Raw genomic sequence first — 131382 nt, 5'->3', positions numbered from 1 at the left:
CCTCTTGTTTATCACTGTTATAAATTTAGTATAAGTGAAGAAATTTCAAAGACATAGAAAAATGTCATATAAATACTAGGTTATATTAGGAAAATAAGTATTAGAGAATGGTCAATGGTTCTACCCACGTGACTGTCAGTGTCCGAAATAATACACGTGCAACCTAGCTCCATATTCAAAGGTGAAAAGACACTACATGTATGACCTAAAGTGTATCAGTGTAAGTCTATTCGATGTCTGTGCAACATAGTTCCGCTGGTAAAAAAATGGCGTATGGTGTGCAGCACACATTACCTCTCCCGAACGAACTCCAGCAAACTGAACCTGTTACCTCTTATCAAGGGTACTCATGTTGATATGTACTGCCAGAGTTAACTTTTACTCACGTTCATATGTACTGCCAGAGTTAACTTTTACTCACGTTGATATGTACTGCCAGTGTTAACTTTTACTCACGTTGATATGTACTGCCAGAGTTAACTTTTTCTCACGTTGATATATACTGCCAGAGTTAACTTTTTCTGACGGAAGCTGCAGATATTAGTTGTCCTTTGCAAGAACGTATTTAAATGGCATTTCTAATTGCGTGGTCATTTTTATACATTTCTGAAATTCATAAAATTGTTGTGGTCATCATAGAAGGTAGATATCTATTAAGCGGTGTGGTCAGTATTTATGGATGAAGTTATTTTAGCCTGGAGATTGTTTATTTATGGTTATTCAATCTAGTAATTGTAGTATTGTCATAGTGTAATCGTTCACCGCGGCCAGGCGCTGGACGGGACAGGAAATTGCCCCGTATTGTAACAGAAAATTAAACGACACGCCTTGTCTTATACGGTTGCGTAAAAATCTAAATGTACCCGTTGCTGTACGATTTGAAGATTTATTTGCCCTGTGACATTTTAATTTCTGTAAACAGTGAATTGTAAGGAAAAGATAATGATGTTTTGCACTGGTCATTTTTGTAACTGACCGACACTGAATAATTGAATAATACACAGGAAATTAGGCAAAAGCGATACTTTAATGACGTGTAAGGTGTTCCAGAGATTGATTTATTAGCAGTGAAGCAATTTATTTTGGCCGACAGACCCAACTTGTCAAAGTGAAGAAACATATATATTGAAACTTCACTACAGCGGAACCCTTGAACAATGGACACCACTACTTTTTTTCATTAGAAAATAACGCTTAAAAACCGGGACCTCTCAATTCTAGAAACCGAACAACTTCTCGATACCAAACATTTATATCAGCTCAAAGTTACCCTGTGTAATCCAACCGGATTCTAATGTGTAGTATATGCCCATAAAAGCGTTATATAGTTATTTGATATAGTAACTGAGAAACAACAGGAATTATATCAGGTTACCATGTATTATAGTACTGCTGGAACTGCCAGTGATTATACCAATGAACTTTCAAACGTTACCGTGCTTAGACAGACTTACAAAGTCTGTTGAGATCAAGTAATTTGTAATAACTTTTCTTTCTCTCTTCATTTCTAAGAAAACTCGTTTCTCTCTAGGCTCATCTCAAGTTAGAGTCAGAGATAAGAGATATAGTTTTTTTTCAGAAAGTGCTACTTGAGAGGATTTAATTGCAGAGATATTCCTTTTGAAGGACTCTAACGACTGATGCCAGTCTATGTCGTGTTTTGTTTCTATTGTTCTATATACGTTCTGTGTTTTAATTCAGTTTATTGGTATTTAACAACTGAAAGATGAGACAGAAAATAATACATAGAAACTTAAGACAAAACCCTTTGGAAAAACTAAATGTCTTACCTGTGCTAAAAACCATCTCTGCATAAAGGCCACTACTAAACATCCTGCTTATGTATGCCACTGTTTTCTCTTCGAGTTTATCAGTAAGTGTAAACTGAGATTTGTTGATAGACAACCTGTCAATCATAAGGATAGTCTTTAAAAACGGGTTTGATTGTAATTTCATTTACAGTAACAGCTATGCACAACATAGGTTTTCACAAATTCAATATAAATGTATTCGAAAATTAATGACAATGCATGAAATATAAAATGAAACCATTATTAAAAAAGATAATAAATATGAGAGCAAAGTGTTGTACATGTATTCATTATTATCATTCACAGACAAATTCAGTATCATTTTTAAAAATCATTTGATAATGTCCCACTTTTACACTCAATATGAAACTATGGAAAATCAAACAGAAAGCGTTTAAATAAATTATTTTTTTGTGTGTAATTACATAATTATATTCTCATTAAGATGTATCGAATAAAATTTTCTTATATCAGACATGAAAATGTATACAATTTTAACACATTGTGATATCACTTCGTCTTTAAAATGTGTCAACCCACAATATTTTTTACGAAAAGACTTATCCTAAATGAGTCAAGGACACCGAGCAAGTACATCATGCCATGAAATATAAGTTACTAATTCAGACAAACAGTTAAATAATCACATTACATTTATCATGAAAATGTGAAGATAAACAATGCAATCAAGTAGCTATATTATACGATATGAGAGCTCTTGATAGCAATGGCTTAAGAGATTTGAGCCACTTGACTTATTTGTCTAGGGGATTGAGGCACTGTTAAATGATATAAACAAACAACATTTCTCCCCCAATGGGCGCAAATAGGGCGGTTTTTATTTGGGATTGAATACACTGGTGTTGTTTGCATTTGTCATTAATAGCAATGTATGACAATATTTTGCTTTAAGAAAGTTTGAAGTAAACAAGGTATTGTTAGTGGAATCAAGTCTTGATGCATAAATACACATTTCTTATCGCATGATACTATTCCGAACCATTAATCCATTTTGATGTAACAGATATGTTTCAGATAGGGTCTGAAATAGGATTAAATGTGTACTGATCTATTTGAGCTGCAATGTAACGTTATTTGCATATGACACCAGTTGAAGTGCACATTTGCTCATCAGAGGTCTGGCTCGGTGCGTCTCGGGACTGAGCTAAATCTCTAATGGACGAGGGAGAATGGTGGAAGTGTTGACATTGGTATCAACTGATACCAGATGCAGAAAATGCATGTCTTTCAACGACTGATGTTTCGGATAACCATTACAAATCTGATGCGTGCTGTAAGACATACGTAGTATCACGTACAAAAAACTTTGTACTAAAATAGTTCTGCGTGGTTGTTCTGCCGAGTCACAGTTGAACTATCAGGTGGCTGCAAACTATGCCAATAACTGATCTGGATAAAGACCAACCAATCAGAAGGCAAGCGCCAGATAACACAAGGTGAATGTTATGTCCTGACACATTAACGTTTGCTTTTTTGTTTGTGTCAGTAGCTGATAGAATTTTAAAGAATGAACTATTGACTGCGCATGCGCAAATATAACTGTAAAACACACGAATCAACGAAAGAACTTCCACAATTTCTAATACCAAACATTCGTTCTTTTTCCAGTATTGAGGCCACCTTAAAGAGGACATTGAATTTGTACCTTAACGTCCAATAGACCATTTGCAAAAACTGGACATTTCATGTGGACATTGGTGCTTTTGTCCTTGACCCAGCCTTCTTATCATTCATCGTATGTGTTCATATGTCATGATTTATTACATGGTTCCGTATTCATATATATTGCCGGTCCGTAGTTTGTACTATTAACCGGTATATAGTTCAACACAGGTTTGCTGAGCTCAAGTAAAGAAAATGACAGAAAAAAATGGTAATAAACTTGATACCATGCAATAAGACACTTTGGACCTCGGACAATAGATTGACTATTGGCCGACAGGCCATTCAGTCATTGTATAATGTATTGACTCTTAATTGGTAAAAACTCGGAATGTTTAAAGAGGCACCACAAAATAACTGAATTCTTTTGTATTTCCATGATGGTAATTATACATGATTTGCATGAAAAATATGAGATATACAAGAATTTTGTTTCAAATTGACAGTGACATATATTAGGCTAAGACAATGTGTTTAATGTCTTAACATTTTATTGAATTAATGTAGCAGTATGTACATAAATCAGTATATTTAGTTAAATTTCAATCACATTTTGTTCCTACAGTGTAAGATAGTTATTCATCTATATTCTTAAAGCTATGCTGAAAAGAGATTGCCTGAATACGTTTGCAGATGAAGTTGTGAAAACACATTTATTCGGGAAGGGCCTAAATTATCCACCTGAATGGTTGTAGTATAGCTGTATATTACCTGCATTAAAAGAATGATTTTCGTGAAGTTTTTGTGGGTGAAAAACGTTTGTCACTAGGTCGTGGTGAGTCTTTAAGTACGAAATCCACGTGCAAACCGTGGCGGTTTTAAAGTAGCCATAAGGCGATGCTATAGTATACGCAAGTAAGACCGAGTTCTTTCAATATTTGACTTTAAATCTATACATGATCTACAATTTTGTACAGTATTTCTGCGTTCAAACTCTAAATAAATGATTGTGTTGAACCCATCGCCTTCTCCTTTGCCTCCGCGATCCCGGTCTTTGAAACAGCATCATATTCGTATCAAACACAATTTCTACAAGGCTTCTAATTATCTCACTATCAATAGCATCGACACAATTAGAAACTGTGTGGTTGTTATTCTGATTACATGTTAATTTCATCCAGAGACGTCACTTCGTTTTTCATCAAAAACAGCAATGAAACGTGCGACCGGGGACAGGTGCTAAGCGGCTACCAAAGGTGAAAGGACACCTTGCATTTAAACTATTGATACGGGTATAAAACAGGTGCTAACGGCAGGGTAAAGTTGAAAGGACCGTGTGTAGTATATCCTGTTATTACCTATACACCGGGAGGGGCAGACGACAATCGCACTATACACCGGGAGGGGCAGACGACAATCGCATAGAAATGTAATACAGCTACATCACTTCGTAACAGTCTATTATCATATTACTTTGCATACCCTTGTTTGTTTCAGTTTATAGTTTTAATTCTGGATCCATCTCTAAGGGGAAAAGGGTACATAAAATTTACCCTCAATTTTCAGAAATTTCAAAATATAATGCATTGATGTTGAATCTAACTTAAATGTGGCATAAAACACGAAAACCTTAACTTAGCTACTGACATAAATCGCTTCTGAAGACATTTTGTTTAAACACACCCACCGAAGTTCGTTTGAAACACTGATAGTAAAAATTGCTATCTTTAAAAGTTTGATGTTTTACACAAAGTAGAGCAAATGTCTATACTTGTGGTAATCAGGAAAAGATTTTTGTAAAAACGATTTTCCTATTACTTTTTTTAATGTGAACTTTTATTGTTAGATAACATATCAAATTAAATATAACCTAAAGCCACTTAACATTATCGTTATTAACTTTCAAAATTGTAGAAAATCGTGGACCATTTCCTTAAATATATATCATACATTCTTTCAGAAACATTTCTTGTTTTTGAATATAGGGTATACTGTATAAACATGCATAATCATTTGTATGTCATTATTCAAACAAAATGGAGAGTTATAGTATCTATGTTAAAAGTTCTCTAAAATATCTGAGAGGCGTTTGTGCCTAAATATGGAACCTTACACTACAGCCCAATCAAATAGAGCCCCCCACCACTCTGCACTGGAACCCTGATAAAAAACTGTTAACTGCGCCATGAATTACAAAATAAAACACCAGTAAGAAATACTACAGAAACAATTTATTATATCTTAATTAGATATCTAATAAACTGCTGGTTTTTTTTTTTGGTTTTTTTATTGTATTCGCATAAAGGAACGTGATTAAGAATATTTGTTAATGTTTGTCTATAGACCACAGAGAGGAGAAATAATAGAGATTTCAATTGTTTTTAAAACAGTTGGTAAACAACTTCCCGAATTCACCACTTCTGATATGAAATAATACAACATGTCTACATCTTACATTTTTTTTTGACAATTACAACATATGTTAAGTGTACATAATACACAGATAATATTTCAATTAATATGTGGATAAGCATCTAAAGAGAAAGGCGAAGCTAACTAGGAATGTGACAATAGACAACTGGCCCACTTAATAAAAACCCATCGGCAAAATGTCGATTGTTATCTAGGTATCATGGATATCATTGACACATCGGAACAAATTGCATCGATATAATCTAATGTAAACACAGAAATTACGAATGATAGTTAATTGTTAACCAGCTAAAGAACATGCAGTTGCAGCAACAAATTCCAGGGTTTCAAAGTTATATATGAAGTTTGATGACCGGTCTGAAAATTCCAGCATCTAATTGGTTGTTTCCGAACACACCTTTAAAATTGACCAATGCGAAGGCTGCAGTCTGAGTCTGGTCTCTAGTTCCAGTTTTATAACATAATATGCTGGTGAATAGTTAAAGCAATCAGTTTATGGAGTACACGAACATCAGCTCTTCTCAAAATTAAATGTTTTACTGAAACATGAGCGGAGAATGACACTGTGCATCTCAATAGACTGTAAAAGTAAAAACAAAGAATAAGGGTCAAATTGAAAAAGCAAGTTCCATTTAGGAACGAATTCCTTCTTAAATAGAAAACCTTTCAGAGTGTGTGCAGAGATATATACGAGTTAAGTATGCGCACAGAACTTATAGACAAACTGTACAGATGCATGCATATATGACACGCACGCAGAACTTGTAGACAAACTGTACAGATACATACATATAAGATACGCACACATAACTTATAGACAAACTGTACAAGTGCATACATATAAGACACGCACACAGAACTTGTAGACAAAATGTACAGATGCATGCATATAAGACACGCACACAGAACTTGTAGACAAAATGTACAGATGCATGCATATAAGACACGCACACAGAACTTGTAGACAAACTGTACAGATGCATGCATATAAGACACGCACACAGAACTTATAGACAAACTGTACAGGTGCATGCATATAAGACACGCACACAGAACTTATAGACAAACTGTACAGGTGCATGCATATAAGACACGCACACAGAGCTTGTAGACAAACTGTACAGGTGCATGCATATAAGACACGCACACAGAACTTGTAGACAAACTGTACAGGTGCATGCATATAAGACACGCACACAGAACTTGTAGACAAACTGTACAGGTGCATGCATATAAGACACGCACCCAGAACTTGTAGACAATCTGTACAGGTGCATGCATATAAGACACGCACGCAGACCTTGTAGACAAACTGTACAGGTGCATACATATAAGACACGCACGCAGACCTTGTAGACAAACAGTACAGGTGCATACATATAAGACACGCACGCAGAACTTGTAGACAAACTGTACAGGTGCATACATATAAGACACGCACGCAGAACTTGTAGACAAACTGTACAGGTGCATACATATAAGACACGCACGCAGAACTTGTAGACAAACTGTACAGGTGCATACATATAAGACACGCACGCAGAACTTGTAGACAAACAGTACAGGTGCATACATATAAGACACGCACGCAGACCTTGTAGACAAACTGTACAGGTGCATACATATAAGACACGCACGCAGACCTTGTAGACAAACTGTACAGGTGCATACATATAAGACACGCACGCAGACCTTGTAGACAAACTGTACAGGTGCATACATATAAGACACGCACGCAGAACTTGTAGACAAACTGTACAGGTGCATACATATAAGACACGCACGCAGACCTTGTAGACAAACTGTACAGGTGCATACATATAAGACACGCACGCAGAACTTGAAGACAAACTGTACAGGTGCATACATATAAGACACGCACGCAGAACTTGTAGACAAACTGTACAGGTGCATACATATAAGACACGCACGCAGAACTTGTAGACAAACAGTACAGGTGCATACATATAAGACACGCACGCAGACCTTGTAGACAAACTGTACAGGTACATACATATAAGACACGCGCACATAACTTATAGACACACTGTACAGATGCCGCATACATATAAGACACGCGCACATAACTTATAGACACACTGTACAGGTACATGCATATAAGACACGCACACAGAACTTGTAGACAAACTGTACAGATGCATGCATATAAGACACGTACACAGAACTTGTAGACAAACTGTACAGATGCATGCATGTGAAACACGCACACAGAACTTGTAGACAAACTGTACAGATGCATGCATGTGAAACACGCACAATAAGATATTTGTAGACAAGGTTAATCATATAGTCGCTGCAGACGACACTATTGTAGAAATGAACTAAGGGATGTTTCGTCTTGGAACGGTCATTGGCAAACTCATCACTGGGGAGTATGAATTGGTTAATTAATGGTGCGCACCAAGTTTCATCATTACTCTCCACTATATACCAAAGTTACAGGACAGTGTAAATAAGTTATATTCGCCATACGATTCCCAAGCATACGCGTTAGTAAAAAAAGCAAAATATGTGAAACACAGAAAAGTTAATGTAAATATATTTATAAACGACTTAAAGCAATACAAACATATGTACTCAGTGACCTTGCTGAAGGAAGAACAAAAAGATAAACGCAATAAAAGAACCGACGAAACAGGTTACAAGAAAACAATCAAAGCAGCCTTTCGCGTAGTCTTCTACAAATTCCATTAAACACAAATCGAAGAGGAAAACAAAACGGGCTCATATAATTACGTTGTTTAACAGGTAATACTCAAGGGAAGTCGTGATGATTCAATTGTACAGTAAGTCAAGGACGTAATCATTATTTAGTGTAACTTTCGTATTAAATCCTTCGTCTTCTGATTGGTAATAGTGCTCTTCTCATGCCTAGTTTCCCAGTAAACTACGCATGTCCTAATTGAATCTAGTGTAGTTATAACCGAGGTCTAAGATTTGATATTCGCAAGCGTACGTAAATTTAGACTTTTGCGAGCCAGTTTAGCGCGTGCATAAAATTCACACTGCTGATTCAACATTTTTTTCTTAAAACTATGCGCGCGCACAAAATTCAAATTCGAAAAAAAGCGCGAAAAGTACCCCGCATTTAGCAGCTTCTCGAGCGAGATAGAGTTCATAATGTACGGGATTTACCCTGAACGAGCGTTACCCTTTCATGAATAAGGTTTTAAATGGGATAATGATGTTAGCATTTTCTGTAAACTTCAGGAGCTTGATTTTAAGTAAGCCCGACATTTTTGCCAGGATTACAGTACCAGTGTAATGCGTCTCCACGCGAAGGGATGCTGTTATTGTAGGATTATCTAAACACTTTTTAAGGTAATTTCTTTCGTAACGTGCGACACAATACAAATTAAACCGATAAAACTTTGTAATCCATCGTTTAAAGTGAAGTGAGGGAGATTTTTGCACTTCTGACTTTTTTCATTGTTGGATTTTGAAAACAGGGGCGGAAAATGTGGTTTGAAAATGCGCTTCAGCCGTAGCCGTCTAGTTTTGCGTATTTTTTCGCATTGTGTCTTATCTTTAGTGAATATGAAACATCTGTAATTTCTCAGCTTTTTACATTTTCTATTCATAACTTCGCGTAGACTGGAATATTATAACATGTGCACGATATCGTCGTGGTTCTGTCTGTTCTACTCTATTTGAACGTTCCTCGGTTGCATCCTAAATGTTGTCTATGGAACACATATGCACGGTTTATCAGAAAAGAGTAAAGCTTATAAGACTCAAGATTGTGGATGCATATCTCAGAGATATTTCATTAGGTGTTAATGACATTCTGTTGAGTTCTTGGTTAACAGTTTCCAGCCGGATTTTTCCATCTGCACTTTCAGCCAGTTACAAATATCGTATTCTACAAATAATACTGTAAACTTTAAAGCAAAAAAATGACCTCCATATAAGCACTTTTTTCTGACAGAAGTGTATGAGTGGCATCATTTTACAGCAGACGAGCTGCCCTACACGCAGTGGTATAAGACAAGTTTTGCCAGCACCAGAACACCAGAAACTCTGGCCCGGTATGGGTGACAACACAAATCCGCACCTGTTAAACGACAGAAATGTCGCTGCTATTTAGTGCTACATTAAAGGGACACAAGTAGCTCATCCCACGGTAATAAATCCCAATTAATTTCCAATCTCACCTCAATACGCGAGCTACTTCATGATAGTTTAAGTACTCAAAGAAGAGCACTTGTCTTGTTTGCAAATAAAAACCTTGTAGACACAAAGTCTAGCTAAAGAGAGGCTGCTCGTACAAAACCTTGTTGTATGCAAATTAATGGCGTTTTATCCCTGTGTTGACAACATTCCAGTGAGGGACATGGTGTCATGATAACCTAGCTGAGATACTGTCGGACGCCCATCAAGAAAGAGAAAGAACACAGGATTCGGAGTAAAAGATAAATGTACCTAAACATTTTCGATATTTCAAATATCCAAATTTTAAATGCCGAATATTTGTTTAGACAAAGTTATATTATATTGAATCAAATTAATGCTGTGTCGAATCCACTTATATCTTGCGGGCTCGCACACCTAACTCGTCCAATCCAAACTAAAGAACTATATACTGATATACACGGCCCAATATTTAGAATTTAAGAAGACAGGCGGTCCACATTGACCACATGAACAGAAAACTGGTACACATTTGTATGTAAGTGAATATAAAACTGAAGAAAAGTTTCGTCATATGCCACTTTTATTTTTCCCCTCAGGTATTGATAAGGGACTTGATATTTGAAAGCTGTTACATCCGTAACGGTAAAGAGCCAGAAACAAATGAAAAAGGAGGAATTGATGTAAGCCTCAAGTTTGTTCCAGCTCTAAGAAATAAGTATTTCAATATCACACGAATATTCTTGGAATAAAAGACATTGTTGCTATTGAAATAGTAACATTTATACTATACTGCAATGACCAGGACATAATTTGTAATCAGCATAAAGTTTACTGTACTGTGCCGTAATATTGCGGTAACGTTTCCATCCGAAAGCAATATGGAATGCAAGAACGCAGTCCCAGTCCATTGCGGTAAAGTTCTAGAACAGTGTATGTATGACTCTTTCACAAAAAAACATTGGACAAAACAAAATAAATAAACGACAGCAAGGAATATGTAGGAAACGGTCAGTGGAAAAAAAACACACCAGGCAAATTCATATCTTTCAAAATCTAATTAAAGTGATAAAATATTACTCTAAATGCAAAACTTCGCGCCGAACTTAATATATTATCGACATGCTAATACGATAAAGCTAGTGTCTATCACATCTAAAAGTGTCTGTAAATTCAGAAAATCTCGGCTTTATGTCTACATTTTAGTGTGAACTTTATTCCCTTATGTCGGTGATATTTGGTATCTTCGCAATATCGCTTCTTGCGAGTAATTACGCGTTGTTAACTAGATGCACGCTTCTATTTTCCAGACATTACCTCGAAGAAAACGGTCAATTAAGAAATATCTCACATATGATTAGAAGCAATAACGTCCCCCTTTTCATCCAAGCATACATTTTCCCACCTTTTTAGTATCGTCTGCAACAGTTTTATTATCCTGTGAAAAGTGGCCACTTAAACCTTGGCGTAGTGAGGCCCTGTCACATGTCTACGGGAAAAATGCTGAGAAATTTCCATGAAGTCGACACAATTGTTCCAAAAGAAGGACAAAGTCACGCGTACTTTTGTAGATTCATGTATTTTCTTGTAGTTGCAACAGCTTAACGCCCCCCCCCCCCAAAAAAAAAAAAACAACAACAACAACAAAAAACAAACAAACCCATCTTCTAATGCTGAGATAAATTTGCCCAGTTCCACTGTATATACTAAATCATGTTTAAATGCAAACTCATATTATTCAAAGTGCGATACAGAACGATTTGATTTATGTGCATTTAAGACCCATTTCACGATTTTATTTGAATAATGACGAAAAATACACAAATAACCACAAACTATCTTCATTCTAATTGAAGAAAATCGCAAAAAAAAGAGAAACACTTGCGCAGCGAGGAAAGGGGGAAAGGGCGTTAATTTAACTTGTAAGTTTATAAAATTACAGAAGGAACAGAATTATCTCTATTATCTCTAACAGTCTACAAAATACCGTTATAAACGGACGGAATAAAACAGTACTTTCAAGCTTACAAAAAGGGAACGTAAACTGATTTAATTCCATACCCTGTCGGAGGGCCACAAGCTTTGGAGTTCAGACAGAATCCCTACTGTCTTGTGATGAAAACCCGAGAGACGTTGAAAACTCGAATTATTTCGACCAAATCAGGTATGTTCGCTATTGTTCTATTATCTCCCTTTCCATAATGGAGTCACTGGTCCAGTAAGGAGCTGATCTTTGTAGTTTTACGGTCAGTTAACCATCATTTTCCTCTTGATTACAGGCAATGTTCACAGTGGACAGTCCAGGCGTCAAATCTGACCACTTTATCAACTCGTAATTACCATATTAAGGGTATAGCGTGACAGTTTTATTGAAATCTATCAATTTACTAGGCTCAAGTGGTGTTTATGTGCATAATTTTGCAGTTTGGGTTCGTTTTGACTTTTAAAACGGTTACCTGGATCAACGGGAGCTGACGTTATGTTTGCTTTCGGTGAAATATAGATAAATATGATTTATGCACTTTTGATATGGTGTTGGGGGAAAACAAGATCATTCGTGCATACCTGTCTTAATGAAAAAAATGCAATACCTGATGTTACATGGTGCTTGATAAGTCCTAGGAAGTGACAAAGATCAAACTCAAACAAGGTAACAGAGCTTGGAAAATGTTGTTTGAATAGCCTTTTGTTCTCGATTACTTCGTAATTAATCATTTTTCGTCAGAAATCTAAATGCCCATCATTGGAACAACGTCCAGCTAAAAGACATGTTTCCCGGAAATACAATTACGCCATGACACATTTCAAATTTATGCATTTTCTATCTCCGAAATTGAAGAGGGCAAAGGGTGATAATTCTCACTTAAGTGACTATAAAGCTGATTTTCGGCGATAATTTTGTCACCAAACACTCTACAATATTGTTATGCAATGATTTACGTCTTCGCAGACAGATTTAGAAGCCGGGATATTATTGCCTTTGGTCCATTATAGAAGCCATTCTGTTGAAAAATTGTCCATCAAATTTCCATGTTGTCCTAATGTTACGGTGAAATTGCTTTCAGTAAAACATCAGTTTTAATAAAGCGGTATGGATTAACGCATAAATTTGGAAACAAAAGTAATACTCCGAACTAATTTGAAATTAAGCAATAGCACGCTTCCTCAATTTATAAAAGTTAGAATATAAGACCCTCCAGGCATACAAAATGAAAACGGAATAAAAATGTTGGGGAACTACGATTTTTGAGCTAATTTAACGAAAAATGATGCTTTCGGCTCAGAAAATAAATTTTGCCATGGAGGGCTCCGAAGTCAATGTCTAAATTTCAGAGAGAGAGAGAGAAAAAAACATTATTAAGAATAAATGAAGATATCTAAGAAACCTATACGTTTGTTATTTTTTCAAGAGGGTCTTAATTATTCGAAAAACAAAAGCCAAACGAATATATACGTTTATATCGCTACAGTGTGCGTATGCGCAACAATATTGTAGTATGGCGTATGTTCGTAATACTTAAAGGTCCAATACTAAGGAAAGTGAACATTTTAATTTCTTTTAAAAAGCACAGAAACTATTTCATTTTATTGGAAAATGAAAGTTGGTATGTAGAAATTCGAAATAAATCGCAGTATATGTACAATTATTTTTCTATGAAGTATGAAGAAAGTTAAAAAGACCTGGGGGGTCATTCTGTCGATTCATTGAAATTTCAACATAATACACATACATTTCTTTGTGTTCCAAAGACCTTCTGTAAATTTTGACCTGCCAGTCTTCATTATTTAGTGTCTTGCAGAAGTCTATGCACTGGCTATGAAAAAAATTGCCAACTCACTTTCCCTTAATAATGGACCTTTAAACATTTCTACCAGATATTCATGCATGTAAAGTCTACATATGCTAAAACAATATTCTATCACTTAAGCATTTGCAGAGAGTCAGTTCGGGAGCTAAAATGTTGAGGCCCAATGTGTGAAGATACAAGAGAAAGTACAAATAATTGAGACGTTATTTCTGATGCGCTCGTATCAATTAAGGCAATTTGTTTTGCATAATTGGGTAATAAACTTCAGGCGGATTGTCAGTGACTGGCGGACACTTGTTTCCAGTTTCGCAGATAACTGTCCACAATTAGCTATAAAGATTAATCCGTTTGATAACACAAAAGTTCCAGGTTACAGTTTTTATAGCAGATTCTTGTTAGATAGTACCGTTGTTTCCAGTTTGAATTCCATGTACAGAATGAATACGGCAGTAAATCTCTAGCGCTGGAAAAAAAGTGGAATACTTGCACTAACTCAAACCTCAGGGCGAGCCGGCACCTTCTGACTGGTTGGCTGACTGTTTGGCCTTCGAACTCATTGGCCTTTGGACTGGTGGGTCATCGGACTGGCGGGCATTCGGATTAAGGACTTCTTAACGGTGGACTGTTTGATTGCTGGGCCTTAATTATGACTGATGTGACTTTTTGGCTGATGGGCCTTCTGGGTGGCGGGCCTTCAAACTATTTATAGCCATATTCGAAACCAGGACTCTCGTTTGATACATATAATTGTGTAAAATAACCATAGGGAGTCATTTTTCTAATCTTATAGACCGTCTTGTATCAATAAAGCCACAAAACAGATAAGAAAGATCATATTTATTCTCATATCTATAACAGCTTGACTGTAATTAAATTGTTTGAAAAAAAATTTGATGTGTTAGGAAACACGGTCCTGACTCAAAACGGGAATCGAGCAAGTGACATACTGGAGCAGACGACAGTTTGAACACAAATGTCAGATAGATAGGACCAGTGCTATATAGCACTAGTTAGGTACATGCGTATTTGTAAGGAATAAGACATATTATAAAAGTGCGGCCCCAGTGGGTTAAATAATTTCATAATTCTGTGGTAGCTGACCTTATTTATTTCTGAATTCCAACCTTGCATAGTTTTAACGCATTATACGGACAAGCTGACCGCAGTGGTCAATGACTGTGGGCCATTTTAACAATCGTTAAACGATTATCACACGAAAGTGTAGAAAACATGGAAGTCTTAGGATTTTTCTTTTATGAATATGTATCGAATTTACAAGGCCTCCGCAAAGATTAATTCCCTGTGTAGACATACTGTCGCCAGACTGGATTTTGGTAAAATATCCATGGGTTGGGTAAAAATGGAAGGAAATAAAAATATCATGACCTTCTAAAATGCCTTTGATTTTAATACAGTTTATTATATAAAATGATATCTCATGTTGTTTTTTTTTACACATAAACAAGTAGAAAAATATTTTTCTGGACTCGTAAAACTCTATTGTTGTTGTTTTATGATTAACATTTTTTATACAATAAATGTATAAAGCGACTACTAGTATTCAAACTACCAGCTACGTTCACGCAAATACAAGCTTGCAGAGAGCCTTGATATAAACGAAGTATTTTGATATTTTGGCATTCCTTGCTTATCTATGACCCTGTCATACATGGAAGTTGACGCTACATTTGACCATATTTTTCACAAATTACAGTCTTCATATCTGTGAAGAATACGATCATATTCTTTACAAGTGTGGTGCATAGGATATAATTTTTCATGAAGACCGATCACATTTTATAGGATGAAATTAGATCAAACTTTCACATATCTTTTTTTTATAGAAATTGTCCATTTCTTGTGTTTAAATGACAATTTTTCCTGTGGTACTCAGTCACGAACTTTTGCAAAGGACTGAAAAATCATACATATATGTGTAAGCGGGAAAATGTTATTTTGACATTGCCCGTTTGTCCGCATAAACTTTCTGATTTCTTTCTGTCCGTTCGGAATTGGATTAAAGTGCTAGATGGGCAGAGTTAATTGATATAGTTAGCAGGGATATATGTTAAGATATTGAAATAATGCAAGTGGATTACCATTGCATTCTACTCGTTCTTTGTAAACTTCTTTGAAATAATTTATAGGGAAAGAATGTTTCATACAGTTTATAAGTATGGCCAAATATTACTGGAAATAATAATGCTGGAAAAAACGAGAGTTTTCGTCTTAATTATAACTGGAAAGACACTGTGCTTAGCTGTTGAAGGTCAAGACTAGAGAATAATAATGTCATTCAGTTTAGACCGACTTAAACTTATTTAAATAAATGAAAAATTGTGTATGAGAAAGGCCAGTACGGAATCTTAGGTCATAAAACTTACCAATTTCGAAACTAATGCCTCAAATGGTTGGCTTCTTGGGGAACAAATTTGAAATTGACCAATGTTAAGACTGCATTTTAAGACTGTCGTCTGTTATAAAGCCAGTATAGCTCGAACTCAAAACCTCTAGGTAAAAAGGTCCGCGTCAAAATTCTGGTGAATTAGCTAAGTACATGTAACAACGCAGAACTTTAAAATGTTTCAAACATCCTAAGTCTCAAAAAGTGACTGGGCAACATTTTTGAATTACATAAAACGAACAACAACTGAAATAAGCGGAAAGAAAAATCTGAGGCGGAATTGCCTGTCTCGACTTTTGCGGGTAATTTTTGACACGCGGGAATTATCAGATTTCGAATAATTGTTTAACAAAGCAAAAGATGATCATGTTTTCTGCATCGCCTGCATTTGTTTACCTATCCTGTATATTATAGCAGTCACATAATATCTTTTAATTTGATTTACTTTGATATACACTTGATTCCATTCGATTTCCAATTGTACACCACTTCAGTTCGGATGAATGCTTTCAAAAGATATATCTTATTATAGGCGATTATATTATCCCGCACTTGAATTGTTATAAATTCGGATCAACAAAGCTCTGTGGATACAGAAAGTATTAAACGGCGAAAATTAAGAAAGAATACAGGGCAGTGGTATTTGATGAAAATCAAAATTGCAAAAGAAACTGTTGGGGGAATAATAAATGTTGTTCACGGTCCATATTCATCTACGTTTCTTAAAGCGAGTCCTTCATACATTTTATAAAAAACAATATCTACTTTCAAAAGTCCATGACACGTGTATACTGTGAAAGTGACCAGTGGTCTAAATTACTGACATATTAATATATATATGCACGGTATCCCAATTAATAATAAAAAATATTGTGCAGATGGCAGTAAAGTGTCGCAACGTTTTTGAATTAATGGAGGAAATAGCGTTCTCCGTGTCTTTGTACCAATATCTAACACTCACTTCATTATTTTTCAATGTCATATATACTTCAATGTCATATATACATCCAATCCCAAACTCTGTGGAAATGAAGTAGAACAATTTGTGATGATTCTTTGAACGATTCTGCTCTCTGCAGCTACGAACAGTCCAGTCAAACTTCCTCAGGGTAAACTGGCTAAAAAAACAAGTAATTGCAAACTAAATATTTGCCGTTCTTCAGTGTAAGTTCCAAATTTTAAATGTTGGTTAATGCACACCTTGATCAATTAAAATGCAGCTCTTTTCACTGGTCAGTTTCAAGACTGAGCTTAATATCAGCCAGTCAGCTACCAGGGTTTTCAGAGTGGTCTCCAGTCTTAAAGGAGCCATTTCCCGCTCTTAAAGCTGGGGTAGAAAAAAACAATATTCTCATTTTTACAACGTTTGATCTGAAAACAGTGTCGCTGAAAATTTTATATAATAGCAAGAGAAGTGAACATCTAATTGAGAGCTGAATATTTTGAAATCTTAAGTTGGAGGTTGCTTTTTTCATTTTCTGGGCCGTTTTTCTCTACAATCTATTTCGAAATCCTGTACACTGTGTTATTCTTTTTAATTCTTGTCCGACATTTTACTCTACATTTAAAAAAAAAGATAAACAGAAATACGTTTTTGGTAATGACGTGCTGATTTCATTAAGTTCAAGCGGTACTTTATACTTTTTCTGTAATGTTTTAAATTTGTGAATAAATATGAATTTTAAAACACTTGGGTCATATTTCTTTGACCACTCCGAACAGTGTTCTTAAACTTTAAAATGATATTCTAAACAAGTGTCAAAGGAATAAAATAGTACACTGTTCTGTTCCTGTAACCGGTCCATTGATGTCATTCATTGTGAATAAGGAGGAAGAGGTATCCATAGTCGCAAACATCTGCGTTTGTTCTGTCTGTACCACAGTCCGCACACGTTCCAAGCATTCTGGAACATTCATTGGATTCGAGTATTGCACAGAATGTCGGAGACGTCAAAGGAATACGCTGTATCTGTGTTATTCGTCGCAATATGAAAATGGGTGTTCAAATGCTCAGATAGAGGAAGTTCGAGTCTTACTCAAGGATATCTGTACTACAACCTCGTGGTATTATAGTTCATTTCTTTGTATAGACAGGGAATGTTGATCTTTTTAAAGAAATGAATACCTGATAGGAAAAATGTCCAGACCCCTTGCGGTGTTGGTATTACTTGTAGGACAAGATAATGAACTTTGCGGTTTTGTCCCCCGAGTATTTTGTTAAATCATTCCCAAAACATACACATTGCTGATATTGCCATTATGGAATGATCTCCCAATTTCCACTTAAAGGATTATCTCTTACTTGACTGACCGGCTTAGAGCAGATTAAAGCCGCAAGCTATATTCTCTTACGAAGGCCGAGTTGTACAATGGGGTACTTGGCCATTTAAGCCGTCAGGAGCCGAAGTGTCGGCGCGACGTGTTATAAACCCAAAATACCGACACAAAAATAAAATCGAAACAATTAAATATTTTCTAATTTTATTTTTTCAAGCCTTGGCTGGGTATTAGATATCTTCGTAACACATGTCTTAAACCTTTTGTAATATGCGCCAATCTGTACTTTGCGGCATTTGTACAATCAAGTTGTTCTTTCGGGAAGGTCAGCGTTGTCATAAGGAATTTGTGTATCCGGCTAATTCCGCGTAATAATACTTAAACAAAAGTCGCCACGTTCTCCCAAATTTATAACGCTTTGCATATAAAGACACAACGATGCTAATCACGGGACTGCGAATAACGGAGATTAACTACTGTTCGAATGTGCGAGTCTGTGAGATTGCATTTCACACGCTTCTGTGAACCCCGGCAATTTATCTTTGATCGGAATATAGATATACTCTTCTGTTATTTATGGTTAGTATACCCCGGCTATTGACCGGCGGACATTCAAAAAGATGAGGCGTCAATGTCCATCATTTTAATGCAATAAGTTAATTGACCATCTGTTTTAATTTTGTAACAGTTACTGCGTAGAAAATATAGAGTACCTACTTGTGAATTCGAAACCGTGAAAGTCACTTTCAGTACAATCAATTAACAAATGCATGTATATCTGCATACCTAACTTTTATATTGTTGCCATCGGCAGCCCTCTATGAGCACACTGATCATTTTATATTTTTGGAAGAAACTACTAAATACAGAATACAGAAAACAGAATATTTTCCTGGAAGATTAACGTGCAAGACGTTCAGTACTCTGATTCAACGGTCACATCCAGAAATTTAGTAATTTCAGATGGGAAGGGGGTGGGGGAGGTGGATCGAACTCACGACCCCTGGTTTCGAAGTCCGTCGTATTACAAATAGATTTCTGCTCACGCTGTTAAACAAACAATTAGCTGTTGCTGCTCTCATATGCAACAAAATATTCACCCCAAATGCTATCAAGGAAGTGTCTGCCTAATACTTGCCCACTATCAAGGAAAGGGGAGGAAGGTCCAAATTCTTTTACCTTTCAAGTGTTCTCGATGAACATGTGGATCCAGCCATTTCTGTACTTGTATTTTTCACTGTTTTTGTCCGAAATATTCAATCTAAACAAATATTCAACTTGCTCTACTGGGGTATAGATTTGCATCTTTACTGCAAACAAATTGAGAGTGCTGTTTGTAAAAACATGAGCTATAGGCAATATTCGGAAAATATTTCAGTAAAGTCTGCAGTATGCATTCAAGAATGTGGCAAGCAGAAAATTTAATATTTTAGATTCGGAGCGTTCGATCTTGAACACAGTCCGTCAAGAATATTTTTGGCATGTAAGCATCACCAGAATACGATGGAAATTCTGTCTTAAAAACATAACACTTTACTCTCCCAAAACCAGCACACGAAAGGGTTGCTTACCTTTTCCAAAGATGTGTGACATTCGCAATAAAAAAGTATTTCACAGCAGACAAATCTTGTTGCTCATCATCGGACGATGTCTCCTGAGAAACGTCTGCCTCATTTCTCGCGAAATTGCTGATCGGTCGAGCGCGTTTTGTGTGAAATCTATGTTGACCCTCTAATGACTGTTTTCTTCACTAAGAAGCTTCAAACATGACAGACAGAAATTCTAAGGAGGAAAATGAAATCTACCTCATGAATTTGGATTTCCGGGCGAATGGCGTAGGGTCGGAATATATTTCCATTTCTATTTATAAGATTCCTAGCTGTCAAAACAAGTAGAGCTAGCGACCAGGAATCCAATTGCGAATATTTCGTGAAGCGCATAATCGGGACACGATTTGATTATTACTAATGATTACATCCCTGGTGAATTTCCATTTCATTAGAGTCCATCCCCCAATAGGATTTACACGACTAAATCAATTTGAAGACAATTGCAAACAAGCTCTACGAGCCCATTATGCACTTGAGACAATGTCTGGTCATTACGCGGGATTCTTTTGGGAAGGCAATTCTGAAATCCGATAAATAACAGAGAAGAAATATACGAATTCCGGCGACGAGATCTGAAAAATTAAAAAAGAGAGAAAAAAGCTCTATCGAAACTCCACTTATCAACATTTCAAAGTTAAGTTGCCTTCCATTGGGAACAGTCTGTACAGGCAGGCTAAAGCCATATTTGCAGTTACTGCATTCATGGTGTGTGACAGTTAAATAATTCTACTGACCTTCATATAAAGTTTGATATACTATCTATTTCATTAATGAAGTATTTCGTATAAAGTTTTACCTTGGAAGACTATACACTAGATCTAATAACTTCTGTAAGAATTAGGTACTATAAATACACTTTCTTAATTTTGTACTTAATACAAAAACATTTAAACTCAAGTGGAAAGTAACTCGTTGAAGGGTTCAATGACAGCCATCTTTTGATGCAGACCCGCTTCACAGAAAATATAACTGTTGGTGGTGGATGCAAAGGTGACAAAACTAAAGATGGAGTAGTGTTCGCCTAGATATTACGTGCAGCAGAAACAAAACTGACAAGACGCAATCGTGCATAAAATAAGTAATAGACTATTTTAAAATCGAAAAAAATCCGTCAAGTCAATCCAGGAATAGCATCAGTTGCCTAATGGGTCTTAAAAATAGCATGCCCTTTATGCTCCAAAATTTACAGTTACATGATCTGTTAACCTTAATATGTAATCATCAAAGTAACATTTGCAAATCGACAAAACTACAAAGGAAAATAGATACTTAAGTACACTACATGTACAGGGTATATTATCCCATATCAAAGATAATAAAAAAAGAAGTGTTAAGTTTTCACCTTGTGCATCTAAATGTAAGTTTTTGGTGGGTTTAATGTCACGCCGTCATTTAGGTCATACGGTGGCTTTCCAGCTTGTTAAGGGTATAGAAAGACCCACGGTGCCACTCTGGGATTACTTCAGTAGTGATCGGGCACCTCGGTACAATCGCCGACCTTCCGTAAGCCACCTGGATGGCTTCCTCACATGAAAGAATTCTATACCCCAAGCGGTGCCCAAATCCACAGCGGTGACGGGCAAGTGATACGAAGTAAGCGACCTCAACCTCCAAGGTCAAGGTCACAACTTAAGGTTAAATGTTTGGACCTGGTACATAGTGCTCGTTCCGTACTTTCTTAATCCTTCACAGGACATTAACAGTAAAAAAACGGATGGAATAATAATCTCACCAAGACGAAGTGCACAATCTGTGTTCGAAATGTGCTTGCTTTGGGTCAATGTCACAACAGAAGGTCAAAGGTTGAAGCTTGTATGTCTTGTGTTGTTCGTTTTTTGTTGGGTTAAGAGTCACAATGACATAATTTAGATCATAAAGCAACATTTCCAACACTTGACTTCGCAGGAGCCCCTCCGGGCATTACTTAAGGCATGGTCGAGAACCCTTTTTTTCGGTAAAGGCTTTGTCATGCATGGTTGGACGTAGTGTCACGTGCAAGTCACAGACGCTAACTCAAATGTCAAGGTAAAACTTTGAGGTCAAAAAATGATCTGTTTACTTGCCAAAAGCAGCTGCAGACGTTTCTGCCGGTGCATAACTACTTACCTCAAGAAACAGAAAATAAGATTTTGAGCGATCGCCTTTTTGTACCTATTTTAAACAATTTTATCCGGAAAATTGCTTGTAATCAAATAAAAGGGAATTTTAGAAAATTGTGGTAATTGAAGGTAATAATGAGAGGAAGTGTAGAGCTGGGGTTATTTTTGAATTGTCTACCTTTTTTGTTCTTTCTGCAATAATTTTGTAGGGATGTATAAAACACTTCACCAGAGTAACACACCATAACAGTGTAAACATGTTTGACCTAGTGACCCAGTTTTTGACACCACATGACCCAGTTTCAACTTCACCCAAGCTTTCAAGGAGATAAACATTCTGACTAAGTTTCATGAAGACTGGAGCAAAAATGTCGCCTCTAGAGTGTAAACAAGATTTTCCTTCGATTTGGCCTAGTGACCTAGTTTTAAATCCAACCGGACCCAATTTTTAACCCGTCCGAAATTCCATGGAGACAAATATTATGACCAACTTTCATTAAGATTGTACCAAAAATGTGGCCAGAGTGTAAAGAAGCATTTCTTTGATTTGACCTAGTGTCTTAGTTTTTGACCCAACATGACCCAGGTAAGAACCTGTCCATGATTTCATGAAAACAAACATTCTGACAAAGTTTCGTGGAGATTGGAGCAAAAAAGTGGCCTCAAAGTGTAAACAAGCTTTTCCTTTGACTTTACCAAGTGACCTAGTTTTTGACCATTCATAACCCAGATTCGAAATCATACAAGACTTCATTATACAAAACATTCTGACCACGTTTTATGAAGATTGAATAAAAAAATGTGGCCCCCGAAGGTAAACAAGCTTTTTCTTTGATTTGACCAGGTGACCTAGTTTTTGACCCCACATGACACAGATAAAAACTCTTCTGAGATTTCACAGAGACAAACATTCTGACCAAGTTTCATGCATATCAGATGACAAATGCAGCCCCTATTGCAAACACATTTTTTTGACAGGGTTACCTAGTTTTTTTTTTAACCAAGATGACCCATATTCAAACTTTACCTAGATTTAATCAGGACAAACATTCTGACCAATTCTCATGAGTTTAAAACTAAAAATGTGGTCTCCAGAGTGTTAACAAGATTTTCCTTGGATCTGGCCTAGTGACCTAGTTTTTGATCCCACATAACCCAGATTCGACCTTGGCCTAAAGATCATCAAGATAAACACTTTGACCAAGTTTCATAAAGATAGGATTATAAATGTGGCCTCTAGAGTGTTAACAAGCTTTTCCTTAACTTGACCTGGCAACCTAGTTTTTGACCCCACACAACTCAGATTCAAACTTCACCTAGAGGTCATCAAGACAAACATTCTAACAACTCTCATGAGTTTCAAGCTTAAAATGTGGTCTCCAGAGTGTTAACAAGATTTTCCTTTGATCTGGCCTACTGGCCTAGTTTTTGACCCAACATGACCCAGATTCGAACTTGGCCTAAATATCATCAAGATAAACATTCTGACCAAGTTTAATGAAGATAGGGTCATAAATGTGGCCTCTACAGTGGTAAAAAGCTTTTCCTTTAATTTAACCAAGCAACCTAGTTTTTTGACCCAACATGACCCAGATTCGAACTTGACCTAAAGGTCATCAAGACAAACATCATTCTGACTAATTCTCATGAGTTTCAAACTTAAAATGTGGCCTTAAAAGTGTTAACAAGATTTTCCTTTGATCTAGCCTAGTGACCTAGTTTTTGACATCACATGACCTAGATACAAACTTGGCCTATAGGTCATCCGGATAAGCATTCTGACCAAGTTTCATGAAGGTAGGGTCATAAATGTGGCCTCTAGAGTTTTAACAAGATTTTCCTTAGATCTGGCCTACTGACCTAGTTTCTGATCACACATGACCCAGTTTCGAATTTGACCTAGAGATCATCAATACAAACATTCTGACCAAGTTTCATAAAGATTGGGTTGCAGCTGTGGTCTCTAGAGCGTTAGTGTTAACAAGGCAAATGTTGACGAATGACAGATGCCGCTGGACAATGACTAGTCACAATTGATCATCTTGAGCACTTTGTGCTCTGGCCAGCTAAAAATAACTATTGGAATGTATCATTCTAGCAAGCCTAAGGAGAACAGTGGTCTTATGGTAAGGTGCGGGCTACTGAACCCAGATTCCTGGGGTTCCAGCTAAAGTGGGGTCAGGAACATATTACCTTTTCATGCGACAAAAGTACTAGCTTTTTTCAGGATACGGTTTCAAGAATGGTTCAAATAAACTTCAAGCTTTCATCACAACTGAGCTAAAACAAAGAGATAGTTTTTCACCCAAAATGTAATGTCTTACACCAGTTCACATGCAGACAAGTGTAAAATGCCACAGATTAAGGTCCATAACTCAGGTGAAAGTCACTGAACCATAACATTACAACAATAATGACAACTAGGCTAAGCACTGATCACTCCTTTGAAGTTTTGTGGAATTTCAACCAGTGGTATAGGAGAACTAGCACTACATAACAGAATTTGACAAATCAAGGGTCATAACTCAGTTGAAAATCACTGAACTGAAACATGCTGATGATATGCACAACAGCCTTTCACACTGAGAAGTTGTGAGGTTTGGTGAAATTCAGCCTAATTGTATAGGCAAGAAGTGTAAACAAATGAAACATGACATTCCGGGCCACATCTCTGCTTAAAATCAATGAAACAGAACATGCAAATGCTATGGATAACTAGACTTGGCACAGATGATTCCATTAAGGTTTGGAGGAAATCTGGCCAATAGTGTAAGAGAAGTTGCCAAAACATCTTATAATTTGACAAATGAAGGGTCATAACTCTACTGAAAATCACTGAATCAGAATATGCCCAAGATAGGCACAACTAAGCTTGGCAAAAAACACAAAGTTTGGTGTAATTCCTACTGCTCATATCAGTGCAGCTGTTCAGATAAGGTAATATAGGATAAATTACCGCACTGGAACATGCTAACAATATGCACAAGTAAGCTTAGCACCGATCACTGCTGTAAGGTTTGGTGAAAATCCTCAAAAATACATAAGAGAAGTACTCAAAATAGCATAGAATTTGATGAATCAAGGGCCATAACTCTACTGAACATCAATGGACCTGAGCATCCAAAAGAAATGTACAACTAGGCTGGGAGAGGATCACTTCTGTGAAGTTTGATCTAAATCCACCTAGTAGCGTCAGAAGAGTTGCATGGACAAATTGTGACACACAGACAGACAGCATTAAATCAATACATCTAATACCACTGGGTGGGAGACATAATAAATTTTTATAAACTAAACTAAAGTCCGAAGACACTCAACTGACAAATACATTATTCGATGTGGGGTTCAAATTGAACAAATTTGCTTGTTAAAATCTGACCTTGCCACTTGTGCTTCTATTACATTGAATTTATAATAATGAAAGTAATCTAGCTTTATTTTAAGGAATCTTTTTCAGTTTTTTTCTTTTTATAAACTAGGCTTCCAACTTTTGACCTTGATTTTAATATAAAAAGCTAATTATTAAGACCAGTTTTTACAGAAGGTAAACGGAAAGAAAACCTGGGTGTTACAATCTGGCAAAAAATGCATTTAATATTAAATGTCCTTGTTAATGGATACCACAGAAATTGAAATAATAGTACCATGCTACTCTCAAGGTATTTTTTACATTTTAATATATACAACTGCTTCAATCTAAAAAATTAAAAAAAAAAAGTGCAAGTAATAGTTTTTCTTCCTTAGAGTACAAGGAATTACTATCATAGAAAAGCAAACACGACTTCTGTTCAGCTGCTGTCTTTCTAAAAGTGACTACATATACCATTTTCCAATGTCTTAGGATTGAAATAACAAGTGCAAAGTACTCTGTTTAAACCAATAGATGATTGGCTTTAATCCAAGGGGAAAAACTGTACCAAAGCAAATTTTAAAACAAAACTATTTCGGTGCAAGTTGCCTTACCTTTGCTATATTTTATGGTCGCTTAACGCATAGCCTGCATGGTTAAAGCCAGTCTCTGTCAACTACATCAGGGAGTTCAAAGTCTTTGGCTCAGCGGTTAGAGCATTTGACTAGCACCTGTGTGACCTGGGTTTTAATACCAGCACAAGCAGTTGGGATTTTATCCATAAAAAAATACTATGCTCTCTGATTTGTTACAGCTGAAAATCATAAGACGGTGGCTCGTAAGAGATACGAACCCAGGACCTCTTACATCAAAAGCAAGAATCAGACATAAAGATTAACAAACAGCATACTTTTTACCAACTGGTAACTAGAAACAGTGAGAAGTATTGCAATAATTTCTTCAACTTGTCCTTCAGCAACTGTAGTTGGTTAAGATGAAAAACATGAATCTGTTGCAAAAGTTTAAAGCCTCTGGGACTACTACTTGTAATCCCAGGTCAGAAGTTGTGTGCTAAGAAATATACATGTATAAAAACACAGCAGAGATATTGCGCAATTTTTGGAGTGCATAATTACATCACAAAAGAACCTATGCATATTTCTTGATCTTGTTATTATGTACTCATATACACATATGATTATATACTGAACTTATTTTTTTTTCCTTAGCAAAGGTAAAATTGTAAATATCAATGGTCCAAAACTTTTCAATGTGTAACCACATACTGAAATGATGTCATAAATGATGTCATACACCTTATTCAACAAGAGCTGTCGGAGGACAGCAACGCTCGACTATTCAACAGCCTTGTCGATTGAATACATACGAGTCGAAAAAGGGGCATAATTTAGTAAAAAAGAAAAATAAGGTTATGGAACCTGCATAGTGCTTATCAGCTCATGACAGTGGACAAGTGTGTGAAGTTTCAATCCATTCCCATTAGTGGGTACTGAGATATCAGCTTACATATAAGAATTTATCCTGAAACTCCTAAGTTGAAAAAGGGGCATAATTTTGTAAAAAAGCAAAATAGAGTTATGGGACCTGCTTTGTGCATGTCAGATCATGACAGTGAACAAGTGTGTGAAGTTTTAATCCATTCCCATTAGCGAGTACTAAGATACCAGCTTACATACAAAACCTTAACCAAAAGTTTCTAAGTCGAAAAAGGGGCATAATTTTGTAAAAAAGCAAAATAGAGTTATGGAACCTGTGCAATGTAAGTCAGTTTATCACAGTAAATAAGTGTGTGAAGTTTCAATCCATTCCCACAGGTGGTTACTGAGATACCAGCTTACATACAAAACATTAACCAAAAATTTCTAAGTGAAAAAAGGGGCATAATTTTGTAAAACAGCAAAATATAGTTATGGAACCTGTGCAATGTAAGTCAGTTTATCACAGTGAATATGTGTGTGAAGTTTCAATCCATTCCCACAAGTGGTTGCTGAGATACCAGCTTACATACAAAAACTTAACCAAATCGGGACGCGGACGCATGGGCGAGTCCAATAGCTCTACTATTCTATGAACAGTCAAGCTAATAAAGAAAATGCTGACGTTTAAGTTTCCATTGTAACACTGAGTTTGAAAAACAAGTATGCAATAACTGTAGTTACCCTCTTCTTTAATATAAGAGGGTCATGATGACCCTGGATCGCTCACCTGAGTAATATGAGTCACATGTTTCAAATGGCAAACTGATGCTAAAATATTAAGAAGGTAGGTCAGTAGGTCATATTCATTGTAACTGAGTCAGTTTTAAGATCAGTGTGCAAAACTGCACACATCGTCCAAATTTCAAGGCTGTATCTTAAAAAGCAAGAAAGTAGGTCAGTAGGTCAAGGTCACAGTCAAGTGATCCCTAATCGCTTGGGGTCATCAGGTAATTATAATTAGTGTAGGATATATGATCTGATAATTTTTGAAGTATTTTTTCCTATATAAACCATAATTATAACAAGTGACCCCCAGGGTGGGGCCACTTTTCACCCCAGGGGCATAATTTGAACAACATTTTAGAGATCCACCAGGCAATGCTACATACCAAATATCAAAGGCCTAGACCTTGAACTTTCAGACAAGAAGATTTTAATTTTTTTTCCTATATATAGAGATGGCACCTTAAAGATTCGAATTCATCTTTACGTATTTTTTACAGAGTGAAATGATAGCTAAGTGCACCAAATTACTAAACATATTTATGGTTTTCCTCCTCTCCGTGTAAAAAATAGAAATATTTGATATTTAAAAAATGGCTTTCTAAAAATATCTGAAGCAAAATGGACAACTCTTGTATTGACCGTTTTTCAATGGTTTTAGGACATCCCCAATTATAGTCTGTATTAAAAGTTTCCACGTCTACATAAATCCAATAGAATATAGCGTAAGTTTAGTCTACTTTTAACACTTTGAAAGAGCCTATACTGAACTTCCTTTTGTCTTTAAATAAAGTCAAAATCCAAGACTAGCCAAGAGTCTAAAACTAATGAGAAAAATCTGAGTGAAAGAGAATGACATGCTCTTTATTATAAGCTTACCAAAACCATACCAAAAATGTACCTGAAAGAAGATATTAAAGATTTTATAATGTAAACAAACCCCTACACCATTTTGCCATCAATATTTTTCATTCATGAAAGCACTCAATTCAGGTGATAATTGTTGATATATAATAAATGAGAGGCCCTAACGAAATCTTTTTTTCAGATTGTGTAAGCAATTTAAATGAAAATTAATGTTGATATCTGAAGTTACCCGCTTACCTTGTTTACAAGAATAAACAAGTGAATGAAGTATTGCCATGCAATACAAAGTCCCCTACTGGAAGGCACCTAATTTTCTGTACTGCAGTATAACATAATGAACTGATATCTGTCAATGATGTATAAACAATATAGTACTATATATACAATATGTTATAACAAAACACTTGGATTAAAATTTATATATATAAAAACCTACAGTTGTTTTCATATTGAATTTTTTTGGCTGATTATAAAAATGTTATCATGTAAGTTATTTATAGTAACAACAAAGGGAAATTAATCTTTAAAAAAAAAAAAAAAAATCTATATAATACAAGTCCACAAGAAACTCTTTACCAGGTAGAGATAGGTCAAAATACACCTAAAAATTGGATGTAACATACATGCTGTACCACAGAAAAGTGGTCTCGATTTTTCTCTACCGCCAGTAATAAAAAAGTTACAATAAAATCTATTTATAGTAACAACAAAGGGACGTAATTCTAAAAACAAGGGTGCCTCATGGTGGTGAACATTTGGTCCAAGTTACATCAAAATCCCTCCATGCATGAAGAAGAAATAACCCGTACAAAGTCATTCTTGAATTTGACCTTTGACCTCTAAATATGACCTTGACCTTAGACCTAGGGACCTGGTTCTTGCGCATGACATGTTGTCTCATCCAGGGGAATATTTGTGCCAATGATATCTAAATCCTGCTTTGCATGACAAAGTTATAGACCAGACAGGAAAAAAATCCTCTTGACCTTTGATCTCAAAGTGTGACCATGACATTTAAGCTAGGGTATTGGGTGTTGCGCACGACTCGTTGTCTCATCATGGGAAACATTTATGCCAAGTAATATTGTAATCCCTTGATGGATGACAGAGTTCTGGATCGGACAGGGCAAAAACCTTATTGACCTTTGACCTCCAATTGTGACCTTGACCTTTGAGCTAAGGGTCTGGGCTTTGCGCATGACATGTTGTCTCATCATGGGGAACATTTGTGCCAAGTAATATTAAAATCTCTTCATGGATGGGAGAGTAATGGACCGGACAGGAAAAAAACCCTCTTGACCTTTGACCTCCAATTGTTGACCTTTGAGCTAGGGGTCCGGGATTTGCGCATGACACATCATCTCATCATGGGGAACATTTGTGCCAAGTAATACTAAAATCCCTTCAAGGATGGGAGAGTTGTGGACCGGACAGGAAAAAAGCCCTGTTGACCTTTGACCTCCAATTGTGACCTTGACCTTTGAGCTAGAGGTCCGGGTTTTGCGCATGACACGTCGTCTCATCATGGGGAACATTTGTGCCAAGTAATATTAAAATCCCTTCATGGATGGCAGAGTTATGGACCGGACACGAAATTGCGGACGGACGGACGGACAGACGGAATGACGGAGAAGTGCACTCCTATAGTCCCTGAAACTGGTTTTCAACCAGTAGGGGACTAATAAACACCTTGTAGTTTTTTAAGGGTAGTTGACCAGTAACGAAAATCATCAAAGTAATCTCCATAATATTATGCTTTTTCAGCATTTATTCGATTTTCATGGAAAACAATGATCGTGAGAGTTCCATCCAGAAAATGTTGAATCGCTAAAACTACATTGCAGAGTCGATTACCTATCAGTTACCTTAAAATGTTGTACTTACAACCACTACCTTAAAATGTTGTGATTTCATTTGATGATAATGACTTTTTTTGTTACATTATTTGCAGCAAAGTACACCTGATAAGTATGAGAAAATTCTTCAAAATGACTACAACATAAGAAACAATTCCAAAGTGATCGATTGAAATGACAAATATAACCAGTGTGGCTACGTTGTTACACAAACGTGATACCAATTTAACTTTTTTGTAATTTTTCATTGTTGGATATATACATTTTATGTTTTCAAAATTTAGTATGTAAATTTTAAGTAAGACAATGTATCATCATTTGGAACAATAAATAACTTTGTCTTAAAGATCAAATCTTAATAACGTTTCTTAATGTCGTAAAATTTCTTTAATGTAATTTATGCATTATTGTACTTTATTTTCATGCACTACCAAACTTTCTATCAGGGCCTTACTACAACTTATAAAATAACTGTCAGTGTAAGCCATGAGAAAAGTGTGCATATTGTATATTGAATACAATAAGATTTAAACAAATGTAGGTCATATTTTGTCTGCCTGATCAGTTCTTGTTAAAAGGACCTATTTGATTTTTCTTTCACTTTTGACCAATGTTTTATGTTGGCTTCAGTTTATTGGTAAATTCAAAGTTGTTCCCCTTAGATTTTCTTGGGTAGGTACCATCTCTACTATTTAAGTCTATATTAAACTTGGTACCCCCAGGGCAGGGCCTCTTTTCACCCCAGGGACATAATTTGAACAATTTTGGTAGAGAAACACTAGGAAAGGCAACATACCAAATATCAAAAGCCTAGGCCTTGCAGTTTCAAGCAAGAAGATTTTTGATTTTTAAGTGTTTTTCCTGTACAAGTCTATGTAAGACTTGTAAGCTCAGGTGAGCTAAAAATGATTAGAAGTAAAAGGTTTTGCACATACAATCTTTATACCAACCTTACATACATAATACAAGCAAACAAAGATTCATATTTTATATCTGTATTTCATTCATTATACATGTACATAGACAACAACTGTACACTGTACATTTAATGCATATTTACACAATATTATATTTATATACAATCAACAATCTTAAGACTGCCTCATTTTCTATTTCAATATCTTTTTACAGTCAACTTTTTATTTATTATTATCATTTACAGTCATATTTTCTATTTCCATATCTTTTTCAGTTACATTTTCTATTCAAACATGTTCTGACTGTTGAAGTATACATTAAATGAGCCGCACCATGGGAAAACCAACATAGTGGCCTTGCGATCAGCATGGATCCAGACCAGCCTGCGCATCCGCGCAGTCTGGTCAGGATCCATGCTATTCGCTAACAGTTTCTCTAATTCCAATAGGCTTTGAAAGCGAATAGCATGGATCCTGACCAGACTGCGTGGATGCGCAGGCTGGTCTGGATCCATGCTGGTCGCAAAGCCACTATGTTGGTTTTCCCATGGCACGACTCAAATATTCATCTAGTCAAATTTTCTATTAAACCACCTTAATGAGCAGAACAATTGACTTTTCCATGTTTTCCAGCGATTTAAACAGACGAATACAACTAAGGACTGACTACACTGAACTATGCTGCTGAAGTCTCCAATGCTCGAAAGCAAGTGATTTTTCATTGTTTTATTCTTCACAGATGGCTACAAAATATATAGTACTGCATGTCCTGGGTTTAAGGAACAATACAGAATATTCTGGGATAAAAAAAAAACTCCGTAACATGAAAAACTTTTTCATTATGTTCTTTTGTTTTGCTGTTTTTTTTTTAATTTTCATTACTACTTCAATATGTAAAGACATCTTAAAATACAATATGCACTGCCATTTTTTTGGTGCAGTGAATAGAGCTTTTAACTGTAAGATCATGTTGCTTTCAAGGAGTAGGTAATGAGACATAAATTAAATTTCTTTAACTTGTATACTGATATTTTATAAAAAAATTTGGAAGTTTAAACATGTGCAGTTATTTTCAAATCTTTAAATGTATATTTACAGGTTATTATATGATAACTATACATATTTTAAACTTGATCCTTCTATCCTTCTCACACTGGCTATCAACTGCTGGGTTTACTCTCTCACAACAAACTGCAGATTTCTCAAACTGTTACACAGCTGACTTGTCTAACAGATTTCTAAGACTGTTACACAGGGGATGGGTCAGTCACCTTAAACTGTTACATAGGAGACTGTTCAAAATCTGTTACACTGAAGACTGGTCAAACATTCTTAAAGCTGTTACATAGATGACTAATCCAGAATGTTAACTTGTACAACCAAGATGACCTTCATATTTTCCCAGCTTCACACTGCTCTTTCAAATATGTTTCTTCATTCAATTAATAAAATCCATCACATGTATGACATACACAGTAGGTGACCAGCAGCATGTTACCTGTGTCACAACTTTCTACTGTATGTCTAAAGCTGCTCAATGTCTAAACCCGAGATTGGATCGGTCACGTCACATTGAACTGTGTATTAGAGAAAGCATGAAGATTACCCATCTGGCTCAATCCACTCTGCACATGGTTAATATGGATCTCTACGTTGTTCTTGAATGAACTGAAAACATAAAAGTAATGTTTTCAATAGTATTCAAATTTGTATTTGAAAATTACTTCATACTATGTAAACATAAAATTCACATGTGTGAGTGTGTATAAACAGTACTTTGCCCATGGTTTAAATAAAACAGTACACAACTAATACATACATAGCTAAGTACCGTACAACTGTGTACTCCTAATAATAAAATGAAAGTTTCATTAACAAATCGCTGTCGTACATAACATTTAACTGTAAATGTAGCTCTTCAAACACATACTGTTTAGATATTTAATAATCGGGTTAAATTCATCTGGAAAGGATTTTCTACATTCTAAAATCGTATCGAAAAATAAATAATTCCAGTGAAAGATGTGCATTTGATAATAATTATACTGTAGTACTGAATTAAATATTTCTTATGTTCACAAGCTGCAGTACCAGATATTTTTCAGTTTTCAATTTAGAGACATTCTTACAATGTTGGGTTTAAACTTGGTGGCAGCCATAAATATTTGCCTAAAAACTAGTAAAAATTTCAGATTTAGCAAAGATTATCTTGTCTCAAGCAAATTTATTTTAAACAGTATGTATCATTGCTGAACACTTAATTATGTAAAAAATTGGGAGATTCATGGAAAAAGATCACTAAATTTTAGAGTAATAATCCATGAACACAGAAGAAAAACTAACTTTTGTTCCTTCAGTCACGTGACCTTCTATAGTCATGTGATGCAAATTAGTACACCATCGCTGATGAAGGCAGTTAGATACTACCGAAATATACGGTAACAAAAGTTAGTTTTTCTTCTGTGTTCATGGATTATTACTCTAAAATTGACAATCCAGAAGAAGAGATCAACATTCATAGTTGTAAGATCACTAAAGATATGTCAACTTTCCGAAAGAAACAAAATCGTAAGACCATTTTGTAAAAATCATACAAATCCAAATACTAGTAACAGCCACCATTTAGAGAAAAGGAACATTAACTTGTCATGTAAACTATTTAAAGAGAAAATTGTGGAAACAGCTTAAACAGTTAGGGAAATAGAGAGTGGAAATTTTCTTACTTGATATTATTTCCATCTAGTTTGGAACGAACTTCAGTGAGCGTGTCTTGTAAAGACTTGAACTCAAAAGAATTCAGCTCATTCTCTGAAAATGTCTGCAATGAACAAAAGAAAGGAAAACATTTAACACATATTTACAGTCCAAATTTATTTATTTCCATGAAACTATATACTGTCGTTGTATTATACAAATTTACACAAGGTCTTTTCATTACTGTAGGCATAATATTCCAGAGGCAACAGCAATTGACTGGTCATGTTTGATTATACAGATCATGTCTTCATATAAGAATCTGAGCTTGAAGAAACATGGCCGAGGCATTCTGCAAAACATGTCATTATGGCTGACACTTGTGTCTATGTATTTCAAGATTTTTCAGGGCAGATAAGGTATGGAGTAGATATGGTTTTGGTAGTTGGAACATCAGGTACAGAGAGACAGACAACCAGAACAAAACAAGAGCTGTCCGTAATACAGCAAGCTCGACTTTTCTCAGTGCTTGACTCTGAATTAGAGATTTGCCAGTAAAGACTTTATAAAACAAAACAAAATTAAGTTAAAAAGGGGCATAACTCAGTCAAAATTCAAATCAGAGTTATGGGGATTGTTTCTCCTGGTGTAGACTTTGATAGTAAATAACTATTTTAAGTAAGTCAAAAGCCAATGCTGGGGTGAGTGCAATAGCTCTACTTTTCTTTGAAAAGTCGAGCTAAAAACAAAATCGTATTCCATAATTTATACAAATCCTCCTTGTATCCCTTTCCTGAAAATATTAATAGAGTTTCAACAAGTAACAAGTGTTTGTTTCAGTTTTATTTACCTTTATCTGTAGCATAAGAGAAGTCAACTTTCCGATCAGCTCCATCAATGGCTCATTTCTTGCCAGCCTCTTATTGTGGAACATATTCTGAAAGAAATACCACGTCATTTTTAAACAAGTTGTCCAAAGAAACATTTCAGGAATTCTGACCTCATTATACATTTATTTCAGAAGTGTAAAAACAGCGTAAAAGAGGCCTAAAGCATTAGGTGCCGCTGAGCCTGCCTTACAAATGATCGAAAGAAGTTACATTAAATAGATCAAACAGAAGCATCAATTTGACACAAACCAGACTTCTCCATAAACTGATCTTGTCAAGGTTGTCCAAGGAAAGTAATGTATTGAACATGTAGATCAACCCTTTGCCATTTATTGTTGAAGAGAGTTACTGTCCTTGAGACAGAAAATTAATTCTGTTGTTGTGTTTAGTGTCACACCGATACATTTTAAGTTACATGGTAGAACTGGGTAAAATCACCAAGTCATCTGGATGGCTTCCTCACATGAAGCATTCTACACCCAGTGAGGTTTGGAACCAACATTGGTGAAAAGCAAGTGATTCCAAGCCAGCAACTTCAATTTCTCAGCCATGGAAGAAGCCCCAAGGGAGGGAAACTGAACTGAATTTGCTCATCAGCAGTATGAATTACAGTTCCAAGGAGGGAGTCCCTCAAGTGATGTGCAAGTTTGGAAGGGTGTAGTATATACTTACATTTGTAATTTTGTTAACCAGTTTAGCAGCCTCTGTATCAGCTTTCTCCTTCACCTCTGATGGCTGGTCAATTGGCTTCAATCCTTGTTCTGGTGAAATCTGGTAAAAATAATGTGTAAAATTACTTAAAGCAAAATCACATTGTCATTTAGAATTTTTAAAGTGTTCTGTATACTGTAAAATCATTTAATTCGTGGGCATGAAATTTCATGGTTTTGGTCAAAGCGGCAATTTTGCGGGGATATGAATTCATGGATTTTAACTTCTGAACATAAAATGGGAATTTCACTTCTGCAGATCACACAAACTGTTTGAGTGAGCCAATGTGAAGCCAGGGAACATTGTTTCAATGCAGATGCTTCTGTAATTCACAAATTGTAACATTCTAAGCACTAAGCTTATAATTTGGTGCTATACACTTTTTTCACTCAAATCTATACCTCTACGATGAAAAATGAAACCTTGCTCATCTTCTGAGGGAGATATATTTTCACATTTAAAATCTTGAAATGGCATTTACTCACTTCTCAATGAAATTATGCATACATAAAATATTCAAATATATTTGCAATGTCTTATACTATTAAACTTCAAACAGACAACAAAAGTTTGACCAATCAGAGACTTCCTCATTTTGCTTGATTCTCGTATTCAAACTGCTCTTTCTAATCAGATGAATACACTTTTGTCAAGTAAACAAGAGTACAAAAGTCACAAGAAACATCCGTGAACAACTTGAATACAATTCACTTCAATATAATGGATTATGAAAATATTCAGCTCTTTCAAATCTTGATCTAAACTGGCTACTTACAAAATATGACTTTGATAAGTCTTAGAAATGTTTCTACTTATTCATCATATACTGTCAATTTTCACACCGTCAAGAAACCATCGACACATCCATTTTTCAGTTGGGTTTAACGTTGCATTGACAGAACTGAAGGTCATATGACAACTTTCCAGCTTCGATGGTGTAGGAAGACCCCAGGTGCCCCTCCATGCATTATTTCATTACGAGCGGGCACCTGGGTAGAACCACCGACCTTCCGTAAGTCAGCTGGATGGCTTTCTCACATGATGAGTTCAATGCCCCGAGTGAGCGGCAAGTGATTCAAAGTCAGCGAAACTAAACAATCAGCAACACCGGCGCCCCCCGCACATCCATAAAGGGTGAACACATTTGTCCCATTTTTTTCAAAATGGACGTTTAAGAAAAAATGTACTTACATCATGACAATACTGCTGCACACCAACTAAATATTCATTGAGATCTTTATTCAGGTTTTCTAACTCTAGCACAATGTTGGCATATTTCTTCTGAAACTCTGGAGGTATAGGTTGCTGATAGGACTTCTACATATAATGCAAAAACAAACCAACTTAAAATACTATGAAATTAAATTATTTGATTTTGTTGGCAATAGATTGATTGGTGTTCACCAAAACAGCTATTTCAAGAGAACATGAATTCATGGATTCAGAATTTTGCCTGAGGAAAAGGCAGACAACTTGGACAAACCATTAATCTTAGAAAAGCATTTAAAATGGCTTCCTCATTTATACAAAGAGTACTGTAAATTTATCTTTATCTAATGTGAGTCAAGACAGTATTAAACTTTACATGTGACTGTTCATTGACACACAAGCTATGTAAAATTTACATTACCCGTTCACTGATACACAAGCTAAGTATTGATATAAGAGCAATGTAACAAGAGGGCCACGAAGGCCCTGTATCGCTCACCTGACCTATTGACCTAAAGATCATCAAGATAGTTTCATTAAGATATGGTCATAAATGTGGCCTCTAAAGTGTTAACTATTTTTTTCTCTGATATGACCCGGAGACCTAGTTTTTGACCCCACATGACCCAGATTCAAACTTGACCTAAAGATCATCAAGATTAACATTCTGACTAAGTTTCATGAAGATACAGTCATAAATGTGGCCCCTAGAGTGTTAACAAGCTTTTCCTTTGATTTGACCTGGTGACCTAGTTTTTGACTCCACCTGACCCAGATTTGAAATTGACCTATACATCATCAAGATTAACATTCTGACCAAGTTTCATGAAGATACAGTCATAAATGTGGCCTCTAGAGTGTTAACTAGATTTTCCTTTGATTTGACCTGGTGACCTAGTTTATGACCGTACATGACCCAGATTCAAACTGGATTTTGAGATCATCATGATTAAGACTCCAACCAAGTTTCATGAAGATAGGATCATGAATGTGGCCTCTACAGTGTTAACAAGCTTTTCCTTTGATTTGACCTGGTGACCAAGTTTTTGACCCCAGATGACCCAATATCAAACTCATCCAAGATTTTGTTCAGGGTAACATTCTGACCAAGTTTCATTAATATTGGGCCAAAATTGTGACCTCTATAGAGTGTTAACAAGCTTTTCCTTTGATTTGACCTGGTGACCTAGTTTTTAAACCCAGATGACCCAATATCCAATTCATCCAAGATTTTATTCAGGGTAACATTCTGACCAAGTTTCATTAAGATTGGGCCAAAATTGTGACCTCTAGAGAGTTAACAAGCTTTTCCTTTGATTTGACCTTGTGACCTAGTTTTTAACCCCAGATGACCCAATATCGAATCTGTCCAAGATTTTATTGAGGGTAACATTCTGACCAAGTTTCATTAAGATTGGGTCAAAATTGTGACCTCTAGAGTGTTAACAAGCTTTTCCTTTGATTTGACCTGGTGACCTAGATTTTGACCCCAGATAACCTAATATCGAACTCGTCCAAGATTTTGTTGAGGGTAACATTCTGACCAAATTTCATTAAGAGTGGGTCAAAATTGTGACCTCTAGAGTGTTAACAGTCAAATTGTTGACGACGGACACAGGGCGATCACAAAAGCTCACTTTGAGCACTTTGTGCTCAGTTGAGCTAAAAATTACATTTACATGCTATCATTTACTGATACAAGACTTATTGAAATGTACACTTATACATACACATTTCTTACTTGCACAGGAGTAACATATATCTCATATTTCCATGCATCGGTTTCTCTTTTAAACAAGAGGCCCAAGCTTTCCATACTGAACAAATTTATGAGAGGACCTTATAATGATACTACAGACCAAGTTTGATGAAGATCCATCAAGTGGTTCATGTGTAAAAGTCTTTTAAAGGCATTTCTATTTTTACTTTTAGTGGCTCCTTGAAGGGACCAAGTGCCCCCATATGCATAAATTTAGAAGAGGATCTTATAATACTGCTACAGACCAAGATTGATGATCCTTCAAGTGGTCCATGAAAAGAAGTCCTTAAAAGGTGTTTCTAATTTTGGCTCTAGCGGCCCCTACAAGGAGCCAATGTGAACCATTTGAATAAACTTGACAGAGGTCCATGCCAGGATTCTACTGATTAAGTCTGGTGTAATTCTGACCAGTAGTTTCAGAGGAGGAGATGTTTAAGTAAAAAACAAGAGCACCGCCTTGCGGGTGCTGACGCTCATCTGATTTTTTTTGTGTAATAGAAATATTGTCCTACCCATGATTTTCTAAGTCTAAAAAGGGCCATCACTCTTGCAAAAAGCAGGATAGAGTTATGTTTCTTGATGTACAGTGTCCACTTATGATGGTAAAAACTGTTGCAAGTTTTAAAAGCAATAGCTTTGATAGTTTTATGAGAAAAGTTGACTTAAACATAATATTCAACCATTTTTCTAAGTCCAAAAGGGGCAATAATTATTGCAAAAAGCAGGACGGAGTTATGTTGCTTGCTGTACAGGTCAGCTTATGATGGTGACAAGAGTTGCAAGTTTTAAAGCAATAGCTTTGATAGTTTAAGAGAAAAAGTGACCTAAACATAAAACTTAACCAAAAATCTGATATTTTCTAAGTCCAAAAGGGGCCATAAATCTTGCAAAAGCAGGATGGAGTTATGTTCTTGCTGTACAGGGTCAGCTTATGATGGTGAACAAGTGTTGCAAGTTTCAAAGCAATAGCTTTGATAGTTTAAGAGAAAAAGTTGACCTAAACATAAAACTTAACCAAGAAACTGATTTTCTAAGTCCAAAAGGGCAATAATTCTGCAAAAAGCAAGATGGAGTTATGTTCTTGCTGTACAGGGTCAGCTTATGATGGTGAACAAGTGTTGCAAGTTTCAAAGCAATAGCTTTGATAGTTTAAGAGAAAAAGTTGACCTAAACATAAAACTTAACCAAGAAATCTGATATTTTCTAAGTACAAAAGGGGCCATAAATCTTGCAAAAAGCAAGATGGAGTTATGTTTCTTGCTATACAGGGTCAGCTTATGATGGTGAACAAGTATTCCAAGTTTCAAAGCAATAGCTTTGATAGTTTAGGAGAAAAGCTGACCTAAACATAAAACTTAACCAGGCAACGCCGACGCAGACGCCGACGCCGACACCGACGCCGACGCCGACGCCGACAACCGCTCAAGTGATGACAATAACTCATCATTTTTTTTCAAAAAATCAGATGAGCTAAAAATGTTGATGTAGGATGCCGGAGTATCCACCTGTTCAGGTGAGCTAAAAAGAGTAATGTAAAATTTGCATGCACCCACTTCTTATTTACACAAGAGTAACATAAAATTTACATTTACATGTACCCGTTTCTCTGCCTCTGTATTCATATCCTTCAGTTGTTTGATCCAGTCTTTCTTTATCTCAAGGATCTTTGACAGTCGTGTCTGTAAACACACAATCCAAAATATTAACAATCAGTTTGTTTTTTGTTTGATTTTAAGTCACACTGACACTGCTTATGTCGTACAGTAATTTTCCAGCTTTAAAACATGAAAAAAGAACCTAGGTGCATCTGTGGGCATTATTTTGGGCATGGGTAAAACAACAGACCTTACTACAACCAACAAATTAACATAACATTGTTAGTATTCACTGGCAGTATTATTTCAGTTTCATATCTACACCTACTTTCTCTACTGATGCGATAATCGATTCATTTATTTCTTTTGCATTTTCCTTTTCATATCTCATGATTAAATCTTAATACTTGAACTTGATTCATCGAGTGTTTGAGAAGGTAAGGAACAAAATCTTACAGATATATGACCAGCCCTACATTGCGATTGATTACATTGTGTAAATCAGTATATAAATTAGTTAAAACTAGAGCTGCTTTTGAGAAAAGTGCATGTCTCCCACAACTGCCTAATCATCTGAATAGTAAGTCTGTCTTCATATACTGTTTACACGCAGAAAATATACCTTTGATAGTTTTGGAGTAAGTGTTGGAGTAAGCGGCCTATCGGATAAGTGTTGGAGTAAGCAGTGTATATGTAATTCACGGGCCATAATTTCGAAGTGCCTGGACTGATGTGGCTAGTTTTCGAATTTGGCCGAGGGTTGTCAAACACATTTTGTTCAAGTTTGGTGAAGATCGAATGAGAACTGTTCGACTTAGAGCTATAGAGACAAGATATGTGACAGACTGACATACGAACACACACAGACAGGAGTAAATCAATGTCTCCTACCACAGTGGTGTGGGAGACATAATTACCATGATATTGGTAATACAGTAATTAAAGGATGATACTGAACATAACATTTGCTTAATTTTTTTTGCTGTGTTTAACATCAAGCAGACACAAATACTGGTCATAAAGTGACTTTCTAGCTTTTGATAAAAGACGAAGACCCAAGACCCATTCTCAGCATTACTGGTATTTCATCGTTTGGGGCACCTGGGTAGAACAACCGACATTCTGTAAACCAGCTTGATAGCTTCTCATAGGAAAAAATTCTACAACCAAAACATGGTTTCTAATCCTCAGAAATGACTGGCAAGGGATTCAAGGTCTGCAACATTAACCACTTGACCACAGAGGCCCCTTAACCCTCGGAAATGATAAGCTATCACATTGTTTTTGGTTAACCTGGCAGGGGAGTGAATCCAAAAGAACTTGACAACAAAATCAGGTGAATTTTCAATACTCACCACTAAAACAAGAAATTTTATAGGAAATCCACCATATGTGCCGCCTTCAATACTCATCAGCTGTCCTTTAAATGGTGAACCACTCAGCAATGGATCATTGTCCTGAAAATGTGACATGCAAATCATATTTGAATGTGGTTACAATTTGTCAAGATTTTTCAAACTAAGGTAAAAATAAAAGGTTGTTTCTGTCTCAGAAACGACCTGCATTCATTAACATTACAACTGAAACTAAAATTTAAGAATGGTGAATATTGAATTTGCCGTAACTTTGTATTTAGCATACTAATAATAGTGGAATATTGCAGAGCTGTCTTTATTTGGTGGCTGTTGCCAAGACATACACAGTAAGTCTTGATATTGTGTTAGAATGAAAAAAAATATATATCTGAAACACTGGAATCATTAAATCACTGTTGTTATTTTATAACTTGGCACCCTTGTAATATTTTTTTGCATGTTGACTGCAAACAAGGATTTATTAAAACACAAAATCACTGTTTGAAATATATTATTTCTTAAATATCATCTTTACTGAGAAAATTTATCCTCTTTTTTTTTTTGTTTTTAAATTTTTTTAGATTCTCACTTTTCAGTTTTTTTGATAATCTAATCTTATTTTTTTCCAAACTGCCTGGACAAACATCTACTGATGGCAAAAGCCTAGCAGAATAACACTCATATTATAAAAAAACCTTCAATGATCTAAATAAAAGACCCAAAAGTCCTGAAAATGAGCTGTGGCTTATTTTAATATCTGTTACTATAATGGAAATGTTGACTTTTTTGTGACAAATTAAGTTTCAAATTCTGACTTATTCTTGGGTTCTGAAATACATGTAAAGGTAAAGTATACATTAAAGATATAACTGGAGACAGGTTTTATCTGACAGGTATACAAACCAGTGCAAATCCTGAAGAAAAATTGTTTGGTATAAATCTGGGTGGGGACATGAGAGCACCATGTTGGCGTTGCTGAACTGGGCGTGGTCTTGCCTTCTGTTGGTATGCCGACAGTGGTATAGTCTCTACATGTTCACTGCTCTGTTACAAACATAAAATACAGATCTGATGCTTAAACAAACAAGTTTCAATATTTCCTTTATATATCTATCCATCAATTTGGTAATCAACACTACATTCGCAACAGTATGTACATACATAATTAAGTTGCTGAAAAATAAAAATCTGACTACTTTCAAAAGAATAAAACAGTCAAAACATTTCTAAATTCAAAACATAAACAGCATTCTCAGTAAAGTAATACTTTACAACCAACTTATTTTCTCTCTCTCATGTTAACTATACTTAATGAATACTTCCTGGCTTTCTGGTCAGTACTTGTGATGATTTGAACCCTCAACCTTAGAATCCAATCATCTACATAGGCCCATCTGAACCTCCCAATAAAGTAATTCAGATACAGCTGCTCCCAGTAAATACTCAACATATTTTCTTCTCAACCAAAAGTCAAATGGACAAATCTGTTTTGCCAAAAGCATGTAGTATGGTGTACTAAACATCATTTTATCTCCTTGGAATTTTCGATATTGCAGAAACAAGTCTTTTTAAACAAGCTGAAACACAATCTAGACTTATATCAAAATAATAATCACAATAAACGAATGTAGTTTAAAATTTGTTACAACCTCACATTTTTGGAAGAGGCTTCAACAAACTGTGATCTCATTAATTTTCATAGAAGACTATTTTTCGTTAATTTCTTGGCTGTGTCAGATAATAAAATATTATCCGATCAAACAAAGTAAATTCCTATACTGTGAAATCATTAATATTCATGGGGGACTAATTTTAGTGGATTTCGTGGTTGAGTCAATCCACAAAATTTGTTCTCCACAAACAAGAAAAATTCTCATTCATTTTATATTCAAAAGTTAATATCCATGAATTCATATCCCCACAAAATTGCCGTTTTGACCAAAACCACGAAATTTAATGATTTTACAGTACATGTATATATTTTCTCTTTAATATGCTTAGTTCTCATACATACTCTGACTTCGTAGTCTGGTACCGAGTATGTACCAAGTCCTGGTCTGTCAAACGTAATTCTGTATGTATTATGTACAGTATCTAAAGCATCAACCACACCTGTGAATAAACCATCCTGTGGCCTCCTTAGTCTCGCTAAAATATCAAGTATATATATTAATATATCTATATGTTTATACAGATAAGCATTATTATAACATGTATCTTCTCACATTAAACAGGAGTGCACTAAATTTCACAGAAAAAAGAACATTTTACTACACTTTGAAATTCTTTTACTGTAAATGCGCATATTTTCGCTGGGTCAAAATTTTGCGAATTTGAAATTTTCGGTAGATCTATGTCGCAAAGTTCAATATTTGTGAAATTGTAAAAATGGTATTCTACTTGAATAAGAATTATGCTGTTGGTGAATATTTATGCGAGGATTAATTTTCGCGAGATGTAGGGCCTCATAAATATAGGGAAAAATAAAGCCTTGCAAAAATTTCTGCTTTTACAGTAAATCCCAGGGCTGCCACTGTCTGAAAATTCTGCACTGATGTCCAAGAAATATTAGTTGGTAACTCTTACTTGTGACCTTCTATGACCTATATATTTTTTAGAAACTGCACTGAAAGGGCCATTACCTGAGCATAAAACCATAATTATCAGTGCTGTTAGTATTTCAAAGCTTGAAGTGTAAGGTTTCAATATGGATAGGAACACTTTTGGTGAGAAATCTGTTAAATAAAATACTACAGACTTTTTTTTTAAAGTTTTCTCAAAAGTACTCCATTTTATCTAATCTTACCACCTTTCACTTCTTGAGACCTCAATATATCAACTGGGGTCATCTGCTTACCACAGAACTTTTAAGGTTTAACCGAAGGGTGCATAAGGTTCATGTAAAGCGTTAGAGACCACCCCTTAGGTAAATTTTCATTTTGGAAATTATACCGGACAGACTCATAATATTCATAACATACATATACGGAGTTGTTTAGAAGAAGTAGAAAGTACTTTCTATAGAGGTCACCTTGTTTGGTAGTATGTATTTTGTCTTACAAAACATGTACTTCAGCTGTCCACATTCTATTTTGTAAAATATAATCAAACTTCTTTTTCAAACACATTTTTTCTCTACGTTTGTTTTTGTTGTGTGTCTTACATACTTATCTAGGTACTCCGGGAAATGAAAAATAGTTTACTTTTATATTTGTTGAAATACTGCATTTTTTTGTCAATCTGACAGCTCTACTTTTACTTTCATTTTGCATTTTTTTGAAATGTACATGGTTTGTAATACTTTCAACTCCCGGAGTACCTGGACAAATATGTTAGACACGCAATGATAATAGAAGTAATGACAAAATACTTTTGAAAAAGAAGCTTGATATTTTCTACAAAATAGAACATGAACAGTCAAAGCGCATGTGATATAAGACAAAATATGTTGTTCAAAATGGAATAACCTGTCTTGAAAGTTTCTTCTACTTATTAAGAACATTTTTGTGTATTCTTTATGATAGACCAAGGCCTATGTGGCTTAAAAAAACTAAAACAAAAATTCACCCGAGGGGTTGTTTCAAAAGACTTTACATGAACCTTAAAATAAATTAAAGATTTGAATCTTTTTCAGTCCCAAGGTTTAAACCATTTGTATCTATAGCAAAATTGTATTTTGGTGTTACCTGTGACCTTTGTCCCTATCACAAGATGTACTGGCACTTCCTCTGGCAGATCTTCATGTGAACCCACCTCGTTTATCTTACGTTGTTGCAGAAGACGAATCTTCTGACGTTTATTATGTAAAGCTGCCCGTTCTTCCGCAAAGAATGACGATGAACACCTAAATGATTAAAATCAAAGAAGCATGCATATAGCGTGTGTGTGTGTGTTCGGGTTTAACGTCTTTTCAACAATTTTTCAGTCATATAAACGACGGTGTCTACTTGTAGCAGTGAGCACAATGCCCAATTTTATAGTGCTGCCTCACTGGAATATCATGCCGTAGACACGTGGCATGATACCCAACCCAGTCATATTATACTGACACCGGGCTGACCAGTCCTAGCACTATCCACTTAATGCTGAATGCCAAGCGAGGAAACTACTAGTACCATTTTTACGTTTTTGGTTGGACGCAGCTGGGGATTGAACCCATGATCTCCCGCACTCGAAGCAGACGCTCTACCACTAGGCTACCGAGGCGCATGCATATATAGTACAAATCTGTATGACAGAGAAAAAGAAACAACATATCTCCCTCCATAGTTTGGAACATAATTGCAGGGATGTAAAATTCCACTCTCCCACTCCCATTGGTGAGTTAGAGTTACGATAGGAAGAGTGGGCCTCCCTGTACAGTCTACTGATCGGGCAAGTGCTTGTTATGTTGTTACTAAAATTCAACAAAAAATGTTTTGACTGAAATATGAATGCAAAAATGAAAACTGTGATTGCATACAAAATCAAGACAGATAACACCCAACAATAACTTTGCTTGTAAATCTTGGTTTTAATAACACTCTCTTTTTAATGCTAACTAAAAATCCTGCAAGAGCAGATACTTTTGAAAACAAAAGTAAGAACGCCCTGGAATCAAAAGCAGCATTTACTTGTAGCTATGTCCCTAACTTTTTAATCCTCAATTACCTTCTTGGTTTTCCCATCAGCCTCCTAATCTTGGACCACTCAACACGTCTCATCTTCTTCAGTTTCAGCTGTGGGAAGGATTCTTTCAGACAAACTTGGAAATCATTTTCTCCTAGGAACAAAGGTCTGCAAAAAGTTGCAAAATCTAGTTTACAGTTTATTATGATTTAAGAAATATGATTCAGTCCACATAAAATGACAGAACATTTATTCCATTATTATATGTATCAAGTTTCTTTCGAATTACCATTACCTTGTGTTCAATGGCTGAAGTTTCAGATCACAATTAAGAAGCAATAGTCAACATTTTAAATTTTTGTTGTATTAAATCATACCAACACCATTTAAAGTAAAAGCCGAGACACAAAGCAATTCTGTAGGACTAACGACTATCAAACGAGCAGTGTAAATACCACAAGCTTCCCTTTAGCAGTATAAAAACAAGGAAAAAGACAACTTACTGGTCCAGATTTGAGTAGAACCACTCGTAACACACCCATTTATGAGCTTTGGGAAGCTTAAGAAGGTTACGTAATCGTACACCAATAATCTGTGCCACACGTTTATCATGTCCAGTGGTAACATAAGTTCTTGAACTTGACTGAAAAAAAATATATGTAAAATCAAATGCAAATTCAGCAATCATCACGACAGATTAATCTTTGCACATTTTTCATTTTCTTGTCATTTCGTGAAAAAAAAAACAAAAACCTCTATAAAATCATGGATTTTCTTATAGTAACAATATGGGAAACTGTGAGAATTTAAGAACAAACTTTGTTTTATTAGTATCTTTTTATGCCATAAGAAAAGATGTAATATTACAGTATAAGCCAAGTGTATTTTGGTTATGTGTACTTTATATTTTCAGTATGAGACGACTTCTGAAGATTAGATTGTGTACCTGGTTCAAAACCTTGGTTTCTGGTAATGATCTTGATTCAGTCATTTTTAAACTGAACAGTGTGGGAAGGGTCACATCAATGCTGTCACTCAGCCCAGTGGACTTTGCTCATGAATTTTTTTTAACTTGATTAATTACTGTCTAGCTTTTAAAACTATGCCTTTATCTTGCTAACAAGAATATATTGTTGCTATTGAAAGTTACTTGACTATTGTTTTTAACATGACCATGAAATTCATGTCATGTTCGAACAGTGTTTCAGTGACTTAAGACATTAGTCAGCTAACTTACCCATAACTCTTTTACTGATTTGGATTCAGTCCCATTTTTCAACAGTATTTCAGTAAATCTAACAGGTGGCATTTAACCTAACTGGTGTTCCTGGATTCTGTACCAGTACTTACCTATTCTCTTCAAGTTTATTCCAACTGCTCTACATAAATCAGAGATGGAGGACTATTGATTTCAGACACATCTTATCACATTGTCAGGAGAACAACATACGCCTTGCTCGGGGAATAAATACTGGTCCCTGTGCCTCCCCTAATTCGGGAAGGGTATGAACCCCAGTATTCCTGCATTTCATATCAGAACAAGCTTGTGCTCTACAAGTATGTGTAGAAGACAACATCCCCACATGAATCCACACTGGAGGATGAGTGATCTAATAACTGTTTTCTCACCTGGAGATCAAACTAGCAACATGTAGTCCAACTTGCACTACTGAGACTTATCAGCAGGTTAAACTGCTCAATTAACTGACAAAGAACCTTATAAACTTTATTATCTTACAGGTCTGGACTGTTTCCTTGGACTAGACTTGACAGGGGAGCTTGAATTGTCTTCATCATCATTGTAAAATCTCATGTTCCTCTTCCGTATCCGTGATGGCTGTGTAAAGCAACAGTGTCAAAAAATAATCAAGGTGTGTATACTAGTGTACTACCCAGTGTAAGTAACATTAAGAACTTCATAACTTTTGATGTCACAACAGTTAAAGGTGAACGTAAACAAAGTAAAGGTAAATTTTATTTACTTTCGCTTTGTGAAACAATGAACATAAGGTCTGTTGAGCTTGTGAGGAACTATATTTTAAGAACAGATAAAACCAATTATACCGTAACCCCAGAAATTTGCTGGTACCAATTTACAGCAGCCGGGTCAACTGAGACAATCGTGATAAAGTGCCTTGCCAAAGGACACACCATAATGCGAGTAGCCAGGAATCAAACCAGGGGCCTTCACCTCCATAGGAAAGTGTCTTAGCTCTCCCGACCAATGCATCCACAACTTAAACATCTTATATCAATCCAGTTGTGGATTTGTTTTTTCAACTTTTCAATGTATAAGAGATTTTCAGCACAATTTGTGCTAACAAAGTACAGAGATATGATGATTCATTTGTTTTGTTTACAGCAATGGTAGAGCCACTGACCATCCATTTATACCAACTGGATGGATTTCCTCATAAGAAAAAATTCTACATCCTTTGTGACAAATTGTGAGGTTCTGAAACTACACGATTGAGTACTGTAAATTTATATTTTAATGAAAAAACAATTTCTAATAGTTCTTGCTGGACACAGAACATTTTAATTTGAATTAAATGTCTTAACGTATACACCAATTATTATGAGCATGCAGGACAGTCCTTATTCATTCAAAACAGGAAAATTGTAACTATAAAAAGATTCTTACGTGGCCTCTTTTGTTGGGGGAATTCAGTCCTGGAAAAGAAGGCAAATATTTAAACCACTGATTAGTTAACATGATCTACAAATCAATACCAGAATGCCTATAAATTAAAATCTCAGTATCTAAACGTATGATGTCTATAAAATTCACAATCATAATGTTGACCATTTTAATAGAACAGGAGTCCCAACAGGGCTAAGCTGCTCACTTGAAGAGGACCTTGCCCATCTAACTAGGTTTGATGAAGATCCTCTAAGCAGTTCATTAAACTAGTGACATAGTTTCTGACCTTAAGTACCCCACTTTTGAACTTGACCTAGATTTCATACATTTCATTATGACAAAGATTTATGAAAATCAAGTTGAAAAAGTTGCCTCTAAAGTGTTTACAATTTATTTTCTATGATTTGACCCAATGACATAGTTTTTTCTCATGTGCTCCAGTTAACTTTTATAATACATTTAAAACAGACAAACATTCTGACAGACGCTGATTGTAAAAACATCTTTTTCTTTTTAGTGAACTGCAAGACAATTACAAATTAAATTTGTAGCAAGATGAGTGATAATTCAAGGCAGCTTCCTGCAGCACCAGTATTCAAAAGATTAGTTGAGCCCTATGAGATATAGGCATTTTAAAACATGTGGATGAAAACTCTAAATCAATTAATAACAGTTTAAACTTTTAAGTGCTGCCCAATGCTTTAGAACTCATTTACATACCTTCTTTCATGCTCACAAGCACTTTTGCTGAATTACCTGAAAAATAAATGGACCTTTGACTTTATATAAAGAAAATAACATAAAGTAATTTCTAAAATTTGATAAAACTTCATGCAATTTTACAAGGCAATTTGAAAGACAGCTATATCCCCTGCCGCTGTTATGGATAGTATGACCCCTTTCATTTTAGGCAGCGGCTAGGATTACAGTACCATAATCCTAGCCTCCGATTCTAGAATTATGGAAGCTCTATATTCCAAGACAAGCCTATGAGGATAGGCTAGGATTACATAAGTATTTAAGAGGTATCAAATATATGTTAGGACATGCATAAATGAAGTCTTGTTTCACTTAAAATAGCGATTTTTCATGCCTGCCGTATTATTTCGCCATTTTGAGTTAGTATTTGAAATCTTAAAACGACCTGTTCCAGCGATTTTTTTCCTTCTTTATAAAGTACCCCAAAAAGGACCTTTTCCCAATTGAAAAATGCGATCTTTTTTCCCAATTATCATCCAAAAATTCCCCAAATGACCAAATTAAGTTTGCACTTTGATGATTGCAGAAGGAAAACTTAGTTACATTGAGATTCACCATGATTTAACCATTTAAACAGTTTATTTGATGCTATCTACATGGAATTAAAGGAAGAAGCATTCTAAATGATGTTATTAATTAACTATAAAAATTCCCAATCTGAGTAAAAACCCCGCAATTTTCCCCAATTTATTTGGTAACAGACCTTTTCCCAGTAGGACAAAAAGAATCACTGTGTTCTTTATGTCAGCAACAATCCACTGTTTCAAAAGTTTGTATAATGTTACGTTTTATGATAATACCTCATGGATCTGTGTTTACATAATATATTTCAGTCTTAATGGGACATTAAGATTGTTAAATATAAGGGTAATTGCTGATAACACGTGTAACTTTTAAAATCTCGGAAATAGTTACATAACATGAAGGACTGTCGATTTTTGTACTAATTTCATTCCATATCTATTTGTATTTTATCAAGAATTTGTGTTAGACGAAGTTCGAATTTTTGAGAGTTAACCTCTCTTTGCTTCCTTAGTTCTTCTTCTTCCAATGATGTTCATAAATCCAATTCTGGGGCACTGTTGTACAGTGTGATATGTACAAGTCTGCGTGAGGCGCGCAAGTATATTTATTATTTATTTATTTTTTGGATTTAACGTCGCACCGACACATGATATGGTGACTTTCCAGCTTAAATGGTGGAGGAAGACCCCAGGTGCCCCTCCGTGCATTATTTCATCACGAGCGGGCACCTGGGTAGAACCACCAACCTTCCGTAAGCCAGATGGATGGCTTCCTCACATGAAGTATTCAACGCCCCGAGTGAGGCTCGAACCCACATCGATGAGGGGCAAGTGATTTGAAGTCAGCGACCTTAACCACTCGGCCATGGAGGCCCCTGCGCGCAAGTATATACAAGTGCAGGTAAAACAATAAACAAAAGGGCCAAGATGGCCCTAAGTCGCTCACCTATGTAACACACAATAACATGGAGACAAATATTCTGACCAATTTTCATAAAGATTGGACCAGAAAACGTGGCCTCTTGAGTGTAAACAAGCTTATTCTTTGATTTGACCTGGTGACACAGTTTTTGACCATACATGATCCAGATAAAAATTCATCCGATATTTATTGCACACAAACATTCTGACTAAGTTTCATGCACATCAAATGAACAAGAGTGTTAACAAGCTTTTCCTTTAGATTAGTTTTTTACCAAGACAATTCTAGCATAATAAATATTTGTTTTGCACATTAAACCCAGAAATTATCTGGAAACCCAGTCTTGTTTCTATTTTTAGAAACATGGCCGATACAGGCAAGCTAAAAAATCAACAAATAAATTTGCTTGCACACTGTCATTAGCGTAAGTAAAAACATTCTAAAACACTTAAAATTAGTATATTTATTGAATAAAGCATTAAAAACTTGACAAAAAGCTGTAATTCAATAATGTGCATAGATGCCAAATATCACGTATTTTCGCGACCCAATTGTTTTGTACTTTTCCAGCAATTTAAGTGCAGTTATGGTCAAAAGAATCATGAAAACACTTTTGATATGTATAAAGAAGAAGTATAAACATGAATGATACTCAAAGACTTGGTAAACTTTCCATTGTGTGCAACTGTGCCCATATTGTGGGTGCATGAATGGGGTTAATAGAGTCATTGTCCAGTCCATGATGTCAGTCAATATCAAGATTTCAGATGCCTTACACAAACTAAATGTCCTGTAAATCCACCAGAATATAGCATTTGAAACATTTATAGTAGGACCCCACCACCAATATAAGGAGGTACAATGTAATTTCCCTGAATCCATGATTCCCACACCCTCTGTTAGGGCCTACTACTTTTTAAATCAATTAAGAAAATTTATTAAATTATATGTTAAAATTTATTATTTTTATTTTTATAAAAATTGCACACAAAGATCCGCATTAGTTTTGGCTATTATTTTTTCATTGGTTAAATAGTTGGCTATTATTTTTTGGAGGCCAGTGTGAGCTCTGCTTCTTCTGGAATTTTTTCTCTATATAAAGTAAAGTAAAATATCGCGAAGTAGCAGACCCGAGCGATTAAATAGAATACTTCAATCTTGCACAACTTTTTTATCTTTAAAGATATCTTTGGTATACTTATGGCATTTTTTCTGTAGAAGCCATTTTTGATGTTTTCATAACCATATCTGAGGGGGTTATCTTGATATTTCACAAGAACAGTGATCAGGTACAATTTTTTTTTATACTGTAATTTTTTTTCAGCTTGGCCCATATAGGCTGATATTTTTGACCAATTTCATCTGCACATGATCTGGCATGTAAACCTTTTATTATTCTGTAAGTGTAAATAAGCAAAGCAGTTAAAATTAAGTATATTTATTTAATAAATTATTAAGAAATATTTTTAAAAATTAAGCAAAACTGCAATTAAAAATCTGTAAAATGACAATCATTTCATAACCATATGTAAAATATATTCAAGTATAAAATAATTCATTGCCACTCTAACACTGTCACATGATATATGTACACTAAACTGTTTTTTAAAATCAGTCCTGAAAAGTTAATTAAAGAATTTTTTAGCAAAATGTTCAAATGTTGCATTTATAAAGATCAGCATAGTCTGAGAAGTACCACTGTCTACCGGAGTTCTTACTTTCAGGCATATCACCCATACTGATTATAAAGTCTTTCTTCACTTCTTGAATTCTTTCCTAACTGGCCAGCTGAATGTGCTCTCCTTTTTGCATGGAGCCATGAAGCTGACTGTGGCAGTTGAAACACTGGTAACATGTGTCACTATTCAAGGGATACCAAGCATCTTGGTATGCAACTATGACATAATCGTTAAGTCTTAAGTGCCCTTCTGGAAGACTTACACAAACATCCTCATACGGTTGTTCCGGGTTTACCTTAACAACAGTTTTTCGACATTTCTTTTTCGGTTCGGCCTCCATCATTTCCAGTATTTCGGTCTGCACATCTTTTTCACTGCTTCGGTGCTACTTTCGCAGTTCTTTACCGCGTTTCCTAGCACTTGCCATTAGTGATTCTTTATCCTTTTCTGGCATGCTATCAATCCATTTTATCATATCAGTGCTATTTCTTTTCAGGAGTTGAATAGATGAATGATGATGCATGGAAGCATTAGGGCGTCTCTTTTGGCTCGAGTCAAGATCACCAAAATGGTGTTCGCCTCCTAGATTTGTTACATGAGCATAGCCTGTTCTGGACAGATCTTTTTCTGATGGCTTGGTACTGAATTGACCTCCCTCAAGAAAGTCGCATAACCGGTTGAAGACACAGTAAGCAACTTCAGAAGCAGACCTGAGGGTTTTTCTATGCTGATAACCTTAGTGAACTCCTTATGTTTGGTATATGTGTTTCTAGGTCACCTAGCCAAATGGTATCTTGTAGCAAGAGAGCTGGTTCGGTTTCACACTTTTTCAGGTAGAGTTCTAGACTTTGGATATGTGTGTGAAGCTCAAGGTAGCTCACTGATCCTGAAGTGACAAGCCACCAGTATGGCTCAGTAACTTTCATGAAGAGTATAGCAAGACACAGTAGCAGTATCAACACGACTTCAGACTTAAGATCTGCTTGAACAGATTTTATTTTGAGGTTAAGATTTTTAACTGTGTTTATGACATGTAGAAAGTCAATGAGATGCACATAAATCTGAGCAGCTGTTTCGAAAAGTCCACTGAATCTGTTGTCTTTGTAATTCACGATGACAGATTTAATACCGTGTTTTGCGCAGTGAGCTTCCCAACGATCACGTAAGCCTGTATGTTCGCCAACAGGTCCGAAAGTGTCAGCTGTAGTTCGTGCTACATGTTCACCCACTGACTCCTTCTTAGACCAAAGTTTGAAAACTGGTAGACTGTCTCTGCAGATAGGCCCATCACTTACTAAAATCTCCTTTTCAACTGACTTGATATCATCTACCACATAACGATGAAAGCCTAATAAGACATGAGCCATACAGTGAAAATGTTTGAAGGAGCTAACTTCAGTTTCACTTCTGCATTTTAACAAAATATTTTCCCTCCATTCAGTAAATAATTTATCAGCAAGTTTTTCATTGGCTGCTCTGTCACTCATAGTAAAAGCAAGTTTTTCCAAAAAGTTAACTATAAATTCTTCACTGATGTTTATATCTTCCAGATTTGATTGTGAGGAGCTGACTGCTTTGTGTGCTTCAGAAAGTTCTTTCAGGTGTGACTTTGTAACGTCTATTATGGCTGAAGCAGTTTTACGTGATACCTGGGTGAAACTGAGGCTGATTACTTTCCCATCGTTTAATGTAACTGTTGTGTTGAGGATCTTATTCCTAGTTGTACCATCGCGACTGAGACCCCATGTGCTGGACTCGTCAAGTTATTCATAGGGCTGTCATTGATTGGGTCTTAGGCATATCGACGATACCGATATATCAGAAGACAAATATCGATGATACATCGATATATCGATTATTGTTAGATCTGTTTGTATCTTTGAAATTTTCATTCTGTACAGTTAATGCATCATTTTCTTCTTGAATCTCTTTCAATCATCGTTCAGTCAACACATTTTTTTCAGACAACTTTTTGATTTTAAACTGTTGTGCCCTGATCATGCTGGAACTTTTACGCAAAAGAGGACTATTCTTTCTCGAATTTTCATCACGCTTATTCACATTTTTTACTCAAAAGTGTCCTGTACTGTATTTTCTGCATTTTTTGTTCATTTTCTCTGATCTATTTTTGTATTTTCCTCAACTGTCAAGTTTGTTTGTTACAGAGGTACTAGTTCATGTTCCATTTTTTTTGTAGTTTTTGCATCATCATCAGAATTTCCATCTGTTTGCATGCTGTTGTCTGTTTTCTGCAGACCTTCTGTTTTGTGTTTTTCTGATGCGGGATGGACATCATTAGATACCCCTGCCTCTGAATTAAAATTTGATGACAACTCGGTTTGCTTTTCTGTACTTATTACACTGGCTGTTACATGAAATTCTTTATTCAGGAGTCCAGTTACATTTTTCACGCCTTTCACCTTTTTCTTAGAATGAAATTTTCTTTTCTGTTCTTTTAGGGTATGTACTCTGTTATACACTGATGTTACCGATTTTGCTGCTGAAAACGTTGGACTGTGTCTGGACAACAAATCAACAAACTGCTGTAGCGTAAAACTTTTCGAATCTGCACAGTGGTTATGTTCTAACACAAGTCCACTGGTTAAACTTGCCAACAAAGGAAACTTTCCTGTCTTCTGTAGTGATGCCAGAGGACTGGCAAAAAGGTCCAAAAGGAGGCATCTCTGCCAGCTGGAATTAGAACAGACTAATTATTATTTTAGGAAATAAACAGAGGCAAGTTGGTCATTTTAAACTTGCAGCTATAATTTACCTATCAAGTCAAAATAATTTTAGATTTATAAAACTTAAAAAACTAAATTACATTAAAAAATCTCGATTAAAAAAAAAGATGACATGCCATAATCTGTGAATGTCATGGTATGAAAATCATAGGTACAAAAGACCCGAACAAATAATCAGTCAAATTTTCAAAGTGGTTAAAAAATAAACTTAATCTTCGGTGCATATTACTTTCTTATAATCAATTTGTTTTATCTGAAACAAAATTTTGCCAAAATATTTCACTGTTTGAAAAATATCTTTGGACTGGGACGAATCCGGAGATCGGTTACGAACATGGTCATGATGTTCCTTCTCAATATTTGCAACAAAAACATTAAATCTGTCTTAAATTAAATAACAAATTTTTTATATAACAGTTTTAAACTAAATTATTCACTTACCGATTGATTCAGATCGAAGTACTTATGTTGTATGCTTGTTATTTGCCAATATTTATTGGCTACGAAATTAGTGTACTCAGCAATTACTGCCGGGATCCACCATATTGAATTGTACATGATTGTGTCAGGGATCATCCTAGGTCAAAATTTTAGGGAGAAGTGACTTTTCCTTCTCCCTCCACAGAATTTAGGGAGAAATCGAGGAATTTAAGGAGAAGATTGAATGATTCGGCATAGTATTCAGTTTCAGGCCTATATATCCACTTTCTATGGGTCTTGCTATAACTTATAAACAGCAATTATTTAAGGAAATTGAATACTGCATTATTATTTTCATGAATTTCTAAAAAAAGTACAAACTAAGCTATGAAAAAATCTCTATTAAATTTCTATCTGAAATTTACAGGTCCGAAATTCGTAATTTTTTTCAGGTGCAAGATTGAAATGACGTGAAAATTTTCATTCATGTTTCGATTCTCGTGCTTTAATTATGCCCGATTCTTGCATCAACTTGTTCAGATTTATACATGTAATTGATTTATTTATTAATCTTTTCTGAAATAAAACAAAACTTGCAGATATTGGTGATCATTTTACAATTTTTTGTACGGCAGTTCAGATGTCCGCGGAATAGTTTTTTATCCACAGTGCCAACATGGCCAAGGCAATTCATTTACAGAAATTGGCCGTGAAATAATTTATGAAGTAATTTTTAATAAAATTAAGAAATAATATAAAATTGATGCATAAGATCATGCACTTGTTAAGTTTATCGGCTTTTTACACGCCGATTAAAAATTTGGCGGCAGCTTATAATATTATTGATTAACTACAGTGGGATATTAACGCTAAGATTGACTGAAGTTTGACAGGGGAGTAGGTGGGAATGACCATGGATTTATCGGTTATTTAATCTAGAATATGCATCAAGTTTTGCAACTTTAAGTTAACAGATTACAACACTCTGAAAAACTCGGCGATTCAGATTTCGCCCTAAGGCCATAATAAGGTGAAGTTGCCGACTTAATTAACAGCGACGATATCGCTTAAATCGCCTTGTTGATGATTCCTGCCTCTGTAGATGAAAGGTCGCCGTTTTCAAAACAAAATGCGGTATACTAATAATAAACTCAGAAACATAATTTTTATACCAAATTAAACAGCAAACATTATATTTTTCATAACTTTTCGTGAAAATATGAAAAAAATGCATATTTTGTCAAATTTTTCAAGTTGACTTTAGGGGACTATATCTTAGCTCATGAATATCAGACATTAATGTCAGGTCTACCTTGGTTAAGGTCATCCAATCAGCTTTCTTGTTACATAAATTATTTTAATATTCATTTGAATCTTGTAACTCGCATTTTGATTTGAAGAAGGTACCTGACGAGTGCAACGCCTCTTTGTGGGATTATCGGCAACTCGGTAGAAAGTGTCATGCTGCTTTGAATAAACAAAGCCTTGGGACTCAGTGGGGTATACAGCTGGAAAACGATTTATATAGCCATATGGAGCATTTTATTACTCTTTGAAACATGTTTGTTTCATTAGAGTGGTGGAACCTATGCTCGCGGTATCTCGATAAATACGCTCTTTGCAGAAGCACAGATGAAAATATTTTATCATGCTATGTTCAACACCGACCAGTGATCATATGCCTTTATAACAAACGTAGCGATAGCTGCGCGTGGGGCTTACTTGACGTATACCGGAGTCGATACATTTTACGCAATCTCTTTTCATAGCACAAATCTCTGACAAATACGTCAAAATCACCCAGTAAAAGTTAGTATATTAGAAATCATGCATTACATTTAGATTTAAAATATCTTTAAGAGCAACTTTGATAAAAAAAATAAATTTGTAAAATCCAATAACGAATTATAATGAATTTTCATCAATCCCCCACCCCAACTTTCAAATCTGACACATAGCACAAACTGGCGGTATTTTATAAATATTTAGGAAATTTCAATTTTGAATTAGTTTGATAAAAACAGAATTATTTTTCTTTAAAATGAAGTTTAATGACTAATATTTATATAAAACAAAAACGTTTACCGCCGAAAAAATGTGAACTCCATTTCTGTACAAGAGAAATATACACATAGAGGCACATACTATTAAAATGGCACGCTCATTTCTTTTGTTTTTCACATAACAAATGTGTAATGTTCTAAATATTATACTCGCATAAACTTGTTTGTTTATTTTTAGCCTTTTAATTTTTGTTCTCGGCTTTAGTTTAATAAATATGACATACCGCTAGCATCAGGGATCATCCTACAAGGCGATTTGAGCGATATCGTCGCTTTAATGTCGCCACTTCGCCTAGTTATCGCCTCAGGGCGAAATCCGAATCGCTGAGTTTTTCAGCAAGTTATTATCTGTTTACTTAATAAAGCTGTAAAACTTTATGCATATTCTAGATTAAATTATCGATAAATCCATATTCAACCCCGCCTACTCGCCTGTCAAACTTCAGCCAATCGTAGCGTTAATTTGTTTGTTTGTTTTGGGTTTAACGCCGTTTTTCAACAGTATTTCAGTCATGTAACGGCGGGCAGTTAACCTAACCAGTGTTCCTGGGTTCTGTACCAGTACAAACCTGTTCTCCGCAAGTAACTGCCAACTTCCCCACATGAATTATCAGAGGTGGAGGACTAATGATTTCAGACACAATGTTGTTTATCAAATAGTCACGGAGAACATACGCCCCGCCCGAGGATCGAACTTGCGACCCCGCGATCCGTAGACCAACGCTCTTACCTACTGAGCTAAGCGGGCGGGCCGTAGCGTTAATATCCCACAGTGCCAATAATATTGTAAGTCGCCGCCATTTTGAATATTTTCAATCGGCGTGTAAAAAGCCGATAAACTTAAACAAGAGCATGATCGTATGCAACAATTGTATATTATTCTTTCATTTTATTAAAGATTATTTCAAAATTTATTTCAATTACCATGATTACGGTCAATTTCTGTAAATGAATTGCTCGGGTACTGTGGATAAAAAACGATTTCGCGGATGTCTGAACTGCCATACAAATATTGTAAAAAGATCGCCATTACCTACGAGATTGATATTATTTTCGAATAAATAATTAATAAATGAATTAAATGGATAAATCTGAACAAGTTGATGCAAAAATCAGGCATTATAAAAGCACGAGAATCGAAATATGAATAAAATATTTCACAGCGTTTTGATCGTGCACCTGTTTAATTACGAGTTCCGGACATGTATGTAATTTTCGGATAAAAATTAAAACGGTCACACATTAAACCGGAATCCACCTAAAAACCGGAATACACTTTGCATAACCGGAATACACCTGTATTTTTTAATTTAAAGGTATTTTTGAAGTGTTTTTGATATAATTTAATCATATTTATCATAAATAATTAATATACGAAAGGAAAATAAAATACGTTCACGCAAAATAATTTTATACGAGATTGAAGTTCGGCGTCCGCGCCGGAAATTTCCATAACCGAAATACACACGTATTTCAATAATAAATGGTATTTTTATAGGGGCAATTGCAGAAAACATTCGAGTATAATATAAAATAATTAGTTTACAAAAGGAAAATGAAATACTTTAACGCAAAACGATTTTATACGAGATTGAAATTCGGCGAGCTTACGGAAATGCTGCACGCTTACGTCGCTCTGACTAGATACCGGAATGTTGATTATTGGAAATTATTTAATAGTTTCTTCACATTTCATTTAAAAAATGAAAAAAAAAGAAAATAATTTATGATAAAAGAATATCGATATTCAATTTATAAATGAATTATAGACAAAATACGGGTCATGGCATAACCGTGCTGATCGGAAAGGGCTTAACATGATCGGAAAGGGCTTGTCATACGTTTATGTAATATTTGAAATTATTAATTGTTTCTTCATATTTCATTTAACAAATAAAAGAGAAAATAAATTAGGAATTATAAAATAGCAATTTTCGATTTTAAAATGAATTATAGACAAAATACGAGTGGCATAATCCGCGCTGATTGGAAAGGACATAACATGATCGGAAGGGGCATGTCACGTGTTTATTATTGGAAATTATTTCTTCAGATTTCGTATAACAAATAAAAAAGAAAATAAATTGAGAAAACAATATCAATATTTGATTTTTAAATGAATTATACACAAAACATATGTCAGCGCATAAGCCGCGCTGATCGGAAAGGACCGGCCATATGTTTATTATTGGAACTAATTGAATTATTTCCTCAGAATTAATCTGATAATTTAACATGTTTAAGAAGAAAATATATTTTGAAAAATCAGTTTTCAAAAGAATTATATCATGTTTAATATATAAATATACAAACGTTTACTGCGTTCATTGCCATAGCACAATTAATATCCTTTAAATATATGCGGCGTAACAAACACGTGTCTCTGATTAGTCCCGATAGAGTTTGATTGGATTATCACACCTATTGATAATCAATTATTAAATCAGTATATTTGAAAGCACACACAAGTGACATGTGACATGTAATGTCTAACGAGGGAAGTGCAGTTAAATATGATAAGCTTTTATTTAATTTCATCTAATTGTCGATATTATTGCAAATTGAAAAATTGAGAAAAAAACAGGTACATTCAGTATAATTTTTATTTTTGCACACGAAAAGCTTATGCATATACATATATACTTAAACGTATCAACACTTATTCAATGTTTTACTAAAACAGCGATGAATTGTAGATTTAATCATACATTGGCCTAATTTTTTTACGAGTTGACATTCCAGATACACCATAGAAGGCACATTTATATATTAATGCATATTGCCCTTGGTATGATTTTCCAGGCGTGTAACGTAACTGTCACCAAATATTTTTGTTTATGGTTAATATATCATATTATTGAATGAAGCATATTTACTCGACGGCAGATTATTTTGACAACGAAAAGCCGTAAAAACATCTTTAACTTTCTTTAAATATTTTGATTGATACTATAGCAATCAGTGTCCACTCAACATGCTCAATTTGTTGATTGACAGGTGACACTCGAATAACATGCCTGTTCGTTATTAACAATTATAAGGTACTTTTAACAGAATGATAAGCAATAAGATTTAAAAGTATATTTCATATTGGTTATTATTAAAGTTCAGTAAATAAAGAGTGGTCTGAAAGAGAGAGAGAAAATAAACGATGATTTTAACAACTCAGAATTTATATAAGTATCATTATTTCTTCATTCATGGCAGTAAAATAATTCCTCTGTTACCTGAAATATGTCATAAAGGAATATCATATTAGCATAAAAAGATATTTTGAAATAATTTGAACTAAAAAATTGAAACTTGAAAGAAATTTACCTACCTAAGTTGAAAGCTAACAAATTATGGCGACTGTGGTTCATCCAAGAGTGCGCAAATTTCCCGTGCGCTCAACAAATTTTCAACCTCGTATAAAAACGTTTTGCCCGTTTTAATTTGCTTTTGTAAATTAATTATTCATTTTAGATATGATTTAATTCTGTCATAAACCCTAAAAATACGACTGATTTAAGAAATACGGGTGTATATTACAGAATTTTAGGACATGGAAATTCATTCACGAATGCGCAAATTTTCAGTGCGCACGCCGATTTTCAATCGTGTACAAGACGTAATGCGCAAAAGTATTTTAATATCCTTTCGAAAATTAATTATTTATGATAAATATGTTTGAATTCAGTCATAAACCACTTCAAAAATACCATTTGTTGAAGAAATACGGGTGTATTTCGGTTTTGGTAATTTCCCGAGCGGTCGCCAAATTTCAATCTCGTATAAAATTGTTTTGTGTTAAGTATTTTATTTTCCTTTTGTAAACTTATTATTTATATTAAACACGAATGATTTCTGGAAAAAAAAAACACTACAAAATACCATTTATTAATGAAATACGGGTGTATTTCGGTTATGGAAATTTCCGGCGCGGTCGCCGAATTTCAATCTCGTATAAAATCATTTTGCGTGAACGTATTTTATTTTCCTTTCGTATGTTAATTATTTATGACAAATATGATTGAATTATATCAAAAACACTTCAAAAATACCTTTAAATTAAAAAATACAAGTGTATTCCGGTGTATTCCGGTTTTTAGGTGGATTCCGGTTTAATGTGTGACCCAAATTAAAAGGCGACTTTTCATAGCTAAGTTTATACTTTATTTAGAAATTCATGAAAATGATAATGCAAAAATCAATTTCCTTAAATAATTACTGATTATAAGTTACAGCTAGACCCATAGAAAGTGGATATATATAGGCAGGAAACTGGATGCTATGCCGATTCTTCTCCTTAAATTCCTCAACTTCTCCCTAAATTTTGCGGAGGGAGAAGTGACTTCTCCCTACAATTTTGACCTAGGATGATCCCTGTTAAGCATACGTTCCCTTCAGAGCTAAATTTTACCTTTTCACGTATGCCGTGTCGATAGCTCACAAGACAACAAAGTCACGTGATGACGCACATCAACAGCATGTTTTGATAAAAGGAGGATAACTTTATGTTTTTGCATAAGCAAATAGCAATGGTTATTTTTCTTGCTTCTTAAATAGATTATATATGTACAAAATACCGCGAGCAAAGGTTCCACTACTCTACTGTATCTTAACAAATATTGATTTTATGGCCAAAAAAGTACAGTGACCCGTGAAAATTAGGAAATTTCAAGATTATGGAAGCCTGATTCATAGCCTGATTAGCTTATCAGCTGTGGTTGCTATTCTATTCATTCATTAAATCTAAGCCCCAACGGGCTATAATAGCTCGATTGAGCTATATAGCCCGATCGAGAAATGTGACCAGCCTGTTCAGGGCCAAATGGAACCAATGTTTAACGTCACAACATGAACGTCCCGTGATGCAGATTATGCAGAAGGATCTGAAGTTTATGCAGTGTGGGCTTCAATTATGTCAAATATTTTTTGAGAAAATAATGCAGCCGACATTTGAAAATATGTTTGGCTACTGTTTCTCCACCAGCAAAAACTGTCCACCTTCAATGGCTTCATATGATTTCGTTCAAAGAGCTATAAAATAAACAGATCGGCAACTTGAAAGGCATATAGAGCAAATCTCGCCAACATCCCGTGACAGCTGAATGAGATCTCGTTGTAAGCGTCTGTCGATCGTGATTGATCAAGTCAGCTAACGCTTTGAAATAAGGTTACTTTCGGATCATTTGTTTATCATGATAATGGTGCATTTTTAATGTTATTAGTATTTTCTACACGGGGAAGGAATGAATATATGACTGAAAGTCTGAGACATCAACAGTTTTCGTTTGAAAAAGGACTCAAATTGGTTTATTACGTGCCGGGCGTACCACCAGTTTTATTCTTGAGTAAGCGTCTGTTGATTTGATCATGATTGATCAAGTCGGCAAACGCTTTGAAATAAGATAACACGCTAACTCGAGATGACGCGGGATTATCCCAAGTTGCCATTCTGTGTATTTTATAGTTTTTTGTTTCGTTGAAGAGTCAGAAAAGGTTAAAAACTGTTCAATGCAAAAAGGCAGTGGCTACGATTACGGTACCGTGATCCTAGCCTCCGATTCTAGGATTACGGAAGTTCCGTATTCCTAGACAACCCTATGAGGATAGGCTAGGATTATGGAAGTATTTAAGAGGCATCAAATGTCTGTTATGACATGCATAACTCTTATAGTAAACTTACTTATTTCATATAAAAATAGCGTTTTTTTCATGCCTGCCCTATTATTGGTGTTATCGACCAGCCATTTTACTAAATATTTTTTTTCTTGAAAATTGGCAGACAAATGAAGAATTATATTCTTAATAATAGCTCAAAAGGATTATAAAAAGTTTCTATACTTTAAATGATTTGTTTTTGCCCTGTAACTTAAATTTAGATTTCCGCGCATATAGAATCGGGCGAAACAACCGAATACGTTTTTAATTAAGTGAAATAAGTAAGTTTACAACATCATGTAGCTTATGCATGTCTTAACATATATTAGATGGCTCTTAAATACTTCCGTAATCCTAGCCTATCCTCAAAGGGTTGTCTAGGAATACGGAACTTCCGTAATGACGGTAATCCTAGAATCGGAGGCTAGGATTACGGTACCGTAATCGTAGCCACTGCCATGCAAAAATACTAAATAGGCTAGATAAACAATGTGGTATGTCGAAAACATAATCTGACAGGTCTACACATAATCTTTAGAGTTATGAAGGAGTGTAGTGATTTGAAGAAGAAACAAAATATCCTCACTTTCTTCCGAATCATCCGCCATTTTCTTGAAAATAAACAAACGTGTTTCCCATTATGAAGAGCAATAAATTTATGATAAAGTCCCGTATACGGTAAAGTTTGAGAACGGTATCGCTTCTTATATCCGATGTCAGTTTATATAGGTTAGAAGGTATTGAATGCCTTCACTACTATTTTCTATGTAAAATAGAATCTGTACAAAGATCCTTTGGAAGCACAAAATGCAACCAAGCAGAATAACAGCAGACTCGGTTTGACCGAGTCTGTTCATGAGAGGTAATGAAATGTGCAACATCTCTCATGCCCACTAGCATCGGTTTAAGCACATTTATATCATATTATATAAGCCTTTTACCTCTTGCGAGACTACAATGTCATGAAGGCCTGTTTTAAAGCAATAAAAATGTATGGGATTGTCCACAATGCACTAAAGGGTACACAGTATACAGTAGTAAATAGATTTGCTACATGTTCTATATATAAAATTAGCAATCATATAAGAGCTGTAACTCTTGGCCACGTCCATTTTCAAAAAGGATCACTTGCCTTGTGTTCTTAAATGACCTATAAACCATAAAAGGGCCCCAAAAAGTAGAGGTAATGTATCTTCTAAGACAGACTTTTTGTCTGACAGGTCGACACTATGGAATATCTTCCAAACTGACAGCTAAAATGTGGGTATGAACACATGTGTAATTAAATTTGTTTACATTTGTTTTAAAGCAAAAAAAAAAAAAAAAAAAAAAATCTTGAAAATGCTACCAAAATGTCAGGTATAGGTCAACAATAAAATAAAAACAGAACCTGACTTACATAAAACATGAAAATGCCACTTTAACTGGAGAAAATGGAGGAATCTTTCTTTCTGCCATTTGCCCGGAAGTACTATTAGCCTGGATGTGCTGCTTGCCTGAATTGCTGCTTGATTACCTATTTAGTACTATTGTACCTAAACAATGGTCACATGACGGAAACGAACGACCAGCGCCAAGACTACATAGACCCGAAATAGCGCAAGGTAGAAAATCAGATACACTGACAGTTAGTTCTTTTAATTGTAAAAATGTTAGGACCAGTTTGCAAGCGATTAATGACTTATTTAAAAAATCTCACATTGTTTTATTACAAGAAATATGGCTGTTCCAATGTAACCTCCATTTACTAGGTGAAATCGTGAACAATGTATGTCATGCAGGAAAGGGAGTTTATTTCTACGATCAAATACCGCCAATATAGTTACCCAGAGGTTCTATGGAAGAAAGAACTTGAACACCTCGTAACAGCAATACCAGACGGTAATAAAAGAATTCAAAGGATTTTACTGAAAACTCTTAGTAAATTATTCCTTTTACTGTCAGTATACTTTCCTTCAAGGTGCAGCGCAGAGGCCGAAACTGAATTTTGTAATGTATAGACCAGCTTTAAAAGAAATTATCCTGAAAAACTAAGGTACACATGAAATTTTATTCGGAGTTGATTTGAACACAGATCTATTAACACAGCGTCGGTTTCTTAGAGAATAACATACCTAAACAACCTAATAAGTGAATATGGCTTATAATTCACCAATGCGGGGAAAACTTTTGTTAATTCTTATGGTTCAGACTATACTGAAATTGATTATTTCTTGATAAGATCAAGAGAAAGTGACCTACTTTCAAATAAATGTATCTTGAAAGACATTATTACAAACGTTTCTGACCACTACCCCATACAGACTTCTTTTACTTGCGAACTTTCTGTAGCGAAATATGAATCAAAGAAAAGTGCTGCTAGTAAACTGAAGATCAAATGGGAAAAAATGGACCAGGAAATCTACAAGAATACATTGTGTCAAGAGGTTCTGATACTTGATCCGACTAACTTGAATTCAATTGAAGAGCTTGAAAATTACACTCTGAAATTTATGGACATAGTGAAAGAAACTGTTAATAGCTTTTCGCACACAGTAAAATCAACGAAAAATAGGCCAAAATTGAAAGTATGGAATGAGGGAATATCAGGGGCACTGAAACAGCTGAAACTGGCGTATAAATTGTGGACACAGCAAGGGAAACCACGCGATCTAGGTATACTATTATTCATTGAAAGACTGTAAGAAAAAAATTCGTAGTGAATGTATATGTGAACAGGCTAGGCGGGCAGCAAAGAGAGATATATCAAGAGATATCATAAATAATCGTACAAGAAATCCAAAACTATTCTATAAATTGGTTAATAAACCAATGAAGCAAAAAGGGCGTTTCATAGAAGATTTAAATGTGAATAAAACAATGTACTCTGGTTCTGGTAAGATTGTGGAGGGGTTTAGACACCAGTTTGAATAATTAGCGCAATAATAAAAAAAATGACAGATTTCACAGTGATCATAACGAAACAACGAAAAACAAAATGTGAAACTAAGCATATTAGTCACCTAGTAAAAGACAGATAGACTATGTTTCACCTGAAGAATTAGAAACAGCAATGGCAAATATGAATAAGGGAAAGGCTGCGGATTTCTATGGGTTGACTATTGAAAGTTTAGTGCTGGGGTGGGGGTGGGGGCGGGGGAATGGTTCCCGAGTAGCACTGCTAAAAATTATAAACTGTATTCTTGAATTTGGTGAAGTGCCTGAGTGTTTAAAAATAGGTATCCTAACACCAGACTTTAAAAACAAGGGTGAAAAGTCCGAAGCAACTAATTTTAGAGGAATTACGGTACTGCCAGTTATAGAAAAGATCCTTGAAACTGTCATCAAAAATCGCGTGTCACATTACATTCAAGAAACACAGAATTGCTTTCAACGTGGCTTCGCGGTAGATCTCTCCTCTGTTGAAGAGGTATCACGGGATGCAAAAGGCAGGAGCGAAAGTATTGACATCATCTTTCTCGACGCAATAGCGGCGTTTGACGTAGTCAATCATGACCTTTTACTCAGACGGGTGTACCATGCGGGTACTACTGACAAGCATTGGTCTGTACTCCAAAGTATACATGACGGCGCCAAAAGTGTTGTTAAATGGTCCGACAGCGTATCTCAGTCATTCCATATACAACAGGGAGTCCGCCAGGGAGGGGTACTAAGTACGGACCTTTACAAACCTCATGTAAACCCGTTATTAAGACGTCTTGAAGAGTCCAGCTATGGCTGCACCATCGGAGAGATAAGATGTAATTCTAGTGCTTGCGCTGATGATATCACACTGAACTCCTAAATTGCTACCGACACTGAAATTCTGATTAGCAAGGCTGAAGATTCCTCAGATAATGAAACCCGTTATCTAATGTTGAAACCAGCACCATCTTGGTATTAAAAGTACTGCTGAAGAAAACGTGTCTTATAATTAATATTTAAAACGCGAGAAAGACGGTATATAGTTTTATGTCTGCAGGACTTCACGGGACAAGTAGGTTAGATATTCAATCTGCTCTATACATACCCAAAGTGTAAGTAACACCAATCTTATTGTACAGTCTTGAAATCATATAACCTAGAAATGGTCTTACTGAAAAACTTGAAATATTTCAAAAGAGACTAATTAAACAACTTCTCACCTTACCAACAAACACATCAGATGCAACAGTTTACATCTTGAGCGGCTACCTCCCTGTAGAAGCGCAAATCCACAAAAAGGCATTAACTTTGTTTAATGGCGTATGTAGACAAAGCGAGGAGTCGGTTGAAAAGCGTTTAGCCAGACGACAGCTCAGCGTTTAATCAGCCAAGAGTGCAAACTGGTTCATTGAAGTGCAGAAAATATTTTGGAAATACGATCTTGGAAACCCAGAAGAGGTATTGAACAACCCTGTTAAGAAATCAAAATGGAAAAAAAAACTGTTAACTTTAAAGTAAATAAATTTTGGGCACATGAAATTCAAGAAGCAGCAAGGTCAAAAAAAACTTTGAAAAATATGAACTGTAGAGAAATGGTGCCAAATAAACCACATCCACCAGTACAAATACCAACGAAGTCAGCATACGATGCAAACAGAATTCCATTAAAACTGATATTAATGTGTGGGGTCTATGTATTACAAACAATCAAAATAAAATAGATGACGTCTGTCGCCTTTGTTTAAGTGCCTCAGAGACACTCGAACATTTCATTCTTCACTGCTGTGTTCTATCTGCGGTGCGAATACCGATCAGTATGAACTGTTGCAACTTGATTATTATAACTAGGAAGAATCTACTGATCAGGACAAAATTAACATTATTATAGACCGTACACACATATGTAGAACGTAGAAGCATAAAAACCACTATGAAAAGCTCTCATATCTAGAATTCCAATGCAGACATCTGCTGTTCAATCTTCATAATGAACGTTATAGACATTTAAAAACAGCCATAAAGCTTACAGAAAGCCTTAATAAGTACAAAACTACATCAGCCTAGTCATCCGATGTAAAGCGGTTTTTTTTTCAGTCTTAATTTGGATATACTGTATATGTTAATTTTGTGGTTGTGGGACGATACAGACACGAAAAGTGGTTCGTCTATAAAGGCGGTGATGACACGGAGATAACAGATATGGCGAAAACGCTTATTGGCTAAACACCACTAAATCTCGCATAATGGCGGATACAAATAGTCCTCAGTTTTTTGCTCTGTAGAGCTATTTTCCTTATTTTCTTTGCATTGTTTTGCTAAAATCACATGAATGATCTATGCTTGACATGTAGGTAGCATTTTCATAATGAAATAACAACATTACAAAATTGTTCATGGAAACGTAGATCATACACCACCAGTATAATTTGGGGTCTCAGTTTCTAGCTGATTTTGCAGTTTGTGCGTTTGACTGAAATTATTTTTCTTGCATCAAACATGACCCTCACTTTTCTTTTGATTTTTAGTTAGTACTGACAATATTCTTCAAGAAAATGTAGGTTACAGAAATTTAAAATGGGTCCTGATGTGTGCTGCGGTCATTGGAATTAGGTCTATCTTATATAGAATAAAGAACAACAACTATTTAGTGTGTTATAACCTGTAAGGTCCACTTAGGTGGCAGGGGAGCAGTTTCGAATTATGGCCCCCAGTCGATTTTTTAAATATTTAGGATAGCTATGTTCAAAGTGTATTAATATTAATGTTTTAATTATTGAAAGTTTATTCAAAAAGAAATCAATGTGTACATGCACGAAGCTATAAATAGCAGATGCGAATATTTTGCTACACCTGGATCCATATATTTTATAGGCAGGTTTGAACGAATCAGGTGTTTTCTACAGCAAAAGGGCAGTAAGTGTCTTTGATCTGCTTTTTCTCTTGAAACTTGGTGGTTGGGTTGACAGACACTTTGTTTAGCAGGCTTTGCAACTTAAGGGTTGATTTATATGAAAACCTGGTGTAATTGTATGAAAGTTTACAAACGAATGTATGGCATGTATTGAAAGTAAGGAAAAATGCTCAAATTTTCTTGATTTTAAGAGGAGTAAGGGGTAGGCTGTAATGTCTACTCCTTTTAAATTTGACCACATGGATTAAAATTAATGCTTTCATTTTGAAGCCTACCTTAGTGCCATATCACAATGTAAAGCAGAAGTACTGCTTTCTTTGTACTGAAAACTTATCAAGAAAAATAGTTGCGAATCGTGGACTTGCTGAAAATCTAGCAAAAAAACTGCTCCCCTTCCACCTTAAAGAAATTTGACGAATAAAAAAGTAAGACAATTTCCAGCTGTATCAGGTAAATGTATCACGCAAGCATTGTTTTCAATTTTTTCGAAGAATTTTTAGCCGCTGCAAGTAATCACAGCTGAGAATTTCTAAATGAAAAGGGAGATAATTATCTTACGATGAAATTATGAAACTATCTGTTATATTGTCACTTGGCATGCCTTCGAGCACGAAAATGCACGTATCACATCTGTGCCATATTAATAAGGTGTTTTTTTTTCTAGACATACCGTACACAAAACAGCGACTGAGTGTGTAGTTACCGGGAAGGCAATCCAGTATATGTTTACGCGGACATGTGCTTTACGGATGAAACAAGCCGAACCTTTGCAGACTGTTTTCAGACGTTAGCTCCAACTGAATTCTCACGAGCAGACTGGAAACAAGTTTCATGGTAAATCATGAAGTGGGTGTTGATGTAGGGAACTTGGTGACAGATGACATACATTGTTTCATTAGCTGTCTGTTTTATTCCCTCTCTACTTACCTGGAGAGGATTTGAACAATATATTTGGGTTCTGAATTGCCTCCCTTGCATCATAGTGTATTTTTTATCTGTACAGACGAGCCACTTTCATGGCACAGACACTGTGAAAGTTTCACTGCAAGACTATTATGCCTTAAATTGATACTGAAATAATTGTTTTAACTTGCGGGGGTGGGGCTGGGGGGGGGGGGGGGGGGGGGGGTGCATGTGCTTTACATAGGGATCCGTCACGTGCTATGATAGAGGGGGGAAATGTTTATGATAGAGGGGATTTTTTTTTGTTTAAAATGTTTTTCTTAGATGAAGTTCATGAACTCATACGTAAAATAAATCACCCATAAAAATAACATAAATATAAACAAGGGATGGAACTTGGCCAATTTCAACCTTGTCAACAACGTTCTTGTACCCCATGCTATCGCGCCACATATTGGTAATATCCGACTCATAACCACTGAATTACATGAGCAAAGGATCACTCTAACCGAAAATGTTTACTTTTCCCACCTTAAAATGTTCCACAAAGTCATAATTTATAATTTTCTTTATGCCGACACAGCCGTGTTTACATCTTGTACACACAATCGTAAAATATTTACACGGTCGTGTCCTGGTGTAAAATGCAATAAATAGCGGTAGAACGTGGTGAATCAAGTTCTGGGTCTCAAGAATGATAATAAATACACTAACTGCAAACATATTAACACGTCGGAAAGCTCTATCGATGAAGAATGCCGAAATGCCACGCAAAAAGACAAACAAACAAAAACAACAACAAAAAAAAAAGCCACTCATCTATGAATACAGAGATCTACGTCGACAAATGAATCGATTAACCAACGCTGTCAATGAAAATCTTAAGACAGTACGTGGAATAACATGTAATTTATTTTCATTTGTTTTTCATGTCTTCTTACCTAATGAAGGACAGATACATGTAAAGATATTCAATAACATTTGTATCCAAACAGAAACCAATGTAGAAGAAATAGCTCGAAGACAATTAACAGTAAGTAAAAGGTGTAAACAGCTCCGGCTGGTTTCTTCAAGTTAAGAAGTTATTCTGGATATATTTTTATATATGCTAGTAATCAGTGAAATTACTGCAAATTTTGATATTTCACCAAGGCAACAAAAATGGAAGAAAAGAGTATTTACGTGCTACACAAAATGCAAGGTGACTGACAAGTATTGTCGAAATGTATAAAACACTACAGTACTTGAACATAAAGTATACGCCAGGAAGAATCCACCAAAGTATCATAACTAAGGGAACTCTAACCGTGAAATTTATGATGTAGCCATTAACCTCATCGTATATATTACAAATCAACCAGAACGTCATAAATCCAACGTGTGAATTATGTAGTATAAAGCAACAGAAGATATTGAGCATTTCATAGTGTGCGAAATTTCTGAAATTCAAGAATTATCGAAAGTCGAATTTCATTGTCGGCATTTGATATACACACACTATATTTGGTACTCTATAAGATGTTATCCTTCAGCTGAAAAACAGTGGCTGTGTTGTCAACATGGTGGTGCAGAAAGCTTAATTTCTAAATACTGTTAAAAGAGAGCCAGTAAATTTATATTCATAGCTGTACAAAGCGTAGTACCAACGTGTATTATATAATATATTTTTGAAGGAAATTCAGAAGTGGATTGTAAATATCAACATGTTTTAGACTGCGTTATATTGCGGAGGTTCGCAAAGATTACACAGGACAGAACAGAATAAAACAGAGCAGATGCCCCCAGGTAAGTGGGAAAGAAGTATATAAAACGGAACATAACATAGAGTTTACGGTTACTGCATCTAAAAAGTATGGTGGGATAAAACTGCCACCACTTAGCTATTAGTTTTCATAAAAAGGTTTTCATGATTTTATGAAAACTAGAAAATGTCTTGGAAACAGATAAAATTTTTATGAATGCAAGATAAATATCTTAAATGAAAATTTGCTAGTTCAGAGCACTAACTATCATATTTTCGAGTTAAGATATTTAACTAGTGTTAATGATATGTCTCTGTTTTGAAATTCATGAAATCCTCCATTATTAACGTGAAAACTTGCTTCATATTTGCAAAAGTTTTCATGAAAACTAATAGCTATGTGGTGGTACCATAAAAAAGATAAAACAAGTTTTTGGTAAATTTTTGAAATAAGGTTATTACACAAAAGAAGTTTCGAATACCGGAAGCTTATTTGAGTCGGGACAGATTTTATACTGGTTCGCATATTATTTTTTTTTTTATGTCCAGCTTTTTTTCTTCTTCTTCCGTTGAACTCCAAACCTCAAGATGAGTCTTTGTTGTGAAACTTAAAGTTTTGTCTATAAGAAATGTTTAATACATGATGTTAGACCCTAAATTAGACACAAAGGAAGAAATGTCCAAGATAGTCAAACTGTTATGGGAAACATTTTTCTAAATTAGTAAGTATATATGTATATAAATTTTTATTTTCGGTTTCGATTTCAGTAGGTCGTTCTATATTATAAATTAATCAAGAGATCATGTGTAAATCTAAATATATTCTGATATATTGATTAATATATTACTTTATCTAATTCTTTAAAACATTTTTGTGTCATAAAGATGCAAAACACTAACTTTTATAGACACAAACTATTGGTTGCTATGCAATTTCACGGATGTTTTTATTTTAACGCGCATGCGCTCTTTACGTGTGGCAAAAGAACGCTCAACGATTAGAAAACCTACATAAAATTATCATTATATTACGAATTGTTTTGCAATTATATATAAAGATGATTTCAGTCACGCGATTTATTATACAGTATGCTTTGATTAAGGACATGTATGTTATTAATTATATCTTACCTGGAAAGCCTGCTTTATTCTTATTTTCTTCAGAAAAGAAAAAAAAATCCAGTCTATACACATCATATAAAACTTGTTACTTACATTTAAAAATGTCATATTTTCTTTAATTTTATCTGTATTTTTCACAACTTTAAATAGTTGGTGTATATATTTTTTTCCGACTTGAATGACATCTACATACTTAGGGGCAGCGGCTCCATGTCACTGAAGTTGCTGTTTTAAGTAATCTACCGGAAATTATTACGTAACTATTATGCAAATGGCATGATAAAACATAGGTCACCTAGGTAATAAAGACCTTTTATTTCGATGGTGTCCCCTAATTAGAGTGGACCATAAATGTTACTGAAGCATACAAGGCCTAAACAATTATTTGTTTCCGGTAACATGCTAAAAAAAAATTAGGGTAGGTAGGTCTGAATTTTTTTTTTTTTTTTTGATTTTTTTTTATTAAGGGAGACTTTTCAGAAAATATTTTTGTGTCAAAAAATGAATACAAACAAGGGCGGTTATGCCTTTAGAGCATCAGTAAGTTGATTTTTAACATCACTGAGCATGTTTAAAGCATAAAAAGTGCAGTTTTGCATTTTTTTTTGTTAAAAAGTTGAAAAAAATATTCTCCAAGGCCATAAAAACATTTAGGGTCGGGCAAAAAATTTAGGGTAGGTCGGGATACCGGAAACAAACAATTTTTTACGCCTAACATGGCTTTGATGTAACATACTTTAATGCCTTCGGCCATCAATGCCATAATAAGAACGCACTCGGATTAATATATCACGTGGCGGAGCTGTTTTGTGAATCAAAAATAAACATTTCACGTGATATCTAGACTAGTATTTTAAAATCTATAAGAATATACTTTGGAACTTTAATTGACATTTCCTTTTATAACGATGAAAGTGTAGTTAAAAATATCTAAATTTGTAAGATATGAATCAAATCAAGGACTATAACTACATGCTGAAGGAAAATACCGAATATAAATTTCTATTTTTTTTTATCTCTTATGTTTATATGCTGGATCATTTTCATATCGAAAATGTATCGTGCGCACTCATTACCCGTAAATTAATAGAAAATTATGATTAACTTGAATTCCGCAAAGAACAGGAACATCGTTTAACAACAGATAAAGAATGTAAGAAGAACACCTCTCCCCGCTACCCCCCGCCCTCCCTTAAATCTGGCCGCTGCATTCACCATCCGAACCACTTTCATATTGCCAAATAAAAACTTTCAAATTCAAAAATATCGATAGAAATGAAAATAACAGTTTTAAGATGATGATTATTATTTTTTTAATACGGAATTAATTGATCCCCATTTGGGTATAATTGGATACAAAATCAAAGGCTGAACTTTGTTAATTGAATATTTAATTAAAACTTCATTTTAAAGTATATCAGCTGTGGGTTTGCAAAGATCTACATATATTTTCCCTTGTCTTGCGGTGGATATTTACTATAAAACTAATTATTGATCCAATAAATTGAAATGCAATATAACTTTAACGTAATTTATATTGTGCGGTCATGTCTTTTTGCCCTACGTAGAGTGCGCATGCGCGAAAATTGTCTCCTCTGTTGATCGTAATGTAATGGAACTTCAAATTGATAGGTATATCTCTGTTATTCCAGTTTTATTTTAGTTAGGTTTATGCACTGCATTTTTTATTTGGTCAGATCACGTCAAAAAATAAGTCCTCTAAAGTAACTGACTTCTCAGTGTTGCATGTTAAGTAGTCCTAAATGAAGTTGCGTCTTTTTGATGAAATGTGGAAATATATGGATTTTATTGTTTACTTGTTTTATTGCTTATTTAGGAAAAAATTAGACCTTGTGAATTCGCTGGTTGTGAAAATATCTACATACGCTTAATTGCTATTTTAAACAGCAAATTTTAAACAGAACAGATTATTTTTCAGATATAACATCTCAAGATTTTTCGGCGACGCCGTCTAAATTCGTTTTCGTTACCTATGCCACGTGACTTCAGTTTGCAAATCAAACTACTTGATATCGCATTATAGATAATTTATCAAAATGGAAGATTTATGCAACACTCTGCCTGATTGGACGAGAGTGTCAATTTCTTTCACTCTGTTGATTGTGCTACGCTGAGTGAAATGTAGACAAAGCGTTTATCCTAAACAACGCTGTTCACAGTTTTAAAGCTAACTTTGGCTCAGTATATTTAGCAAGAATATTGATATATCTCAAAATGATAAATAAGTTTAATAAATATGATAAAAACCTGTTCAAATACCAACATATATCAAATTAAAGAAAGAGCTCAATACGGTCTGCGTATCACATGAATAAGGGTGTGATAAGAGTCTTTTATGTAGAGAAGTGCTTTTTAAAAGATTATCCTTGTTACTATTGTCGTCTGTATATGAAAAGGTTTCTTGCTTTTGTGACTTATTCAGATTGCATATTAAAATGAGTACTTGTTTGCTTTGATATATTTGTTATAAATTATTTAACTGATTTATTATATACGAATATTTTTCTTTAGTATGGTATGCAAATATTGAACTCAGTTGAAATCTGTTTTATTAGATATATGCTATATAATGACTGAATCTCATTACACCGAAATGAAGGTACGCTGCATACAGTTTATCTATGTGATATGACTACGGTCAAACTTTGCTTATGAAACAGAAATATTGAAATAATTACAATGGTATGTTTTGCTTGACCTTCACTTTTTATAGGTGTGACGTCATTGTCCAAAGATTCATGAATAGCGAATATGCTATTTGTTAAAGCGGGATCAGTTGGCCTATTTTAGAAATAAATAAAAATAATAAATAAAAAAATCCTTTAATTGATTTTTCTCATGTATTCTAATCAAACTTGATTTGTAGCATCTTTATTAGGCCCGCAGCCAACTTTGTTCAGCTGGGACATTTGACCCCTTTTAGGGGCTGCTACAGCTAAAACTAGAAATGCCTTTATACAGCGTCTCATGAACAGCTTGGTGGATTTTTGTCATACTTGGTCGGGAGCATCATTATAAGGTCCTCTTCCAAATTTATTTATATAGGAACTTGGGCCCTATTAGGGACCACTATAGCTAAAGTAGATATGCCTTTCTTCGCATTAACCACTAAATTGTAACGGATTTTTATCAAACTCGATGTGTAACAATATCTTAAGGTCTCCTGCTATTTTGTTACAAATGGGGATAGGGACCAATTTAGCTAAAAATATAAACACGTTTAATGACCTCTTCTCATGAATCGCTTCATGAATCTTCATCCATTTAAATTGTTAAAGTGCGGTGTTTAGTTTTGCAATTTGAAAAATGTTAGATGAAAGATGAATGTTAGATGAAAAATTCATAAACTTCTTTCCTTATTACAATTCGCCGACCATCATTTTTAAAGATATTTCTTGTTATCATTTGTTGTTTATTAAGAAGACTGCAAAACAAAATTATAAACAAGTCAACGAAGAAGTGTCGAAAGTCGCTAAGATGAAAGTCAAAAACAAATGTATTTTTTAGCTCACCTGAGCTATCGTGATCGTCCGTCCGTCCACATTTTACTTTAAACAACATCTCCTTCTAAACTACCAGGCCAATTTTGATGAAACTTCACAGGGATGTTCCATGGATGGTCTTCTTTAAAAGTTGTTCAAAGAATTGAATTCCATACAGAACTCTGGTTGCCATGGCAACCAAAAGGAAAAGCTTTAAAAATCGTCTTGTCCAAAACCACCAGGCCTAGGGCTTTGATGTTTGGTATGTAGCATTATCTAGTGGTTCTCTAGCAAGTTTGTTCAAATTATCCCCCTTGGGTCAAATATGGCCCCGCAACGGGGGTCATATGGTTAATATAGACTGGCATAGGGAAAACTTTGAAAATCTTCTTGTCCAGAGCCACAGGGCATAGGGGTTTGATATTTGGTATGTAGCATCATGTAATGGTCCAATACCACGTATGTTCAAATTATTCCCCTAGGGTTAAATATGGCCCGCCCTGGGGGTCACATGGTTTATATAGGGAACAACTCTTCTTGTCCAAAACCACAGGGCCTAGGGCTTTGATATTTTGGATATAGCATCAGCTAGTGGTCCTCTACCAAGATTATTCAAATTACCCCATGGGGTCAAATATGGTCCCGCCCTGAGGGGGCGGGGCACATGTTTAAATAGACTTGTACAGGGAAAACCTTTAAAAATCTTGTCTTAAACCATAAGGTCCAGAGCTTAGATATCTAGTTTGTGTTATGCTCTAGTGGTTCTATACCAAGATTGTTCACATCATGACCCGGGGGTGGGGGGTCAGATTAGGCCACGCCCGGGTGGTCCCTTGTTTTACATAAACGTTTTTGTTTTTGAAGCAGTGGCAAAGAAATTTGGACTACATACATAATGTTTGATACAGATTTCAATAGTCATCTTCAATTGTCCTAGTCATGACCTGCTGACCTACTTTCTTGTTTTTGAAGGTACAGCATAGAAATTTGGACCACGTTTATAACTTTTGAAACTGATTTAAATACTCATCTTTAATATTCTTAAACCAGAACTATTGACCTACTTTCTTGTTTTTGAAACTACAGCAAAGAAATTTGGACCACCACTTTAATTTTTAAATAGATTTCAGTAGTTATCTTGAATAGTCTTTACCATGACCTACTCACCTAGCTTTTGTTAGTGAAGCTTAAGCAACAAATTTGTTAAAGCAAGCAACTAAACTCAGGTGAGCGATATAGGGCCATCATGGCCCTCCTGTTCTAGAAGATTAATGTCATATATACTATTATGAATGTCATTTTAAAAATGACATTTTTTCATTGAATTTTTTTTTCCTGATACTATTGCAGTAGGATATTGTTTATAAGAGAATACGATTAGGCAATCTGAAGTCTCCATAACATATAATAAAGAAATTGGAAAATGTAATACATTAAATATCTTACAACTTACACATGATCCGTTGATTTGTATATGATAATAAAGAACGAGGATTGTGTTCTACCGGAACGAACATTGTTTTAACAGACTGTTGATATTCATTACTAACCCAAAATTTTAAATAACACATTTATATCTTCTTTTTTTATAGAATGAATCAAAGAAGTCTATAAAAGCTCGAGGGCAAGATAAAGAAACACAGGCAGGAACAAAGTAGAGCAAAGCAAAACTTGAACAGTAGACCAGAAAAAGAAAGGAGAACCTGTTGGAAAACAGACGGGTAGAGCTGTCGAAAGAAACAAGGTAAACAGAAGCAGAAGGCGGGTAAAGCTGCCGGGAAAAAGCAAGGTCTAGGTGTAGAGAAGAAACCAGGTTAAGCGGTTGAAAAGAAGACTATCCTTTAGAGGAAGGTAAGAGGAGCAGGGATGGCTTCGTATTTGCGGACCAGAGGTACACGAATGGAACTGGCGCATTACAGGATTGGATACCCAGTAAGTAACTCTTAGCAGTTGAAATACGGAAAGCATAGACAAGCTGGTAAGAAGACATTCTTTAATATATACTCTCAAAAGAAAGTTAATAAGAAAACAGACAATAAGTTTATCAAAATTTAATACTTAGAATAAAAGACAGAAACGCCTTGGAAAAGTAAAATAGATTTACTTTGCATACAGCATGTTAGATGACTATACTATATACAGTATTCTAACACGATCTGATTCATTTTCCTATTAAAAAAAGAAGGCAGAAAACAGTGAATCATTATTCAACAAATCACTGTTCTGACATCACACGTATTACGTCTTGGCGTCAAACGGCATAGCGGCGCGCTGGAAAAGGCAAATTTTTAATTAATGTCGTCAAGGATGTACTTAAAAATCCTTGGTAACGTGTAAGAATCGAATTAATATATCTCATTTAGTGATTTGCTCTTGAATAAATCATTGTTTGTCGTTCAGATGCGTATTATTATATCACTCGGGTCAATGTTGGCAAAAAGCCGGTCAATATGAGTATTGACCGGGCCGGCGGTCAATACTGGTTAAAACCGGTCAATACTGGTCAATACCGGTCAATACTGGTCGATTCAATACTATGGTCACTCTTAGGTGGTCAGTACTGGTTTATTCAACTTCACTTTAATATAGTGCACATTCACAGATTAGCACAGGCTGTATTAGTAATGTAAAAATAATTTAGCAATTTGAATAATATAAAATTTTGTTCATTAAAAAGTATAGTGGCCAATACTGGTCGATTCAATTTTGGTCCTTGGCAATGTGTCCTGGTCAGGTTCAATTTTGGACAATATACTTAGACTGGTCAGCAGTCAATACTAGTTTATTCAATGCTTTTATCTTCTTACAGTAGCCTTTATTTTAAATCAATTAAAGATTTTATTATTATAAATTACACTCATTGAAATGGACAGTACCGGTCAATTCAAATTTTGGTCCTATGCAATATTCCTGATCAATACATATAGTGGTCAATACTGGTCAGTTGAATACTTTGATTGCATAACTTATTTTTTAAAAATAAAGTTACCATGTTCAAGCATCTCAATAATACAGTGGGATTATTGATCATGGCAGCTAATAAGTGACTAGATAAACAGGTCTGCAACATATTATCTATTGTATCTATTATCTATTGTATATTGTAAGACATGGCGTCAATTAGGCAATATGACAATTGCTATCAAAACATTTTCATGAAAGGGTCCTGGTGTTCACAGCAATTTTTCATTAAATTAGATTTATCACTTGTGAATCAAACACTTACTGCTACAGTTTATTAAAAAAAATTTGAATACTTTCTACAAATGATGTTCCGTTAAATTAGCCATATTTATTGTGACATTTCTGTAGAAAAATAATACATTTTTGTAATCTAATCTTACAGAAAATGTTTAATGACCAGTATCAATCAGTATTGACCAATCAACCACTTCTGGCCAATTTGGGAGTATTGATTTGGTTGCTTTAACTAAATAATAATGCCTGCATTCACCTTAAACAAGCCACAAATGCTCTTAAACAGTCATTATTTAATTGTTCATAAACTCTGCAAAATATCTTAACAGTCAGTATTGACTAATTGACCAGTATTGACCAATCGACCAGTATTGACCGGTATTGACCACTTCAGGGAGTATTGACCGGGGCGGTTTTAACCAGTTAAAACCGCTGGTTAAAACCGGAGGCGGTTTTAACCGCCCAACATTGACTCGGGCTGCGCCCTCGTGATATAATTCCTTCGCATCTGAACTCCAAACAAAGATTTATTCAACGACAAATCACTTGATGAGATATATTATTTCTTAAATAACTATTAACAATTTGATATACTACAAATATATTCCAAACAATTACTTGACAAAAAGTACTATTAATAAAAATGCGCATGCCAACCCATATTGGTGAATATACCAAGTTTCTTTTAAGTTAGGAATCGAGAAATGGATGTTCTGATGAAGTTACAATACTTGAAGTCCAGAAAGGGCAATAAACTCCATGAAAAATGATAGGGCATAAAAACCCTGATAAAATGCCAACCTCTTCATGTTGATTATTTGAATTTATTTTATATGAATTCGATGGAAAGTGTAGGAAATGAGTTCTTCCGCCCAAAAGACAAAAAAAAAAAGAAAAAAAAAGAATTTATTTTATCCTGTCATGAAAAAAATTTTACACCAGAATTTTTCTTCAAAATTACGGTTATGATTATTTCAAATTTACACCTGTATATTTAATATAACAACACTGATTTTACAGCTGTAGATTTCAATTTACAGCTGTAAAACGACTGTAAAACAGTTCGAATTATGCAAATGAAATACAGCTGTAAAAATCTTACAGATGTAAAAATGAACAAACAGCTGTAAAAATGTCTCAAAGTTACAGCTTTAGACATATTACAGGTGTTGAAAAAGAGAAGATTATTTCGAGAAAAAATGGCAAAACAAATGATCTTGTAACTCAAAGTAAAAAGCAATGTAGGGATTTTTGTGTATTAACGTCTGCAGAAGCCCGCGGGATTGTTTGTGACCGAGACCGACGTCTGCAGAAGCCCGCGGGATTTCGGTCTCGGTCACAAACATATCCCAAGGGCTTCTACAGACGTTAATACACAAAACAAACGTGTATTGTCGCTATTCTTGCATAAAAAAACATTACACGACGACTTTATGTATTGTTTTCATATGTGATGACTTGACGATTCCGGTACATTTTTTGTTTACCATTCCTGTTGTTCTTGGAAACGGTAAACATGTTTTAAATATCCGTATCCAGGGCCCAGAAATAAACAACACTATCAAAAGTACATCCTGAAGGTTTTTAAGCGATTTTTTTTATCTCTCGTTATTACAAACATAAAATTACCAATAATTGTTCATATCATTTCACAATTTGGTGGACTCGATCACAATTTCAAGAATAATAACTTTACATTCGAGTTATATATTGAGTACGGACACAGTTGGAATACGGATGAGTACGGACGTAGTGTCAAGCTTCCAAGCTGTTTATATAAATTCTTCGAGAAATTAGATAAAAACATACCGACTGATACTTACCAAAATCATAAATATGATTCCTAAAAGCAAAGAATCGTACAGGTAAACACGCGATTCTTTAACATTCACGGTTGTCTACAAAATCTGAATTGTCGCCGAGTTCTAAAAGGAGAGTAAACAAGGTAAGAAACGAGTACTAACATTGTGGGGGCAGCGCATTTGACGTTAGTTACTGATACAGTAAAACATTCTATGGTTTAGATTGCATCTTTAATGCTTCAAGAAGAGGTTTTTATGAAAGAAACAAGACGCAGATACCAGATGTCAATCTGCGCAGAAATACATATACGTCCCTGGGAAAGCATTTCAAAAATAAAAATTGGGTATTAACAGCACCTGAATTGCCTTGTTTGCACACGATTTTTCTCCCGTTAATACATGGGCGGATCCAGTGAAAAAAGTAGTTTTTATGCAAGAATATGAATTACAGTAGTTCTATAGCATTTGAAATTCAGGAGTAGGATACAAAGTAGAAACTATGCATCACATCTTGTTAATAAAACTTCCTTTATCATGAAAACCTATGCCAATTTTGCAATTATTTCTTTTAAACTTATCAGCTTGAAATTTAGTGTAAATAGTTAATGCATAATTATACTTATATTTGTCCTGTTACGCCTATTTTACAGAAAAAACGGTTGCACCTAATCCATTACGGTTAAAATACCAATATCTTAGACGTGGTGTCTCTGTGACCTTAAGTTATAGGCTATCCCGCCAAAATGAATAAAAGATGACAATACTCACGTTTCCCTCCAAAAAAGTTACAGCTGTAATTAATCTCTAAACGGAATTCACAAAACCTATCAGTGAGGTAACCATAATAGAAAAGTAATAGTATTTCAACATAATAACCGACCAGGAAACTATTACTGTACAAAACAAACAAAGAATGAAAACGGTGCATGGATTCGTGAAGAACAAAGCATTCTATATGCAATTAAATGTGCAAAAGCACAGCATCTCTATATTGTCGATGATCTTGACCTAAATCAGAGATGATAGCATGTAACAACATGACTTCAGGGAAATAAGCTTTCATTGCGTATCCTGTACAACTTAAAATATTTCGGATGACGTATCAGACATAATAAGACGAATGACTATTTACAGAAATCAAAAATATGCATCCGCGTACATGAACAACAAGTACGTAGGTTCACAATTTCCTTCATTTAAAATGCAAATCTTCAATACACGAAGTTTACTTTATATTTTGTCCTATTAGAATAAGAAACTTTATACTGAAACAATGCACATTTGACGTTTCTTTGTATTTCTTTTTTTTTTTCGTTTTTCCATTAAAAAAAATATTATATTCTAGACATTTCTATTTTAATAAATCGTTTTACTTTAGTTTTATGATTTTAAAAGGTACCATAATTAAATATAAAATTTTGCTAAGTAATGATTTTGTTTTATTTTCTTCATATCAAAAATTAAAAAAAAAAGAGAAGATTTTCTTCTTTGTAGATGCGGTATAACTTGCGTTATGTCAGAATTCTGAGAAAAATAAAAGGTCTCACAGTTAGCAGTGTCCTTTTTTCCCGGTGGAAGTGTTTTGTAAAAGCCATGATAACCCATTTGTCGAATCAGATCCGCCCTGGTCCGCAGGCTCCAAATCGCTATTGTAAAGTAACTCGAGAACAAATCTAAGAGTTTCAACATTAACTTATTTTCTCAATAAAAGTTCATTCAACAGTATTGTCACAAGTAACCAGATATAACTGACAAAGTATTTTATTTCATGTTTACAGTAATCTAAGCCAATCATAGCTATCTCTATTCTAGTCCTGTTCTTTCCGTGTCCTACATCTAAAAATATAGACGGATTACAACGCTATTGGTTGCACTGATTATTTCCAAATGTTTTAATTTTAAGCGCATGCGCTCTTTACGTGTTGCAAAAGGACTGGTCGGCAATATATACCTACATAAAATCATCATTATATTACGAATTATTTTGCCACAATAAGGAAGATTTTGGTCACACAATTTATTGTTAAGAATGCCTTGATTAAAGATAGATATGTTATTAATCATATCTTACCTGAGAAGCCAGTTTTATTCTTACTTTCGTCAGAAAAGAACAAGCTTTCCTAAGTCTAGATCCACTTACAAAACGAATATAATACTTGTTCCTTACGTTTGAAAGTGTCACATTTTCTTAATTTTATCTATCAGAGGTGTTTTTCCTTCAAACTTAAATAGCCGTTGTATATGTATTTATCCGGCTTGAATGACATCTTTATTAGACATTGATAATAAAAGAATAACTGTTATAAGTTTCAAGTCAATGGCTTTGATAGTAATAGAGATATTTAACGTCATTAAAATCTTTAACCAACGGCGACGGCGATGCCGACGCCGGGGCGAGTGCAATAGCTCTACTATTTCTTCGAAAAGTCGAGCTAAAAAGGGTCATGTTCTGTTTTACATACATGTACATACATGTATTTGACTGCATCCAATCATGCTATTCAAACATAGAAGTGCCGTTGCCATATATCATTTTTTGCCTGACCATGATACTTTGACATCTAAATGACTCAGTTTTAGTACACAAAATTTAGGCACAGACCAGGATTTGAACCTTGACCAGTTTATTTCACATTATAACCTTATCCTACGACATTTAGTTTTAACGAATTGTGACTTTCATTTTTAGTGTAAGTCCTATGAAGCATACGATTCTGCCCGACACAGTTATTTTTTTTCTTGTTTCGTCCTAGTCAGACAAGCGTTCGCAACCGCAGTTACTAGGGTTGAGACCTGTGCACAGTCCGTATGAAATTGGCAGGGGATGCTGGGGTTCGGGGGTGCGACTGAGGGATGTCTGTTGATCCTAGTGACTATTTTCCAGAGTTTGTACATATCATCACCAACATAGACGACAAATATAGAAAAGTTGTTCTATTTCATTATGTGTCATCTATCTTTTATAGGGCAAAGCAGATCACGCTAATCAAGATGACAACTACAGATTCTACATGAACCAGATCCCCTCAAAACCTGATGGTAAGAGATGTATCACATCCCTCTGTAACTTACAAATCAGATTTAAGTCTTACGTCAGCCGTTCAGGATAACGTTGAACTTGGAAAATAGAATATTTTCTTTTAATGGACAAACCTCTGCCTGAAATAATGATACATATTGGTACTAAACAGCTTTTATTAGCTCATCAGAGCACAACACGTTCAAGTTGAGCTATTGTAACTATTCATCTTACGTCGACTGTTCATCTGCCCGTACGTCCTTCGTCTGTCAACAGTTTCTGTAAATTATACCTCTTCTAAAACCACTTGGTGAAACTTTGCATTAATGTCCTCTTCCAAAGTTGTTCAAAGAATTAAATTCTAGAAAGAAGGTGACCTCCTTGAGGGAGTGTTTAAGGTTGCTGACTCCGAATCGCTCGCCACTCAATTCTTTGGGTTAGAAACTTCACTTGGTGTGTAGAAGGTCTGTTAATACCAAATCAGTGTTACATGTGAAGTAGTCCAAAATGTAGTTCCATGTTGTTGATGAAATATGGTATAATGTATTGGCTTAATTTTCTTGCTTATTGATATTTAGAAAAAAATCTATTGTGAATTTCCATGTTTTAGTTTTATTCATTGAGAAAATGTCAGCTAATGGTACTTTGCGGAACGGAACGAAACGGAACGGAACAAGTTAAGAGGCACCCCACGGGGTATAATCAAAATGTAAAAAACAGTGCTTTCAAACTAATCAGACCACCATCTCTGATAAAAATTACCTATCGCATTCGATTCATTGTCCTGGTTAGTCGCATGTTAGTGACAAATGAAGACTGTTCTTCTTTTCACTTACAGTTTAATTGTAGCTGTATCAATATAATTGTAACTCTATGTACTACAAAATTTGTAACGGAGAATGCGTGTCAATGCTTGCAAAACGTATGAGCTGCAGAAGCAGTGCACGAAACTAGTCAATTGGTTGTCTGTGGTACAAGCTGAAATCACATCAAGTAAAATATTTCTTGTTCCGTTCCGTTCCGCAAAATACCATTACCTATATAGCTAATGGTACTTTGCGGAACGGAACGGAACCAAGTCAGGAATAAAGCTCAGCTGCATCTAATGTAGAAATGACTAATCCGAATATGTTATAAACATCACCAGAAGTTCAATCGTAATGTGTCAGATGTAATCATTACTTGAAGATTACAGAAAGAAAATTTTTCTTTTCACTTACAAATTGTAGGTGCATACTTATTACTGGGATTCTATGTACTATCTACAAAATTACAAACTGAGAACTAGTGCCAATGCTTGCAAAACGTATATGTTGCAGAAGCAGTGCTTGAAACTAGTCAGTTGGTTGTCTGCGGTACAAGCTGAAATTACATCAAGTAAAATATTTCATGTTCCGTTCCGTTCCGCAAAATACCATTACCTATATACCTAATGGTACTTTGCGGAACCGAACGGAACCAAGTCAGAAATAAAGCTCAGCTGCATCTAATGTAGAAATGACTTATCTGAATATGTTATAAACATCAACAGAAGTTAAATCATAATTTGTCAGATGTAATCATTACTGGACGATTACAGCAAGATCATTTTTCTTTCGACTTACAGATTGTAGGTACATACTTGTTACTCTAATTCTATGTACTATCTACAAAATTAGAAACTGAGAATGGGTGCCAATGCTTGCAAAACGTATTTGTTGCAGAAGCAGTGCTTGAAACTAGCCAGTTGGTCGTCTGTGGTACAAACTGAAATCACATCAAGCAAAATATTTCTTGTTCCGTTCCGTTCCGCAAAATACCATTACCAATATAGCTAATGGTACTTTGCGGAACGGAACGGAACCAATTCAGGAATAAAGCTCAGCTGCATCTATTGTAGAACTGACTAATCTTAATATGTTATAAACATCAACAGAAGTTAAATCATACTGTGTCAGATGTAATCATTACTTGAAGATTACAGCAAGATCATTCTTCTTTTCACTTACAGATTGTAGGTGTATACTTGTTACTCGGATTCTATGTACTTATACAAATTTAGAAACTGAGAATGTGTGTCAATGCTTGCAAAACGCATTTGTTGAAGAATCAGTGCATGAAACTAGTCAGTTGGTTGTCTGTGGTGCAAGCTGAAATCACATCAAGTAAAATATTTCTTGTTTCGTTCCGTTCCGCAAAATACCATTACCTATATAGCTAATGGTACTTTGCGGAACGGAACGGAACCAAGTCAGGAATAAAGCTCAGCTGTATCTAATGTAGAAATGACTTATCTGAATATGTTATAAACATCAACAAAAGTTAAATCATAATTTGCCAGATGTAAACTGAGAATGGGTGCCAATGCTTGCAAAACGTGTTTGTTGCAGAAGCAGTGCTTGAAACTAGTCAGGTGGTCGTCTGTGGTACAAACTGAAATCACATCAAGCAAAATATTTCTTGTTCCGTTCCGTTCCGCAAAATACAATTACCTATATAGCTAATTGTACTTTGCGGAACGGAACGGAACCAAGTCAGGAATAAAGCTCAGCTGCATCTAATGTAGAACTAACTAGTCTGAATATGTTATAAACATCATCAGAAGTTCAATCGTAATGTGTCAGATGTATTCCTTACTTAACAATAACAGCTAGACCATTCTTCTTTTCACTTACAGATTGTAGGTGTATACTTGTTACTCTGATTCTATTTACTATCTGTAAAATTATAAACTGAGAATGGGTGCCAATGCTTGCAAAACGCATTTGTTGCAGAAGCAGTGCTTGAATCTAGTTAGTTCGTCGTCTGTGGTACAAGCTGAAATCACATCAAGCAAAATATTTCATGTTCCGTTCCGTTCCGCAAAATACCATTACTTATATAGCTAATGGTACTTTGCGGAACGGAACGGAACGAAGTCAGGAATAAAGCTCAGTTAATCTAATGTAGAACTGACTAGTCTGAATATGTTATAAACATCAACAGAAGTTAAATCATAATGTGTCAGATGTATTCCTTACTTGAAGATTACAATAAGATCATTCTTCTTTTCACTTACATACTGTAGGTGTATACTTGTTACTCTGATTCTATGTACTATTTACAGAATTAGAAACTGAGAATGGGTGCCAATGCTTGCAAAACGTATTTGCTGCAGAAGCAGTGCTTGAATCTAGTCAGTTCGTCGTCTGTGGTACAAGCTGAAATCACATCAAGCAAAATATTTCATGTTCCGTTCCGTTCCGCAAAATACAATTACCTATATAGCTAATTGTACTTTGCGGAACGGAACGGAACCAAGTCAGGAATAAAGCTCAGCTGCATCTAATGTAGAACTGACTAGTCTGAATTTGTTATAAACATCATCAGAAGTTTAATCGTAATGTGTCAGATGTATTCCTTACTTAACGATAACATCAAGACCATTCTTCTTTTCACTTACAGATTGTAGGTGTATACTTGTTACTCTGATTCTATTTACTATCTGTAAAATTAGAAACTGAGAATGGGTGCCAATGCTTGCAAAACGTATTTGCTGCAGAAGCAGTGCTTGAAACTAGTCTGTTGGTTGTCTGTTGTACAAGCTGAAATCACATCAAGTAAAATATTTCTTGTTTCGTTCCGTTCCGCAAAATACCATTACCTATATAGCTAATAATGGTACTTTGCGGAACGTAACGGAACCAAGTCAGGAATAAAGCTCAGCTGCATCTAATGTAGAACTGACTAATCTTAACATGTTATAAACATCAACAGAAGTTCAATCATACTGTGTCAGATGTAATCATTACTTGAAAATTACAGCAAGATCATTCCTCTTTTCACTTACAGATTGTAAGTGTGTACTTGTTACTCGGATTCTATGTACTATCTACAAATTTAGAAACTGAGAATGTGTGCCAATGATTGCAAAACGCATTTGTTGCAGAATCAGTGCATCCAAGTCCCCAAACCGTGAAAATTATGGCTAGTTTGTTTGTTTGTCAGTTTGACTGATACAAAGGTTAATTACAAAAATGAAGAAATGCGGTAGAATTTTGATACCCGATTGCTTAATAAACACTTTTGTCGAATAATTAATAACATGATAGATTTATTTCTATGGGGACTATTCAAATAGTTCAATTAAGTGAATTGAGATATAATAACGGAACTCGTATGTAGTTAACGGGTGGTTTCGTAATTTTCAAGCTGTTTTAAAACATATTATTTGTTGAAACAATTTGCGTTCGGGATCAGGTCATGGATGATTTGCAGCAAAAAATATGTGTATTTCAATTTGTGCTTTTAGTTGTGTACTTTTTTTACTTATTCGGGAGTGTGTTTTTGGGTTTGCGGTCTTAAGACGACGTACATAATGCTTTGGTTTTAGTTGTTTTAAACCTTGAGGGGCCCTTCCTAGTCGTTGAAGAGTTTTTAGCGCCCTTATATAGTTTCGACGCCATTTACTTTGCTTTATGGGCGAATATTTAGTCCATTTATAGGGCCCTATGGTTTTAATTTATGACCCGTTTTGTTTTTCTTACAATGAAATATGCATGTTTACGTTTAAAGGTTAATTAAAATGAGTGAATGCTGAAAGTACACAAAAAACATACCAATCAAAATTTATAGGTTCACAAAAATAAGTCATTACAATTTACAAATATACTTGTAACTGGAAAACTGACACGTATTAGCCTTCCTGCTTGTAACTAGAGCTATCACTAAAGGTGATGAATGTGACCCCCCGCATGCACTGACACAGTACATTGCAATTTGACGCACACAAGATTGCATAATTATGTGGACTGTATGTTTTACTTGATGCGATTTCAGCTTGTACCGCAGACAACCAACTGACTAGTTTTCAAGCACTGCTTCTGCAACAAATACGTTTTGCAAGCATTGGCACCCATTCTCAGTTTCTAATTTTGTAGATAGTAAATAGAATCCGAGTAACAAGTATACACCTACTATTTGTAAGTGAAAAGAAGAATGATCTTGTTGTAATCTTCAAGTAAGGATTACATCTGACACATTATGATTTAACTTCTGGAGATATTTATAACATATTCAGACCAGTCAGTTCTACATTAGATGCGGCTGAGCTTTATTCCTGACTTGGTTCCGTTCCGTTCCGCAAAGTTACTATTAGTATATTGGTAATGGTATTTTGCGCAACGGAACGGAACCAGAGATATTTTACTTGATGTGATTTCAGCTTGTTACCGCAGACAAAAAACTGACTAGTTTCAAGCACTGCTTCTGCAGCAAATACGTTTTGCATGCTTTGGCACCATTTCAGTTTCTAATTTTGTAAATAGTACATAGATGGAGAATAACACGTATACACCTACAATCTGTAAGTGAAAAGAAGAAGGGATCTTGTTGTAATCTTCAAGTAAAGATTACTTTCTGACACATTTGATTTAACTTCTGGTGATATTTAAAACTTTATTCAGACTAGTCAGTTCTACATTAGATGCAGCTGAACTTTATTCCTGACTTGGTTCCGGGGCCTCCGTGGCCGAGTGGTTAAGGTCGCTGACTTCACATCACTTGCCCCTCATCGATGTGGGTTCGAGCCTCACTCGGGGCGTTGGGTCTTCATGTGATGAACCCATCAAGTGGCTTACGGAAGGTCGGTGGTTATACCCAGGTGCCGCTCGTGTTTGAATAATGCAACGGAGGGGCACCTGGGGTTTCTCCACCATCAAAGCTGGAAAGTCGCCATATGACCTATATTTGTGTCGGTGCGACGTTAAACCCAACAAAAAATATAGTTAAAAATGACTTTTTCCCCCCCCCCCCCGTTCCGTTCCGCAAAAGTCCCATTAGCTATATTGGTAATGGTATTTTGCGGAAAGGGAAACCCGGAAACCGAGTTTATTTTACTTGATGTGATTCAGCTTGTTACCGCGGGACAACCAGCTGACTAGTTTAAAAGCACTGCTTCTGCGCAAATACGTTTTGGAAGCATTGGCACCCATTCTCAGTTTCTAATTTTGTAAATGTACATAAAATCAAAATAAAACAGTATACACCTACATCTGTAAGTGAAAAGAAGAAGATCTTGTTGTAATCTTCAAGTAAAGATTACATCTGACACATTATGATTAACTTCTGGTGATGTTTATATACATATTAAAAATTAGTCAAGTTCTACATTAGATGCAGCTGAGCTTTGTTCCTGATTTGGGTTCCGTTCCGTTCCGCAAAGTACCATTAGCTATATAAGTAATGGTATTTTGCGGAGGAACGGAACAAGAAATATTTTACTTGATGTGATTTCAGCTTGCACCGTAGACAACTAACTGATTTGTTTCAAGCACTGCTTCTGCAACAAATTACGTTTTGCAAGCATTGACACCATTTCTCAGTTTTTTAATTTTGTAGATAGTACATAGAATCGAGTAGTTAACAAGTTTACACTACAATCTGTAAGTGAAAGAAGAATGATTTGTTGTAATCTTCAAGAAAAGATTCATCTGACACATTATGATTAACTTCTGGTGATGTTTTTAACATTTTAAGATTAGTCAGTTCAAATTAGATGCAGCTGAGCTTTGTTCCTGACTTGGTTCCGTTCCCGGGTTCCGCAAGTCCCATTAGCTATATAAGTAATGGTATTTTGCGGAACGGAACGGATAAAGAAATATTTTACCTGTGTGATTTCGCTTGCCCCGTAGACAATAATGACTAGTTTCAAGCACTGCTTCTGCAACAATCGTTTTGCAAGCATTGACACCAATTCTCAGTTTGTAATTTTGTAGATAGTACTGAATCCGGGTAACAAGTATACACCTACAATATGAAAGTGAAAAGAAGAATGATCTTGTTGTAATCTTCAAGTAAGGATTACATCTGACCATTTATGATTTTAACTTCTGTTGATTTTTTATAATATTTTAAAGATTTAGTCAGTTCTACATTAGGTGCAGCTGAGCCTTTTTTCCCTGCCCTTGGTTCCGTTCGTTCCGCAAAGTACCATTAGCTTATAAGTAATGGTATTTTGCGGAACGGAACGGAACAAAAAAATATTTTACTTGATGTGGTTTCAGCTTTTACCGTAGACAACTAACTGACTAGTTTTCAAGCACTGCTTCTGCAAACAAATACGTTTTGCAAGCATTGGACCCCAAATTTCTCGTTTGAAATTTTGTAGTGTACATTAGAACCCGAGTATAACAAGTATTACACCTACAATTTTTAAGTGAAAAGAAGAATGATCTTGTTGTAATCTTAAAGTAAGGATTACATCTGACAATTATGATTTAACTTCTGTTGATGTTTTATAACTTATTAAGATTTAGTCATTTCTACATTAGATGCAGCTGAGCTTTATTCCTGACTTTGTTCCGTTCCATTCCGAAATAGTACCATTAGCTATATGGGTTTATGGTATTTTGCGGAACGGAACGGAACAAGAAATATTTTACTTGATGTGATTTCGCTTTTTACCGCCAGACAAAACTGACTAGTTTTCAAGCACTGCTTCTGCAACAAATCGTTTTGAAAGCATTGGCACACTTTCTCTGTTTTTAATTTTTTTAGATAGTACATAGAATCCGAGAAATTAAAGTAAACACTAATATTTGTAAGTGAAAAGAAGAATTTTCTTTCTGTAATCTTCAAGTAATGATTACATCTGAACATTCGATTGAACTTCTGTTGATGTTTATAATATATTCAGATTAGTCATTTTTACATTAGATCCCAGCTGAGCTTTATTCCTAACTTGGTTCCGTTCGGTTCCCCCAAAGTACCATTAGCTATTAGGTAATGGTATTTTGCGGAACGGAACGGAACATAAAATATTTTTATTTGATGAAATTTTCAGCTTGTACCGCAGACAACAACCCTGGCTAATTTCAAGCACTGCTTCTGCAACAAATACGTTGTGTAAGCATTGGCACCAGTTCTCAGATTGTAATTTTTTTAGTTTAGTACATAGAACCCGTGTAACAAGTATGCACCTATATTCTGTAAGTAAAAAAGAAGAATTTTCTTTCTGTAATCTTCAAGAAATGATTACATCTGACACATTACGATTGAACTTCTGTTGAGTTTATAACAATTCGGATAAGTAATTTTTTACGTTAGATGCAGCTGAGCTTTATTCCTGACTTGGTTCCGTTCCGTTCCGCAAAGTCCCCAATACCCATATGGGGTTAATGGATATTTTACGGAACGGAAGGGAAAACAAGAATATATTTTCCTTGATTTGATTTCAGCTTGTACCACAGACAACCAATTTGACTTTTCGTGCCCCCTGCTTCTGCAGCTCATACGTTTGCAAGCATTGCACGCATTCTCAGTTTCAAATTTTGTAGATTGTACTAGAGTTACAATTATATTGATACAGCTACAATTAAACTGTAAGTGAAAAGAAGAACAATCTTCATTTGTCACAACATGCGATTTAACCAGGGAAATTTGAATCGAATGCGATAGGTTATTTTTTTTATCAGAGATGGTGGTTGATTATTTGGGAAAGCATTGATTTTTACTTTTTGATTATCCCCCGTGGGGTGCCTCTTAACTTGTTCCGTTCCGTTTCGTTCCGTTCCGTTCCGCAAAGTACCATTAGCCGAAAATGTCTACAAACGCGTAATCGCTAAACGACAAATTTCATGGGAGCATTTTCGGAGGGAAATGTTTTTCTTATTTTTGTACAGGTAGTTTTTCACATCTAATTTCGTTTGTTATCTGTTGTAAATTTTTTGAAATTTTCACGTTATTCGGTAGGCATATCAATTTAACACGGAAGTATTTAAAATCCTGATTATTATTTTTTGTGGGAGAGGGGAGGCACTTAGAGTTTCCCATGTCTGTCTGTCTGTCTGTCCGTCAGTCCATCCTTCCGTCCGTCAATCCGTCCGAATTTGTGTCGTTCATATCTCAGAAAGTATCTAACACAGCGTCATCAAACCTAACAGGATTGTTATTCAGCACGGTTTAGTTTGGATCTCATACAGCCAGAGTTATGGCCCTTGACTTAGTCAAAAATATGCATAAAAAGGGCCAAAGTTTGTGTCGCATGTATCGGAATAAATATTTGTCCCAGTATTATTAAGCATAACAGGAATATAAATATTAACCAGCATGTGAAGTTGTGCATCTGGGGATTTAGTAGAGATATCACCCAGCCAGACCACAGTTATGACCTTTAACTTAGTCAAAAATATGCATAAAAAGGCCTAAAAGTTGTGTCATACATATCCCAAAAAGTATTTAACCTAGGATCATGAAACATATCATAGGAATATTATATTGCCAGTGAAATTGTGAACCTGTGACTTTTTTTCCAGATTTCTTCAAACAGACCAGAGTTTATGGCCTTTGATTGTCAAAAATAATTATGCATAAAGGGTACACAATTTGTGTCCCATGTATCTCAAAATGTATTTGACCTGCAGTCATAAAACATTTGGTAATTGTTTAATAGCATAAGAAGTGGTGTACCTGGTGTTCTCTTTTGGATTTTACTTAGCTAAGCCAGATTAATGGTCTTTCACTTAGCGGAAAATACATATGAAATTCTCAAAGAGTTTGTTTTGCAAATATCTTAAAAATTGAAAAAAAAAAAAGAATGAAAATCTCTAAACATATCGATCGCTGGTCCGATTTTGAAATAATTCTACAGAAATGTTCATTGGATGACCATCTAAAATCATTCGCCATTTGCGATGGGAATTTTGCGGAATTGTTTCTTGTTATACATACATTGCTCCTGATCACTGGCACCAGACCAGAAAGAAAATGCCTCTGTACATGTTATAGCCTACCTCTAGGTATTCTATAAGAACCATGGTGGTGAACGGGAAAGTGCACTTATCCATTTCAACCGTAAATTTCTCACCTAAAACGTGCAGTTCGGTGAATGGGTACCCAGCAGATTGAACAAGGGATATTTATCTTCCAATCGTGCACAGTAACATTGTCTCAGTGTTTTATATTGCCCGAGATACTCACATATTTTATGCTTTCGTTAACGTTACAGAAAAACTTGCGTGAACTCACCCTAATGAAATCCGTCTAGAGGTCACGCAGTGTGCACATGTTAGGCGAAATGTAAACAAACAAATACAGAATGCAAAAATATTACAGTTTAAATAAAACTCGAAATGATGAATAAAATTCATCTTATATTGATTTTGAATTTGAAATCATACATTTGGGCTACAAACTGTACTGTTAAATTTAAATTCATATTGCACATTTATGCTGCAATACACATATTAGCGAACACGTGTTTGTTAAACCCCGACTGACATACATTTTACACAGCCAATCAAGGGTGTGTCTGTTTAAACTAGACCGGAACTTCACTAGGGATCGAAGTTCAACGAAGGTTTTTTGTGTATATTGAAAAAAACTATAAACAACGCATTGTTTCTCTCATATAAGAAATATTGAAGAAATGTGACCTGTTCACAATGGAAGACAAATTACCGCTTGTTCAATATGTACAATACACATTTACCGAACTGCGTTTTAGATACGCAATGCACGATTGAAATAGGTAAGTATATTTTCCCGTTCATGACCATGGTTCTTATAGAATACCTAGGGGTAGGCTATAACATGTACAGAGGCATTTTCTTTCTGGTCTGATGCCAGTGCTCCTGATATTGTTAAAACGATCATTTTTTCTCTATCATAGGTAATATTTTATGGAAATGTTTGTTGAGGATGGTTTTTGGTAAAAGATTTATTTATTTTGTTGGGTTTAATGTCACACCGACACGGTTATAGGTCATATGGCGACTTTCCAGCTTTGATGGTGGGGGAAGACCCCCAGGTGCCCATCTGTGTATTACTTCGTCACGAGCGGGCATCTGAGTAGAACACTGACCTTCCGTAAGCCAGCTGGATAGCTTCCTCACATGAAGAATTCAACGCCCCGGGTGAGACTCGAACCTTTTGGTAACAGAAGGCAAAATCTTTAGGATAATGTCAGAGTTGTGTTTTCATAATAATACCAGAAGTGGTACCCTTCAATTAAACTAAATGTGTGTCCAATAGAAGCCTGATCTATGTAATGAATCTGGTATGAGTGTTTATAATTGAGCCATGCCATGGGGAAACCAAATAATGGGTATGCGACCAGCATGGGATCCAGACCGCCTGCGCATCCGCGCAGTCTGGTCGGATCCTGCTGTTCGCTAATTAGTTTTTTCCAATTCCATAGGCTTTAAAAGCGAACAGCATGGAGCCTGGGCCAGACTGCGCGGATTTCGCAGGCTGGTCTGGATCCATGCTGGTCGCATACCCACTATGTTGGTTTTCTCATGGCACGGCTCAATTATTTAATTAAACCTGATTCCCTCAAAATGTTGTTAAAACCAACGTAGTTTTGTCAGAGTAAATGCCCTAAATGAGGTCAAGTTATTATTTTTTCCATTGCCCATTCATTTTTGTGGCCTCCTTTCCTCGGGGACTTTAATTCGTTGAAATGTTTGTTAAAATTGTATTAAACTGATTCATGATGTCTTTTTAGTTTGTTTACTTTTGTTATTTTCACCACATCTAAATAAGTGATACGAAAATCTGGTTCTTTTCATTATAGGTGATTTTATAGACAAGATACATGTTGACTGGTGGGGAAACTACAGACTGTTAGAAGATCACAATGGATATATACAGTGGTGAGTATACATTGATACATTAAATATTCCTATCTGATGAAAGGGTATTGCAACATTTTGATATTTTACATCAGTGTTTCATGCATTGTGTACATGATATGTAGTATTTATTCCTTCGTTATTTTGATACAGTTCTTTACGCCATTAGATCTCTCACTAGCAATATTAATAAATCAGCTATAGACCTATATGTTTGAAAAGCTTATGTGTTGACACATCAGTTTCCAAAATACACATTCAGCCAAATTCCAGATTTCGCTCAAGCATCATCAATGCCCGTTGGTGTTGAAAATGACAAAGTAAGACAATACATAATACAAGTTTCATGACTGTTTTGTTTTAGATATTAATCATACAAAGATAGAACAGAGGTTACAGAATAGAGCACTCAATATTGTTCTTTTCAGATTGAATGAAAAAAGGAAAAAGATCTACAGTCCAGAGCTTTAACCATAAAGAAGATATCAATAAAGTAGTTAGATCCTTTTAAAGATGTGGATGAATTTATTTACATTGATATTATTTTTGAAATTTTACAGGCTTTTTCCTATTAGAGAATCAGGTTCATCAAATTGGCAAGCTCAGGAGCTTCAACTTCATGAGATAAAGGTTAGTCATGAAATAAAGGTATGATTAAAATTGTACCAAATTTATTTGTGTCGTAAAATATATATGAGTGAAAGCTGAACCGCAGTTTTTTTTTGTGTAATGAAATAAAGACACGTTTAAATGCCATTTTTTTCGCTAAATAAAAGTATGTCAAAACTTGAAACATATTTATTTGTGAATTTATATAACATATAACGTGCATTTTATATTGAATTTAATAACCATGTTAAGGAATTTCAGAGGTATATCATAAAAGTGCTTACAGCTGATAAATAGAAAAAATGACACACACTCTATGTCTCTTGAAATAGAAAGTGGTAGAAAAAATGTACTGGTTTGAAATATTGTGATTCTAAAAACTCTTATACAGGCATATTCATGTAATATCCTCTAAGCTGTCTTTGGAAGGTTGTTTCTATATGTGGTACAACTTCTGTCTTTGTATGGACCTCTCTCAAGGGTTTCCTTACATGAGCTATAATAGAAACAGGAAATGTCTTTAAAAAAAGACAAACGGCGTAGAGGTAATAATGCTTGGCGCATGGAAAATCGTAACAGGATGTACAGACAGAAAAAGATTTGGATAGGCATCTATGAACGTATGATTCATTTGCAAATATTAAAACTAAGCAGCAAATTTGAATGATCAGTAGGTGTCCTTTCAGTGATATTTGACGTCCTGTGCTGATTGTGAAATAATGTTAAGGCGATTGTCATTCTTAATGAATACAGGAGAATGTGTAAAGGGAAAGACTTTTTCGAAGATATACAGGTTTTCCGCTCATCGCTGAAATGTTCATTTGGTGACTCTCTTTCAAGATGTTTTAAGATTAATTTAATTTGTTAAACATCGGCAATAAGGGACAAAGTCACTAATCCTCATGCATTTAGTCAGAATATTCTTGTCAGACACTGATGGACCGATCAAAGAAAATATCCTTGAGTACTACTTTACCAAGACAGTTCAGTTTTTTCCCCAAAATTCATCCAAAAATCTTGGCCACCAATATGCTTAGTCACTTTTCCCATATGTATATATAGCTAAGGAAAGAAGTATTTTAAAACGGTATCGCACACATCTTTCGTTGATGAGCCTTTACCAAGTATATTCAAATTATTTCAGTTTGTTGAATAAACCGTTTGCCAGGACTGGAGATAGAAAACTCTTGCAAATCATCTCTGTGTGAATTATTTTCAAATAATTTTCCCTGGGTGACCAAGGTTTTTAAAAAGCAACTCTTCGAACGCTTTTTCTTCCTTAACCACTTGATGGATTTTGAAATGTTCGTTTGATGACCTCCTACTAAAATTTAAAACCATATTCATTACAATAAACGTACTGTTACGTCAGAGGGTAACAATTTCTTGCTACAGTAGAGAATAGTAACAGAAAGACAAACCAGCAAGTATTAACAATAACAATATTTTATTCATAGATTTAAATAACAATTCAAACATCTTCAAAAATGTGAAAGGGCTGTAAAATCCAATAATATGTAAAATAGAATCCTGTCCAGGTCAAATTTAAATCCAATCAGAAGAAACTTCACAATGTTTCACACAGTTCAAAAGTAATATCCAAAAATTAAAATTCCTGTCTTGAATGATAGCTTTTAAATCAACAGTTTAAATAAATCCTTCAAATGATCCTTCAAAATATTAAATATCTAAACTGGTAATATTTTTTTTTATTAATAATACTGGAAAGTTTTCATTAATATATATAATCTAAGTTCTGGCCTAGTGTCAGACAAAACCCTATTTAATGTATCAGTGAATGTTCCAGAATTTTTATGTAACGCTTAGAATAGAAAGAATATTCTGGAAAAATTAAGGACAATCCTTTTAAAAGTATTGTTACAGAACACAATAGAATATTCTGGACTACAGTAGAAAACAAATCATTTAAATGGTGTCTTAAAACTAGGTCAGTAAACACTGACTTATCAATAAATTAAAGGAATAATGTCATATACATAACGGTACATATCGGAAACCTGCGTGATTGATTTCTTCGTTTTTTGTCTTTGATGAATAAAATAATCAGATGAATATATGAAGATCTGTTATAGTTTCCTGCTAATTGCAATCAAATCCAAAAGAAATAATTGTTTTAATACATCGATTTCCCGTGTCTCCCATGGGTAAATATTATTTCACTTATCAACGCAAAGATTTTTCTTCGACAAAACAAACATACCCGAGTTATGAATCAAATAAGTTTATTTTGACATTTTAAAACATATGTGAATGTTTACCTAAAATGGCCATCGTAACAGGAGTAGAGAGAACATCCTTAGGAGCGAATTATTTTTACGAGATGGATGTGTTTTTCTATGGTCTTGAAACGACCGATGTGTTTGTAAAGAAGCTCTACTTCAGTACTTGATATTATCTGTGGTTTACGTATTTACTTACTTCGCTTTTTTATTATAGGTATACAAATGTAGTAAAATGTTTAATTTAAGACATATTATTTTTATGGGTGGTGAAGTACATTTAAGCAACATTTAATGACGCACAATTATGTGTTAAAATATTCTGTTAGAGTTATATTTGAGGAATAAAAAGGTCCATTTGAAAGTATTAGATCCCTGTTAGATATTTTTTATACAAAATTTTGCCCCCTTTTTACATTAAAGTTCTTAAGAAAATGTAAATTGTTCTTTTGACTTCAAAGTGAATAAAAGTTTTACAATAATTTGATAAATGTAGCGATACTTCAACGAGCCGATCTACAAATTATTATGGAACGCCATGACTGTCTTCTGATGTTGATTTAGTACTTTATGCTGTACATGTGTGTGTGTGTGTTCGGGTTTAACGTCTTTTTCAACAATTTTTCAGTCATATAAACGACGGTGTCTACTTGTAGCAGTGGCACATGCCCAACTTTTAGTGCTGCCTCACTGGAATTTTCCCCGCCGTAGACACGTGACATGATACCCACCCAGTTACATTTATACTGAACCCCGGGCCCGACCAGTCCTAGCACTACCCTCTTAATGCTGAGCGCCAAGCGAGGAAGCTACTAGTACCATTTTTTCACGTCTTTGGTATGACGCGGCCGGGGATCGAACCCACGACCTCCCGCACTCGAAGCGGACGCTCTACACTAGGCTACGAGGCGGTTTATGCTGTTTCATTCATCAATTTTATGAAGTGCCCCTACTTGTATGTGCAGTGCTTTATATGTATATGTTGTGGGTTAAAAACTGTATATGCGGTGCTTCCATCTGTATTTGCGGTGATTTTAACTGTGTATATTGTTGTTTCAAACTGTGTATGCGGTTGTTGTTATAGTATGTGCGGTCATTCCATCTGTATTGTGGTCTTTTTAACATTATATACAGTTCTTTTACTGCATTTGTGGTGCATTCAAAAAGTATATGTGGTGCTTTTTAATGTATATACGGTTCGTTTAACTGTATATGCTGTTTCCCTTTATATTTATATCCGGTGCTTTCAACTTTTTATGCGGTACCATAATAACATTATGTGCAAACTACTTTATGAGATCGGAATTCTATACGAAAGTAAACGAATATTTTCCCAAAAAATCCGACTAAGGTTATTTTTCGCGTAAATAAGCCATACCTTTTTTGTTTTATATCTTATTTAAATTTATTTTATTCATTTTTACAGATACGATCAGAAGACACTCATAAAGCAAAAATAAATGATTTACGGTCCGGAAATTATAAAATATATATTTTGCAATTACCTCCCTTAATACGTAAAATTTACTTATTTTTCAATTTTTTCTTTTGTTTGATCTAAAACTTTTTTATTCATTCATTCAGTTTTGCTGATTTAGTAATTGTTTGGTAATTAAATACAAAATTTTGTGAATATCTTTGTTTGCCACCGCTTATTTTTTGTATATAGTGTGTAGTATATATTCTCCTACATTGCAGTTAATAGTAAACAAATAGATTATTCATCTGTTTTCCGTGTCAGATACAGTTTCGTATCAAACACGGGGCATTTCCCGTGTGATAAGCGGGACGTAGATTGTGCTAATGGAATGATTCTGCATGCATATATAGGCAATGTCTCAACTTTTAATTCAATAATGTAAAGGAGGGTGAAACTTCAAGAGCACTGAGAATTTACGAGAGCACGAAGCAGACTTACGACTGAAACGTACAAAACCGGTGACAGAACATTTCATTTCAATATGACTGATCGTAACATAGATGGTGTTGCTGTTAGAGTACATGAAAGAGAACAGTAGATACTAGCGACAGATCAAGGAAACTGAGTGGATCCACGAATTGCAGACAGAGACACCAAATGGACTAAACACGAAAACAAAACTTGGGGTTCTTTGGAGAGAATATAAATAAACTCAATCAATTTAAGGCTTATTAAGTAACATTAACTTTTCTGGAGGAAATTAGGTTTTAAGTAAACGTTTCGTATTAGTTGTGTTTGTATTGTCAGTTCACACCTTTGAATGTGTTTATTTGAAATGTATTTCTCTTATATATCATGTCCTTTATTCTGCCTTTACCGTACATTTATTCGATTCCAATACATTTTTGTTTTAATGTCACAAATTCCAATGTTAATATAAAAGATTCATTTTTTTGGAATTACTTCCCTTTATACGTAAATTTTGCTTATTTTTTTTACAGCATTTATTTTGTTTGATCAAATACTATTCTTTTACGACTTTAATTTTGTTTCTTAGTAATTGCCAGATAGTTGAATGCAAAAGTTTGTGGATATGTTTGTTTGCCTTCGTCTATTTTTTGTAATATATTTTTGATATAAATACCTACATTATCCTACGTATGAATAAACATAATAATTTATGTAGACCGTATTCCGTGAATAATATGGAATTGTTTTGATATGCTTCTGCAATTAAGATGTAATCAATCTACTCACATTACTTTTCATACATACTATGTACTTTCATATTAACTGGATAGCTACAGAATTTTTTTTTGACATAATCATGTGTTTCGATTTTTAGCGTGACTTGTCAGTGACGTTTAACAACGTTACGTCAATTCCGGGTTTGTTTTTCATTTGTTGTATTGAGAGACGCCATGATGGAGAGAATCACCGCACATACTGATGAAAGCACACCATATACATGTATAAGCACTGCACAGAAAAGTAGAAGCACGTCAGATACAAATGTATGCACATCATAAAGTGCTAAAACAACATCATTAGACACCTATGGCGTTCCATAAATTATTATTCTGTAAGAGGTATATTTAAGGAATAAAAAGATCCGTTCGATAGTGTTAGAACCCTTTTAGAAATGCATGTTTTTTTGTTTTCTTTTAATATGAAGGTATAAAAAAAGATGTGTTATTCTTTTGTCTCCAAAGTGTTTTCTAATTTTGCATTTATTTGATAGATGACGCGATAGTTCAACGACCCAAGTCCAGTTTTAAAACTGCTCATAGCTGCATAATTAATTGTTTTCAAATCTTTCTTAATTGCACAACCGAGATAGGTAGAAGGGAGGTAATAATAATATTACAGACAAATATCACATTCTTGTTCTTATAGCTGTATCAGTCCTTTACAAATTTTATTCTTACGCTGAAATAACTCTAACTTGGTTGGGCAACCAGCATAGGGAAATCAAATTAAAAAAACAAACTTCTTGTGAAAATCTTTGACGTATTAGGCATTTAGTGAACGTAGATTTTACATTGTATGTGTAAATGATGACATTTTAATGTTTCGTACAAATACATTACTTGACAAAATCTGATAAACTAGGTTAAATGTGATGCAATTGAAATATAACAACGGAAGTTAATAAATAGGCACACCTTTGTCTATGAGATATCTATTAATCTCAAAGAAACATTTAATTATTTCCAGTAGAAATAGTACGCTTACATCATTTTGTTGCTGATGCTTGTTACGAGAGAAAATATTAATATTTAACCATTGGTAAAATGAAATATTAAAAACAAAACTGTTTGTGTCATATGTAAGGTCTAAACTCATTCACATATGAACATATTCTCTTGGGGTAAGATGTTTCGACCATCCACTTAAACAAACAAATTGTCTTTGTTTAATTTCATCTTCGAAAACAGTTGGAATGGACGAATGAAAAGAAAGGAATTAAAATACTATCATCAGCCTAACATGATGTTCAAATTTGGCAGAACATTTTAATGTAATCTGAAATCAGAAATAAATGTTTTCTTTTTTCAGAGGAATTTATCTTTTAATTGAAGGGTGGATTATCAGCTCTAATCTCGAAAACGTCACTTTGGAAATCATGTTATAAGCTACATTAGTGCCAAAAATAATGTCATCGGTCATATTCAATTAAAGCATTTCTGCCTGTACACAAAAATACCAGTAATTATTCGACATACTTTTCAAATTGAAGATAAAACTTTCATTTGGGTAATTAGTTATAAAGGAATCTGAAAGCACACCGTATTCTTACTTTACAGAGTTCATAGTTTATAGTCTGATCAACTTTAGAAGTAACATCAGTCACATTTTTGTTAATTTAGGTGCTTGAAGAACGTTTCCTTTGTCTGATAACATGGCGGCATGGTTTTTTATTGTACATTTCCAATACGTGAGACGGTGACAATCAAAATGAATTAATCAGCTGTATGGTTGAATATAGAATTCATAAAACATACCGTAGAAAACTTAATCATTAGAGTAGCATTGACCATAACAAACAAATACCAAGCCGTGTGATACAAATACATAGACCATCGAAATCTAGAACAAAATTTAACAAGAAATATAAAAAGATATTCGGCGTTGGTGGGGATTTTATGTATTGAAAATGTTGGAATGCAGTTTAAAGAAGTATCATAAAAATTTTATTTCATACTTTGCATGCTTTCTCGCATTCAAAGTCATGTCAAACACTTGCGTTTATTACTATTAGTTTAATCAAGCGGTGGAAATAAATCCCCCTTTTACGTTGATAACCGACCGTCAACTAAACTGGACTTAAATAGTTACACAAATCTGGAGTTCAAAGATTCGTGTACCAAAAACCAATCACCATTCAAGTGAAACACTCCAATATTACGTGTATAAATAAAGCCTGACTACAGTAATCATTTTTGCTTCCCCGATAAACGTCAGAGTAGAGACAGTATCTACTATATCTAGGTAATACTCTGTTGAACTGTCCCGAAACTTTTGTGCCGATTAAAAGCATGCATGCATTCATTTCTCTCCAGTTCCTCTGGGTTTTTTTTTTATGGTTGAACAATTATAAATTTACAACTTTTATCGATTCTTAAAACAGACATAGACAGCTACGCCCAAAGAAAAAAAAAGAAAAAAGGTGTTACACTGGTTGTGTGAAAGTAAACCTTAGTTTTAACCTTAAGCCTGCTGGCGGCAAGTGATTTTGTCTTTGCAACCAGTACAGACCAAGATCCGTGCAGGCTGATCATGGTTTGCACTACTCGCTATTCAGTCAGTAAATTTTCAGTGAACAGCTCTTTGAATAATAAGTGGTGCAGCCCAAATTGAATGATGGACATTTTAGAAATTTAGCAGGGTAAAGGTTAAATTCTGCTGTTAATGCCGAAATGCAACATTTCTGTTATATACCAAGAAATATATAACAAACAATATAAAAGTAATTGGAAGCTATCTCTGGCATATTTCTAAATAAGTAAATAAAAACATGGGATGTCTTTCTAAGGCCGACTGATCCATATTTCTTATTTGTTTACATATTTTGTGGTAGTTTTCTACATGTCACTAAATTTATCATTTATCGAGAACATCCCGCTTTTTGATAAAACAAGTTTATGGTAGTAATCCTGATTTGTAAAAAAAACACCAAAAAACATTGCTGCCATGGGCTGAAGGATAGTTTACCCTTAATGGCTGTTTAGAAATTTTTGAATATCTTCTCCTTTCGCTCTAAAGTCTACTTTTCAAAGTGATTTAGCATAAAGTGATGGCGTGTTTAAAAAATGTTAATAGTTGGAGCAGAGAAACTCGTGTAGACAGTCTAGGACCATCATGTTCGTCTTGTTACAAATGCATTTGGAAGGGATCACTTCCCTTATAACAGGTAACGAAAGTGTTCTTACTATTTATACAGAAGTTACAGAAGAGCAGAAAAGCTATGAGGAGGATTTTGACTTCGTACGAAATGATGCTGGATTTTTATGGCATGAAGTTAGATAAGGAAGATGGAACAATTGTAAGAGCAGAAAATTGGAGGGACAGATTTAGGCACTTGGATAGGTAAGTTTGTCAACATAATGTTATTAGATGAATTAATGTTTGAAGTTTGTTTAATCAACTTCAATATACACAAAAGGTTCACAAGCAAACTGAGTCTGTTTAGTGTTTGGTTGGATTTTAAAAATTTAATTATATGAGGATGTTTGGGATAGCTGATTTGGGTTTATTGGTTTCATTGAATCTTTTCATGAGAAAAGACACAGTGTCACATGGTTTTCTGTTTTTATCTCTGGTAAATTAAAACAGTTTTGAATGATTTTTTGGCACAGTGTTTAAGATTATTTTATTGTAACAAAACCTAACAACCGTCATAGTCGGAAGCAATCTAATTTAACGGTAACAAAAATGTAACACATAAATTAAGTCAAAAGTCACAAAATTAGGAAATCACAAATGAAAAGAATAATACTTTGAACGTATCAAATTGAAATTCAAATTATTATTATATATACTGATTTTTCAGCTCCATTTAGTCGAAATGGAACGTCAGTTACTATTTTCATTACAACGTGTATTTGATATCAGGTCTGTTTCGTCACCAATGACAGAAGTGGCGTCAAGAAGTATATTTACGTGGATAACTTCCAAATTTACACAGCCAAATGAGCAGAATATGTATTTTAATAAATAAAAAGGAATGTGCAAGAAAATGATGATATGCTTTGTATCGAAAAATATGCACTCTTTTTTTAGGAATATCATTACACAAAACTCGTACACATCGATGTAAAGACAAGAGCATATTCTATCCATTAAAGAGTGAGATGTTGGTCGCAAAGTTGTTCGATCTCGCGAATAGCACACTTTGCCGCACAGCGACTAGCACTCATGAATTGTTTAAAGTACCTATGACTTCCGCATATTTCACACATGCTCATTTATTTTCAAATACTAAGCTGCTATTTGTTTCTTCAACACTCGTATATGTGTTTCATACCTAAATGTAAGAAGTTCACCATGATTCAACATTTAAAACAAAGCGTAAAATTATATTTTAGCATTGACTTATCAGGTAGTTATAGAAGACTGTGAAAATTTTCCACTATGTCGTGAAATTAAACAAAAGGGCCATGAAGGCTCTGTATCGATCACCTGACCTATTGACCTAAAGATCATCAAGATTAACATTCTGACCAAGTTTCATTAAGATATGGTCATAAATGTGGTCACTAAAGTGTTAACTAGCTTTTCCTTTGATTTGACACGGTGACCTAGTTCTTCACATGACCCAGATTCGAACTTGACCTAAAGATAATCAAGATTAACATTCTGACTAAGTTTCATGACGATACCATCATAAATGTGGCCTCTAGAGTGTAAACAAGCTTTTCCTTTGATTTGACCTAGTGACCTAGTTTTTGACCCTACCTGATCTAGATTTGAACTTGACCAGTAGATCATCAAAATTAACATTCTGACCAGGTTTCATTAAGATACAGTCGTAAATGTGGCCTCTACAGTGTTTACAAGCTTTTCGTTAGATTTGACCTGGTGACCTAGTTTTGACCCAAAATGACCCAATATCGAACTCTTCTAAGATTTTATTGAGGGCAACAATCTGACCAAGTTAAGATTGGGCCAAAATTATGACCTCTAGAGTGTTAACAAGCTTTTTCTTTGATTTGACCTGGTGACCTAGTTTTTGACTCCAGATAACCCAACAACAAACTTTTCCAAGATTTTATTGAGGGCAACATTCTGACCAAGTTTCATTAAGTTTTGGCCAAAATTGTGACCTCTAGAATGTTAACAAGCTTTTCCTTTGATTTGACCTGGTGACCTAGTTTTTGACCCTAGATGACCCAATATCGAACTCGTCCAAGATTTTATTAAGGGTAACATTCTGACCAAGTTTCAGTAAGATTGGGCTAAAATTGTGACCTCTAGAGTGTTAACAGTCAAATTGTTGACGACGACGACGGACGACGGACACAGGGCGATCACAAAAGCTCACCTTTGAGCACTTTGTGCTCAGGTGAGCTAAAAAGTCAAATCGCAGCGCTTATTTACATTGTATATACACTGATTAGCCGATAGGCGAAACTAGTTTGTATTTTTTATTATCAAATACTGTTAGAAAGGCATGTTAAGTCGTTTTATTTATTTAATTTATAGACTTCCATCTTGTGCCAAGTCTTTTCATTGTGAAGTAAATATTTATACATATCTCACAATATTTGATTGAATGACAGTCAACACTTTTGTTCTATTTGTTCTGTGTATTAACAGTTGGCTTATTTGTGATTAAGGGTGAAGGATAAGTTTTACAATTCTAAGAAAAATGAGTTTTTCTTATAAGCCCTTTATTTTGCAGATCTAACCACAATCATATTAGGATAACTCGGATACTGAAATCTCTTGGAGAGTTTGGCTATGAGCACCTCAAGAAAAACTTTGTAAAGTTCATACTTTACGAAGGGCTTGTGAAAGGTACCTTATTCAATTTGATTGATAGTGTCAAATATTGGATTAGAGTATTACAAGAATATGAAGAGAGAGAAGAAATGTTTGACTATTATGAAAAACTATCTGAAGATGAAAATTTGAAGTGGAAAAGAAGAAACAGATCGCCATCCCCTCCAAGCAGTCACTGGTCAAACAAGAACACCGATGGATATGACAAAAAGGTAGATTTTGAAAATGAGCTTTCTGATGATGATAATGGAGTACTATATTATGCAATGAGCTTAATTGACGATGACGTCCTAGGTGAAACAGATAAGAAGAAAGATGTTAAAAGCAAAACAAGCAAGGATCATGAAATGTCAGATTCGGATGGAGACGATGAATATAACCAGGATGAAAGTCAGGAGAAAGCACATTGGTATATGGAATCAAACAAAGCTAGTGAAGACGATCTAGAAAGAGGGAGTGAATGTGATAGCAGTTTAACTGAGAATAATGTGCAAGGAAGTGGAGATACCGAGAAGACAGCTGATTCAACAGAGAAAGTGATTTATAAGAGAGGTAAGTGCGTAACTGCTTGTGTTTCAGACAAAGATGGCAAGAGAAAGAAAGATCATGAAATGTCAGATTTTGGTGGAAAAGATGAAGATCTTGTGGCAACACCGTTAAATGTCGCAGCCACCGTTAAATATCGCAAAGTTGACGTTCAATATCAAAACCACTGTTAAATATCGCAAAATCATCTGCCGCTAAATGTCGCACCTTTAACGCTATAATTATGTCGCTAGAATTTGTCCAGCATTATATGTCAAAAAGCAACGCTAAATGTCGCACAGCAAAAGAAGAAAAACTTTGGTAAGTTCAACAGTCATTAAAGCTTAGATATCATTTTCAGTAATTTTGAATCCGTGATAAGATAAATGAGTGTGGGAAGGGCTTAGAAATGACATACTGTTCTGACCTGCATGTTTGTTTTTCAATGTTACCACGTCAAAATACGTTATTGATTTAATATGTAATGGTTTGAGCCTTGACGCGATACTCGCCACAGTACTAAAATTATTTCAGGTCTAAAGTATAGGATCCATTTGAGTCCTTTAGTAATGTCGCGCGTCGTGTCGCCCGTCGTATCTTCTGTCGAGCGTCGTGTCGCGTTAAAAGAGTGTACGGTCAACACGGAACACGGAGCACAACATTGCGACAGAACGCTTGATACACGATAGGACGGGTGACAATAGAATGATGATATTTGAATGGGAAAGTATGATTTACTGAGTGAGGGTATCCAATTATCTGTTCAAGCTACTTCTTACTCCTTTCATTGCTCTCTTTGGGCATTGTCTATGATATGGATATATTTTGAATATAAAACAGATCATAGGTGTAGACTTTATAATTCCTTATGTTACGTTGTCGTCAAATTAACTGTGACAGTTTTGCACTTGTGTTCGAATTGTTATTAAACAATGAAAATGTTGGATTTTGTGCTTTTCGATCGAAATTAGGTATTGTGCACTCGAGATAAGATGTCTAGTGCTCGAGTATAGATATGGTACCTTCGAGATAAGATGTCGTGCGCTCGAGATAATATGTCGAGCGCTTGAGATATTTGTTTTATTTTTAAAATGGTTCTAGATCGATCACTCGTGTTTCACGGATCAGACATATATTAAAGCACATGTTAAAGCAAGCCGGAGTCACCTGCGGTCGTCCATGTTTTTTTCACAAATCATATCGTGTGAACAGTCTCAAAGTAGAAGAATCATTTGCGATAAATTGTTTTGACCAAACATATGGAGAACATAAGTCACGGTCATGACAGTCATGCTTTTTCGAAGAACAATTATTGTTCGCAATTATTCTAAAATCGAATAAGCTGTTTCAAACTATTAATTTGGCAGAACGTGTCTTTCTATCAAAGTTGTTAATGTAGGCTCCTCCCTGGACGGTTTTACTATTATTATGCGTATGGATATGACACTTTGAATATCTTCTTGTCTAAAAATCTTGTTCGATTTCAGAATACCTGATTAAAAAGTTATTTATTATGGCTTAACATTTTTACGGTGGTATGTTTAGGACATGCAATTATTTTTTTTAGATTAAATTATCTCGTGCGCACGACATCTTATCTCGAGCGATCAACATCTTATCTTGCGTGCATGACATCTTATCTTGAGCGCTCGACATCTTATCTCGTGCGCACGACATCTTATCTCGAGCGGTCAACATCTTATCTCGTGCGCACGACATCTTATCTCGAGCGATCAACATCTTATCTCGTGCGCACGACATCTTATCTCGAGCGATCAACATCTTATCTCGTGCGCACGACGTCTTATCTATATATATATTAAGGCCCTTTGTGTGTATTAGGTCATCAGTAAAACATACGGACAAGTTGATAATTAGGGTCCCGCCTATTCCGACGTTATTTAAACTTCCAACAAGTACATGTACAGGTTTATCATATCATTTGGGAGAGCAGTGCACATAATTGGTCATCCTACCTTCAAAATTAAATGAACATAATCAATGATGCATACTGCATGTTAGAAAAGCAATAAATCGAATGAATTCACGCAAAAAAAGTTATAAAAATGCATGCATGGATTAAGGGGAAAAAAGGAAATTCTTTAATATATGGGCGAAACCTACATACTATTTTTTTTTTCAAGGAGTTTATTTCTTTGCGTCATCACTGAATTTTTGCTGCCTTTTTTATCAGTTTGCGTATTTAAATTATAATCCTTCAAACACGTGAAACGGTAATAAATATAATCGAAACAAAAGCAGAAACGGTGGCAGTCGTATGATGATTTTAATTCACACAAAGGGCCTTAATATATATTGATAAGATGTCGTGCGCTCAAGATAAGATGTTGATCGCACGAGATAAGATGTTGATCGCTCGAGATAAGATGTCGTGCGCACGAGATAAGATGTTGATCGGTCAAGATACGATGTCATGCGACGAGATAATATGTTGAGCGCTCGAGATAAGATATTGAGCGCTCGAGATAAGATGTTGTGCGCACGAGATAAGATGGCGATCACTCGAGAGAAGATGTCGTGCGCACAAGATAAGATGTTGATCGCTCAAGATAAGATGTCGTGAGCACGAGATGATATGTTGATCGCTCGAGATAAGATGTTATGCGACGAGATAATATGTTGAGCACTCGAGATAAGATATTGAGCGCTCGAGATAAGATGTTGATCGCTCGAGATGAGATGTCGTGCGCACAAGATAAGATGTTGATTGCTCAAGATAAGATGTCGTGAGCACGAGATAATATGTTGAGCGCACGAGATAAGATACTGAGCGCTCGATATTAGATGTTCTGCGCACGAGATAAGATGTTGATCGCTCGAGATAAGATGTCGTGCGCACAAGATAAGATGTTAATCGCTCAAGATAAGATGTCGTGCGCATGGGATAAGATGTTGATCGCTCGAGATGAGATGTCGTGCCCACTAGATAAGATGTTGATCGCACGAGATGAGATGTCGTGCGCACGAGATAATATGTTGATCGCTCAAGATAAGATGTCGTGCGCACGAGATAATATGTTGAGCGCTCGAGATAAGATGTTGTGCGCACGAGATAATACTTTGAGTGCTCAAGATAAGATATCGAGCGCTCGAGATAAGATATTGAGCGCTCGAGATAAGATGTTATGCGCATGAAATAAGATGGCGATCACTCGAGATAAGATGTCGTGCGCACGAGATAAGATGTTATGTGCACGAGATAAGATGTCGAGCGCTCGAGATCAGATATAGTGCGCACGAAATAATTTAATCATAAAAAAATAAATGCATGTCCTAAACATACCACCGTACATTTTCAATATGTCTTGGCATAAAAATATCATGTGAACATTAAAATAGGCTTTTGATTTTTACAAAAGCATGGCCACTAGCAGAAGCGATTTTTCCTTATCTTTTTTAAGCAGTGAAACTGAGATGATCAATTTAGGACCACCATAACTCCCATGTTAAAAGATAAAGTTATCTCCAGCATTCGACATATTATCCTGAAAACATGACATCTATCTAAAATGCATAACATTTTGTCACGAGATCATGACATATTATTTCGAGTGCACGACATCTTATTTAGATCGCTCTACGTCCTATCTCGAGTACACAACACCTTCTCTGGATTGCACGACATCGTAATCGAGCTTTCGACATCTTATCTTTATCTATCTTTTTTCGATATCACGACATCTTATTTCAATCGTATGAGATAATGTTATCAAAAACATAAGTGTGTGTCCTAAACATACCACCGTACTTTTATGTAGATGTAACAAAGTAGAAACATTTGTATTTAAATAGCTGCCGATAATGAGATAATGTTATTAAAAACATAAGTGTGTGTCCTATTTTATGTAGATGTAACAAAGTAAAACCATTTGTATTTAAATAGCTGCCGATAACTTCCCTACACGATACCAAATATAATCAAAGTACTGAAAGTACAGAAAGGCTGGCTACCACAAAACACTGAATGAAAACTGTGCGGGAAAGATGATTGCAAAATCTTAGATATTATGGGTTTTCCATATCAAACTAAGGCGAGCATAGGGTATTGTTGTGATGAACCATCTTGATTAACTTGTTCATCCAAGTTAAAGTTCAATCGAGAAACCTAGCTTATCGGACGTATTTTCATGGGTTCAAGAGAGTAAACTATAGTTTACCCCGTTTTCCTGTTAGTTCGCTCGGAAAATTATGTTAGTATTCGATAATCCTAGTTTTTCGACCAAGAATGTAATTACTGGATAATTTGATTGCCGCGAACCATTGTTTACGGACGTGAACTTATGTTTACGACCACGAACTTGGGTTTACGAGCGTGAACCATAGGTTTACATTCGAAAAACTTGGTTTCTCGAACAAAACTATGATTTTTGGTCATTATCCTATGTTTACGAGCGTGAACCTATGTTTACGGTCGTAAACCCATGTTCACGGTCGTAAACCTAAGTTCTCGATCGTTAACATATGTTCACGTTCGTAAACTATGGTTTACATTCGTGAAGCCTGGTTTACTCCCGTAAACATAGGTTCATGCTCGTGAACTTAGAATAACGACCGAAATTCAAAGTTCAATTGAAAAACCTAGTTCAAACCTGGGTTAACGTGCGTGTTTTCGCTCGAAAATATGGGTAAGTATTAGAAAAACCTGGTTTTACGTTCGAAAACCCTAGTTTATCTATTGTTAATCCTAGTGTTTCGACCGTGAACCTGGGTTCACGTTATTATTGGACAATTGTCGTTCCATAACCGTTGATATATGTTTCTAAAGAAGCGATATTAACATTGAGGGACATAATATCAGATAAAATATAAAGGTAACAAACACAACATCTACATTTCGATATGCATCCCCCACACCCACACATCATGTATCAATGTATGAACACTGATCAGATTGGACAATTTTCTTGTCGGTATGAGGGAAATTGTGAGCTCGAACCCCGCTATAAACCGGACTGTTAATGATTATTGTCTAGTCATGTTCCTTCCCTAATACGATGGTTAGGAAAATTGACGTACCCATAATAATGTACTCCTGTTTTTTTTTGAAGAGTATTCAATTCCTACCATGAGATTATTTTAACTAATTTTCAGGAAGGCGTAGGTTCAAGCCCCACTAGGACCAAACTTTGTTAATTATATTTCTTTTTTCAAGTAAGATAACTTTTTTCCCAAGTCTTATTATCATTGATCTGTCGTACAAAAGCGGAAATGTTTTATTTGATTAGCCATTTCTTGCTGTTTAAAATGAATTTAACCTGAAGGGTGAATGTTGAGACATCTTTGAAAATACTAATTTACATTTGTAAAAGTTCTTGATTTTGCATTTATTCTTTAGTTTACAAAGTTTGGAAGAAATGTAGGTAGGTAGGTTTTACTTCTGCCCTATGGTTCTTTATGAATGCAGAGAGGAAGGCCATAATTTGGAGCTTAATTTCTGTCCGATTAAATCCTTTTACTCGAGGCTCCCCAGAAAAATTGTTATCGATAATTTTATTTTGTGTTTAACTTTTATTATTGTTAGGCAATACTTTGAGGTTTCATTTAGAAAAATATTTGGTAAAATGAATTCTCTGCGATCATTTTGCGCAATGGCTATCACTTTGAAATTTGTGTCTGTTTCAGCTGGAGGAAAATAGAGACATAATTTATACAAAATTTACAAATAAATAAAAACTAAAAAACAAACAACAACTACAAGGTAAAAGTCGTTTAAAGATGAATCACAGTGCAAAAATATGTTAACTATACTGTATCAAGTTAATGCAATTGTTAAACATTACCAATACGGACCCACTATGATCTTAATATAACCTGAAAACAGTTGAAAACGTGTGTTTAAACAAAACTCGCTTACATCTACGCCCCCACCCTATAAGCAGATTGTTAACAAAGCACTTTTTACACTATATCTTTCAGTATTCGTCAGAATGTTTAAAACGAATTCAGTATAAAAATAGCCTAAATAAAAAATGTATAATGTGGTCATTGGTTTCTTCTCACGTTACTGTGGCAATTCCACGTAGCGATTACGTCCCGTAGTACCTATAGCAAATGATCTGAAAGAATAGATTCTTAAAACTTAAGCCCTAAACATGACCGATAACTCATATCACTATAAGTTTATTTTAATTGATATTTCATATTTCTTATTTTCCATGTTATGTCAGATCGTCGAATAATGCGCAGTATAACTCATATCGACGATTGTTTCTCGGAACAAGCGTTTGTTTAATTAGCTACTTAAAGACCGGGGTTATAATCTATAACGAAGCGGTCAACAGTGAGGAGTTACGAAAAAGTTCCATTCATACGGACATTTCATTCGTAGAGGCGAATTAATTTACCATCATTATGTAATATTTTCTAATGTTATCTTTCAAGTATTTACCATTAGAAAAATAAAATATTATGTTTGAGCAAATATATCTATTGAAACAGGTAAGTTTAACAATCTTTATACAACTCTTTGGCAAAACTGATAAACGTGGCGGACCATTTGAATTGCGCATTAAATTATATTTTGTGTTCTCAGTCTCAGCACCTGTTGAACTTTGTGGAAACTCGATATATGGTTATAATAATCTGGCGAATATCGCCAGCCTAAAAACCGAGTGATCTTCTGTTAAATTTAAGGCTATACTAGCCCAGCCAAGCCCAGCCCAGCCCAGTCTAACTCATTTAAGTAAAAGCTGCTACAAGATATATTTTTGTAATAGAAAAATGTATGATGCAACATGAAAAGGCCTTGCCACCGAAGGATCTAACCCCTATACGTTGAAAGACAATCAATTGCAAATTGATGCACATGCGAGTAATGCGAACTGCACCGAATTTGATAACGCCTGCTCATTTGAAGGCGTGCACACGTGAGACTTTAACCTGTTCCTGTTACTAATCATACTCCCTTAGTCACTTATGCTAAACAGAGTTCATGTGTTCTGTATCATGCAGCAGTAAAACACGAATGATTTTATACTAATTGGGCATGGGTTCTATTTCTTTGTTGAAGTTTTACAGTTAGGTCATAGTAACACATCATCATCATCCCTGTCCACAAAATCACCTCACTCCCCCCCCCCCCAACACTAAACCCCCTCTCCACCCTCCACCCCGCCCCCAAGAGAAAAGAATGGTTTTTGGAAGGTGATTTATCAAAATCACCTTCTCCATGTAACCGTGTAGAATTTAATCAGGAACAGACTGTCTCACAACTATTTCGTATCTATCCGCCGTAGTTCAATGCGGAATAATTTACCACTTCTGACGTCATTATCGTTACAGGCGGGAAAATTTGGCCTACTCTATCACCACCTTTGAGACAGCCGTGGACTTGATCACAAACTTACAAGAACTCTTGCTGAGTAAATCAAAGCGCTGAAAGCACAGAAAGGTTGAAACCTTTCGATATGCTGTTAACAAATTATAATCTGAAGAAATACATGTTGTTCTGGTAAGAAGTGTGTATGTAGCCTTCACTTTCACAGGAGCTGATATTAAAGGCATGAAGGTAATTCACCGGATATACCACCCTGGTCAAGTGTTGTCCATATTAAGATATAGTGCAATTTTCCCGACTAGTGAAGGCTATTTTCATGTCAGATATCAGCTTTATTGATGCTTGATTGTAAAGAAGAATGTCTGTTGATGTTTTTAAGCTACGATATATGCTTCAAAAAGTTAGTCGAAGCTGTTTGGTAAAATGAAAGTAAGAGTATGTGTTTCCTGATGTCTTCCTATACAATATCAGTGTTTCCATCATCATGTAATCAGTCACGTGACCATGGCTTCACTCCCATAAGTAGTCATGTGCATCTCCTCAGATCTTTTTCTACACAAAGAGCTACGTTTAACATGTAATAAAGTAGTAAAATATATCCCCGATATCGATCAAGAATCTGAGCAGACGATTTAATGAGAAAAAAACAGAGGATAAGTCAAGGTCTGTGCACCCTGAACACCCTGAACAATGAGAACAGTGGAGGGTAGGTCAACGCAGCCTTAACAAAGGCACTGGTGACGGACTCGCTTAGGTATGACTTAATCAGTAGCAGACGATGTTTTCCAAACCATGTTTATTCAACCATTGTGTACATAAATCCGCTCCCGGTGTTCCCAAACTACGTTGAAAGACAAAACAAACAAAATAGTCATTGTGGTCCTACTGCTCACCAAGGTATCAGACGCTATTCTCTAAGTAATCAGATCTCCAACAGTTCAACTCCAACATTATTTATGTTTGCTAGGTGTCAAGTTTTTTCTATAATTGTAAGCTGAAGCATATTTCCAAGAATTGCAAAATTGTGGTGATAAGTTATTAAATCAAAAGAATTATCAAGCGTCAATTAGAAGGATATGAAAATAATATCGTAGAATTAGACGACTATAGACATGGCACATCGTACAGTACCAGAATGCACTTACTGCAGCCACAACACGCAGAAAAGTTCAACTTCAAGAATTCAACACCTCAAAAGGTCAACTCCAAGATCATTCTCCAAGTAATCAGATCTCCAAGAATATAAATTTGCTCAACTCCCAAGACTATCAATGTTTGATAGGTTTCAAGTTTGTTTCTGTAATTTGCTAAATTGTGAGGCTTAATAGGTAAATTAAACGAGGATTATAAACTGTTCTAGCAGGGCTGGCATATAAGTGAGGACTGTTCTAGAAAGGTTCAGAATTCAAAAGCTGTACATGTATACCATCTAGTACCTCAGCGTGTCGGTCTTTGGATTACAGTATGTAATAGCGTTTCGAAAACTAACGAACAAATCTACAGTTGGCAGCGGGCTACATCAACAATAAATAATATATATTCTTGACGTAATCAATACTACTGAAAGTAAAAAGGCACAGCTATAAAATACAGTTCATGTAAAAAATACTTATGTTAGATTAATTCCTCATAAGGCTAGCTCTAATACTCGTACAAAGTCCTTAATAAAAACAAACACTTATACAGTAATGCATTTGTCATATCTGCACCTAATCCATATTCACTATATAGTTATTTCGCACTTTAGTAAAATAAGACTTTTGAGCTCGAGTTTCCTTTGATGAAGGTTGGCAAAATCCATTTTAGCCGATCAATCTAAATATATGATGGTGTAATAACAGTCCTCTGTATTGATAGATACATTCAACTTTCTGTAAAATCGCCATATTCAATATTGAAACGTTAGGTAAAAATCTGTAAAAAGTTGCCGGGGCTCAATCAATCAGTGACTTTTTGAGATATAGACGGTCATCAACAGACTTTATACAAAGGTTACAGCGTCAATAGTAGTACTAAAATATATGTACGTTGGCGAGCGTAGCGAGCGGAAAAAAATAAAAGAATGGACATTCAAGTGTAGTTTGGTGTAATGAAAAATGCAAGCTTTGCCAAAAAAGGGGGTGTGATCGCACCCGTAGCACCCCTTTCTGGTTACACCCTTGTAGAAATACAATGTATTGATGTCACGACTTATTCATGACACCAATACATCAAAAGTGTTGCAACCCCACTTCTTTAATTCATGGGCTGTTGCCTTTAAACTCCGCTACCTTGTTAAAAAGTTTCTACAAACGACCGTCCCTGCTAAAACAACAGTAGAAGTCAGTGGGGTCGGCCAAACTAGAAACTAGACCTATCTACCCCAAAATCCTACTTTTTCACACAGTTTTCAGATAAAAAAGAACTATATACAAGAAAATCGTGTATGAATGTTTGACAATTAAGGAATAAATACGGATCTTTTCTCTGATTCTATTTTGCTTAACGATCTATTTTAAAGACTCTGTAGTTTTCATTCTGTTTTATTAACGTTTCGGCCTAATGGCTTTTATCAAAATGACAAATTTCGAGTAAATTTCTACATCATGGCGTTCTTCCAATTCAACAACAATTGTAATACAAATCCGGAACTGGCGTAACGTTGTGGAACGCCATCGTCAAGTCCCGCTAAAATCATGACACATTTACGTTTTACAGGGAATGCAAATATGTATTTTGTAAGTAATAAATTAAGTCTATTTAATATTACATATTGAAACAAATATGTAACATAAAAAACGTGCAGATGCAGCATGATTGAATGTGTAACTTATCATTTACATTGCCACATTGAAGTAATGTAGTATACTAAAACTATATTTACATAAAAATAGGAAATCTTAAACAAATATTCTCAATTTTAAATCAATCGTGAAAAAAATATTAAAAGATAAAATTAAATATAGGAAGTAAATAATATGAATCGGTCATTATAAAAGCTGTATAAAATAGGAAAAATTTAAGAATAAAGGGAAGTAATTCAAAAATCTAATCTACTTTAGACGAAATCAAACAGTCTCTTATATAGCAAACTCCTACGCCACTCGAAGCACTGCGTAGGAGTCGGGACAGGTATGAAGAATCGCATGTATATACAAGTACAAAAAATGATTAAGATCATATGCTATTTTATTACTGACGAGTGCAATATGTAATATTAAGGCTAAATTAGAGAAATCTTTATAATACGTTTCGAACTATTTTTATCGGCATATTTTCATGCGTTTCGGTCACTTCCGGCGTTTTCTGAAATGTTTTAAAGGAATACACCTTTACTTTTAAAATTAGCCATGATCGATGGGTCAACAGACCTAAAATCATATTTTTCGTGCGAAATGACGCATTCTTTAATCTCATTGTATTTACATACGTATGAAATTATCAACGGACTGTAGAACAATGTTCAGAGAACAGTTTATATCAATAAAAATATCTGTCGATTAGCCTGAACAACGGGTAAAAACCTTACGGCGGATTAATCTGTCTTTAAGTGAAAACTGTCAGTATGATATTCTTGAAGCTCTGAAATACGGTAGTTATAGGTCTCAACCGCTTCGCTGTTTCAACCTAAAAACAGCTCAACATACTTCGAATATATACTAACGGCGCATTTGCTACGAATAACTATCGGTTGCATGCCTTTACTTCACACATTTTTACTTTAAAGGGGCTTTGAATGCAACTGTATAAATCACCAAAGCGCAGTATGGCTAGCCGAATCAAATTCTATATGTATTGGGTTTCTAACTATCAAATGAGCCATTTTTGGAATGGATTCTTTTCATACACATACTAACATAAATCACCTTCCATCAGTACTGTACTATCAGTACTTTGATTTTACTATATGTTGGCTTTGCGCCTGTATCATCATTCACACACTTCCCAACCCCTACCCGCCGCCCCCCCCCCCCCTCAAACATACAGTGTCATTACCTACCCGTATTTATGTAGTGGAAACTTCATGTCAGAAAACGCTGGACCTAATTCAAAATGTTGTATACAAGACTTCCGTCGAGCTTGAATCCAACACAATATTATTTTGCTGTTGAAGATACATAAAATAATATTTGAAAAATAAACACAGTGGAATTATTCATATATATCTTAGTTTTGAGTAGGCAGTGCGACAATTAACGTTGATGTTGCGACATATAACGGTAGTCAACTTTTTGAGAAATGCGATAAATAGCGGCAAATAATTTTGAGACATTTAGTTGTGGTTGCGACATTTAAAGACAAACCTGCGACATTTAACGGTACCTGCGACATTTAGAGGTGTTGCGACATTTATCGGTGCCACAGACCTCAGTCACGTAAGTGAGGAGATGATATACTCAAAAAGGGAATTAAAGAAAGCAAATAAAGATAATATGTATTCGGTAGAATTTCCGCAAAAATTCTAGACAGATGTTTAAACAGGTAGTGTTTAGGAAAATACAGCGATTGAACAAGAAAGTTAGTAATTTCAGCAACAGAAATTAATACTTTTTTGAAATAAAGGTGTTCCTTACCCTGCCACTGCAATACATGGTTTATAGTAAATGTTGTACTAATTAAAAGTATGCTTTTGTTCATTTCGTTACAATGTACATATGCTATCAATATAACTTTATATACGCCCATAAATTGCGGTGTGGTCGCTCCTACTTGGTTCTTTCGAATAGTTCCATTTGCTTGAACCCATTTTCGTGTTAAGCATATTCCCTTCATAATATCGCTGAAGTTGCTCAACCATGGATATATATAATAGACGATTCATTGATAGACTTGGTTTGTCTGGTAATAAAATGTACAAAACCTCTCAGTCTCCTTAGTATTGGCTCTATTATACAAATTTTTTGAATGTATTCCATGAACCTGAAACAATTCAAGTGAATCCAAGCTTAGACCGCTACTAACTGGTGTTCCAGTATTAACTTTTAATTTTAGACCATTAATTCTTTTTTATTTTATGCTAACTGATAAAATACTGTGTCTTATCAGTGAGATATAATCCATATCAGTCACTGCATATCACTCATTGTAAATGCCGAACTACTTGTACATTGTGTATAAATTTTAAATTATTTGCCTAAAACAGGATGAAACAGGATGAAAATTGTAGTCGCACTTTGTTCTTTATAGTATATTTCTCGATTCAAATTATTTTACTTAGTGAGAATTTCATAACGTTATGCAGCAAAAAATAGAATAAAATGGAACTTTATGTCGTGTGCGTCTTTCTGACGTCACAACACGTTTCCCGCGCTGAGATTAAACTTTGTTGCAAAATGCACATCTCAACGTAATTAAGCATAAAATAAAAAGAAAATGTGTTTGTTTTGAGTGAATATGGAATAAATCTCACCTCGAAGTGAGAAAATTTTCACATTTTCACTCGCGCTGTGCGCTCATGAAAATATTTGAAATGTTCTCACCTCTCAGTGAGATATATTCCATATTCACTCAAAAAACCCAAATATCCTCTATGTACAAAATAAGTTCGGCCAAGACTTTAAAGACCAGTCAGCTGGTCTGCAGTTCTATACAGGTACCTACCCATACTTGAATGAAACTCCATTTAGTGGTACCTTATTTTTTCTTCCTCCTCACCAAAAGCTTGAAAGTCGCCATATGAACTATCACTGTGTCGGTGTGGCGTTTCACACTACAATTGATAAAAAAGACGATCATAATTTACTTCGCTTTCATTGCCATAGATGAACAGTTTGACTAAATTCATTTAGACGTAGACTTACAAAACATGTAGATATCTTCATATATGTCTTTAAACGGTAACCTAATATAACTTAGATGATTATCACAATTTAGGGATCAGAAATACGTTTGTCTGACAGTTTGTATAAAGCGGCTGTTATGTGACTTCTAAGATGCCGTGTAAATTTATTTAAAAACGTAGATATTGTAACTAAAAAAGATGCATTTATTCTTTTCTTTTGATTTTCAGATAACATGGCTTCATTTCATTTTGCAAACGATCCTCGAGCAAGAGAACTTTATGAGACGGCGATCCTTCAGGGAAAAGAGAAGGACAAAAATGTGAGAGTAATGGTGATAGGCTGTTATGGTCAGGGAAAGAGTTCTCTCGTTAAATGTTTAACAGGACAGTCAATAGAAGATGTGGAATCTACAAACGGAATAGATATATGTATTTGTAACAGTCAAAATGGATCTAAATGCTGGAACAAAAAGGAAGACAATGATATATCAACTGAAAGTGTGAAAAGGCTCGTATCAGTTGCAATGGATCATTCTTTGGACACATATAAAAGCAAAATAAGTGACAAAAATTCTGATATCAAATGCGTGAAGCAAAAGTCTAATATTGAAAATGTCATGTGTGATGCAGATGTTAAAACTGTCCAAGCGGAACCAGAGTATTCTTTTAAAGATGTAAAACTTAAGGAAAGTCAGAGTCAAAACAACGAAAAGAAAACTACAAGTAAACAAGTAGTAAACAGAGAAAAACTTGATATCTCGACACCTTCGGGCTCTAGGGCTGAGCCTACAAAAGCCAGCATGAATCGTTCCAAAGCCCCGACTCCGCAGTCAATTGAATTTGCAAAGGAAATAAAGATGGCTGAACGGAGAAAGGATTCGTCAGAGAAAGACCGTTTACATATTAGTATTTGGGACTTTGGAGGACAGTTTGTTTACTACGCTACGCATCAGCTGTTTCATTCAAGACAGGCAGTATACCTCCTTGTATTTAACATTGCCCAAGACCTTGATAGGCAAGTGAAGGATGACGAATGTCCTGTGAAACAGCAGAGGAAAACGATGAAAGATTACTTGAAGTTTTGGGTCGACTCTGTACACACCTTTGCTGGAAATGATCAGGCAACAGAACCACCTATTTTTCTAGTCGGCACACATTTAGACCAGCTACAAAATGAAGATGACGTGGATGAAAGATTTGACGAAGTGAGAAAAATATTTGAAGGTAGTAAGTCTGCTTATCACATACAAAAAAATCATTTTCCTGTTTCAAACACAAAGCCCAGCGAAACAACTTCAGACTTCATTCGCACAGCAGTCATGGAAGTTGCTGGTGAACAGACGACAGAACGTTTCATTCCTGCCCGATGGATCCCGCTAGAAAGTAGCTTGAAAGAACAGCGTCATTTGAAAATCATTGATTTGGCAAGAGTACAAGAGATCGATAGTAAAAATGAAATACCTGTTGGTTCGGAGGAGCAAATAAAATTATTCTTGCAGTATCATCATGAAAAGGGAAATTTTTTCTTTTTTGACAGCGAAGGCGAAAATACGAATTATATTGTGCTAGAACCACAATTCCTTATTGATGCGTTTAAATGTATCATCACGGCTGAGAAGTTTTGTCGGGTTGATCCGAGTCTAAGAAAGCTGTGGAACAAACTTTGTAACGAGGCAATTCTAGAAAAGGAACTTTTGCGTGCACTTTGGGGTAAAGATCCGAATACTGTATTTTTGAAGTTCGAAGATGTACTGTTGTTTTTCTTACAAAAGCACCGAATACTAGCAGAAGCTTTAGAATTCGAAGACAGCAGTGTTGCTATCCAGTCGCGGAAACTTGGATTCTACATCGTTCCAAGCCTTTTAAGAAAGTGTGATAGCATTACTATTTGTGCCTTCTTGAAAGGAAAAAAATACACCAAAACATCTCTGGGATATGTTTTTGAATTTGACACGGTTCTCGCTACAGTCTTCAGTCGTGTTACTGCTGCCGTTCTTGCCAAATGGCCTCTCCTTGAATTCAAAGGTAATCCTTTGATATACGAAAATGTTGCTGCTTGCAAACTAACAATTGATCATGCAGGGTTGCTGATACTTGAGAAAAAATCCCTTGAACTACTTGTGGTCAGTCTTTGTCCCCCGGATGGAGTTTGTAATCTCAACAGTGATATATTTCGACGTTTTGTGGAGATGGTGATAGAACAAGAGTTGAATAAATTTCGCAGAATTGATTCTGAACATCAAGAAACGAAAAAATCTTCAAAATTGGTCAGATGCTATGACAAAGAACATGACTGTAAAGGAAGTTTGAACGTGCATGATCTTGACACACTACAAAGATGTAGGAAGACAAAAATAGCATGCCCTGACCATGCAAGTCATTCTCTAGTCATACAAGATGTTATACATGAATGGTTTAAACCCGAAATTGCTCATAGTGACCTACCGATACGGCAGCTGACAGAAAAAGAACTAAGTAAGTTATCACGAGGAATTGGGAAGGACTGGGAATTCCTGGCACGACAGTTAGATATTCCAGATGCTGAGATTGAACATATTTGTCTTGATAAAGCAACCACCGCTTCAAAGATATACGAGTCGCTAAAAAGATGGAAAACTCGAAAAGCGGACAAAGCGACACTCGATGTGCTGGTTAGCATCATCCAAGAATGCAGAGGATTCATTACAATTGATGATGACATTCTGAAAGATGTCATTGATGGTATCTAAGAAGGCACGCACGTGGCTTGAAATTTCGTTGAATGGCATGGCGGACAGAGATAGATGCAAAACAAAATTGTCAAAGTATATTAGGTATGCTATTAAGTTGTACATATTACACAGTGAAACAGGGAAAGTGAATAGTTGGCAAATTTTACTAGTATACTAGTACATAACTTTAAGGAAGCACTTATCTTGCTTCCATTATGGGGCTGTTAAGATCCGTGGAGGAAGAAGATTTAGTAATTTCATGAACTGTGGTTTTCTAAAAAATGTTCTTTTATTTACGGTATTATTTCATTAAGTAGAAAACAAACTGATTATACGGATACAGAGATGGTGATTAAGGATTATGTTAATTGGAACTAAATTTTCGACAAAAGATACCAAAAGAAACGTATGGGAACTTTAGAAATCTTTTTTGAAAACTTGAGATTAATAGTAAAGGATAAATGAGAGTGAAACGGAACCTGAAACTGATTTTAATATACACACAATCATAATGTATTGTGTACAGTACAGAATATTTAATATATAAGGATTTATCGACCCCCGAGAAAAAAAGATTTTGACCGAGGGCGATATCACTTTTCCACGGTTGATAAATCATCATTTTGACGAAACCGTGGTATTTTTCTTGTGTTATGGTGTTTAAGTGTGCACGACGTAACCCGTTTGACGTCACAACGTTATGCCGTCACTGATGTAGGTAAATATGTGTTTTGACTCCGCTGTCGAGTCAGTATTACTTTTATCACTAGTTATGGATTGTATTTAGACAAATGGAAACAACTATGAATGATAATACATGTATAATTTTTGCTGACCGCATTATTATTTAAGCTGTTAAAAAGTGTTGGAAATAATTGTATTGAATGGATAAGGACATATTTAAATAACGGTTTAATGGCATTCCCTTAGATGCACAAAAACATGGATCAGGATAATTATCAATTGTCATGAAATTATATTTTCTAAATTCATAATTTTTCAGTCTTGTCTGATATAAAAATAAAATACCGTTAAATTATTTTAATTTAATTTTACATATTTTCTACTGTTAGACGGAGTGGATAGTTTTATTATGTATACTATCTAGAACACACTGAGCTATTTTGTGTTTACCTTTTCCTAACAGTTTCTTTTGAAATTATAAAAATCGACAAATATCCTGAGATCCGCCCCTTGAAAAATATAATGTACATTGCATATAATAATATCGATGTTATTTATATGTATACCTTTGACAACTATGTCAGTTGCTGAATGTTGTTAAGGTAATAGGACCGTTATGAAATTTTGCCGAATCAAAATTGACGATATTTCCGATTGACTGGTATTGTTTTCATTTTTCTGTTATTCTCCATTTTGCTGCTGTAAATCTTCAAACATGACCACTAACGTCATTTTTTCAGCAGAGCGCAAAATGACGTACTTAACTAGTTTTTCGATTATCGTTTTTATATACAACTAAAATACGGCAAAAAATCTTTATTTTCAAGTTTATATTAAAATTATCTCTCCAATGATATATAATTTGTCATGTTTATTTCAACGTCACGTCAGGGGCAAACGATTTATGAACGCAAAACACGCAAAACTGACGTTGAGCTTCACCCAAAATTTTGCGTGAAGACGCCTATATTTCAGAAACTGCCGGATAGTTTTTTGAATAAATTTGAGCAAGCGTGCAAAATTTCAATCGCTATCGATTCCGTAAAAGAAAAATGGGTGTCACCGTTTTAGATTTCGCTCTATTTACCGTGGCGCTACCCCTATCCCCAGTAAAAAATAACATTTTTATACTTATTTCGTAAATTTTCATAAATTTTAATTCCGTTTCTGTTTCTGTTGGTGGATATAATGCTATTAAATTCCAGTGATGATAAAAAGAAGATATGATTAAATGAAATTATTGAAATAAATGAATGATTTCAGGAAATCTCTCTCCTATACATGACACAGAAACACAAAGAGTCCTTTTTATTGAAACAGGATATACGTATCGGTAAAGTGCATTTTAGCCGAAAGTTGTATTCACCTAGAATACGCTGATTTTTATTTGTAGTTGCAGCTTCAGTTCTTAAGCAAACTTTGTTTAAATTTAATAAAATTAAAAATATTTGTCGAAACGCTAAAACCTTAGCAGAAAAGTGAAGCACATCAAATGTTAACGTTCTAAGCAAAATGTTTGTAGTCAATCTTAAAGAGATTCTTTTACCGGATATTTTGGTGTTCATCTAAGACTTCGTTTTAAATTTATGTTCACACAGGTATGCTTCATGCCAGTACTGGATATTTCCATGTCAGTGTATTTTTACCTTACTTTGGTATTCTGTCGAACGCATGATAGGGACAAAAGGAACCGTTCTAGAAAATAATACTGCACATGACTTGTGTGCACAAACCGTTATCTGGAGAGGAAACAGATAAAAGTTCGAACTTCCCCGCCGGAAGTTCAGTTGGCCGGTTCGTGTGAGGTAAACAATATGAAATGGTTTATAAGAAAACGCAGAAGACGGTGCGGTCTTAATAAGATGCAGTTATTTCGATAAATGAGTGCAGTTTTTACATAGGTTCTATTAAAACAATAGATTATCGGGGCTAAAAGTGCAGTTTGGAAATATAAAGACTGATTCTTTGTTCTTACACATTCTTTTTTATATTTTAGTTGCTTTGTCATTCATGCTACTACAGTGACTGTTCAATATCTGTCACTTAAACGTCAAAACATATATGAGCCGCGCCATGAGAAAACCAACATAGTGGCTTTGCGACCAGCATGCGCATCCGCGCAGTCTGGTCAGGATCCATGCTGTTCGCTTTCAAAGCCTATTGCAATCAGAGAAACTGTTAGTCAACAGCATGAACCATGACCAGAATGCGTGGATGCGCAGGCTGGTCTGGGTCCATGCTGGTCGCAAACGCACTTGGTTGGTTTTCTCATGGCTTGGCTCAAATGTTAAGATCGTCATCTAGAATGACTACACCGATGAAAGTTTGCGTCTGATATCAGGAGACGTAGGTTCAAACCATACAAATACCACAATTTTAAATGTCTCATTTTAAAGACATTGAAAGCATGCGCACGGTAGATAGTTTAATTAAGCAAATGTGGCCAGAAAATAAAATGGAGACTTTGTAAAACATGACTGTAGTATAAAATTAAATTATAAAAAGGGTAATATATAAAGCCGTGCTCACGTTTTGTGAGCATTTTATTCAGTTTACTGCTTAATTTCCAGTAGACGTTTATAATTTTTGTCGGGATATATAACACATGTACGAACCTGCGTCTTCTGATATCAGGCGGAAACTATCCTCGGTGTTGTTTGTAACATTTGTTTACCGGGATATATAAACAAAACAAGTATTTTGTTAAATTACTCAACATTAATCAAAAGTACCACGAGCGAAACTTTGCAGTGTGAACGTCTTGGAGGTACATGTGATTCTTAACACCCTAAATAAACTTATGGGACAAATCCCTTTCTCTCCTCATTAGAGTACTGTATGCGTAATCTAAATTTCTGTAAACTGTTTCTATGTAAAGATGGAATCATTAACTGCGCACTCTTCGAAATACTATATAGAGTGCACAGAACTCAGGCAAAATTGTCTGTAATAAAGCATGTCTGTTTGTCATGTATAGAACATTTTCTAGAAATCATTCATCTGTTTGAAAAATTTAATAAACAAAAAACGTCTTCATTTTATCATTATTGTGATATCATTTCATTATATCCAACAGCAGAAACTGATATTATTTCATTATATCCACCAACAGAAGAAGAAACTGAATTTGAATTAATGGAAATTTACGAAATAAGTATGAAAACGTCGTTATTTTTACTGGGGGTAGGGGAAGCGCAACGGTAAATAGAGCGAAATCTAAATCGGTGACCCCCATTTTTCTTTTAAGGAATCGATAGCAATTGAAATTTTGTACTTCTGTTGAAATTTATTCAAAAAACTGTCTCACAGTTTTTAAGATATAGGCGTTTTTACGCAAAATTTTGGGTGAAACTCAACGTCAGTTTTACGTATTTTGCGTTCATAAATCGCTTGCCTCTGATGTGACGTTGAAATAAACACGACAAATTATATATCATTGGAGAGATAATTTTAATAAAAACTTGAAAATAAAGAATTTTTGCCATTTTTTAGTTGTATATAAAAACGATACTCGAAAAACCAATCAAGTACGTCATTTTGCGATCTGCTGAAAAAATGACGTTAGTGGCCATGTTTGAAGATTTACAGCAGCAAAATGGAGAATAACAGAAAAATGAAAAAAATACCAGTCAATCGGAAATATCGTCAATTTTGATTCGGCAAAATTTCATAACGGTCCGTTGACTTTCGTTAGGTGGCGCATATTACCTCAACCTTGAAAAATAACCCAAACGTCACTTTTGTAATTCCATTATATGTCTATAAATTAGCCTCAACTTGTTTGCATTTTCAACAGATTTTGCCATTCTTTACGGAGGGACAAATTTTAAGTGATATATATGATTTCAAGTTTCCTCGTTTTCGAAACGTTTCTGTGGAATACAGTGCTTTAATCTGTTATTGACATATATAATTGCTGACAAAAAAAAGCAAAAACGATTCGTATGACTGCCACGATTTCATTTCAAATTGTCTTAACTTGTTATTCTAATTACACTAATTTATATACTACAATGAAATTTTGCTGTATAGTCGATCATGAATACTTTTTTTGTGTTTGTTTACATGTGACAAACTAGTGCTGCATATTATCATAAAAGTTCGATAATAAGCCGCGGGTTATTTTATTATCTAGTAAGAAATTAGAGAAATTCTATCATTGAATGTATTTATTTTACTAATTTTAAAAAAAAACTGATATTGCTGTGTTTCATATTTATGAAGATAATATTTTACGCTTCGTCTGGTAGAACTTGTATGTTAAAAATTAAAATGTTTATTCTACATAATTTTGTAACCGTATTCCGAACGAATTATCAATCAGGCAGGTATCTAATATATGCCTATAGAAAACTTCAATAACTTAGCTAACTAAATCATTAGCTTAATTTTGGCACTGATTTTCAAAATCGGCTTATTATCCAGATTTTATGAGATGGGATGATTTTTGTATACAAAGGTATGTCCTACGATCGGTTTTAGTTGTACATGTATAATGCAATGTTTGTAATTAATACTTCCTGATCATTACATTTGATTGTTAACGTATTTTATGCATGTAAGCATTAACAGAAATATTCTTAATGCTTACTTGGTGTTATCAGTAGAGATGGTACTTAAAAATTTCAAATTCGACCTTTTAGGGTTTATTCAGTGTAAAACAATAGCTTAGTGCACATATTTACTAAATATATGTATATTTTTCATCTTTCAATAAAAACAGGCAAAATTGAAATTTCTTTGGTAAATTCAAAATTCACGACTAGTTAAGAGTCTAAAACTCGTGAAAACATTCATTCTCACGTACCAGGGGTTTGCCACGGTTCCTTATTTCAGTAGTTGAACCGCTGATGTATGGGAATGGAAAATATTCTGAGTGAAAAAGAATTATATGCTCTTTATTATGAGCTTACAAAAACCATACCAACAATTAACCTATGGCATGTTATAATCTATTTTATTTTGTAAACAAACCCATACAACATTTCACTATCAATAGTTTTCCATTTACGAGTCGATAACTGTTATAACTGATTGCCCGAGTATAATGCTAAATGTGTGTTTTAAGGAATAGGTATAGCTAATGCACTCACCCGTGCGGGCAGCGTCGGCATCCCGATTTGGTTAAGTTTTTATATGTACATGTACTTAAGATGGTATCTAAGTAGCCATTCATCTTGAAACTTCACACACTTATTCAGTGTGATGAAATGAGTTATAAAGCACAGGATCCATAACATTCTTGCTTTTAACAGAATTATACCCCTTTTACGACTTTTGGTTAAGTTTTTGTATGTAAGCTGGTATTTCAGTACCCATTGATGGGAATGGATTGAAACTTTACACACTTGTGGACATGCATTGAAAAGGGTTCGTAACTCTACTTTGCATTTTTACAAAACTATGCCCCTTTTTCGACTTAGCAATATTTAGTTTAGTTTTATATTTAAGGTGGTAGCTCAGTACCAACTAATGGGAATGGTTTGAAACTTCACACAATTGTCCACTTTGATAAGCACAGGTTCCATAATTCTGTTTTGCATTTTTGCAAAATTATGCCCCTTTTCACAACTTTTATATTCATTCGATTTTCAAGGCTGTTGAATAGTCGAGGGTTGCTGTCCTCCGACAGCTCTTCTTATGTTATGTAAATTGATCTTGATTACTAAAGTTGCTCGCTTATATTTTTTTTCAACAATGATTTGTTTACCGTATTGAAAGTACATTTAATGACAGCGGCCTTTGTGTTACACTATATATGTAAATCCCTATATAATGTATATTTTTATTGGCTCATTCTACCGATAACTTGACATAATTTTGCCAGTTTTGTCGAGTGCGACTATATTTGCAGAGAAGTACCCCTGTCAGAAGAGTCAAAGAAATAATTCAATCTGAAACACTTTTAAAACAATGATATGAAATAACGAATATATCAACATCCTACATAAGTTCAAAATTGTTATAAATATGTGATAAAATTGCTATTTCTCATTGTCTTGTCGGATAGACATTTTACATCAAATTCTGTTTAAACAAAGTGTTCCCCTTTGTTACTGGCAACAAAGAATATCAGGAAAATAAAATATTTCTTAAGTACATGCGCAAGAGCTGTCAACTAGTTTTAAAGCCACTAATCTGTATTTAATTTGTATGTTTAGTTTATTGTAAATATTCGTGAAATTATGTTTTATTCATAACTGTTATTCATTGAATTAATCATGCTTATATATTGAAATGTAAATTAACCTTGCTAACACACATGGTTTTGGTGTAGTGGTGTTTTTCTTCAGGGTTGACCCGACAAGAACAATACTAGTAATTGTTTTACATTGTTTATAAGATATATGTGGATAATGTAAAACAAGTATTTTTCTTGTCTGGTCAACCCTAAAACACCACTACACCAAACGATCCAAAACCAACTTACAAGTAGAAAAGCTGAAAAGCTTGAAATCGACAGAATACTTGAAAATAAAAGCTAAAGATACATATCTTTTATAAATCACTAAGCATCTACATAATTCTTAAATTGTAAAGCGGAAGACATGTTCAAACATATGTCTATAAACTAGCTCAATGCTTGATTATTATGATGATTATTTTCAACAACGCAGGTTGTCACAAGATATATTGGCTAATTAATAACATGATAATATTTATAAATAAATCTTGTATAAACATATCTTAAACATATATTCCGATATATAACGGAAAGAATTCAATTTAATTTATTGAGGCTGTGGTCATTTTCAAAGAAACTCCAATGGTGAAATTCATGGGAG

General features: G+C 35.0%; 3 protein-coding genes across 5 annotated transcripts; 2 read left to right on the top strand and 1 right to left on the bottom strand.

Annotated features, from left to right (window-relative positions):
* Positions 1-31491: 31491 nt before the first annotated feature.
* Positions 31492-65150, bottom strand: LOC123536102 (protein lin-9 homolog). 3 transcript variants are annotated; one of them, XM_045318922.2, is made up of 17 exons: positions 64238-64280; positions 55391-55469; positions 49615-49650; positions 48895-48923; positions 47989-48087; positions 46754-46893; positions 46293-46418; positions 45329-45486; positions 43657-43790; positions 42546-42686; positions 41643-41744; positions 40279-40371; positions 36916-37041; positions 35686-35784; positions 34974-35060; positions 34153-34247; positions 31492-33097 (listed from the first exon to the last, which is right to left on the bottom strand). In XM_045318922.2, exons 1-17 carry the CDS (start codon positions 64250-64252, stop codon positions 32992-32994), a joined length of 1665 nt encoding a protein of 554 aa, XP_045174857.2. In that variant the 5' UTR covers positions 64253-64280; the 3' UTR covers positions 31492-32991. The 3 variants fall into 3 exon arrangements, with proteins under 3 accessions (XP_045174857.2, XP_053385249.1, XP_045174860.2); XM_053529274.1 differs by lacking the exons at positions 55391-55469; positions 64238-64280 and adding an exon at positions 65051-65150; XM_045318925.2 differs by lacking the exon at positions 55391-55469 and having other exon boundaries at positions 64238-64284.
* An 888-nt stretch (positions 65151-66038) lies between these two features.
* Positions 66039-67435, top strand: LOC128549923 (uncharacterized). The gene is made up of 2 exons (XM_053527707.1): positions 66039-66306; positions 66870-67435. The coding sequence occupies exons 1-2, from the start codon at positions 66039-66041 to the stop codon at positions 67433-67435; spliced, it is 834 nt and encodes a 277-aa protein (XP_053383682.1).
* Positions 67436-72516: 5081 nt separating this feature from the next.
* Positions 72517-123931, top strand: LOC123535578 (uncharacterized). The gene is made up of 8 exons (XM_045318274.2): positions 72517-72832; positions 78328-78667; positions 84702-84774; positions 96288-96366; positions 96906-96975; positions 105059-105204; positions 107519-108171; positions 121431-123931. Exons 2-8 carry the CDS (start codon positions 78602-78604, stop codon positions 123929-123931), a joined length of 3588 nt encoding a protein of 1195 aa, XP_045174209.2. The 5' UTR covers positions 72517-72832; positions 78328-78601.
* Positions 123932-131382: the final 7451 nt, after the last annotated feature.

The sequence above is a fragment of the Mercenaria mercenaria genome, chromosome 17, assembly GCF_021730395.1.
Source record: "Mercenaria mercenaria strain notata chromosome 17, MADL_Memer_1, whole genome shotgun sequence".
Classification (NCBI taxonomy): Eukaryota; Metazoa; Mollusca; class Bivalvia; order Venerida; family Veneridae; genus Mercenaria; species Mercenaria mercenaria.
Note: the sequence above shows the minus strand (reverse complement) of the source record. Positions and strands in the feature narration are given on the sequence as shown.

Bases quoted from the DNA above. Each gene is read 5' to 3' on its own strand.
- LOC123536102 (XM_045318922.2), bottom strand. The intron at 48,924-49,614 runs GTATGTAAATGA...CTTCTTTTCCAG, and splicing joins GCTTGTGAGCATGAAAGAAG to GACTGAATTCCCCCAACAAA. The intron at 46,419-46,753 runs GTAAGTTGTCTT...AACTTTTTGCAG, and splicing joins TTCTACTCAAATCTGGACCA to ACCTTTGTTCCTAGGAGAAA.
- LOC128549923 (XM_053527707.1), top strand. From the start codon at position 66,039: ATGGACCAGGAAATCTACAAGAATACATTGTGTCAAGAGGTTCTGATA. The intron at 66,307-66,869 runs GTATACTATTAT...GTTTAAAAATAG, and splicing joins AGGGAAACCACGCGATCTAG to GTATCCTAACACCAGACTTT.
- LOC123535578 (XM_045318274.2), top strand. From the start codon at position 78,602: ATGGCTTCGTATTTGCGGACCAGAGGTACACGAATGGAACTGGCGCAT. The intron at 84,775-96,287 runs GTAAGAGATGTA...TTTTCATTATAG, and splicing joins GATCCCCTCAAAACCTGATG to GTGATTTTATAGACAAGATA. The intron at 96,976-105,058 runs GTTAGTCATGAA...CTATTTATACAG, and splicing joins TTCAACTTCATGAGATAAAG to AAGTTACAGAAGAGCAGAAA.